At 42.0% G+C, this 121,896-nt stretch overlaps 2 protein-coding genes across 5 annotated transcripts; one reads left to right on the top strand and one right to left on the bottom strand.

The window, feature by feature from the left end:
• The first annotated feature begins 6,907 nt into the window (after positions 1-6,907).
• Positions 6,908-63,101, top strand: LYPD6 (LY6/PLAUR domain containing 6). Of its 2 annotated transcripts, none has more exons than XM_083579922.1 (5): positions 6,908-7,040; positions 47,625-47,814; positions 52,497-52,595; positions 55,961-56,091; positions 58,590-63,101. In XM_083579922.1, the coding sequence occupies exons 2-5, from the start codon at positions 47,697-47,699 to the stop codon at positions 58,749-58,751; spliced, it is 510 nt and encodes a 169-aa protein (XP_083436048.1). In that variant the 5' UTR covers positions 6,908-7,040; positions 47,625-47,696; the 3' UTR covers positions 58,752-63,101. The 2 variants fall into 2 exon arrangements, with proteins under 2 accessions (XP_083436048.1, XP_083436049.1); XM_083579923.1 differs by lacking the exon at positions 6,908-7,040 and adding an exon at positions 30,693-30,780.
• Positions 63,102-93,478: 30,377 nt separating this feature from the next.
• MMADHC (metabolism of cobalamin associated D) lies at positions 93,479-110,798 on the bottom strand. 3 transcript variants are annotated; one of them, XR_014540481.1, is made up of 9 exons: positions 110,506-110,798; positions 107,569-107,728; positions 104,199-104,343; positions 103,484-103,701; positions 102,779-102,884; positions 101,951-102,081; positions 98,884-98,970; positions 95,501-97,259; positions 93,479-95,351 (listed from the first exon to the last, which is right to left on the bottom strand). XR_014540481.1 is itself a non-coding variant. In XM_083579756.1 (8 exons), exons 2-8 carry the CDS (start codon positions 107,581-107,583, stop codon positions 97,065-97,067), a joined length of 897 nt encoding a protein of 298 aa, XP_083435882.1. In that variant the 5' UTR covers positions 107,584-107,728; positions 110,506-110,673; the 3' UTR covers positions 93,479-97,064. The 3 variants fall into 3 exon arrangements, 2 of the variants coding, with proteins under 2 accessions (XP_083435882.1, XP_083435883.1); XM_083579756.1 differs by having other exon boundaries at positions 93,479-97,259; positions 110,506-110,673; XM_083579757.1 differs by having other exon boundaries at positions 93,479-97,259; positions 110,195-110,519.
• Positions 110,799-121,896: the final 11,098 nt, after the last annotated feature.

Raw genomic sequence — 121,896 nt, 5'->3', positions numbered from 1 at the left:
GAAATAAAGAGGGCTCAAAAAGTCCTCAACTTTGCCTGGGCTTGATGGTGTTCTTTTTGTTAACATTTTTTAAGACACCCACATGACGGTTGGGAACAGTTTATGATCATACACATAGCCAATTCCACATGCCACGGCAAATGAACAATAATTTGTGCATACTTGGTGTTTGAAGCTGTTATTGGCATTTAACCTTGTTAATCAAAGCTAACTGGTGGGTCCTTTGGCATAATAACGGCTTTTCTGGAAATCAGATATGGTGAGCCAGTGGCTCATATGTGGGGCAGGAGAATGGCAAAATCCGCACCAGATGTTTATGTTCCATTAATTTCACAAGTGCTGGTCCCAGTCCAGTCAGCATTGGGTAGAATTAGCTCATCTGGTGAAAAGCTGGAGCTGTGTTCACTGGTCTGCTGTAGGTGATCTAGAGCCAGCGATAGATGTGCTTCATTTTTCCTGCCTAAGTTAACATAGTAAATGGCTCAAGTTGAAACTATTGAGCTGTGAAATATGATTCACCACTGCCTATCCCTTTCTGTCTCATGGCGTAATTATTCTTTCCATTTAAAGACCATTTAAAGGTGAAATTAAGAAAACAAAGATGTAATCCTCGACGAACTTCGCCTAATGAGATCTTTACAGCCTTTCTGAAGCTCCTCATTAATTTGCACCAATCACAGATTCCAGTTCTGCAAAATACTTTCCTCCCACGGACTGTAGTGATCCTCGCTTAGAAATATTTTACATTGTCCCTGAGTTTTCTGGCATGTTCCCAGAGCTGCTTCTTTTTGTGTATTCTATAATCAATGGAGGAAAACAGAAGGAATTAAGTGCATTTCCCCAAAACAAAACAAATAAGTCCTGTGTGGGCATTCAGAAGAACTCACAAAATAAACATTTTTTAAAAATGGAAGCTTAGAGCATGACATGCAGTGAAGAATATTCTGTTTTCTTTTTAAAAATTATTTCTTAGCTTAACTCATCCCAAAAATTCTTATACTAAGTCACAGACTGCAATCAGTTGGATTAAGTTAGGCAGCAATCCTAACTCTTTCTCCTCTGAAATAAGTTCCATTTGATTGAGTGGGGCTTACTCCCAGGTAAATGAGGTTAGGATTGAATGGGCAGTCATTAATAGGTGTACTCCATTGTTTTAAAAAGTAATTAACACCATAAGAAGCAATATATAATCCTCAACACTTAATACACATTCATTCTAGATGAGAGATTTCCAGCCAGCGATGCACTCATAATTTTAGACTGAATTAAATGATCGTAATGTTATTGCTTCACTTACTTCAAAAGGTCTTACTCTAGCGGTGTGCACCAGCCACAATATCTGACTTGCATATGTAGCTTTGGGAAGCAACCTGATCTGTTTCAGAGCCACACTGTTTATTTCCAATTTGTGTTGGGCCAGACTCAGCCCCACTTGTCATTACTGGGCCATCCTCTTTTTCCAGCTGCTGCTGCTGCCCGAGTTGATTTAAACTATTCTTTGTTTAGCAGCCACCACAGTATTGAGGATTTTACAAAGGACATTTCATTAAAACTTCAAACAGGATGAATGGAGTTGCCGCACTCACCTCATAGGAAGAGCCAGTTTGGCCAACAGAACTTTGCCGTTTTCCATTTGCATGCACTGTCCCTGTTTGATGGGAAATTAATCCAACCGTATCTTTGAAAACTTGAAAAATGTCAAAGCATAAAAAAGTCAGAAATGGCAAGTGCAGGCCATAAAAAGTTTATTTTTTTTTAAAATAAATTTTTATTGGTTTTACAACATATATTAACACACAAAAACTAACAATTCACAACATAACACATTAACAAACAAACATGTAAACACGTATAATTTCATAACCTTTTTTTCTTAAACCTTATTTCAACGACTTCCCCATACCTCCCTTTTCTGCATCCCTGTTTTAAACTTTTTCAGCAACCCCTAATTTCAATTACTTATGATTCAATTTCTTTGATCCTTTTTCTCTTACCCAATCATTTATCGCTGCAATTCTGTTTTACGTTACCCATGACATTTTAGCACTCATTAATTTTACAACAGTTCTTAAGATAAACTTTAAATTTCTTCCAATCTTCTTCCACCGTCTCTTTCCCTTGGTCACGGATTCTGCCAGTCATCTCGGCCAGTCCCATATAGTCAATCACCTTCGTCTGCCACTCTTCCAGCGTGGGTAGTTCTTGTGTCTTCCAATACTTTGCTAAAAGAACTCTTGCTGCTGTTGTAGCATACATAAAGAACGTCCTATCTTTCCTTGACACCAATTGGCCTACCATGCCCAGGAGGAAAGCCTCTGGTTTCTTATGAAAAGTACACTTAAGTACCTTCTTAATTTCATTATAGATCATTTCCCAGAAGGCCTTGATCCTTGGGCACATCCACCAAAGTTGGTAGAAAGTACCTTCAGTTTCCTTACATTTCCAGCATTTATTATTGGGCGTATGATAGATTTTTGCAAGCTTGACTGGGGTCATGTACCACCTATAGATCATTTTCATAATGTTCTCTCTTAAGGCATTACATGCCGTAAACTTTATACCGGTAGTCCATAACTGTTCCCAGTCAGCAAACATAATGTCGTGACCAATGTCTTGTGCCCATTTAATCATAGCTGATTTAACCGTCTCATCCTGTGTATTCCATTTCAACAGCAAGTTATACATTCTTGACAGATTCTTAGTATTGGGTTCCAAAAGCTCTGTTTCTAATTTTGACCTCTCCACCTGGAAGCCGATTTTCCTGTCCTGTTTGAAAACTTCATTTATCTGGTAATAATGAAGCCAGTCTCTTACTTTAGACTTCAATTTCTCATAACTCTGCAATTTCACTTTTCCCTCCTCATGCTCTATAATTTCCCAATATTTTGGCCATTTGGATTCCATATTAAGTTTTTTCACTTCCTTAGCTTCCATTGGTGACAACCACCTAGGGGTTTTGTTTTCCAACAAATCTTTATACCGAATCCAAACATTATATAATGCTTTCCTAACGATATGGTTTTTGAAACCTTGATGGTTTTTAACCTTGTCATACCATATATATGCATGCCAGCCAAATCTGTTATTGAACCCTTCCAAATCCAAAATGTCTGTGTTTTCAAGAAGCAGCCAGTTTTTCAGCCAGCAAAAAGCCGCTGATTCATAATACAATTTTAAGTCCGGCAGGGCAAACCCCCCTCTTTCTTTTGCATCAGTTAGTATCTTAAATTTTATTCTGGGCTTTTTGCCCTGCCAGACAAATCTAGATATGTCTTTTTGCCACCTCTTGAAACAATCCATTTTATCCACAATCTGCAATGTTTGAAACAAAAATAACATTCTTGGCAAAACATTCATCTTAATAACAGCAATTCGGCCTAACAAGGAAAGTCTCAAATTTGACCATATTTCTAAATCTTTCTTAACTTCTGTCCAACATTTCTCATAATTATCTTTAAATAAGTTCACATTCTTAGATGTCAAATTAATCCCCAGGTATTTCACCTTCTTTGCTACCATTAAACCAGTTTCACTCTGGAACTTCTCTCTTTCAGCAACTGTTAGATTTTTATCCAGTACTTTCGTTTTCTGTTTGTTCAACTTAAAACCTGCTACTTGACCAAATACTTGTATTAGCTCTAAAACTCTTCTCGTACTAGTGTCTGGCTCTTGTAAAGTTTAAATCTGGCATGAGCATTACAGATGATGGCAATAGCAGTTCCTGCTGCTAATGATTCGATCCACTGTTGTGTAAGCAAAACTCTTCTTTTGAAAGAGGTGCACTGAAGCCCCTGAAAGGCATCTTGTGAACCAAGGGCAGGGGTTTAGCAAGGCCTGAAATGTATGGGGGGGGGGGCTGCAGTGGCATAAGAACAGTGTTTTTGATCACAGGGAAGGTTCCAAGTGCACTTTGCATGCACAGGGATATTGCTCCCCCCCCCCAATGCCTGGTTTCAGCTGTCAAGTGTTCTCTCTGAACATCTGAAAAAAGAGTGTTAAAGTTGGTTGGAACTGCAACACATTAAATATTTTGTTTATTTAGTGTCAACACCAAACTGTGGCTGGAATGAGTCCTTGATGCTTGCCTGGATCAAGAATGGACAGATGTATGTGTGGAGACCTCTTAGTTTTGCAAAGCTGGAATGTAGTCTACTATAAAAGGGTAAGAGTCATAGCCATTGCTCTACTCACTTTCATCTTTCTGGTCTCTCTTCTGCATTTGTCTCTTGCCATTTCCACAACCCCTAGAAGGCTGTCCATGAAGGAATGTGGTTCTTGGACTGAAAAGGTTCCTCACCCCAGTTTAAGACTTTAAAGGACATAATCAGCACTTTGAATTGAACCCCAAACCAAACTGGAAGCCAATGGATGTGGTCTAATGCATGATCTAACCTGATAGACCCATGTAAAACCATGTCAATTAATGCATTAAAAAAATTTTTGCATTGAGCATGGGAAAATTCTGAATATAACAGATTTTACTTCAAGTGAACCAAGACTGAACAACAAGCACTGTGCCAAAGATCTGCACTTGTTTTGTGTCCAATTTAATTAACATTTATGGAGTATGAAGTAAAAAATGAGCAAGACTTACCCCTAAATTCCCCTTGCCTGTTGGCTCCACTGTTCTGCCACATGCTGGAGATCTGTAACTTCATTTGTGAGAGGAAACTAGAGAAATCCCTGCAGCCTAGTTGTGAAACCTGGCTGGCTTCCTGTCTTGATTTATTCCACAGCCAATGAATTGTTCACACTCGTCTACACTGTCTGGATTGAATTACATATTGCTAAATATGCATAGCTGAAAACTCTGGTTATTTAGGGCTGCCTTTAGTGAATATTTTTAGTGTCTGGAGAACACGTAACTACTGTATCCTAGTCACAAGAAATGTGGAAAGATGGTGTCAGGATTCAAAACCCACCTAGGAGTTATTTCAGGAGATAGGCCAATGTATTTTGATGTTTGAGGCAAAAAAAGTCCCATGCTCCCACTCTCACACCAATGGTAGTAAAAAAATATAATACTATGCTAAATAATTGATATTTTGATGGCATTCAGTGGTATCCTAAATCTGTTGCTTCAGCCCACCCTCCACCCCTGCAGCCTGCCTTTCATCCTCTGTGTGCAGTAACAACATCTCTCTCTCTCTCTCTCTCTCTCTCTCTCTGAATCCTGGACTGGCAAACTGTATCTCTGGGCCCAGCTGAATGTGATAGTAAACATTCCATTTGTTGCTGCTTTTCTTGAAACACACCTGAATCTCATTGGGACTGTAGTGTCGAGGTTCGATAACCTTTTTGCCATGGTTTTGCCAAAAAAATCTACCCCCCTCCCAACATTCCTAGTATTAGTCCTGATATAGAAGCTTCCATTGGTGCCCCTTCTTGCTTCTGTTACTGTTTAAAAAAAGGCAGGGGGAGAGAGAGAGAGAGAACATCATGTGATGTATTCAGGCTATATACACACTATCCCTTTAAGGCACATTCTCAGGCAGGAGCAGGTGAGGGAGAGCTTCATGGAGGCCCCTCCAGTGGTGGGGAGGGGGGCTGCTGCTTCTGTAGGGCATGTGGTCAGAATTCGGCACTCGGTTCCTGAAGCAATGGATTCTGATGGACCCTGACCCTGTTTTGAAGAATCACAGTATTCGTTTTAGGTTGCCCATGTGATATCTATCATTCATGCCACAGGTCAATCATGAAACCATCTGCTGGGACGAGGACCAAAGAGATACAGTGCGTGAGGGAAGTAATGTGTCTTACTATGGGGGGGGGAGGAGTGAGAGGGCAAAAACCATACTCTGACTGTAAGGGGGCAACAGGTGAAGCTGCCCATAGGAGAGCAGCAGAGGATGGGAGGTTAAGGTAGCATAGGAATAGGGGAAGGAAATGGCAGAAGGAAGGCATCCCACTTGCTTCCTAAGATGTGGGACCCAATCACAGGTGGCCTGGCACAGAAGGAAAGTTGGGCATTTGGGGGCATATTTTGCCACAAACTTTCAGTGGCGATGGTGGATAATTTCCAGCTACTGGAAGAAGTAGCCCAGTCCTGTGCTCAGGTTTGCTGCCTGCATTCTAGCAGCATTTTGTTGTCGTGGTGCCGTTGGGAGAGGGTTTGGGTTCTAAAGGTGACGGGGCTCTTTTTGGGGTGCGGGAAACAGAAACGCTTCGGTGACTAGGGAAGTCTGGCAGGCATCGGAGCGAACTCCTAGGGACCAAGGTCCCTTCAGCCCCCCCCCAATATTTGAGGGGGCTGCCCCCCCCAAGTTAATAGGCATTGCCATCATTCAAACGCCGTGCATGTGTCATGTCCTGTGATCGAATATGCGGGGCGGGGCTTGCCTCCCGCCCAGTGGCGTAGCGTGGGTTGTCAGCACCCGGGGCAAGGCAAGTAATTTGCCACCCCTAACCCGTGGATTTGCGCCCCCTAACCCGTGGATTTGCGCCCCCTAACCCATGGATTTGCCCTAACCCCAGATGTTGCGCCCGGTGCGGCCGGCCCCCCCTGCACCCCCCACGCTACGCCACTGCTCCCGCCCCCATATATTTTTCAAGTTGGCACTCCTGGTGGCAGGGGGTTCCATAGGCGCCCCAGAAGGATCTGGGAATCATTCCATGGATTCTGTGACAGGCAACCCCAAAGCGATGGGCACAAGGGGTGATCTCTCGTGACCTGTGGAGGAACCCCCAGTCCCGGAGGTGGGTCGAAGGGCTCCGTGGCGAAGCCAAGGCTGCTTCTCCTCCTTTCTCTGGCTCTCTCTCTCTCTCTCTCTCTCTCTCCCTCCGCCTTGCAACGCGGGCGACCAGCCCTGCAGCTCGTCTCAACCCCTCTGATCAGCCAAGCCACGCTAATTGGCTGGCCAATGGCGAGGCAGCCCAAGAATTTAGCGCGGCTTCCGGCGCGCTCATTGGCTGGCGGGAGTGTCGGGGAGGCTGAGCGTTCCAGAGCAGGACTGCAGTGCACGCCGCCAGCCTCGCTCGCTGCATTGTGCGCTCGTGGGATGGGGCGGCTGGCCCGAGGCGGGCGGCTGGCCACGCAAGCGGTGAGTAGCCCGGGTTCCCCCCACCTTGATGACTGTTTTTAAATAAGGGAGAGAGGAGGGTCCCCGTGTAGAGGAGGAGGCACAGCGCTGCGTGCGAGAGGCGCGGAGTCTCAGGCGAGGCTTTTGTTGTGCGTTGCTCGCTGCAAGCGCTGGGGATCTGCAGCAACAGATGAAATGTTTGGGGAATTGATCGGCGCGCTTTGCAAGTGCACGATGACGAGCGCGGTGGTTTTCCCCCTTCCTGGGTCTGGTCTTCCCTCCTCGTCGGCGAGAGTGTCATGGTCAGTCCATCGCCCCCAAGGATCAAGAGCTGGCGAGCTTTCAGAGGGCAGGAAATGAAATAGGCGCTTCGCTGGGGGGAAGTTTCCGAGCTGGAGATAATACAGACGGATTCGAGACGGGAGGCTTACCTACGAAATACAGATGTATTTCTTTGCTAAATAAAGTGGACTTTAAAAAAAACAACAAGTCTCTCCCCCGCACCCCCACCCCCAGTGACCGCAGAATATTTTGCAGCCTGGTGGTTGATCCCCACAGATGAAATACTTAAAAGAAATATCTACGTGGATCTTCGCTGTTTTGTGGTATTCGAATTAAAGCTACATCCTAGTTTTAAATATTACAGCAGAAACTCTATTAAGAGGAACAAACCAGGCCTTGTAGTTGAATATCTAGAACAGCTCCGTTGAGGTGCTTAGGTTAAAGTTGATTCAGTTCTATTGATTTTTGGTCAGACCGTTTAGCGTGTTAAATGTGAATAAACGGGATGCATTTGGTGGTAGACTGAGGATGCAGAACTCCTTTTTATTTAACAGGCTCAAGAGTTTACATTTTTTGAGGCTCCTTTTCTACTAATGTGACATACACACAAAGTTAATAGGCCTGACTTAAGTACTCAAATGCTATGTGAATGCATTTTGCTGTGAATTCCAGTAGTTGCTTCTCATAGTTGCAAAGCATTTTGTCTGTAGGGTGATGCTCTTTTCATTGAATGGACATGTGTCTAGAACTGCTAAAAATTGATAGGTAAAGCCGGTACTTGCTGAGAAAATCTCTTAAGCGAAGATGGAAGTCCAAGTTTAATCTTATGCATGTTTGCCCAGGAGAAAACCCATGGGACTTAACTCCCAGGAAATCATGCAAATTGCAATCACTGGCTGTAATCTTTTGCACACTTACTTGGGAGTAAGTACCACTGAACACAGTGGGACTTACTTTTGAATAAACATACGAAGCTGTTAGATCATAAGTACATTTACTAGTGGTCTATATTGGTAATACAAGCGGAGTGATTCACACATTTATTTTAATGTGGTAGTCTAGATAATGTTGCACATTCTAGCCTGAATGCCGTCTTGCCACTTAAAAATGAAAAAATTATTTCAGTCCTGAGATTTGCTTGCTTGTTTGTTTTTGTAAAAAAATAAATAAATTGTGAAGTTCAAAAGGTTTTCCTTTGGAATTGTTCATTTACCATAAAAACTTTCATAACTTTAATGACTCAAGAAAAATTGCAATTACTTTAATTCATCTAAGTCTGTCATTTTGGGCATTTGCTAGAAAGACTGTTTTTGAAGTGATTCTTTGATTTCAAAATTGGTCTCGTTGACTGACTTCTGAGTTAACATGCATAGCATCAAGTAATTTCACATGTGTGTTGTGAGAGCCAGTGTGGTGGTGTGGTGAGAGTGTCGGAGTAAGACCTGGGAGACAAGGGTTCAAATCCCCACTCAGCTATGAAACTAACTGGGTGTGGCCAGCCATACCTACCTCACAGGGTTGATGTGGGGATTGATTGAAGAAGAGGCCAAAAAGGTGGGATAGAAAGGCAATAAATAAATAAATAAATAAAACCGTTTAATAAGTACAACATCAAATAATTTTCACATGGATGAAAAGGGGCGAAGATGCTTTGAACTGGTCTTCCATAAATGCATGATGCTTATAAATTACTTGATGTGTTTCAGGAAAAACAAGAGTAGGGCAAAGAATATTGATGTGTCCTGGCTTGGTAAGGTAACTAGAGGGTTATATCTTCAATAAATATTCCCACTTCTTACCTTTCTCTTTTCTTTTTAAAAATCTGTCTCATTCTATGGGCTGTCCCATCTCTCATTTTGCGAGTTTGAATAAGCTATTTCAAGATTTATTATTATAGATAGAACGTCTACAGCTTGTGATCTCAAGCTGTAACATTCATTGAATGTGATGCATATCCAAGATTTGAAGTCAAACGATGAGATGTGATTTAAAAGGATATTAATCTTTCTTAAATTCACTTTAAGTCCAGGTGGTAAGGCTTGACAGGTTTGTGGATTGCTGCCACAGTTGGCAGCAAGATATGTAGCCTTAAAGTCGAGGCAAGTTAAACATGAGGAAATTATTGTGTGATCGACTTTGTTTTTTTTGTAAGAATCCTGACGTCCATCTATCACAGATGGTTACAAAAAATGGCAAAGCTAGATTCAAAAAGGTGGCCGAGAGATGGAGCTAATTATCTACAGTACACACTGGGACAACTTACACACATAAGATACATTTCTACATATGGAGGGGTACCAGTGGGAGCCTTTTTGTTGCTTCCGCACTTGGGAGTTGGGCACCCTAGAAATCATCCAAAGATCTACAACTAGATCACACTCCCATTGTAAGGATTTTGAATTGTTCCATATGAGGAAATATTGGTTGATTATTTCGATCAAATATTTCTTTTTCTCTTTTAAAATTTATATCCCACCCATCTGGCTGGGTTTCCCCTGCCACTCTGGGCGGCTTACGACATATATAAAAACACAACAAAACATCAAACATTGAAAAACAAAATATCCTATATAAGCAACCAACCAACCAATAAATAAATAAATCAGTAGAAATCAATAATAACAGTGACAACAACAAAAATAATAATAAACAGTTTACAGTTATACCCAAATTAAAATAACCACCAACTCCACCTAAACATTTAACCAACACCAACCCGACAAAAACAAAACAGAGGAATCAAAATTAGAACTGTTTAAAACAATTTAAACATTTTAGCAAGTTGCCCCAAACCAAGAGTTGTTCCAGCAATGTCCCAGTGGCCTCCCAGGAGCCTCTTTTCAGGGTGAGTCTGGGCCCCACTCCCTAGGCCAGGTGGAAATGGGCCTTGCAGCAGGGAGCAGGTCTTCGTTCTAGCACTCATGGCAGCAGCAATGGTTATTTATCGAAACAAATTTCTCTGCCCTAATTACTTGGATATATGTGCGTGTAAATACAAATATTCAAATGGGAATAATGAAGCAAAAGTGGTTAGCTGTTGATACAGTATGTATTTGGCAGTGCAGTCTGGTCTGCATGTGCTTGGAAGTTATTCCCAAGGAGTTCAGTGGGGCTCAGTCCTAGGCAAGTTGCATAGGACCACCCCTTGTTAAAATCAGCGGCATTTATAACTGCTTTCTGTCCTTTTCCGTGTATAAGACTAGGGTTTTTCCTTTAAAAATCATGCCAAAAGATGGGGGTCGTCTTATACATGGGTCGTGCATACGGTGGATGTTTGATTGGTTGCTGCCACGGCTATTGTGTGCGTGATTGGTTTCTGCGTAAATGGTGTTGATTGGCTGAAGCTGCGGCAATTGGGCGTGCGATTGGCAGCTTCTACTGGCGAGGGGGACAGACGAGGCAGATTTTGGGACGGGTGCAGGTGAGTGATTTTCAGCAATCCCCTCCCAAAGCTTAACAACTCTGTGCCATCTCCCCACCATTTTCTTAAATTTGAGTCCCCCAAAATAGGGGGCGTCTTATATATGGGGGCATCTTGTACACGGAAAAGTATGGTAACTATGGCTGGAAGGGTAATATCCATTTGTTTTTAGTGTCTACAATTCATTTTAGAGCTTTCTTGAAGAAATACATTTATGCTGTCCATTTCTAGCAAACTATATTTAGTTTCTGGAACTGTTTTCATAGAATAATGGAGTTGTAGAGTTGAAAGGGACCACGAGGGTCATCTAGTCCAACCCATTGCGATGCAGGAATCTTTTGTCCTACGTGAGGCTTGAACCCGCGACCCTGAGATTAAGAGTCTCCTGCTCTACCGACTAAGCCATCTTTTATTTATTTTATTATCACGCTGATGGAGAACCATTAATCCAGTGTCAAGAGTCCAGTAACACCGATAGCGCTGTAGAATCAAGTGTGGGGATGTGGCTATGCTTGTTACTGTCTATGATTACTGAATATGTGATATTGAATTCGATGATGATTCTGATAAAACTGGATAATCCCTGAGAATATGCTTCAGTACCTAAAATTATTATTTTGACTGAGTGTTAGGTTTACTGGTTTCACAGCTTACACAGCAGCTTTATTTTCTCAAATAAAATCGACCTTCTATGAATCAAGTCTCTCTGTGTGAATATGGCACTAAGATTATATCTAGTGGTAGCCTTGCACCAGCAGAAAGCACTTCTTCTTGGACAAGGCAGGGCACCCAATATTTTCTGACCTCCGCAATGAGTACATCCTCTACGGACCCATGAAAAGTTGCTCTAGAGCACTGGGAGATCTGCCAGTAGAGAATGAGAGAACTGTGATAGAGGGGATTGGTGTAAATTGAGTGTCTCACCTCGCACAAGCAATAGTGCTTTACATTAGCACAAATACAGCAAATACACAAATGCAGATTTCTTTCTGTGACACATAATTGAAATCAATGAGCATTATTCCACTGGGTAGGATTGTGGGTAGGATTTATGCAACATGTTCACAAAGCCATCCATCCTCCATTTTTGGTATTTGCAGTGTAAATGGGAAATGGAACAGGATTCTTCTGGAGTTGATAAGCTATAGCTTGCACAGATGACATGCAAAGTTGAACTATTAGCTTCTGTATGCACTTTTCAATAATTAAATGGTTAGACTGGTAAGAAGGAAATAGTAAACTCATTTAATTGTGCATGCGCATATATATATATATATACACACACACACACACACACACACACACACACACACACACAGAGTATGTACAACTGTTGTACATGTATATTGTTCAGTGTACTCATTGCATATCCAATATGTGGAGGAAAGAACATTTCTATAAAGCTATGGCTTTGTGCAGTTTCTATGGGCTTTTAAGATAAAAGACCTATAAGGGATTCCCCACCCCCACCCCACTGCTTTGTTGATATATGCTAAGCATGATAACAATGGTTCCTCCAGTCCCATATTGAAAACTGGCTCATAACCAATAAATACTTTTTTATGTCTGTGTTAAGTTCGGTTCTTAGGAAATGCTGCTGTCATAACTGTCTAGCAAATGTATGTGGAAATAGGTTGCTGCGGGCACATTTATCACAAAGTCTGCAGTAGTGGTTTAAGATTACTGTATCCAGCATGGGATAATATATGCACAATCCCAAGCATTTCTTAATAGAATCTCTCTCAAATGCTACCAGCTTGTGCCTTAGGTACTGGCCTGGTTCATTAAACTATAGGCTTCTGTGTTCTCCCCCCCTGCCAATACAGCTGTGAGGAGTTCAGAAGCTTCTGCTTCCTTTATAGATTAACCACAGTTTACCTTTACTGCTGAACCCTAAACTGTGGTCAATCTTAATTGTGTTTAGTGACAAGCCAGCTTTATAAAATGTGGTTTGAAGTTGGCTGGTTTCCACAGAGTCCTTAAAATGTAACACTAAACCATAGCTGGCCATTGTATGTATGAGCTGCAACAAGGAAGATTTTGAAAGTGTTTGTTTCCTTTTTAGTTTAACCATACTTTTCAGCATTGTCTGAATCCAGAAAACCATGGTTTATGAAGCTGGCTTGTTTAAATAAACTGTAGTTAAGAGTACCCACAGTTCAGGTTTGGATGCAATGCTAAGTAGTGGATAATTTAAAAAGGGATGGAAAACTTACGATTGCCTTGTGGCAGTGGAAGAGAGGGGAGCGTATGAGCCACAGGCTCATTCATGTAATGGTAAGCCATATTTATTGTTGCTTCCAAAGCAGGCTTGTGGAGTGACAAGCCTAGTCTTGGTAGTAACTCTATGCCTGCACTTGACCCTGTAGGAAGTTACTGAAATGGGTGAACAACCATGGAATGGATATATGTGCATTTGGCAAAGCAATCAGATGACTGCATTTGTTGCATGTGTAGCAGCATTCCTCATGTGTCAGTTTAGAAATTGCTTGGGTTGCTGATTCCCTGTGGCTTCCTTCCACAGGGAGGCCTTTAAATATTTGAATTTAATACACATGGAATGAGCAAATCCTGTGGGATGCAACAACACTCAACTTCAATGAATAGCAGTTGCATAAAACTTTTGATTTGATAAGCCTAAATTAATCAGCATAGTTTTGGGGTGGTTTGTGTTTTATCCAATGCTTTTTCCCGCAACAAGAAAAAAGCACTGTAGCATTTGTGTGTTGATTCTTAAACACTTACATTTCAAAATATATATATGCATTTTAGTCTTTATGCTGCTGATCTAAAGGGAGCTTTCAAATAGATCTAAATCAGTGAGACAGTTTTCTTTATCATAAAATTAAGAGTAAATAGATGTCGACCATAATTGTTCTATTTAGAATGCATTCTTAGCACTATTGTTAAAATCCTTGGCACGGGTGCAGACTAAAGCTTTGATTGTGCTTAACAAGTTTACATATGTCGTTCCCTTTCATGTGGCAAACACTTTGAATCAGTTGAGTAATCTTGTAGTTGTGTTTCAGAGCTGCAGGAATGTTTACCATTAGTGAAAATTTATTCCATCCTGCTGCATAAATGCTTGGAACTAAAACATTCGGTACGTTACGCTACTTCACCCAAGCATTCTAATGCTATAAGTAACCTTTGGGATGCCTAAACAGAAATATTGTATTGTTCCCGTATCCCAGCCAAAATATTATTTGATCATTTGGGACAGTGGTAAAATCCTGTCTTATGAACAATACTCCCTTGAGCTATATGAGATGAGAGTGGGTGTAATGCCTTGCATTTGCTTGGAGGGGAGGGAAATAAGGCACAAGCTCATGTCAGCAATGGATTGTGCAATTTGTCTACCTTTATCCTTGAAGCTGTTTCCAGGCACCAGTAGGCTAGCCTGGACCACCCCTGTGGGAGACCTGCACGGGGCTGGAAAATTTGGAGATGAAAGCAATACATACTTTAAAAGCATTAAATTCCTCCTTGATTCCACTGTTATCTGTAAAGTGAGCAAAGGAGATCAGTTACAAAAGAGAGAAACTTGATAATCAAACAAAGGTACTCCTTTTTCTCACTTGTTTGGGAAAAATGTTTACCTTGTAATGTTACCTTTCTTATTTATTCCCTTTTCAAACATAATCTTCCTATGTTGGTGTCATTTTATTTGTTCTCGCTCTCTCTTTCCTGCATGTAATGTTCCTGTAGAACAACTGTTCCATTGCATATCTTCTGAGAACTTCACTTATCCTGAGTTGCACCTCATTGGTTTTCTGGAGCATCTAGTTACCTAAATGAGCATTATCAAGTACCAGTCAATTGTGTTGCTTGCAACTGAGGCTAATGGCTGCATTACCTAAATAGTAAACCAGAACAGAATTTCTATCTTGGTGAAAATAAGGTAGATAAGTAGTGGGGGAGCAAAGATGCTTAAAGATACATTCTTTATACACTAATTGACTTTTTAAAATCCTTTGAAATTTAGTGTACCTTGCTAAATATTTTTTCAGTTGTTCTGTATTCTTCAGCCAAGCCTTCAGTATGGGACAATTGCACCTTAGTTCATGGCTTTGTAATGTTTTTCTCTCTGCTCTTGAATAGCACAGAACAAGATAATTGGTTGATACTGGTAGCACTGATTTCCTCCTCCTGTGTGAAGAATTTCTCCCTCTTATTTTTATACCCAGTGTCAGCTCCTTCAAATTAATTCATTCTGTGTCTCCTGCGCTGGGTTGAGCTTAGCTTATATAGAGATGAACTTAAATTAAAACTATTGAGTTGAGGTGTAAGACATAACACCATGATCCTGAGCACAGTTGTTTGGAAGGGTCGTTAATTACAACAGAATTCAGTTCCAAAACCCTCCAGTCCAGATTGCAAATACTTTAGGCGCCATATTTATTACGGATCTGAGGTTAATTTGAATTTATCTGTACCTATCTATCTATTTGGGGGAAACAATATGGTAGCTTGGTGACAGTATAATCCTTTGTCTCTGTTTCCAAGATAGTGAATCAGGATCTTGAAGGCTTTGAAAACCTATACAAGTCTTCAAGCAGTGGTTGCTGGAGCCATTAATGACATATGACTGAAAAGGGGTTGAGATTAAGAGAGTTTAGCAGCAAAATGTCAGTCCAGGCAATAAGATCATAGATGGAATTCTAAGGTTTGATAACCAGTGACCTACATGCCTTCTCATGACTCAAAGGACAATATTTATTTACATTCTCTATATTTGAACCACGCTTGTCTTCTAGTTATATGCAATGTTCTCCTGGGCATGTTTCCTTTAAGTCAAGGATGCAAAACTAGGGTTGTTGGACTACAACTTCCATCAGCCCCAGCCAGCATGGTCCATGGTCAGGGATGATGGGAATTGTAGTCAAGCAACATCTGGAGGACCATGGGTTTCTGAGCTCTTATTTAAGTGATTTTTTTTAAGGGGAAAATTTCAGTTGGAGGATTTGCGAGATCCCATTATCTTGTCACTAAATCTTTGCTTCAGGGCTGCATATTTGAGGCTAAAAATATTTTGGAGTAGAAATGATATGTAGTTGAAAAGAAAATTTAAGGAACCAGGGGTGGAGGGAAGTCACGGGATTCGGAGAATCCCATTTTATGGATTTGATATTGTTTTTGTGTATATTTTTCTATGTTTGTTGTTGTATTTGTTATTTTTTTCCTGTTTTTGTTATTTTTGTTGAATTTTTAATAATATATATTTTTTTAAGGACTGCATATTGTTGCACTGCCATAAGAGTAATAAGATACAGAGGGTAGTGTTGAATACGTACGTCTTGCAGGTGTCATTGGAAAGTTGATAATACAGCCACATTTGCTCATCCTAGATAATTTTGTCCTGGCATTGACATCAAGGGCAGCACTTGGAAAGACAGGCTCCTCTTGGAGCAGGAAGCTCATTATGCTTTAGCCTTACACTCCTGAAACTGGCACAGAATTTATATGACATCACATAGCTGGCAAGATAGTAGCTCTGCTCCACAGGCTGTATGGAAACACAGCCTGTGTACAAATAATTCATGTAAGGGCTCCTTTTTTTTTCAGCCGAAGAGGGAATATTAACTTTTATCAACCGGTAGTAGGGTGTCATCTTGGAAAACAGAGTCATATGTTTTCCTGTAGCCCTTTTCCATTTGTGAGGCAAGTTTTTTTCCCCTTCCTAGAGAATCAAATCTCTGTCTCTTTCATTTTTTAAAAAAATAGTGGAACTGCTCCAGAACTAAATGGAATGTGGTTTTGAGAACTATACCATTGGTAGCCCTTTTTGGATGAAGAACATGAGCAGGTGCGAAAAGAGCTCAGTGTCCCAAGTGACCCTTTCCATAAATCAGCAGGAGCTCTCTCGTAGATATCAATTTGTGGTAAATCTCAATGGGCCATGTGAATTAGACCTCAGTATATGAGCTGCAGTGATTTCCTTGCGGCCATAAAATTTGTCCTTTTTTTCATCTGGAGGGCAAAAAGCGACAGACAGCAAATAAAGCTCTTCTCCTTTATTTTGGAGCTAAGACAAGCTAAAAACAACTTGGGTTTGGCTTTTCTGGTTTCGGTTCTTAAATACTTGTTCGAATCTCAGTGTTCCTTGTTTTGTATTCTCTCCCTCCCCCCCCCATTCTCCTTCCATGGCTACAACTGTTTTGTTAACTAGGTTCAAATCCCTGCTTGCCTATGAGGCTCACTTGTTGAGGCTAATCGCTATCAACATTTTGTTGTTGTTGTTTAGTCATGTCCGACTCTTCGTGACCCCATGAACCAGAGCACTCCTGTCTTCCACTGCTTCCTGCAGTTTGCTCAAACTCATGCTGGTAGCTTCGAGAACACTATCCAACCATCTCGCCCTCTGTGTCCCCTTCTCCTTGTGTCCTCCATCTTTCCCAACATCAGGGTCTTTTCCAGGGAGTCTTCTCTTCTCATGAGGTGGCCAAAGTACTGGAGCCTCAGCTTCAGGATCTGTCCTTCCAGTGAGCACTCAGGGCTGATTTCCTTCAGAATGGATAGGTTTGATCTTCTTGCAGTCCATGGGACTCTCAAGAGTCTCCTCCAGCACCATAATTCAAAAGCATCAATTCTTCGGCGATCAGCCTTCTTTATTGTCCAGCTCTCACTTCCATACATCACTATTGGGAAAACCATAGCTTTAACTATACGGACCGTTGTAGGCAAGGTGATGTCTCTGCTTATTTTAATCAACATTTAGTCCAGGCAAAACAGAACTACAGTTAGTGGATAGGCCATTTGACTCTGGCTTGAGTTTACAGTTTGTCCTGGAAGGGGGTTGCATCCCCCCTGAACAGGGGCGAGCCACCCATGGCTGTTAGCCTCGGGTGGTGGATCCGACACTCTCCCTGCCCCTGCTATTGTTCTGCTGCCAGCCCTGCTGGGGCTTTGCCCTCAATGCTGGTACAGCACTGTTGCCTTCACGGTCCTCACCTCTGTTGCTGTGTCATGGTGGTAGCATGGGCACAGCCTCAGGCAAGAGTGCAGTTGTGGGACCAGTGGCAGTATGGGTGGGGCAGTGGAAGCAAGGAAGAAGCCCAGATTGGGGGGGGACGACGGGACTGGCATAATCGTAGTGTTTTGCCCATAGCAGCAAAATGTCCTGATCCAGCCGTGCCCCTGAATTTATAGTTTGGGGATACCCTTGGCATGGTACTCTTGTTAGATGCATCAGTGGTGCTGGGTTTCTTTTTCCAGCTTCAGCTGGCTCACTCACCAAGACCCTTCCTTGCTGTCATCTTGTATGTCCTTGAAACCTCTAGAATTGATTTGGGTGGGTCAACCCTTAAATTGTTCAGTAACTTCAGCTGGTGCAAAGTGCCGCAGGTAGGTCGCTGATGGGTGATAGCCAGTTTTGTGAGATCTACCCCAGCTGCTGATCTATTTCTGTGGTCAACTCAGGCTGCTGATCTTAACCCTTTAAAGCCCTCAACACTTTGGGACCTGTATGCCTCAAGGACCACTGTCTTCCATATGAGCCTCCAAACCCAATTCAGTGATTGTCTGGGACTTATTAATGAGTAAGCCCCATTGGACATGAGTATCATGCCTGATATATTGTATTCTGTTGGAAGCCACACAAAGTGGCTGGGGCGCCCCCGTCAGATGGGCGGAGTACAAGTAAGAAATTAGTAGTATTCTTACTACTACTACTACTACTATTAGTAAATATACATAGAATTGCAGTGTTGCATTTCTGTGCTGCTTGACTTTTTTTAATAGTGTTCTTATTCCACATCCATAGCATTTGTCTTGTTATCTCACTCTTTGCTTGCTGTGTTGCTCTTTATTTTATTTTATTATTATTATTTCTTTAAGAAACATTTCAGAGCACCAGTAGAGAGCAGTTTTATACAACAGGCCAGACCTCTGCAGATGTGTATTTCCCCAGCTCTCCCCAGCTGTAGCAGAAAGAGGGCAGATGACCAGCCTTTGGAGCAACTGCACCGAAACCTGCCCTCTAATTAATCCCCGATACCTTTAACACTGTGGTCTAATTTGGTAAGAAGTTCAAAGGGATACAGTTTCACCTCTTGGCTCCTGGGCTGTAACTAGATAGCCTTATAGACAACATTGTTGAAACATGTATCTTGTGTCCATGTGTAAACTGAAGAGCGCTGCAGACCATGATCTAACTGTGAGGAACCTCCTTTGTGACAAGGGAACATGCCAACATTAAGACATCAGCACTACTTAAGTTTAGTTCTGATCTTCACATGATGTTGATGATGGAGGTGTTGTTGTTGTTGTTGATGATAATAGTAAGAATAATAATAAAATTGTAACTTAATGTAGCATTATGTACACAGGAAATGAGGTCTGCTCATGTATTTAAACTCCCCCCCTTCCTTCCTCCTGTTCCTCCTAAACCCTCCCTGTGGTTCCCCTAATCTCCAGAACAGTTTTAGGGGGAGGAGAATCCCAAATGTGAGCAGAACTCATTCCATGCACACAGCAACTTAGCTGAATCCCATCCAGTGTGCCTTCTAGAATTCATACGCTTACACTAGAATAAAGCTTTGTTCTTTAGACAGCTATTCCCTAGAAAGAGTTATGTTTTGCTTGAAACTGTGTTGGGACTTCTCTATAAATGCTGTTTTATGCAGCTGTGGGTTTTTCATCTTTGCATCTCTTTCTACTGCTGTTACTCCGGACTGGTGGTTTCTTAAATGTCAGATCTGCATTACGTATGGGTAGCATGAGTGCATCTTCTTTGCCTTTAATGTGATGTTTGCATTATGCATGATACTACTGAAGAATAACATGGAGGACAGTGAGATAAATGAACAGAGCTCTTGTTCCATCTCCTCTGTAGCATTTTAACCCTATTGGAGGTGTTGTTTTGAATCTGCCCACTGTTGGGTCAGAATGTTTGCACTCTGAAAACGCAATGATGTTAAATAAAGGAGTACAGTACATTGGATGGTAAAGCAGACTTCTGAGAGGGTTTATTTAGGCAAAAAGCCCACTGAATTCAATGAGGCTTGCTTCTTAAGTGTGCATTGGATTGTAATCTAAATTACTGGCAATTGGAGAGAGCCTATATCACTTGATGGGGCTCATTGGGGTTCCATTAAGGCCTGTCCACAGTGCTGAAAATCACCTTTTGGAAATGAAATAATATTTTAATAAAATGTTTTGGCTGGATACTGCAAGAACCACTAGGGATTCAGAAGCTGGTACATATGTGAGAGTTATGAATGTTACTGATGTATGTCTCACTGAAATGCTTTTGATGTCGTAAGGAATAAGTAATTTAACAGGTGCCAAAGATGTATAATTAGGAGACATCTATTTTGTCAGTGTTCACAGTGAGCCAATTGCCACTTCTGCATTTGTAGGATTTTAAATACATAGAGCTGTGATATTGACTGGACAGATCCTCTTATGGTCATTATTGGCATTAACCCCCAATTTTCAGACATTCGCCTGATAGGCTTTCTCATGGGTGTCCACAGCCTTTGCATTTTAGGTGTTCACTGTAACATAAATGAAATATGTACGTATTTTCTGCCCTTCAGCTGAGTTTGTGAGAGTATCTAGTTTCAGGTACCTAGGCCCGGCCAGTACTGTGCTTTCCTTGTCAGGACTTAGTCGTGGAACATTTGAAGTAAAAAGATAAAATAAAACTGCAAAACCTCGTTTCTCTTATCACTGTGTGACCAAAACCAACCCCCACCAACTTGGAAATAGGGGCATATTCAGTGCAAGCTTAAATATTGGTGCAAGGTACTCTAATGGGCCCTCTCAACCTTGAAGATATCACAATGTAGATACCAATAATTATTTAATGGTGTCTTTAATAATGTCTTTCTTGATGCTCTGGGCAAAATGGGAATTGGGGTGGTGGTGTATGGCAATTTGTTGGTGTTGGGGAAACAATCATATCTACTCTCACCATCCTCATGCAACTGGTTCATAGTGTATCTATGTACATCACAGCCTTAACTTTCTCCCTCTGCTCAGAAAATCATAGTGGGGGAGTTGGGATACAGTAGGCGCCCCTAGCAGAAAGAATTCTCAACACATTTGCCAAGTTTCCAATTCTCGGGATTCGTCGTGGGCAGTCCATGGCGCTTAAACTTCTAAGCTGGCTTCTTGGTAGTTCTTCTGCCTTGAAACAACTGGCAATGTAGATTTTCTTTATGCAGGTGGAGCATAGTTGCCTCCAGGATAAAGTCGCTGTATATTTGCTGAGGTTTTATAACTTGGACAAAAACAAAACTCATGATGTTTCACACTGGTTAATTATTACTTGGCACCCTTCATCTTCAAATACCTTTATGAATGTTCATGAATAATCACAGAAGGTGGTATTTATTATTGCCATGTAGCACATCAGACTATAAAGACATTGATTTATTTCTTTAATTTCTCCAGACTACGAATGATAATCGAGATTAGATTTGAGAGGTTGATGTCTTGTCTGATCTCCCCCACCCTGTAAAAGTCTTGGCTACATAGTCTTGCTCTGTACTAGACTCCTAATGGGGTTATTTCTGGCTGGGTGAGGATAAATTTATTGTGATGGATGGAACTATAAATTATCCGTTTGCCCTCATTTACAAATTAATGGCTTGGGTCCCGAAATAAAAGTGGAAAGTCAAATTAAGTGGAGTCGGTCATCACCATGTCTGAGACCTGTTCAGCTTCTTCGCTTCTCTCCAGTTCCTCTTTCATTACCTTCCTCAGCAGTCCAACGTGCCTCTGCAAGTATTGCAAAGTAAGCAGACAGGACAGTTAGTTAACTAAGAGGGAAGGTTTATGGTGGCAGAATCATTCTCAGTTCTAAGGTTCTCTTAGTGAAAGAGTGATCTGGATGACAGTGGCCTGATAATAACCAAACAAAAAGCTAGCCACACTTTGCCTTTTAAATAGTTGCTTACCTAGCTTGTCCAATCGGCTGTAGGTACTAACTGTTGATGGGCAATGCAAGGAAGCAGAACATGCCACTATATTAACTGAAGTGGCTAATCTAACCGACTGAAAGGTCATTCTGTCTTTTTGGACAGTAGAAATCGGTACAGCTCCAATCTTCTTATAATTTTTAAAGAGTATCATCCCACCTCGCTCCCAGAGAGCTCCTAAATATTTCTTGCACTGTCTGAAAGTAATACTCCCTCCTAGAGAAGTTAGACTGGCTCCTTCCTTGCTATCTGTCTGCTGGCAGGTAAAGGCCTTTCTATTCCAACAGGGCTTTGGGGACTGATCGTTTTTGAGGACAGAGCAGGTGCTGTGATTTTTTTTTTAAAAAATATTGGATTTTTAAACATTAAAACAACACTAATTGAATTATAATAATTAATTGCCTTTCCCCATGTTCTTAGCTGGTTCTGTTTTATCTGTGTAAGCTGCCTTGAGTCCTGAACTGGAAAATGGCAGGGTATAAATAAATATAATAGCAATACAGTTGAAAGTTTTTCTTTTGGGCTTTATTCTGCAGAATGCGGTATGAGTAAGCGCAGTGACGCTCTGGATGATAGGTCTTCAGTTGGGCCCCCTGCTGCGCACTCTAAACAGCAGGGCTCCCACCAAAACAAACAAGCTTTTCATCATAGTAAAATGTCCTAGTGTTTTGACAGCTTTGTCTGGACATCACATTACACTATACTGAAAATGGAAGCGTTTGAGCCAATGAGAGTGCAGGGGTGGTGTTCAGTTATTGACCTGGCACTTCATAGTTTACATTTTCAGTTAGGTGGATCCCCTGAACTCTTTCTGACTCAAGACATCAGATGGGCATGAAGCTTCTCTTGTCATCGCTTGATGTGCATCACACATTATGCAAATCCTTTAGCGCTTGCTGGTTCCATGTTCTGCATCTTACAGAATGTCTGAGTCTTTTGAAAGTGGTACTTAATGCAGGTGGATCTCTGTTCAGCTTTATGGAAGTCAAAAACAAGTCACAAATAGTTGTCATGGGACTGGGCCCTTCCTTAACAAACCTTTAGTTGCTGGAAGGTTGATACATTTTGCAGAACTAAAGGTGTGGGGAAAGGATAAGATTGTGAGTTCGTATTTCTCTCACTCACTCCCTCACACACACTTATTTAGGGTTATTTTTTCCAAACAAAAAGTATGTATATCCCACTTTTTAATCAGTCTTCAAGGTTACCAACAACAAATAGTGATCATAAAAAAAAAATATGAAAGTGGTGAAGAATAACAGTGCCCCAGACCAGAAATTAGCTGGACTGGTCTCTGCTCTCCAACTTAGATCAGTGAATTTCCCAAAGTCACATTAAAAGAAGAATTGGGTTTTGCCATGCTCTAGAAAGCAGATGGTGATTAAGGTTGCAATTCTAAGCCTTGTTAAATATGATAGAACTTACTTCTGACCAAACAAGGAGTAACCCATTGATTATTTTGCCCTCTTTGGAATTGGTGTGTAACATCTCAGCTCTGCCCTTAGACATTGCTACACGAGGAGCACGCAAGCGCGAATGGCCAGCTCTTTATGCAATAAAGTATATTTCTCTATTCTCCAGGCTCCTGCTTTATCCAGACGATGTTCCAAATGCAAGCTTTGGTTCAGTACAAGTGGCAACCCATGCTTGGCAGCTGTTCCTGAATTCTTCTCCCTATAGTGGGAATGTGTGGAGTTCAGTTGCAACCTGCCTTCAAGTCAAGTGCGGCTGAAGGGCAGGTTTGCTAGCTCCTGACATCTTCTGGTGTCCCAGGGTAGGTGAGGGGAAACAATGGACCTCCCTATTAACAGTTCACGATAGGTGCCAGAAATGCCACCTGTCCACATGAAATGGGTGGGGTTAGCCGCACTGTGTTTATCCTTTTTTACTACCTCAGTTAAGATGAAGCACAGGAGTTGTGTATTCTTGCAGTGGGGAGAGTGAGAACACATTCTTTTGAGGCAGTAAGAGAAGCACATGGAAGCTCTGAAAATACATAAGGGAGATTGGCTCTGAAGGTGCGTTTCCTGAGTTTAATTCTTCTTCTCATCATCTCCTTTGGTAAGAGGCAGCCTCCCTCTTAAAGGATTGTACGAGACTGGTGGGTCATCACAGGTGATCTCAGGATGCAGGGATGGCCTCACAGGGATGGTGCCCTGTGTTGGCAGAATGAGATGTGAGCACACACACACCCATTCCTGTCCGTTTCACCCCTTTCTACTGCTGTCAACAAATGAGTAAGATAAAAATCTTACTAATGAAATTTTGGAGTAGGATAAGGGAGTTGTGCATGCACTGTCAGGACAATTGTCATCAGAGGCAGGCTTGAGAGGTGGAGGCAGACCACCTGTTTATCTCCTCTCTGTTCATTTGGCATGTATAGGAAACAATAAGAACTCTCAGAATAGAGTGGGATGGTTGTTCTTTGTGTGTGTGTGAACAGCTCCTTCTGTTGTCCTGTGTGGTAGCCAACATTTCTCTAGAAATGTTCCCCCAAAGTGTAGTAAGCAGAACAGAATTCTAATTAAGGACATTGCATATTTGCACAGTCAGTTAATTGTTCAGAGAATATTTTTGAAAAAGAGTTTTAATTTAAATAGCTTCTGCTGTTGGCAAATCTGTTTGCTTATGTTTGTGTGTGTGTGTGTTTAATGGTAAAATAATAATGTCTCCAATTTAACAATAATGTCCTGGGAACCTAAAATAGAAATGTTTGTTTACAGTGTATTTATGCAGTTTGTTTATGAGAAGGTCACACTGCTCTGTAACTTGTTCTGATTGTTTCCAGATTTCTGTGTTGTAATAAATTGTATACTATGTTGAACTAAATATTCCCCACCCCTGCAATACAGAGTTGTATCCAGTTCAGCCATTTAAGAACGCCCAAATTTAGGATGCTTTGGAAAGGTTCATTTCTTTTAGCGTATTTGAAACCAAGGGCATTCAATGTGCAAGACGGTGATAAACAGACCAATAACAGAGGTACTGGTGGGGCTTCAGATGTTGCTGGACTACAACTCCCAGCATTCCCAGCAGCATGGCCAATAGGGATGCTGGGAGTTTTGGTCCTACAGCATATGGAGCCCCACAGATGCCCCATCCTTGAAATATACCAAGAAGGCTTGCTAGCAGAGGGGTTCCCAGGTTTGCTGGTAGAGTCCTATAATCTGTGGCTGTGAGGTGTTCCCACTTGGCTTTTAATTAGAATTTCATCACTTTCCTCAGAGCTATTGTAATGACTGGTTACAGTGCAAGAAGATTTATGGGCATAAATGTAAGGCATAAAGTTCAACAGCCAAAAATTGCAATAAGGAATGTAGAGTGTAAACTCTTTTTTTCCCTTATCAGCAAGTGCAATTAAGACAGATGATTTCCATAGTAGTAAGCATCCTACAAAACCTGTCTGTTACTAATGTTAAACTTGGCTACTCTGAAAGTGCTAATCTTGAATTTCTTGATGGTCTGAACTCTTGCCCTCCACCTCTGCCCAAGAGAGCTATATTTGGTCCTAGCAGATTATTTCTTGCACAGCTTACCTTCTGCATTTGCTGTTTTTATTTAAGTAATATTGGTCAAGAAATCAGTCAAACTTTGAAATTTTAGAGGAAGCATTTTTGATTAAAAGTTATTCAGAGGGAAATGCCCCCAGAGCTAGGAGATGATAGGAGTAGAAATGCAGATATTCATGCTTGTGTATTCAGAACTATGGAACTGGCACCGGATAAAGACATGGTGAGGAAATGGAGTCTAGGATGGTGCTCATCTGACATGGCTAATGTAGTTTTAGCCTTCAGTGAATAGAACCGTAATTTCCAGGTCGTGGGAAGGAACCCTTCCACTTGGTTTTGTTCTAGTCAGACTTCAACTGTAGTTCTCTGTCCGGTTCTGGGAGACACACTTGAAAAAGGATGCAGGCATAATAGAATGGGTTTAGGGAAGGGCAGAGAAGGTCAGCAGTATGGAAAACAAGACTTCTCAAGGAACCTGGGTATATATAGCCTGGAGAAGAGAAAACTGAGGAAAGGTGCTTTAAGAGCACTCTTCAAATAAAGGGCTGCTGATACAATAAAGGCCAAAGCCTTGTTCTTTACTGCTCCAGCAGATTAGATCTTTCTGGCTTTAGCTGAAAGAGGTCAGACTTTGGTTGACCACCAAGAAATCTACTTGACGGTAAGAACAGTTTAGAACCAGTTCCTAGTGGGTTCGCACACTGTCCCTTGCTGCAGGTCTTTGGGTGATAGCGTGCTCTGACAGTTGGGCAAGATTATTCCCTCTAGCCTGTGTTTCCCAGTTTAGCCTGAATTTGTTGATTTGGCCCCTGTTTTCTGACTTGCAGTTGCACTCGTTGACTTGCCCAGTGGAAATTGCCAATATGGACGCCAGCAGGGATTGGCAAGAGAGAAGTAGGTGGCAGCATATGCCATGCTTGAGCTGTGTTCTTTCTGTCTGCAAAGCTGCCCTTAAATGGAAAGCTTAAGCTTGTTTATGTAGGAAACCTACTCTTCTGTGTGTGGATGGGGAGATGGGCTGCTTGAGTACCCTGGGATTCTCCCCTGTTCTCACTACGGGTCCATCCAGCTCAGCATTCAGTGTGTGGGGTCGGCTGATGTTTGTGTAGGGTCCAGTTCCATGCTACATTCCATGATCTGTTTCTGCCTGCGTTAAGGTACTTCCTCGTTTTCTCAAAATAATTTGTATGTCGCTAGAAGCAGTTGAGTGTGTGGCCCATGCCAAAGACTTGCAGTGTTTTGCGAGCCTTTGGTATTATATTGCATGCTCTTTCTCTCCTAAGTTAAATTCATCAAAAAGAAAAAAGTAGTAGTTTTATAGTAGTCAATTCTGAAAGCTACTAGTCAACTCTGAAATTTGCTAATCTTGTCTGCCGTCAGAAGCTAAACAACCAGCGATGCTGATTTTCTGATTTCCTTCCTTTTTTCTGGCACACACAGTCATAAATGGGTGAATTTATCCAATGAAATGCCAGTAAACCCAAAGCAGTCTCCAGATGGAGGGCAAGTATTTGAAAATAGCCCGAAATCAGCAAAAAGTTTATACTTTAGTATTAGTATTAAATTTAGAGATGTACCTGTAACTGTGACTACATTTCTTTGAATCAGACACTTGTTCTGGGACAGTAAGGGCCAATAGTGAATGGAGGTGAAATGTGATGAGGGTGGATTTGATGCTACTGCAAATTCTTTGAGTAGACAAGATCCTGATCAAAATTCTCCTAACCAAAAGCGGATGAGAAGCAGAGTGGAGTTGGTTTGCACTGACAGCAGTAGCCTCAGGACTTGTGGCATCCAAGATTCCAGGGGGAAATGTGTGGCGCTTGTGTTTCTTTTCTCCTCGTTACAAAGCAATGCGCTTTGTAATTTTATATCCTGCCTGTCTTCCAACATGGAACTCAAGGTGATATTCATGGTGCTTTGAGGTGGACTCCCACCCAGACACTGGCCCAATCCAGACCTGCTTAGTTTCAGCCCCTCTGCTGCCTCATCTGCCTCCAGGCCGTACCTTGTTTGCTAATAATTATTTGCAAGGGACCCTTTTTCAGTGTATCTTGTGTGATTTGGGGTTTTTTAAATGTGTGTTTGTTTGTTCTCATTGTGTATCTGAGTTGTATAGAATTCAGGGAAAGGTAGGGTATTGTTGTTGTTGTTGTTGTTGTTGTTGTTGTTGTTGTTGTTGTTGTAAGAATGTTATTTTATGGGAAAGGCCCAGTAATGGAGAACTGGTGAATCCATGCTTTCTAGCTCTCGCCCTCACCCACAACAGTGTTAAGCATATTTTCCTACATGCAGTGGGGGATTAGATTAGAAAACGGGAAGCGGTTCTATACTCACCTCATACTTGACAATAAGATAGAAGCACTTCAGTGTATAAGCCCCCAAAGAAAAGGTATGACATATATAGTGCCTAAGTAATTTTTGGAACTTTGTGTAGTGAACAATTTGTGACTGTACTTCAGTGGGTGGATTTGGAAGTCATGCACCTCAGATTTTTCAGGTCTTTGCAAGTGAAGAGAAGCAGTTGAAGAGAGTGTCGTTGTTTTGTTTCCTGCCCAACCTAAGACTGAAAAAATATATAGGTAAAGGTAAAAAAAATACATACAGAAGTTTGAGAAACATGCCAGTGTGCTGATTTGCCATTTAAAAGCTGTTCTGGAAATCCGTGAACCAAACACTTTAGCAATATGATTGTTCCTCTGTCTTTGAACATTGGCTTGTGAAAGGGGTAAGTGTTAAAATTTGTACCCTGCATTTTTATTTATTAACAAAGCACCCTAAAAATGGTTTATACCACATAAAGCAAGATAAAGCAACATTAAAACAACATTAGCAAGCAGAGCAATCAATAAAAGCTGCAGATCACTCAGCATTTTTTGAATGTCAGAATGTCTAAAAGTATACAAAGGAGTGGCCTGATGAATCACCACTTGGAGGGGGTTTCCACACCACACAGAAGGTATTCTAACATTTGGGATGGAGGGATTTAAATGTGACTTTATATTTCTGCCTTCCCCTTGTTGGTATTTTCCTTTCTCGGTGTTTTCACGTGCCTTTAGGCTGTTCCAGCAAAGCCCCTTTTCATTGTATGCTGTGCTGAGATTATTGACGGCCATTGTGGAGCAGTGGTGGTTGAGGTTTCTACACAATATGGGAGGCAGTGGGTTGGGGGGATAGAAAATGGCACCCAGTTATCCTGCTGGTGCATGGCTGTGCTGACAGCCTCTCTTTCCACCACTCTAACCCAGCATTCAACACTCCCATTGTTGTAGGCGTGTTTTGCGACAGGGAATTTCATAAACGCGAGCAGTTTCTGAGCTCTGGGCGCAGTACTGTGCCGAAGATTTCAGATTAAAATTGCCACTGTTACTCGGAAGTAAATCCCAACTGAGTGCAGTGGGGCTTCCTCCCAGGTAAAATGTGCATGGATTGGGGACCTGAAAACTTTCTTTTAACCCCAACATGTTTTGTTTAGGTTTTAGTTGCCTTGTTTAATGTACTTTTAATGTCCGATGTCCTTTTAATTTGAAATATACTAGCCAGTTATTTATGATGGTTTAAGCAGTGCATGTTAAAGTGTTGTCTATCTCAGAATCTGCTTAAAATCAAAAGAAATTTTGGAGTGGGATCATTGAAGGACGCTTAAGTCTTAGGTTTGCGAACTGGACACTCAAGGTGGATGTCTCTGTCATCAGTTGTGTAGGCCTTTAATATGTGTTAATTGTGGTGCCAAAAAGATATATTTATATGAAGGAAAGGGGGTGTAGGGGAAATCCAGGGCTTGTCTGCAGAGTGGAAGGAAAGGAGGACCTTTTTCTGCCTTCCCACTTCCAGCCACTCTCTAAAGAATGGAGAAGAGACCCTCTTAAGTATATTAGTGGGGAGGGGAAGCATGGCTTTGTTTTTTGCAGTCTCAGATGAGAACTAGACCATGTGATAAATGAACATAAGATTTTAGCTGCAGTTCATTCATTTTCAGCTTTTTATTCTTGTTATTAAAAAAGTGCGGCTAGACATTCCGTTGCTGCGCCCGTAACCTAGGTTTAAGGTGCCATTTAGCTCCTAGCTTCCATAGCTCAGTTTCTAACACTGCTCTAACCAATGATGCTGTTGGCATGCAGCAAAGCCAGTTACTGTTCTGGTTCAGTGTGCCAGCCAAGTACCTATGCCGGGTAAACTCGCCCACATACCTCTCAGTATTTTTGGTAAATGCTCTGCGGGGAAAATAGAGGTTAGCAGCGGGCATCACTGCACAGGTTGTGCTATATAAATGTGTGAAGGAAGCATGGTTCTTGGTGCAGCAATTAGCAGGTATAAGATGCAGAATTATCGCAGAGGAATGATGCAAAACTTCTTTTAATGAAAAAAATGGTTACCTCATTGACTCTCTTTTGCATGTCAGTACATTTGTCCTAGGGCACTTACCTGAAACATGTCAAGCTTGAAATCTGAGCCTAAGGACAATGCTCATAGAGGAAGTTAACAAATTATAGGCCTTGATCTGTTGGGACAAATGACATTCTGGTTTTCATTTTCTCTCCAGATCTATCTGCAGTGGGCTGCTGTTTGATCCTGAAGCTTATTTCTAAGAGGCAGCAGGGACAGGTTTAATCTCTTCTCCACCTTCGGTAGCTGCTTGTAACGTTTTGCAAACCACGAGGACCTGATAATTGCCAAATTTGTGTTATGACTAGTGCCACCTTGGAGAAAAATGTAATTCTAGGTATATCACACAGCATGAACACTAACATTGCTTAGTGGCAGAGAACCTGGTGGACAGACCATAGGATCCAGTGCGTGCCTTGTGCAAGTATCCTTAATGAGTTTGGTTCAGAGACATTTTGGTGGCCGTTCTCATAACCCACATATCTGCCAAGCAGCTGCTTAGTGGTAGTAGGGCAGGGGGAATTTCGGAGTAGAGAAGTGGAGGGAGGGTTGCTTAACCCCATCCTGCCCGCTGCTTTACCCCACCCAGGGTTGGTTTATTTCTGCTGTTTTTAGCCCACGCTTCGTTAAAACCATTAACTGGGTGGGTGGGTTCTGGACCCATACATGCAACACTGCAAGGCAAAGTGGTTGAATGCTGTAAGTCTCGGCTTCCATGACTTATGAAGGCAAATATCTTATTTGCAGACATGTCAAGGATTATTATTTTTTACACATTTCAGAATATGTCATCAAAAAATATTGTTGAACAAAGACAGCATGCTCACCAGCTGTAGGCTCCCCCCCCCCATATTTTGCAAAACTGTGTTGTGAAAGCAGGTAGTGCAAATTCGCTAAATTGTGCTCCAGACTGAATATAGCTGTTGTCTTTGCAACCCATTTTCTGCATCTAATGTGGCCCTGCAGTACAACCCAAATTGCTTACGTGTGTATTTGAGTTGGGAGTATTGGGTTGAGGCTTCATTTCAAGAACTAACATGCATTTAAGTTGGCGTTTGTGTTCAGATAGGTGCTATCATGTTCAATATTTCAGTGCCTTGATCTAGCTTGAAGGAATGTCGGCTTAAACTCATTCTTCCATGCTTCCAGAAGCAGCACCAGAAAGATCAGCTCAGCTGAAGCTGCCGTTGCTGGCTGGCTGGCTGCGTCAGGATGTTGTTTTAAAGGTTTCTGAATCAGTGAGTATGGGCTCCTCTCTCCCCACCTGCTCTTTTTGCTCCAGGGCTGTGTTAACAAATATAAAATATTCATTTGATTCTTGCTTTCTGGAAATGAAGCTCCCAAATTATTAATGTGATAAGACCAGTCAAAAAAGGTTGGCCCAAGAGAGAGAAAAATTGCCTTGTAAATGTTGTATATATATATCCCCCAATATGTGTGTACACTAAACTTGTGTTTGTGGGATCTCTAAGGCCACATGCACATGTTAAAGGCTGCCATGTGGAGATCTTAACTGCAATTATTGTTTTTATGAGCTGTGAAGGAGGCTGTTTAATTACAAACTCATAAAGCATTTAGAACAGTTACCTGGGAAGTCTGTTGTTGTTGTCACCTGCCCTTCACCACATGCTCTTGGGGCAGGAACATTGGCTGATGAGCATAGAGTCATAGAGTCGTAGACCTGGAAGGGACCCTGAGGATCATCTACTCCAACCCCCTGCAATGCAGGATTCCTGCCCACAGCCATCTCTGCAGGTGCTCAAACCACCAACCTTCTGGTTACCAGCCAGACTCACTGACCCACTGTGCCACATAGGACTATCAACGGGTTACATTTCTGACAACAGCCTCTTACTGCCAGGAGCTCCATAAGTTAAAAAAAGAAAGAAAGGTAAAGGACCCCTGGACAGTTAAGTCCAGTCAAAGATGACTATGGGGTTGTGGCGCTCATCTTGCTTTTAGGCCGAGGGAGCTGATGTTTGTCCACAGACAGCTTTCCATGTCATGTGGCCAGCATGACTAAACCGCTTGTGGTGGAACGGAACACAGTGACAGAAGCCAGAGTGCACAGAAATGCCATTTACCTTCCTGCCACAGCAGTACCTATTTATCTACTTGCACTGGTGTGCTTTCGAACTGCTAGGTTGGCAGGAGCTGGGACAGAGCAACGGGAACTCACTCCATCACGGGGATTCAAACCACCGACCTTCCGATTGGCAAGTCCAAGAGGCTCAGTGGTTTAGACCACAGCACCACCCGCGTCCCATATAAGTACAGAGCCTCTCTCAAGGGGAGGGGTAGTAGCAACCTGAAGCAATGTAATTTTATAATAATCTGAATAAAGTTGCCTTATTTTTGAGGAGCCTGAATTCAGATTTGGTTGCCCTCACACTAACTTCATTGGAATATTCTGACCTAGTAAATTTTGGATATGGGGAATATTTTTGGATGCGGATATACTGTGTGTGTTTGTGTGTGTGTGTGTGTGTGTGTGTGTGCGCGCGCTTGTTTGTTTGTTCCTCTTAACACTTGATTCTGGTTCAGCTACATCTCTGCTTGATCTTCTAACCATCCATGGTTGGGTATGTGGCCCTCCCTCCTTCCACTTTTCAGAACCTCACGACAGTTACTGTTATGTCTGCACCAGACACTTTACCTGTTGATAGTTGAAAGTGGATTTTCAGGCTGTGTTTAGTTTTGTGGAAATGCCAGCACAGTTGTACCATACTTTTCTGTGTCTTAAGCTCCAAAAAAATAAAAGAGAGGAGAATTTGGAGGGCATTGGGTGCCATCCTAAACATGGCAAGAAGACCAGGCAGCGTTATATTCACACTCTTTTGTACTCTCTGTATAAAAGCTGTACTGTCTCATTATCCAAGTTCCCATTGAGCTTTATGTACTCGTAAATAGATTCACATGAACTCCTGCGTTATTGTATTCTCATGATGAAGAAATAGCAAGCGGCATTGTCCTTAACTGCCATGTTAAGTAAGTATTGTTTTGGGGAGGGGGTGGCTGTATGCCTGAGTCCCCTTCTAATTCCTCAAACTAGCATGGCTTCAATTCCTGGAATAGCCAGGCTAGCTTCCTGGTGAGGTCATGGTCCTTGAAGGATAGACCATTAAGATAATGAAGGAAGTCACTCTGTAGCAGAAGTGAGACCCTGCGCAGGAGTCCATGGTTGGCCTGGGGCCTTTCTATGCATGGTAGCATAAATCTGGCAGGCCCCTGACCAACACCCCTCCTGCTGGGCTTGGGCCTCTGAGGCCTGGGGCAAGTGTATCTGTCTTCTCTGTACCGGCCTGGCAGAAGAAAAATGAGATGGCCACCCTCCTTCAACTCTCTGGTAGTTTGAAAGACAAAGGCAGAGTTGGGAGTTGACATACGTTCACTAGAAGTTGGAAGGGTGCAGGCTGGGCAGCTGGGAGAAAAGCCATGCCTGATTTCCGCTTGAAAACCAAGAACAAGACCCTCTTGTGGTGTTAAGATTGAATATCTGTGTAAATAAACCATATATCCTAAAAACACCACAGTCTCCACCAGGCCTGTGCAGGCAGTGGGGCAACCAGGTACATTTGGGCCGGGCCTCTGAAGCCTAAGTTGGCTGGGGTCCCCCACCCGGGACCTACTGGACTTACACTGTCATGGAAAGAACTTCCCATGCCTCCCAGCCAACAAGGAACACCTGCCCTGGGCCTCGAGACAAGCTCTGCATGGGCCTGGTCTCCACTTTCCTCATTCCCAGGAAACCAAACCCTGGGTAAGTGTCTAGAACCCCTGGAATCATGGGTCATTTGGAGGCTGGGGTGGCACGGAACAGTATCAAACTTTTGTGGAATGGTCCTTCCTGGTAGCTTATATGCATGTCTTGGGATGCCATTTTTATGTTTCTTGTTCATGATTATCATCGTTGGTATATTTATATACTGCATTTTGGCCAAGTCCCTTAAACAGACTACAAAAGAAAATACAGTAAAGGTGTGTGGTAGAGTCAAATACAATACATCAATAAAAGTATGCATCGCTTTTGTTCTTGCAAATAATGCACTGCAACATCAATTTGCAATCAAGCAGATGATCTGATTCCTGTTTCAGATGACTGCCAGCTCCTAGAGATTTGTTGTTGTGGCTGTGTTTTTGTATTTCGCTTTCCCTCCCAGAAAACTGTGTATATCCCAGGGGTGAATGCTGCTTGTAAAGAGATCCACTTCCAAGCAGGAGGGCTGCAGCTTGTAGCCTGCCATGTTGTGACAAGCTGGAGAACTCCTTATTAGTAAGTCTCTTGGCAGGGAAAAGTTCCGGTGTTCACCTGGTAGGCTGGAAACACTGTTAGCAAGGAGAAGCACTTGGGGGAAAAGGCAGTTGTCTGCTCTTCTCGCCGTGGAATTATTTGCAGCCTTGAGCTCTTCTGAGCCAGCCAGTCTGCTTGGAAGAAACTGCCCCAGTTTGCCTTAGTGTCAGCCTGGGTATCACCTTCCATCTCATTTTAAAATAGATGAGCAAAGTACTTTTTAAGTGGCAGGAGGAATAACCATCCTTAGATCAGTCTGTGTCCAGTTGTTACCAGTTTTACATATGTTCATCCCATCCTGTTTCCACAATTATCTGTGTAGTGGCAACAACTGATTTATGCACATACAATTGATGTGCAATTGCACACATGTGCATTGCACCAACCCAGAAGTTGGTGCACATGGGGGGTCAGGAACATAAGTCCCACATATTAAAACACATATTTATTAGTTTCAACACAAAGATCACATTGAAATATGCATTTTAACTCAATTATGTGCACTTCATCATAAAATATACATTTTAATTCACCTTGGCTCGTTTTTTAAACCAGGTGCAGAATCGCAAAATTCAAAGAAGTGCAAAAACAGAAGAATAATTGCATCTAATCCACCCATTAGTCCATGGAGCTGCTGTTTCCATCAGAGTTCACAGTAATTGAATTCCTCAAGTATTTGTACCCATGAAAAGAGCCCTGCTGAATCAGTCCAAAGGCTTTGGGTTCAGGTTCTGGGTCTTGCTGGGAACAGAGAAGTTAAGTTCCCAGAAGCCAGTACTTGGGAACTGTCAAGTTGGTGACTTCAAGAAGTATGCATTTTGTTCTATTTGAAACTGAGTGTTGTAGTAAATAGATAAAATGTATATGTTTACTTTGCCTTATTACATTAAGATTACAAAAGATTAAAATTACAAAAGATACAGTGTTATCTTGACAAACTTCACAGCCCTGCGAAATGGAAATGGGAAAATCTTTTGGAGATATGAATAACTTGTCAGTGGTTAAGTGTGCAAGTAGAAGTACAAACCAGGTTATCAGATTAATTTGGGAACAAGGCTTTTTCTGTGGTGATGCCACATCTCTGGAGAGATGTCTGCTTGAGTTTGTTGTTGCTCAGGTACCAAGAGAAGGCTATCTTGTTTTCTTGGGCCTTGAAAAAAAATCTCTTCAAGGTTTAACTACCATTATTATTGCTTCTGCTTTTACTTTTGGCTACTTGTTACTTTATTGATGATTGCTCTTCTAGAATATTCACGCCTCATGAAATAAGCTGCCTTGGAACACTAATGGTGGGGGGGAAACAGGGCAGGAATACAAATTTGGTTAATTAGAAAGGTTGCAAACACACTTTGAAACATGCCCCACCCTAAAAAGAAACCTGTAATTTGTTAAGAGTGTTGGGGATTGTATTTATGTGAGGGACAAGCTATAGTTTTCAGGATTCTTTGAGGGTTTTGTGTGTGTGTGTGTGCGCACGTGTGTCTGTAGAATATCCTTTAAAAGTATGGTGTGTATATAGCCAAAGAGAGCACATTCATGAGCGCTTGAAAAAATGCTGCCCTTTTTAGCTCCATGAACTCCCCTTGCAACTTGTAATTAGCAGCAAGACTAGATGGTCCACTTTTTCATGGAGTAATTAGTACACTAATTGTGTTTGACTGTTTGACCATACTTGCCTGCTGTAATTGAGGTAGGATGGTGAACTCCTTCACCATGTCTGCTCTGGGTCTTAACCGATGACTATGTGATATAATGAAGCCTGCACAGACGTCAAACCAGCTAGAGTGTGTTTGACCTTTCCCAAGGCTTGGAAGAAAGGGGTGGGGGGACAGGAAAGGGAAAAAAATGAGTGGAGGTGTTGGGGAGGGAGATTTGTCGAGAAGAGAAAGACGTGGAATGATTTTTGTCTGTTTAAAATGTCAGCCAGCCCAGGCATGGAGAAAAAGTGGGAGTGAAACTGAGCACCAACACAGAATACAAGAATGAGCAAAAACATAAACAAGCAGTCCTGTGTATTTCTATTTACAGGTAAGCCCCACAGAATCCAATTGTGTACAGTGGTACCTCGGGTTACATATGCTTCAGGTTGCATACGCTTCAGGTTACAGACTCTGCTAACTCAGAAATACTACCTCGGGTTAAGAACTTTGCTTCAGGATGAGAACAGAAATTGTGCAGCGGCGGAAGAGCGGCAGCGGGAGGCCCCATTAGCTAAAGTGGTGCTTCAGGTTAAGAACGGTTTCAGGTTAAGAACAGACCTCCAGAACAAATTAAGTTCTTAACCCGAGGTACCACTGTAATCTTAAAGTTCAGGAGAATTATGGAATCTAACATCACTGGTGCAATATCCCATCAACTCCTTAGTTTTCATCTGCTGGCTTCGAAACCACAAGTGGGACATACTCTGACCTATGCTGAGTCACAGCAGTGTCATCACTTGTTCCTCCCACCCTACCTAAGGAAAGGCATGGGGAGGGTGACTAGAGGCAAAAGGATGATTTGCTTACATACATATATTTTTATAAGTATGAAAAAGAAAAGGCAATTTCAGCAGATAGATTCCTTTTTCCACAATACTGGATGACAAGCTAGTTTGACGTCTTATGGGGAGGTCCATAGCTGAGTGGTTGAGCATCTGCTTTGCACGCTGAAGGTTTCAAGTTCCATGTCCTGCATTTTAAGAGACCCTTCCTGAAACTTTGGAGAGCCTCTGTCAGTGGTGACAATACTGAGCTTGATGGACCAATGGCCTAGCACAGTGTCTTCCTATGTTCCAAAGCTGTACCAACATTCCATCTGCTGTGCAGGTCGGCAGTTCAAATCCACGCGACGGGGTGAGCTCCCGTTGCTTTGTCCCAGCTCCTGCCAACCTAGCAGTTCGAAAGCATACCAGTGTGAGTAGATAAATAGATACCATTGCGGTGGGAAGGTAAACGGCATTTCTGTGTGCTCCAGCACCAGAAGCTGTTTAGTCATGCTGGCCACATGACCTGGAAAACCTTTCTGCGGACAAACGCCAGCTCCCTCGGCCTGAAAGTGGAGATGAGCACAATACCCCATAGTCGAATTCGATTGGAGTTAACTGTCCAGGGGTCCTTTACCTTACCTGAACCACTTCTAGTGCTGTGCAAATAAAAGTAGTGATATAGTTGAAAAATGGCTTCAGGACCGAGTTAATGGAGTATCCACTAGTGATGCTAAATCAGGACCAGTGTGAGATTAGCACTTGAAATATTTATGTGTTAAACATATGGAAAAACTCTCCTTATTTAGCTGGCCATCAGCATTGACCTTTCGCGTCCTATTTCTGCATCACTGCTTGCCAGGCATATGTTTCTCAAGTAGTAAATACAATTTTGGTGGTTTTAATTCCGGGCCTGCTCTTTATCCTTATCAAATTTCATCCCATTTATTCCTGGCTGTTGCTCTCCAATTTAGACATACTTTTGTCCTTACCTTTGGTGAAAACAAAACGAAACTCTTCCAAATACAACAGTAACAGGAAAAGCCTTGGTACGTGCTGTGAAACTGCGCCGTGTGATTATTATTACAGAGGGGATTTTTTGGTCTCTGTTTTCTGTAGTTCCAGTGATGATTACAGCAAGGTACAGCGAAAAGTGAGATTCTGAGAAATGATATGGCAGCATGAATTTTGTGTTGTTTTGGGAACAGTTGCTTCCATTGCATTGCAGCGTTCCACTCCATCACAGCAATTTTTTGTTCCTGCACCCCAAATCAAATTTGCACCAAGATTGCTATATCCAAAACAATGTCAGTTGTTGCCTAACAGGAGTGAGGTAGGGGCTCAAGGACTACAGTGGGATTGCAGAGTGTGCTGTCAAATTATTTATGGTTCAAGTCCATTGCATGGCATCTGACGGGGGATCATACACAATGAAATAATAATAATAATAATTTTTATTTATCCCCCGCCCTCCCCAGCTAAGGTCAGGCTCAGAGCGGCTTACAAGCAATAATAAAAACAAGTTGAATGATAACAACTTAAAAACAAAATGAAAATACAACATTAAAATATTGAAACATTAAAATATTAAAATATAGCCTCATCGCAGGAGGAGAAGGAAAAGAAAAAAGAAAGAGGGAGGGAGGGAATCAAACTGGCTCCAAGCCAAAGGCCAGGCGGAACAACTCTGTCTTACGGGCCCTGTGGAAAGAAATCAGATCCTGCAGGGCCCTGGTCTCATGAGGCAGAGCGTTCCACCAGGCCGGAGCCAGAGCTGAAAAGGCCCTGGCTCTGGTTGAAGCTAATCTAACTTCCTTAGGGCCCGGGACCACTAGGGTGTTGCTATTTATGGACCTTGAGGTTGGATTAGCTTGGATTACTTCTCATTGCCACATATTTTCCCATTGTAAGCATGTTCCACAGCAAAGCTGCCGGAGGCCTGATTCAGACATGCAAATACTATTGTGACTTGGTGTGTGTGTGTGTTGGGGGGGGGGTTGAGATTGCAAATTTGACCTGCCTGGAGGTTGCCCCACTTGACAAAGGGTGTGTGAGATGTTGCTTGCTGAGGTATCTTTGATAGCTTTCACCACCCCATCCCCAAAATGATATTTAGAAAGGATTGTGGAAGCGGCTCCATTTTAAGGGATTGCTATGCTAGTGTTGCAGATGGCGCCCTCACTGGACTTAGGTGAAAGCCGAAAGGAAATGCAAAACTACTTGTATGCAGGATCACTAGCCATTTGAACTTACTTCTAAGCCACCTTCTCCTACAAGATGTATCAAGGTGGTGTACAGCAATGTATACAAATGCAATGGAGCATAAAATTCCATAAAACAATGCAAATTTAAATGTTGGGATCTGGACGGCATCATGTTGACTCCTTTTGTGCTAAGTCAGGCTTCCTCAAACTAGGCCCTACAGATGTTTTGAGACTACAATTCCCATCATCCCTGATCACTGGTCCTGCTAGCTAGGGATCGTGGGAGTTGTAGGCCAAAAACTTCTGGAGGTCCGAGTCTGAGGAAGCCTGTACTAAGTCATGATTTAGCAACACATGGAAGGAAAAGTCTGGGCAACAGGGCTTGTCCTCCTTTTGGCACTGCTGCATGGTGGAATTTGAAAACCCTTTGGTTTCTTTTAGAACTCATCTTGTTGCAATGTCTGAACCCAGACAAATTGCTATTAGTTTTCACAATGGTTTACGAAAATAAGCCAACTTTAAACTATGGTTAATGGAGCAAGCTTCCTTTCATAAATAATAGTTAGGATTGACCACTGTTTAGGGTTCAGATGTAATGCTATAAACTGTGGTTAAATGGAAATGGAAGCTTTCCATTACCTTGTCGAACAAGAGAGGGAGCATGGGAGCCTGAGGCTCATCATAATGGCTTAGGGTTACATGCTTATTTATTTGTTTGTTCATCTGGCTTATGAATCACTTCCCACAATGTATTTCAAAGTGATTTATAATATAAAAACATTTCTATAAATGTTTAGATTCAATATAATGGTGTTGCATCATGTTAGAATTCTGTATGCAAAGCCTTAGCTTCTGTTTTTACAAATGAATTTAAGTTTCTGGAGCCAACTATGTGTTGCAAACAAATGAATGTAACTGAGTCCAAGCAGAAGAAAATAAAATAACAAGAGGACATTTGAGTGGAGAAGCAGTGGATGATGTGAAGGGACCACTTAAATCAGGAATGAAGGATATCTGCACACCACATGTTCTTAGACATCTCCAACTCCCATCAACCCCAGCTAGCAAGGTCAGAGATGATGGGAGCCTCAAACCTTTCCTCCACCTTTTCCCGCTCAAAATTACCTTCTTTCCCCTCTTCCCCAGTGCCATTTGAAATGCATGTTCATAAACAAGAAAGTTGCTACTTCTGGATAGTTTTCCTCTGTCTTCTGCATTCTGCTGCTTTGATAACAATCATAGACCACAGAAATGTTTATTAAATCACCTTACACATGTGAAAAATAAGCCACATAGGAATGATAATGTCAGAATATGGCATTATTTATGGATTAATGTTTTTAGGCAATTGTGTTGTTGAGTTCAAATCCCTATTTCTGCACCTTGATAAATTATCTTAATTTTATTCTGAGGGTGCTGTGTGAGTGGTTTCTGTCACATAAAAAAAAACAAACATTTTTCCACACCAAAAGCCATATGAATTCCTGGTAATCTGCCTGCACCAAGTACTGCAGTGCCACTAGGAAGAAAAATATTTCTTAGACTTCAAGATGAACATCTTAGGTGATTAATTATTAGATTGGATGAACTAAATTATTACTTGAAAGCCTAAAACAGGTATTTTTAGGAAGGCTGTGGTAATCGTTGAAGGGAAAGAAGTTGATAATATACACCACAACCTTTTCACACAAGATCCTGTGAAATCCTTAATGCATGCAAGAGTTTAGATCATAAGAGACTGACAGAACAATCCTGCATTATTATGACACTTAGGGGTAATAAGGGAAAGAGTGAATTCTGCTTGAATGTCTCTGTAATGTGACTAGAGGATTATTTGGATGGGCCAGTGATATGATTAAAAATAAGACTAATTCAAGTTGGGTATACTTCTGATGATTAACCATGGTCTTCTATACTAGAACAGTGTAGGAGCCTGGTGTCACATTTGGAAATCTAAAATTCTGGATGTCACAAAATACCCATTTTGCAAAAGAAAAACTGGTGCTGCTCAGAACCCTCCCACCCTGCAAAACATCCCAAGGGGTGAAACGACCACAACTCCCAAAACAGAAAAGTAGGTAGCACTGCCTGTAATGAATCTTCAAACCAAACAAAAAAATGTTTTTTAAAATATTTGGAGGTGCTGGTGCCCAGGAGGATGTTTGAAGATGCTGTGCCCTGGAACGTTCCCATTTCTGCAAATGCGTTGTGGACCAGACTCTTAGCAAAGGACCATCTGAGGGTAACAAATCAAAGGCCGGTTTCTGGGAATGGGTCTGACGGGGTGCCACGAGACACTCTGCAAGTCCTGTCCAGCATTCAAGAGGGATTAAAAGTTTCATTACAGTTGATGTTGTTACTGCAGCACATGAAGGAAGTCTCTTCTGCAGTTTATTATCCCCGGCCTTCTATTGTTTCCTGGGCTGGTGATAGCAAAGACAACATGTCGCCATCTTAATCAGATCTGACAAATGGACAATTATGTTGCTGCTTGGCGAATTTGCTGGGTGACTTCAGTAGCTCCATTTTCGGAGCAAAAGGCCAAGGGAGGGGGAACAGGCTTGCCTAACATTGGGGAAGATGCTGCTTGCTGCAAGCTGGGTGAGGATGAGGGAATTTCAAGTTAGCCGGGATTTCATGCCAGAATGTTAGGAATAGTTTGCATGCAGGCTGAAGGAACTAAGCATCGTGCGGCATTTTTTGTTTTCCTTTAAAAACCTACTGTTGCTTTACTGATAATTACCCCTATAGCTCCCTTGCTTGATTATGGATTGATTGCTTTTTGAAACAGTTATAAACCACTTGATATTTTACAACTCTCTAAGCAGTGTGCAGTGTAAAACAAAAATAATTTTTAAAAATGGCACGAAGCAAGGAAAAAGTAATATGGAAGTATATAAAAACAAATAAAACAGGTTTTGGGGGGATTCAAACACATAAAACAGGCCCAATCTTATGAGTCAGGGAAAGCCTATAACTGAATATATTTGTTTTGGAGATACCATTATTTGGCACACTTTAGTGTGGCCCAGTTCTCTGCATAAATTATACTATAATTTGGGTGGCATGGACTAATTAGTTAGATATTTGAACATAAGCACTTTGTCTCTCTGTATAGAGGGCTTGATGACCTTCCTTTCTTCTCCAGCTACAAAGTCACTATTGGCAATGCTGAACATCAGGAATAGCTAACCTGTGGCCCTCCAGATGTTGTTGAACTCCCAACTCTCATCAGTCCTATCATGTAGGGATAATGGTTGCGATGAGAGTTGTAGGGCAGCCATATTTGGAAGGCCAGAGGTTTCCTGCTCCTGCTGTACATAACAATAGGTAATATAGTGTAGAGCCTGGGTTACTTTGGTGGGTGAGTTCATATATTACAAGGGAAAGCAGGATCCCTGGATCTCCACCATGGGTTGACCATGCGATCTTTGGAAGGATAGTTTGATATCTCTGGTCACAGTGAGTAAATACACTTTCATTTCAGTGTGCCTGAAATCCTTCAAGACTAGGTTGGTGTGTTTTTTTAAGCAACATGGGCTCTTTCTAGAGGCTTATAATATTTTCAAGGACAAGACGTAGTAGGGAAGAAGAAGAAGAAGAAAAGGATGAATCAGTCAGGAAAAGTAAGAATTAAAAATGTGTATTGGGGAGGTGCTTGATTGAAATGATAGAGGAAGAAAGGGTTTGATGTTGAGTGGTAGGAAACAGCAAGAGAAGGAGGGAATCGATTGGTACCAATAGAGGGAGAAGACAAGATGGATATACAGTAGCCATGTTCCAAAGGTAGGTGATGCCGAGGAGAAAAAAGTCAGTGAAGAAGAGAGTGAACTGAGAAATGAGCAGAAAATAATGGGTCAATAAGCAGCATTTTAGATGATGGTAGAGGCTTCAGAGGAAAAAGAGCAGTGCTTGTGGAGAGAGTAGTGATTCTAGCTGTATCGATCAATTGAAAAGGAGAGGACTTGTCAAGAATATGGATATACGGCAGAGGAAAACAAGGGATGTTCAGAAATGCAAACTCCAGCAGTCTCATTTGATTGAAAAGAGCGAAAAACAGGTTTGAGGGGATCAAGAAGTTGTCAGAAAAGGAAATGAGACACAGAGAGAATACTACAGGGTGACAGATGACAATCGGAATGCAAGCTTTTAAAAACAGAATAGGTGTAACATATGGGAAGGGGACCGCAGTAAGTGAGAGTGAATCCAGGGGACAGTAGATTTACAAAGATCTGTGCTGACTGCATTTGATAGGAGTTGGAGCCCCAAACCCCTGTCAGGCACCAGGTTGAGAATTCCCTAGAGCAATGCCCCTTTGGTGGAAATTTCAAGGTTGATTGCGAGAAGCAATATATTAGGGGATTGGATAAATAGGAGAATTTAAACACTCAGAATTCTGGAAAATCCACCTCTTTCCTCTGTGTGACAGTTGCTAGGTTGGGCTTTCTTTGAAACACAGTCTCAGATTTTAAATTTCTTTTTAATGATTGGTTTGAAGTTGGTCTAGGATCATTAAGGATGTGGTAGGCTTTCCACATACTGTACTATTTTTTGGTGCTCTATCTTCTTGCTTAAAAAATGCTCCAGCCAGCACTATTACTCAATAAATGGTTATAATTTTTGTTTGTTTTTCTTAGTTTTCTGTTTTTGTTGTGTTGGCACTGCATAAGAAGACATGCTTTTCCCCACAATGCTTTAAGTCAACAAAATATCTGAATAGCATGCAGTGTATAACTGGCTTCTCCTAACCCCTTGGTTTCTCTCTCCCCCCCTTCCAGTTCTTGCTTTGTTTACTTCATAAAAGGAACCCTCTTGCAAATATGAATTGCAAATAGATAACCCTCCATAGTTAAGTATGTAAATGAGCTTTCACTATGAAAGCAGCTGTGACTAAGACCCAGATGACTTGTCTGCTTGGCCCGGGGAGTTGGTGGTAATATGCATGCAGTATGTTAGAACAGCTCTGCCCGAGGGCAGTTTTAGTGTATTCACAGCTCCCTACTCTATCCCTCGAGAATTTGTAGCTTGCTCTTTTGATCTGCCTTTTATGTCTCCAGTTTCTGCCTCCTGCACTTTCAAGCTTCCTAGGGCACAGCTGTAAAGAGGGACTTGGTGGCCATGTTTCCAGTCATAGTCATTTTACTGGTTTATTCTGGGCTGGAGAAACCATTATGACATACGCACTCACAGAGCAGCAGATTGCATTGGATTGGGCATCCTTCCTTGAACCTGGACTAATTGCATTAGCATTAACTCTTGTAGTAACAGCTGTGGTGACTCTTGTGCTGCACCCTGTAATTTCTTGCCTAATACAGTTGTTCATTTGCACTGTGGTCATTTGTTTGCCACCCAGAGAACTATTGTTACAGCAAGCAGCTTACAGAATGAGTGGAGGAATAAATAAAGAACACATCTCCTGTATTTCCTATTATGTAACATACAAGATACTGTACAAATGGCTGGGGTTTTTTTGGCAATGACAGGACAAAACTCCCAAGTCTGGAACTGTGCATCGGCCTTTGCAGTATGTTACTGGGATAAATAAATCATCTTCTATATTTTCTGGTGTTGGTTTATTTTGATCTGGGATGGCAAATTTGGCGTCTGCCGGGCAGTGTTGGGATTCTAGTTCCCTTCAGCCCCAGCCAGCCTGACCAGTCATCAGTAAATGGAGTCTCAACACCCGTAGAGCCACAGTTTTCCTAACTCTGTAATACTAGAACCTCACTGGAACTCAGCCTCCGGGTATAGGGCGGTATATAAATTCAACAAATAATAACAAAAACTTGGAGTACCACCAGCAACCATTTCTAGCATTCAGGCCTGCCACAAGGATACCAACACATCCTTCCATTATGTTTATGCAGGGCCATTCCCTGTGTGTGCCCCCTTTTGTACTTTGTTCTAACATCTGAGGCCCTATTACATGAAGTCGTGTGAAGATTGGCAGGTATCGAAAAGGAGCAGGGCCTTTTTTTTTCATGTCCTTCAGATGCCGAGTTAAAACATGGCTCTTCAGTGAAGTCTTTGGGCCTGGCTGATAACCTCATTTATTTGCTTTTCCTGGTCATTGATTTCTATCCTGAATTTTGCATCTTTGAGAAGCTTTTGATGTAATGTTTCAACCCTTTTAAGAGAAGGGAGATGGCTTTAGTTCTGCTAGCACTTCTTTCAATGGCCTGTTCTCCATTGGACTGATGTCTGAAAACAGGAGCCAGCTGCATGTCTGCCCTAAAGGCTGGCACCAGCTCTGTCGCAACATTTCTTACTAGCATTATGGATTGGAAGGATGAGGCTTTTAGAAGAATATAAGGAGGCCATTCACTTTCTGTTGAGGAGCAGGGAGAAGAATGTGGTCGCTGCCAGGTAGGTAGGAGGGTGCTGGAGATCTGCTTGCCAACCCTCCAGAACAGCCAAGCTCTCCTGGCAGAGAGAGAGAGAACTGATTAGGCTTCTGTATTTGTTGATAAAGCTCTCATATTAGCCATATTCACTTTTTCCCTCAGACCTGTATGGGTGAGGAGTAGGGCTATTGGAGAAGTCCAAGGAAAATGGGAGCAAGCAGAAGTGGCTAATGTTGGCTTATTCATCATGTGTCCAGAATGGAAGCCAACTCAGTGAATATGATTGGTATTTGCTGTCGTTGCTTTCAGTCCACAAACGATACATAATTGATTGCATTCCCCCACTTCCTTTGCACTGCATTTGCATTATAATGAATGGAGTGGAATAAAGTAATGTCAATGAAACAGTGCTATGTGCAGTGAATATGAGCGGAAGGGGGAACAGTGCCTTCTTGCATACGTAGTGAGAAGCGTGTGGGGTTGTCCACTACCCTTTCCTCCCTTGATGCACATGTGAGTGGGAAGCCTCTCCATCAGTGTGGCTTTGCCCATGGCTTCATCAGGTGCAGTTCCATTCATCCCTCCAGAATAGGGTGGGATGTGTTATTTGAATGGGATTTGGAGGTGTAAACATAACTATGGCCATTTTACCCCATGTAATCTACTCCATGTTCTCTTCAATGCAAGAGACAAGGAGTGCTGCAAAGTACTTAAAGAACTTTGGACTCAAGCTCCTGACACAGATCGGCATGAAAAGACACAGTGCCTCTGGGCAAATTAAGGTAGTGAGTGGCTGGGGTGTCAATGGCACTCTGTGTTACAACACATCCTGTAAGCATTTTTTTAAAAAAAAGCTTTGAGAATAGGATGGGGCAAGAGATTTGGGAGCAATCCTAGAAGGTCTGGGGTTCCAGGTTCCTTGGTTGCCCCCTACTGAAACCCTTGGAAGAGACGGTAGATGTAGAATAGAATTAAATTCATTATATGGCTCCAGAAAAGAATGTCGAAGAGAGCAGCTGTAGTATTAGAGCAAGGATAAAAATATTATAATGAATAGGTTGCTTTAAAGATTGTGGGGGGGGGAGGGGAGAATATATATCTTCTGCTCTCTCTCTTTAAATAATAATAATATAATAATCGTTCCCTATCACTCATAGCTTTCATGTTCAACTTGGTAGGGGTGATTTTAGAAGGCCACTCTGTGTGTCTTCTTAGGAGTTTAAATGGGGATGGAAAGACTTTGGTAAAATTGCCTGCTTCAGATAGTCTAAACAATTGCTGCTCTATATTTTCTTCCCATTATGTCTGTTGGCACCATTTGTTGGATAAGCTAGATCTTCTTCTTCTTTTGTTTACAAAAAAGTTGTCCAACAAGTGGGTCTAGCTAGATACCATCATTTGTGTGGCACCTCTTCAAGCAACATACTCTCCTTTAATTACTGCTCCAGTTATTGCTTTGTTGTCTCAAGGGGAAAGGATGGATCTGTTTATCGCAGTCTGAAAGACTGGCTACGCTGCAGAATTTGCCAGGTGAATAGGCTTATGGACTTGAACATAACTGCTTAGAAAGAGCATGCTAGTAGTTTTGACGAGAGGGCTTGAAGGGCCACAGATCTCAGTGTAAAAAAAATGTATTACATTACAGCACATTACATGACAACACATCAAGTTTCTTGGTGTGCTGATCCTTACAGTTTCATAAGGCACACATCTTGCTGTGGCTGAGACCACATTCTGTGAACAATGGTTTTCTTGGTTTCATTAGCAACTGCCCAAGAATCTCATGATAGGATCTCACGGTAACAATCTCTCCTGATTAAAAATAAATTGTAGCTGGCATATTAAAGGTGATAGCCCTCAGTGGACTGTAGGGCCTTGTATAATAAATAAGTGGCTGTGTGGAATTTCACCAAGTGTTCTAAACTTACACCTTTGTGCCACTTTTCCGGTGCCAAAGACTTTTGGCGTCAGTTCAGTTCCAAGCCCTGACTCAGGTTGGTGCTTCAAGCATTATGGTACATAGTTGTTGTTTTTTATAATTGCATGAAGAGAACAGAGATAGTTGTACTGACGTTATTCTAATGAAATAAAAATGTACTGATTTGATTGAAATCCAGGTAACCTCTGAAATGTACCTTCTGCAAAGGAATCTTTTATATGCAAGATTTCCTTTAGTTGGGTGTAGATGGGTGCATGCGTTGGCTGTGCATATAGTAAATTAAACCTGCACAGTCATAAAATATGAGGGCGAATGCATGATGATGTGCACAGGGGAAAAAACTTTCATGGTAACTTGAATCAGACCACTGGTTCCATTACTTCCTGTACGGTTTCTGGCCTTTCTGAGTAAGCAGATGAGGACTGAAAGCCTCTTCTAGCTTTGCTACGCAAGATTTGTTAACTGGAGATGCAAGAGATAAGATCTGGGAAAGCATGTGCTGCCTCTTTACCTTTTTTTGAAAGTAAGAGGTTGGGCCATAATTATCGCTGTGTTTTGGCAATCCAGTTTTGGTGTATAAGGTATGGCAGAGATCCCAAATTCTTTGCGTTCTTTATTCATTGTTTGGGAATAGCACTGGATTTAGGGTGGCATGGGCACTCCCCTCCTCCAACCAAGTTGAGGGGGTACAAAAGAAATCCATTTTGGGGTGTCAGATTTGGAGCTCGGACAGGGTGCCATATTATGAAAGATGGTCAGAGTCTGCCGCTGCTGGGAATAGTTTAATTGAGTTTACTGACTGACCAATGTTGTGTGCTTTCTTTTTTTCTGTCCCTCCAGGTGCACATCTCTTCCAGATACAAGGAGAACGAACTCCCAAGAAATCCGCATGTTTGAGGCTCCCCCTCTGCAATGGCATCTTGGCCTGTGCTGGCCTGGGTCCTTCTCATCCGTTTCATTGCTGATTACCTGAATGGAATTCAAGCCCGGGAGTTCACAGTGAAAGATATTGTCTACCTTCATCCTTCAAGTAAGTCTCAATGAGCAGCTTATTATATTAAGACAGGGGTCAGCTAACTTTTTCAGCAGAGGGCCTGTCCACTGTCCTTCAGATCTTGTGGGGGTCCGGAGTATATTTTGAAGGAAAAAAATGAACAAATTCCTATGCCCCACAAATAACCCAGAGATGCATTTAAAATAAAAGGGCACATTCTACTCATGTAAAAACACGCTGATTCCCGGACTGTCCGCGGGCCGGATTTAGAAGGCGATTGGGCCGGATCCGGCCCCCAGGCCTTAGTTTGCCTACCCATGTATTAAGATGTCCTCTCAAGGAATATGAAAAAGAGGAGAGGAAGCTAACATTTCAAAGAGCACAAGCTCTTTACAAACAGCATTTTTTCATTTTTGGATGTCAACACTAAAAAGAAAAAAGCCATAAACATCCCCCCAACAGAGAAGTACAGGATCTTAAAATAATGACAACCATTGATTAAGTCATTTCAGTTATTGAACAAAAGTGTCGCTGCACAGATCCCCGTGTGGTGCTGCATCTCCTGAGTCTGAGCCTTCCCATTTCTCTCCACTGTAAACAGTAAAAGAAAACAGAACTGTAAAAATAAATGGCAAACCTTATTCATATTTTTAATCCAGAGTCAGCGTGCAAGTTGTCCCAGAATCATTGAAAAGGAGCTTCTGCATGCAGGCGGGACAGAAAAAGCAAATGGCCTTGTACACATTACATATGTTGCATGCAATCTTACTGTCATCTGTGGTGTCTTTCCACCCTCCTTGCCTTCTCTGGTCGTGTTGCTTCTTCCTGCTTTTATCCTGAGCTCTCCCAGTTGGCACGAGCAAACCTTTCCCAAACATTCCTTAGTTGGCAGCCTAGCCACATCTTATTTAGGTAATATCTCTGTTCTAGTTTGTATTAAATTGCATTTATAGCACCTTATTGTTTGTGTTGTTCATTCTGCATTCTGTTGTATGCCACTTTTTTTTTTTTTTTTGCAGGTAGGTGGTCTGTAAGTATCATAAAGCCAGCAACCACACACATTTTAAGGCTGGCTTACATTTTCACAGGTGGCTTTAAAAATGATGCTTGCACAACTATAAGCAACCTTTCTCGTTTCTTTCCACCCTTTTTTTTTACTTGCAGCTTCAATTTTGTTTTTAAACAAAGGCACAAAGGTGGGATGGGGAGTTGATTTCTGCTATTTTCTTTCAGCTTGGCATTGCTAGGTGCTTTCCTGTTGACCAAGAGAGTGAATTGCAAGATATAGTTACAGGCAAATTCTGGGCACTGGGCAGTTGCTTTTGATTTCCTTTAGAATAGTCCTCTTAGGGCACTGGGGCCTTTTGCTCTGAACCACAGTCTATCAGGCTTATTAACTTCTTAGATCCTGAGCCAAACAAATCTCGCTCACAGCTGTGGCTACTGCTTTTTGAAGCTTCCTTTCAGTACAAGGAGGGGGAAAAGCAGAAGCAAAGAAATTACCAGGCACCTCCTGGAGGTTTTTTCTTGCAGCCCTTCTTAGCTTTGCATGTATGTGTCTCTTGCCTACAGACTGGAGGTATAACATCAAGGAGTCACAGTGCTGAGCAACATCTTCCCTCTGAACACAGGAGAGGAGCAATGCTGCCCTTCTGCTTGAGCCCTGATCTCTTAACATGCTTAATTCAAGTATTATAGGAAGAGTTGAAGACTGTGGAATCTGTGCTATTGGTCCAGGTCCCATGAACAGGGTTTCTGCATTCCAGGGGTTGGTAGGTGCTTTAAAAGACCCAGGCCCATGGCACAAATATACATAAAAACTGCATGCACTCATTTGTTATATAGATGCAAAAGGAGTCTGATGTTTAGAAGGAAAGCCACCCTGTTTAAGCAAAGTTTTCATAAAAATTCTGTCTCTGTGTGTGTTTTTAAGATCATAAGGGCAGAAGATTCAGAGGCCGATGCACAAAACCTGGACTTTGGGTCCCTTTGGACTGCCCCATAACATTGTCCCCCTATGTATCCACGAAGGATGCACAATCCACTCTGGTTATTCTTGCTATAGCCCAAAGCAGCTAGCTTTGTCGCAATCCCTGAGACCAAGGCCTGGCCAGCATGTACATCCTACAATTAACTTGTGACATTAACTTGGCCTTCATGGGCACTTGAGAAATCCAGATCTGAATGAGCTCCCATTACATGAATAGTATACTGCTTGTAAAATACTTACAACAACCTTGCAAAGTATGGCGGTATTTTCCCCATCTTGTGAAAGTTCGGTCACAGTAGATTATCTGTGCCTGCATGCACATCACATTATGCAAAGCCAGTTTTTAAAAAGGGTGTTTGTTTGTTTTTACTATGCTGGCACTAAAATTCTGAGCCTTAGCACCAGATTTATGGGTGCTGGAGAATGTAGGCGTCAAGGAATTTTTTTCTAGGCTTTGTGTAACATAGAAAGACTTCGTTCCTTTCTTTCGTAAGATACTGGTTCATTCTCAGAACACAGAACGGAACTGTAGGAGTGTTTGCGTTCCAAGGCCCAAGGCACATTTTGTAAGCCAGCAATGGTAGTATGATATATGGAGTTGATATAGGCTGCTTGCCAATGTTACAATCACTGTAACAGGTTTTCATTTTTCCCAGGAGGAAGAAAGCAATCACTTTTGTGATGGCTTCTAGAGAACACAGTAGCAAAAGTCTATATGTTTTCATTTAGGCTTTTCTGAGGTTTGGGTTTGGGGAGACATAATCTGCCAGTGGCTGTGTAGTGAACAGTGTTCCTGAAAAGCAGAGATTAACTGTGATGCTTTATGTTGCTCAAGTTGTTTGAGAAGCAAAGTTTGCATTTTTCTACCTCTTTCTTGAAAGCAAGCATAGCTCCCACATCTGCACGGCAATTTCGTCCCTGTAGCCTGGTCTCCAAATCTCTATTGGCTATGACAAATGTGAGACTATGATATTTATTTCCCCCATCCCTTTTGAATGCCATTTATTTCTCTCAATTAACTGGCTAAATTAATGTAGAGGGGTCACTGTAGATGCATCATTAGGGTTTAGTTGCAAATGTACATTATCTTTTTATATCTGTTTTAAGTTGTCTATTGATTTTCCTCAAAGAATTCTGGCATTCTGAGAACTGAATGCTGGACTAGATTAGTTGTTGACTGATCCATCAGGGCACTTCTTAACGGGAGATGGTGAAGGTGTTGATAGTTTTCTGCTAGAGCTCCCTAGCGCACACTCTTCCCCAGCCCCACCTTAGCTGCAGTTTCCGCAATTCCCAGAGACAGGAAATTGCTATTGAACCAGTTTAAGGCTACAGTTCTATATACATTTACTTGGGAAGTCAGCCTCCTTGAATTCAGTGGCACTTCACGGGAGACATGCATAGGCTTGTGCTGCGGGTCTGTAGTGCAGATATGCAGAGAGAATAAAATGTCACTTTCTGAATACAGGGATTGATTAGAGTCAGGAACAGTATCTACTGATCCTGCAGATAGGTACTTGCTGTCAGTCCATTTTTCACTTTTCAGCTGCCCCCTGCTCTGTTGCCTAATCCGGTGGCTCTTCAAGTTTGCTGCATTGAGGAGGGGTATTTGGATTGCTGCTTTCCCCTCCCTTTCAGTAGACCTTTCTTAACATTATGTCCATCATGTCGGTGGCTACTTGAAAGGCTTCTGAATCCAAAAGGTTAGATTGATGCATGCCTTGAGTGGAATTCCACCCATGGAACTGCCTTGCTGGAGAAAGCAGCAGGGCAATTGCCTCTCGCAGAATGACATCTAACCAGCCTTCAATCAGCTGTTCCACTTAATATAGCTTATTTGGGGCAAGGAAGGTCTGCAGGAAAATCAGGCACACAGCTGGGGATCTATTTAATGTTTCTCCTGGAGTTGCTCATGTAGTTGTATAGCCAAGCTGCTTTTCTCTTGCTTTGCAGTAGGAGGTTCTGGTTTGAAGATTTTGAAGAGTGCTATGAAATACCACAAATGAGTGGTGAAGCATTTTGGGGTACACACAATTGTTTTTCTCCTGTTCAGTTTCTCTCTTTCCCCTTCTATTCTTGTTGGGCACTTTTCGAACAGGTGCTGCTGCTGCTGGTGTGCTTCTGTTCAATACAAATTCTACCTTGATTTGGATAGTGCCTGAAATGGCAGATCTGGAGCCATACCCCGAAAGAGCAGCCGTTTCAGTTACTATGCAAACTGGTTCTCGGAGGCTCAATCCCCAGAGCAGGAATAACAGCACAGTGCAGCTTCTATGTGTTGATCTGCAGCTTCCATCACTCCCATGGCCCTTGCTGTCTGGGGCAGACAAGAAGGCACTATGTTATTTTTCTAAAAAAAGAGGTGCCAAAATTCACCATGAACACCTTCCTCGGTCTCTTCTGATGGCAATGGCGCCCACCTGAGAGGTGCCAGAACTGAGTTCCAGCTGAAAATAAGCCCAGGCTACCCTTGCCATATATTATTTTTCTTCGGCCAAGAAAATACTGTTCTTGTTTTGGCTTGACATTCTTTTTCATCTGAAGGTTTTTCTGAGGATAAATGGCAAGGCAGAAACATGGAACTCCAGATCACATCACCGATAATGTTCAACTTTTGTGTAAATCTTGTACAAACATTTGTTTCTATTCTCACCCACCCCTTAAACAATGTTCCAAATGGATTGTTGATGTTAATGTAGCTGTGGCTTTTTTTGTTTTTGTTTCCCAGCTACTCCGTATCCTGGGGGATTCAAGTGTTTCACCTGTGAAGAAGCAGTCGACAACTATGACTGCAACCAGTGGGCTCCAGATATCTATTGCCCAAGAGGTAAATGAGCTGTGTGTTTGCAGTGAAAGTGTTTTCAGAATGTGCGTTCGTCTTAGATGTGGTTGAAACTTGCTACACAGATTCTTCTAGCAGATATAGGCCTTCCTGCCACCTCTAAGGAATTGTACTGAGGACAGAATATTGCCCACCTGTGAATCACTCTGCATCATGATTTCAGGTGAGCTGGTTTTGCCTGCAGCAGGCATAGGCATCATGCACAAGCCTGACCATCAGTTCATTTCTTTGAGAACACTATGCAAGGCTTCACAGATCAGCTGATTGGCTGTGTCTGACAATCAGCTGATCAGCAGTTCCCACTTGGCTGAACCACGTCCTTACCTGTCCCATGCCTGACATTCTTTATAAAATGAGGTATGGGGCAGGAGGCATGGCCTGATTAGGCCCACAGTCCAGAGGTTCCTACCCCTGCTGTGCTAGATTTAGCTGAGGGGGGTACAAAGTAGAGAAGACCTATCATTGAGAAGGTTCATTTGGGGGCACCCAATTTTGGGCTTGCTCAAGGTGCCCTACTACCACAGACTACCTGACCCCTGCACTATGGAGAAGGAAGCAGCTTTGAGGCCTTTTAAATAACTCATAATCTCGGCCTCTTGTGTCTCAGTTTTACTTTAATTTCAAATAGTTTTTATTACGTTATGTTGGCTTGCATTTGCTTTTGTCCAGAGAACTCCTGTTATGGGAAGGCTGCGTACATAAACACAAACAAACCAACCCAATTTCATATTTAATTTGTATACTGTACCCTAGATGGTTTACACCTTAAATGTACAACAGTCACAATTGCCATCCCATAACATTTCAAAGTACAGCGGAACCTCAGTTTTCGAGCATCTCGGAAGCAGAATGATTTGGAACCAGAACACCAAAAACCCGGAAGGAATTGGTTCCTTTTTCGAACACGCCTCAGAAGTCGAACGGCTTCCGCTGCATGTTTTTCCATTTTTCCAATGGATTTTGCGGACTGCCCCATTGATCCTTGGTTTTCGAATGTTTCAGAAGTCGAACGGTCTTCTGGAACAGATTATGTTCGAAAACAGAGGTTCCAGTGTTATAACAATTCAAGAATACATTTCACATACAGTATTCCAAGACAATATTAACCAAATACCAGCAAACAAAAAAGCAAAGTAATCCCACTGATTGCACATTACAAACAATTTGCAAATACCCATTCTAGAAGTCCCTTTCACTGCTTCCTGTAGGATTCCTCTCATCATCCCCTGTGTATTCTTACCCCCATCTCTTTCAACTTGAGTCCACTCTCCACCCTGTGCATCCACTGCTCCTCTGCCTTCCCTCTCATCCATTCAGACCCTTCACCCCAAAACCTCTCTTCACTTTCAAGCAACTCCCTCCCACATTCACATCCACCAGCCTATCTTTTATAAACAAATATGGAAGCAATCTTTCTCCTCAGTCTTATTTCAGACTTCAGTGCTTTGGAAGCTGGCCAGCAACATCTGCAGTCCCTTCTAGATCGGTGTAGAACTTCCACATGGTCTGGCCTTACCATTTAATCCACTGGGATAGATTTGATGACCACAGACAGTGTTGTTGTTCTGCTCCCAATGACGAGACTATAGGGAAGAAGCAAATTTGTGGAAGCATTTTAATTCAAGTGAATATAGATGCTAGGGTTACCTCATCAAATATGAATCTGGTAGACACAGAGCAATTAAAACAGCCCAAAGATATGCCTGTTCCGATGTTTTATTCCAGTCCTGCTCAGAGTGTGGCAACTAGTTGGAAGGAAGCCAATGCGGTGGAAATCTAGTTTGCAGGGAAGAAGGGAAGGCAGACACCATGTTTTGCTCCCGCTATGGGAGAAGGCTGCTGGGGGAATACTATGCTCTGCCAGGTTGCTTGAAAATGATGCTGCCCATGAGGAATGAAACTGGATTTTCCAAGCACCCAGCACACTTTTCTGAGCAGAGCAAGATGGCAAAGCGGGTTGAAGTGGGTAAATGCAGTTTATAGCGAGTTGAAGGACTAGTGTCCCCTTTCTCAAGCTCTTCTAAAATGAATACCCTGCGGATACACAAGAGCAGGCCTTTTCTGTGGTGGCTCTCCATTTGTGGAATGTTCTCACCAGGGAGGCTTGCCTGGTATCTAGGTGCCGTTCAAAAGCACTCCTTTTCCCCCAGGAATTTGGCTTATTAAACAATCTATGGCCTTTTAAACTAGCGGGTGGGGAATTATTTGGGGGGACGTGTTGTATGTTATATATTTTTGTGTTTTTATATCGTAAACTGCCCTGTGATCCTCAGATGAAGGGTGGTATAGAAATTTAATTTATTACTATTATTATTATTAATACCTTAGATTCCAGCCAATTTACATGAACTTTCTATTTGGGGGCAGAATAACGATTTGTGGGAGCAGCCACACTGCCCAAAGCTGTATTACAAGGAGCTGCTCAATAAAACATAAAGTGAGCAGCAGCACCGACTTTTGAAAATATTTCCCAACTTCAAAGAGACATGATTTGGGGTATTAAAGGAGAGTGGCTAATTAGGCTGCACAACAGCTTACATTTTTGGACTCATGTTTCCATTACTCCCGTGAATTCATTAGTGTAGCTCATAAGCTACCTGCTTTTGATGATTTAGCTGAGACGCACTTGCCATAGTTAGGCTTCTATTAAAGCTCTTTTGTGTTATCTACTTTGAAAGATAGCGGGAGCCTTTTACATCTCCTCTCAGTGGGATTGCTGTACATCTGCAAAATATGGGATTTGGAGGCTGGAATCGACTGGGTGGAAAATCTAATCCATCTTTTATCTTTGCCGCAAAGGCTCCACAAGCTGCTTAGACTCACAGCTTTTGGATAACCTTTTTATTCTCATAGTCTTATGACTACATTAGCTGAGCTATCAAAATACACGGAAAATGATGTATACGCTAGCTAGATATTAGTCCTAGCCAGAATCGGGTTCACTTACTTCTTAGAGAATGTGAAATCCCCAAAGACATTGAGAGAGATTGCAAAATAATGGGATGCTGTTAATGAGTAAATGGCTTCAGGATAGCAAGCTTTGAGGCATTGGACTGTACAGTCTAGAGGCTTTTGTTTTTAAAAGAAAGGTTTGGTTCATGAAAATGTGTAAAGGAGATGTGCAAAATAGATGAAGGCAGAAGTTCTCTTGGAAGCTTCCCAAGATTTACATTTTGCACTCAATTTCTAGTGCTATGAAAGGGGGGGGGGAAACCTTTTTATCTCCATTTTTTCCATGCCACGTATAATTTTATAAACTTCTACCATGTAACCTCTCACTCGCCTTTTCTCCAAACCAAAAAGCCCTATGAAACCTCTTACAAAAACAATTTTTTCCCCTGTCCTGGCAGCTACACGATACTGCTATACGCAACACACACTGGAAGCCAATGGAAAGAGTGTATCTGTTACCAAGCGCTGTGTTCCTCTGGAGGATTGCCTGTCTACAGGATGCATAGATCTCCAGCATAAGGGTTTGAAGGTAAGAAGTGAAATGGACGATCCTTGGTCCACCCTCACTCCAACACAGAACAGATCTTTTTCACACCACGTGTGGGTATCTACCCAACAAAATGGGGACATGGCCATTTTAGTTAGGATGATTTATTTTTGTGTCTTTGTTTTGTATTCAGATAGGCAACAATTATTAAGCGTTGCATAAAAGGAGGAACTGAGGTGAGGATTGTTGGCACCCCAAAATTAAGTAAGCATATTCGCTATTAAAACTGGATGGTTGTAAGTAAGCATTTATCAAGTGGAAGTTTGGGGAAATAGAAACCCCTTGTCCCATAGGCTAATCCTACATACAGTGCTTTTTTTCTTAAAAAAAAAAAAGTATGTTTAGGGGTACTCTCATTTTCCTACTTACCGTATTTTTCGCCCTATAGGACGCACTTTTCCCCCTCCAAAAATGAAGGGGAAATCTGGGTGCGTCCTATGGGGCGAATGCAGGCTTTCGCTGAAGCTTGGAGAGCGAGAGGGGCCGGTGCCCACCGACCCCTCTCGCTCTCCAGGCTTCAGGAAGACATCCATAGCCTAGGCAGCCCTGTGGGAGTTCCCCGCAGGGCTCCCTACGCTGCGGATAGCTGCCTGCCGCCCGGTGGGCGGGGCGCCCTGAAGCAGAGCGCCCCTCGCGCCGGGCATACATCGGCCAGCCCCACAAGCTCAGGGGACAGCACGGAGGCGCAGCGCCGCCATCCCGCTGTTCCTTGACCTGGTTAGGTTCCCCCGACCTGCTTTTGGGGGGGAAATAAAGGAAAAAAATTTTTCCTTTATCCCCCCCCCAAAAAAACTAGGTGCGTCCTATGGGACAGAGCGTCCTATGGGACGAAAAATACAGCACCGTATTTTTCGCCCTATAGGACGCACTTTTTCCCCTCCAAAAATGAAGGGGAAATGTGTGTGCGTCCTATGGGGCGAATACAGGCTCTCGCTCTCCAGGCTTCAGGAGAGCCCCACCGCCAGCCCCGCAAACTCAGGGGACAGCGGAGAGGCACAGCGCGCCATCCTGCTGTCTCCCCACCTGGTTTGGAGGCTGGCGGAGGGCTTCCCCCTCCTCCAGCCCCTCAAGCTCCCAGAGCGATGCCGAAGCTGCGCGCAGTTTCGGCATGGCTCTGGGTCCCGTTCTGGGGGCTGCGGTTGGGCAAAGCTCGGGCTTCCCCTGCCCCAGCCCTGCGCCTGGGGGGGGGAATAATTTTTTCCCCTTTATTCCCCCCCCAAAAAAATCTAGGTGCGTCCTATAGGGCGAAAAATACGGTATATTGAAATACTTAGATTCTTAGATTCACAAAATGTTTAGGGGTATGCATACCCCTGCATCCCCCCAGAAAAAAGCACTGCCTACATATGTATCTCAACTATGGTATGGATGCTACCAAGATGGTTTTATGCATGTGATGGTAAGTTAACTTTTGGAAGTGGTTACCTGTAATCATGTGAATAAAACTGGTTCATTTTTAAAACAGAAATATTGTACATACCAGTCATATCTTCCATGGGGTTCTTGGGTGATTTCTCCAAAGTTCACAACAGCTGGTCTTTTTTCTCTTTTGAAATTTGGAAATGATCTGGAAACAGAGGAGGTTGTTTTCGTTATTAATTTCTTGAGACTGCAGTGGTACCTCTGGTTCCGAACGCCTCTGGTTGCACATACTGCGGGTTACGAGCTCTGGTAACCCGGAAGTAGCCGCTCCCAGTTGCGAACTTTGCCCTGGGATGCAAGCGGAAATTGCACACCAGAGAGGCACACGCAGCGGGAGGCATGCTTTTGCTAATGGCGCCTCAGGTTATGAGCGGTTTCCGGTTATGAATGGACCTCTGGAACAGATTCCGTTCGTAACCAGAGGTACCACTGTATACAGAAATTTTGTATTATGTGAGTTTTGGTTAGCCTTACTTTTCCAACCACAATACAGCTCAGCTCCAAAAAAAACTATTTTAGGCATAGTAGCAGCTTCTAGAGGGGTAGCACTTTCCACTTCAAGTTGCAAGTGGGGATTGCATTCAGCTGAATTTTCTCCCACCCTGAAAGGGCTTGGGTACATCCAGTGGGATTTTTAAAAACTTGGCTGTTTTTTCTTTAAAAACAAAACTTCAAGCCATAAATCCAAATGGCATACTAAAGTCCTTCCTAGTTCCAAAAGTGGTGTGCATGCACACGAAAACTTATACCAAGAACAAACTTAGCTGGTCTCTAAGTTGCTACTGGACAATTGTTTATTTTTTTTATCTATTTTGACTGCGTCAGACCAACACGGCTACCTACCTGAATCTGGAAACAGGCAAATAAATTAGCCCTTTCCTGCAACTTCTGTAATCTAAATTTCCATTTTATTTTATATTTCCATTATCATTTAAAAACAAACCAACCAACCCAAAACCTGGAACTTGGAGTGTAACATGTAGTTATCTCAATATGACGAAGGTCTTTTCACATATGGAGCAGTTCTCTTGACCAATACTTTTTTTCCTTTTTTCTAGGTCTGCACTTCGTGTTGTGAGGGAAACATCTGTAACTTGCCATTACCCAGAAATTCAAGCGATGCCATATTTGCAACAACAACTCCCATAAATCACACACAGAGACATTTGCAAAGTGTACCAGTCATAATGGCATGTCTCCTGCTAGTTTTTGCTACGTAGACATCCCAGGATAAAGTGCCACTTACATATTGAGAAAAGCATTCAAGGATGAAAGTATTTATGAATACATATGACTTTAATTTAATATATGTTTTTAAACCCTTCTTTCTTAGTGACATTTCTAAAGTCAGCTGTCTTGAATTCCTTTTAGCCTTGGCTGATTAAAAAGCCTTTGTTTTAATCTGTGTCTTTGGTTTAAAAAAGAAGACAGAATTTTGTTGTAACTCTAATAATTTGAAGGAAACCTTTTGTAATCAGAAGATTTTGGTCACTGCAAATACTTGATCGAAAAGGTATATTTCTTCCTAAGTAGTAGCTTTCAACTTCTGAAGGGAATATATCTAGAGTTTTGTACATAACAGTAAAGAAATTAAAACCAGGGCTCCCCAGTGAAGCCACTCCACTATGCAAAAAAAGGCTTTTGATTAATCGGCTGACAGCACTAAAGAAATATTAGTTGATTGATCATTCTAGTTTTAATAAACTGCATACGTTATTGCATATGAATGAAAAGATCCTCTTGAAGGAAAAGTATTCTTGATTCATGCATTTATGGAAAACAGGTACCAGCTTAGAGGCATTTCCTTATGTGTGATGAAGGAAGTCCATGGCTCTTCCAAGATGGTTCCTGCACCTTCTGCTTTTTGAAGGGTCAGTGTTTTCTTTTTTTACAAAATAAGTAGCATTTTCTTTCACACATCTGTTACCCAGTTAATTTGGGTCATTGTTTTAATACAGGCCTGTTTTAGGGATGTACGATAATAATAATAATTTATTATTAATACCCTGCCCATCTGGCTGGGTTTCTCCAGCCACTCTGGGCAAATCCCAACAGAATATTAAAACCACGATAAAACATCAAACATTAAAAACTTCCCTAAACAGGGCTGCCTTCAGATGTCTTCTAAAAGTCAGATAGTTGTTCATTTCCTTGACATCTGATGGGAGGGCATTCCACAGGGCGGGCGCCACTACCAAGAAGGCCCTCTGCCTGGTTCCCTGTAACTTCGCTTCTCACAGTAAAGGAACCGCCAGAAGGCCCTCGGCGCTGGACCTCAATGTCCAGGCAGAACGATGGGGGGTAGAGACGCTCCTTCAGGCATACTGGGCTGAGGCCATTTAGGGCAGCACACACATGCACAGCCCCAAACCTGGAAACTTCAGAAAGACATCACTAAAAAGGTAGAACAGTGTGTTTGCAGGCTTTTTCAATGGGTTTCCAATTTCACGTGAATTCACGCAATGACCTGGAATGCCACCCCTGTGCAAACGGGGAACTGCCTGTATTTCAAAAGGCTTTAAATTTAACCAGTTCATAGAGTAAGACTTTCTGTCCTGTATACACTTCCCCAAGGGTGAAGACCATTGAACTCAATGAGGCTTTCTGAGTAGAGTCCTGCACACTCTGTGCGCACCTCTCTGATCCAGTGGGACATTCCTCTGAGTAAACTTTCCCAGGAGGGCACTGCACATGTTGCAAACCCAGTTTTGATGTGCTTTACAGATACATCCCCATTTCCTTTGTGGATCCGTCCCTGTGATCGATGCTGGTTGTGTGCATTGGAGCCCCTTAAAAGCTGCACATTGGGCATTGTTAGGCTGCTGTCATGGGTCAGTAGGACTCACCTACAAAATGTCTAATGAGAATCCGAGTTTGGATCGGAACTTCTTGACCGAGGAACGTTGTGGACAAATTTCTTTTCACTAAGGAAATGCTTCCACTGAAATGTGTTTTACTAATCCAGACAATACTTTTGGCACATCAGAGGGTTTATTTTACATACTAGATCACAGTATTTATTTTTTTATGACATGATCAGGATTGGTGACACGTTATACAGTGTTCTATTGTTAAGCAGCTATGGGCAGTGCATGGGCTGTTAGTATGTCATGGCAAACCATGGTTGATTGCTTACTGTGAAAGTGCAGAATGTGTAGCTCCCACTTCTTTCTTGTTCACTAGTGAGTGGAGGCAATGAGATGTGGTCCTCTGGTGTAACATCAAATCCTAACTGGAGCAAAACACCAGCTAACCTTGGTTCATATGTTGGGGATCATCACGGTTTGTCACTCCCACTTGAGAAGTGGGTATCATGGTGTGTTCCCACAAAACAACCATGACTTGCTATGATATGTGTTTTCAGCCTATATGTGACAATGACAATTTTTTTAGACTAGTGCTGCGGGGGTAGGGAAGTAAAGCTGAAGCTAATTCAAATATGTGTCACTGCCTTATGACAGTATAAAGGATCAGTGGGATTTTATATACAATGAACAGCCGTGTAATCATGAGTTATAGTGATTTTTATGAGTTGTCTTTGGCTTTTTATTATGTTTGGCTAATGCTGATCCACGGGGACCTGGCACTTTTCCAAGTTACAACGCATATTCTTGCTGTAAACCAAGGGGAGCGGGGAGGGGAAAATGGGAATAGGGAACTGTGATCAAATGTATTCCAATATGAAACCTTTTCTAAATCCTAAGTGCTTCATAAAAACTTCTGTCCAAAGCAAACAAACCAGCATCTACCAGCCTCATATTCTGTGCTGTGTTTGTAGACACACACCCAAATCCTAAAATATTTGTAATTCAGCTACTTTATGAAAACATGAACTCTCGTATTTGTTGCAGGACTTTGTGTGTGGGATGTATGTGTATAAATAAATGTAAACCTGCTGCTTCTATTATAAGAACAGGCCATACTATCCATTTATGCATCAAGGCGCACACAGGAGTCTGAACTGGAGGCAACTACCTAGAAGTAATTTTCACTATTTTTTTCAGCAGTCCTGGTTCAAAGTCCCATGTACACTGCACATTTCATGGCTAGGGGGATCAGTTGGGAGTCAGATCCATTGGCAATGTGAGACATCATGATGTTGATAAAATTAGTCATGAAGTCCCATTGAAAGCAATGAGATGCATTTAGTTGTGTGACTAACTTACATTATTCTGCTAACGGCCATAAATAGGGGTTATTGAAATTTCAAGGAATATATTTGAAAACAAGGTGTCTCCATCCAATTTTGGTCAATTCTCACTTACTCCATTTTAGAAGTCACCTTGACCCTCAGGAGTGGCTTTTTTGGAGGTGGGGGGGCAGTAAAACTCGCCTCCCTCCTCTTCTTCCTGGGATCCAGCCCGGCCATGTCCCTCTGCAAGCAATGGCTTGTTTGTTTCTTACATCATATACATTTTAATCCATAACCTCTAATTTCATACACCACAGATCTGACATTCCCTTTTCCTGAGGCCCCGTGTAAAATCTAGTTCAAATATAACTTCAATTCAAAGGGATGCAAGACTGACAATTGGGACTGCTCATCCAATGTTGTGGCATACCACTAAAATGGTTGGGATTGGACAGGAAGATGTCACTTCCGCCAGCTTTTAATCTTCTGTACTACTTGAGCTTGTATCATAGAGTACCCCTCAACTCACCAAAGTCATGACTGGGGCTGAAACTGTGTGCCAAAATATATGTTCGATTTATATGCTCTTTAAGTCATGTTGCATCAGTAATTTGGAAAGCACTTTCCATATTATAGAAATGTGAAAGGATTGCAAGGCACTTAGAAGTTATCTACATACCACACTTGTGCACTCACGATATGGAGGCAGATAGCAATGGCATCCCTGTGTGCCCTCGCCACACCACTGCTATGAAGTAATGTGACTAGGTCATAAGGAGAGTTTCTGCACCAATACGGCTAGCATGAAACAGGTGAGTGCCATCCTACACATTAAGAGTGTAGCAAGCACCTCATGGGGATGCTATTTTAAACAGTCTCTATGTGATAGAGCTGGTCTACATGTTAATCACTAAGAGAATTGTTCGCATTGTGTCTTACAAAGAGATGTGTTGCATACATTGTGATCTCTGAAAAGGTAGTCAGTTGTTCGTTGTTGCACGATTGAACCATGTGGTTAAGCACTTCTTCACAAGCAAGAATGACTGAATTGTCCTGTCTGTGAAAGCTGTGGTTATTATAATGTGATACATCACTCAGGAAACTTATTATACTGCTCTGTAACCATTGAATTGGACCACACTTTGAAATCTTAATTTGAAAATTTTGCAGTCTAAGCATGATGGTGTTACTAAATTTGTATCTCTGCATTTGTATTTCATTCTGAATTTTAGATTTTTACGCTGTGAAAAAAAATATTGAAATGTGTCTAAGTAAAAGCATGATCATCTGAAGCCATATTTGTGCAAAATCTCCTGGTTATTATCCTTTCTACTGTTTTTGTAACCTTCTGTGGATGTATTCCTGTGTAAATAGTGCTCAGACTTGTTAATGTTGTAAATTTTGTACATTCTATAAATAAATAATGTTTTAAACATGGCATGTTTGAATGATTTTTCTTTCTACAATCCTCACACTCTCTTTGTACTACTTAGCTCTAAGGAGCAAAGTTGTGTGCCAAGCTTTCTTTTTATTGTACAAATATACAGAGTATCAACTAAGACCTGGTGTTTGCTTATTTATTTAAAATCATTTATACCTCTACAGGCACATACCCTCCACATATGGTGGGAATGCCCCCAAATCCAACCTTTCTGGACAGCAATCTTACAAGAAATAGGCAAAATATCCAAACAGATATTGGATCCCATCCCAGAACTATCCCTATTGCATATTTTCCAAGACAATAATGTGCACTCACACTATAAAGAGCTCCTAACCCACCTAATTACAGCAGCCAGAAGCACTATAGCTAGACACTGAAGAGACTTGTCAGGAGTGAACATGGACCACTGGTATCAAATCGTATGGGAAAACAGCCTTACTAGAAAAGCTAACCTACAGACTGACATGGGGACAAATAAAAGAGGACACCTTACCCTCCCCTTTATTACATACGTGGCCTGAAAAGCCAACAAAAACCCACCAATAGCATATGAATCAATATGGCTAACTTGACTCAACAATACTCCCCCCCCCACGCCACGCACAAACAAATCTTACTGCAGTCAATTAAAGACAACCAACTATGCCTTGCCCCCACCAACCTCTCTCACTGCCAAGGGAAATAACAAATGAATAGAAAGAGAACCTACCCAAGTGATGCTGACACAAAACCCCCACACATACACTAAGTAAAAGAATGTAAGCTTTTCTACCCTCCCACTTCTCCACCAACTTATACTGTATACTACATTAATGTCTCACACTGAATGCAACTGATCAATAGAAATGGTTCTATGGCCTGAAAAAAAGAGACAATGCACATACTATTGTAACCCAAGAAAATCTTCAATAAAAATTACTAATATTTGTAAGTGACGGTACACACCATGTAGATGTTAAACAGCACGGGGGATAGTACTGAATCCTACAGAAAGCTCCAAGGGCAGAGCAACACCTGCAAGCACCACTATCTGAAAATGGCCATCCAAGAAGGATTGGGAGCAACTCAAAGCAGTGCCCTCTACCCCAGCTCAGATAGCTGCTCCTGAAGGTACCATGGCTGATGGAGTCAAAAACTACAGAGACAACATTGAGAATAGACAGGCACCCACTCTCCTTGTCTCTGTCCCAGCAAGGGTCATCATGCAAGGTGATCAATGCAGTTTCTGTGCCAAAATTGGGCTTTAACTCTAATTGAAATGGATCTAGAAAATAAATCTCATCCAAGAATGCCTGGAACTGGTCCACAGCCAATGGAAAAGATTGATGCTTGCTTTCTTTTTTGTAAATATTGTGCTCCTACAATTTATATTAGTGGCTACAACCTGAGGATAGTGATTTCAACCTAGCTCAAATATTACCATTAACACCAGAATAAAAAGAATGCTGGTTGGAAAACGCTGCAAAAGAGTGTGGCCTCCACAGAGAGAGAATTCTTTGCTTGGAAATGATTTTTGGAAGCAAACCAGAACATTCTGCAGGAAAATGCTAATATATTCTGGTTGGCATCCAAAAACTGTCCACAGATAGATCACAAAGCAGCTCAACCAGCTTAAAATATTCTGCTCTCCCTGCATTGTAGAGTTAATGCATAACATTGGGGATACTTAAGATGCCAAAAAACATGTGGAATTGATCGGTGCCCATTCTTGCCTGCTTGCCTGTCAGTCTTAATTTGGCATTTCAACTCAGAGCCGCAAAAGGGAGGGAGGTCCCCCATAACTATTCTAGAAGAATTGTTAATAAATTGTTCGGCATGGATAAAATGGGCAGATGATTAAATATACTATGTAGTTAATGAAAGCAGTTTGCCCATCGCATATATGCACACTCGGAATAGACAGCGCTTTTTTTCTTGAAAAATAGGTGCCGGTACTCACCATGAAGTTGTTTACAGTAAGTGTCACACTTTTTAACAACAACAACAAAAGAGGTGCCAGTTCTGCATGCTCTTGAGTACCCCCTGGAAAGACAAAAGCACTGGGAATAGATGCCGTTGCTTTAAGCAAAACGTGTGCCTTATTTTATAGCATTTACCATGTTACGCAATGTTGTTTTCGTAGAAGCAAAGTATTAAGGCTGCCTGACCCTCGAGAGTTTTGTCTTGTGAGCTTGCTTCCTAACCTTATGCCCTGGTCCAGGGATAGGGAACTTCATACCTGGGGCAAATGCAGACCTCTCTATCTAGTCTTTGGAACTCCTCCTAAGCCACATCCCTCACCAACTCTGCTCCATTGCTCCGCAGAAATCTCTCCTGAAACTGTAATAACATTCTCTTGCTTGCCTGCATAGAGGATGGTGATGAGGTATTGAAAAAACCTCTTAACTTTTGTGTGGATGAAATATAGTCCATTGTATAAAGGTAAGAGTCAAATCTCTTGCCCCTGCCCATTTTTACCTTGGGTCCCCACCGGCATGTGGCCCCTGGAAGTTTGCATACAAGGCAATGTGTCCCCCTGACTGGAAAAGGCTCCCCATCCCTGCCCTAGTATATTTTTACACTTCTATTTCTAATTACCATAGAGTGTCTTCCAATGCAATGCAAGCAGACTTCTGCTTTCACAGTGGGATTTCACTTTCCTGTCCACTGCCTGCAGCCCCATCATGTGCCCCTCAAAGTCTGCTTTTGTAGAAAACACTAAACAAGTTCCTCTCCTTCTCCGAAGGGGAAGCAATCCTAGGAGGTGACCTCAACCTAAATATGAAAGGCATATCCTTGAAAGGCATCCACCCTACAACCCCATGGGCAACCTTCCTGCAAAGGAAATCCCCCAACAACTAGGGACTCTTACAAGTTACTAAAAATGTTTAAAAAACAGGGGTCTCTACAACATTTGGGGTGAGCAAAACCCGGGAGACACCAGCCACACATTCCAATCCAGTACAGTGTCCAGACTGGACAGCATTCTGCTTACACATGGTCTGATCCCCTCAGTGGAGTCAACATTCAGATCACAGATCACACCCCAGTAGAAGTCACCGTTAAAATAGGAGAGGAGACACAAACCACCCCAGCATGGTCCTTCAGTTCCATCCTAACTACAAACAAATTAGAGAGAGTCTCACCAAAACTACTTCAAGGAAAACGATGTAGACAATATAACAATCCCCCTCCTATGGGACGCAATGAAAGCGGTCACCAGAGGAGCTTGCATAAAAGAGAAAGCATTCCTTAAAAAACAAACCTCCTCAAAAATTAGCAAAATAGAACAAGACATCACAGCTCTCTCATTACGCTACAAACAAACAGGTTCCAAAAAACTCCTTCAACTTATAGAACAAAAAAGGAGAGAACTAGACTCTCTATAAATCAACAAAACAATGATCAGCTTTCTATACTCTAAAGAACACTTCTATGAATATGGAGGGAAAAACTCCAGACTACTAGCAAATAGATGTAGGAAAAGAACACTCAGAACAAGAATACACTGTGTCACCAAAAAAGATGGCAGCATAAATTTCTCCCCCAAAGAAATAACCTCAGAATTTGCAGAATTCTTCTCCAACCTATATACCTCCCATAACCCACCTGAGGAGGAAATCAGAAAATTCCTAGCAGGACTGACTATGCCTTCCTTAACTGATGAGGAACAGGAATTCATAAACAGTCCTATCACCCCAGAGGAAATAGATGCGGTCCTCAAAAACCTGAAACCAAACCAAGCCCTAGGCCCAGATGGCTTTACAGCAGAATTCTATAAGAAATTCAAAGAAGCACTGATGCCCTACATGACGCGCCTATTTAATGATATCATAAAAGGGGGACCCATCCCCAAAATCTGGACCTACTCCAAAACAGTCTCCATCCCCAAACCACTGAAATACAGCCTCAAAATAGAATCATACTGCCCAATCTCATTAATAAACCAAGACTACAAGATATTCACATGAGTCTTGGCCAACCACCTAAAAATCTTCTTACACAAGTTAATAGCCCCAGACCAGACTGGCTTTGTCCCTGGTTACAATATAACAGACCCCATCAGGACATTACTGAACCTGATTAAACACAGTAAGGCAACTAAACTCCCACTGACAATTATGTCCCTAGACATCCTCAAAGCTTTTGATTGCTTAGAATGGAAATACCTGTTAGCAGTACTAACTAACATGAAATTTGGCCCCAACTTCCTACAAATTCTCAAACAAATATACTCCCAAGCCTCAGCAAAATGCAGGGCTAACAGTATGGACTCTAATATTATAGCAATCCAGAGAGGCACAAAACAAGGATGCCCACTGTCTCCCTTCTTATTCACCCTGGCTCTGGAACCTTTAGCAATCCAAATCTGAGCAGCCATAGACATCAAGGGAATGGAAAGAAAAGTCAGAACCTATAAATTAGAGCTCTTCACAGATTACCTAATGGTCACAACACCAGACCCCATAAACACAGCAACATCCCTAATCAGAGAACTCAACACATTCGCAACGGTATCGGGCCTACAGGTAAATTTTGCAAAGTCGGAGGCCATGTGCTTCAACACCCCTCCTCACATCCCAAAAAAATTAAACAATCCAGCAGTAAAACCCCTCCTCACATCCAAAAAAAACCCTCACTAATGCCACCAAGGTAAAACTTTGCCACACCAATTTCAGATACCTAGGGGTACAAATAACCAGAAACCTCAATAAATTATACCTCCACAACTACAAGCCCCTGTGGTGACAAATTAACAAAGACCTAAAGAGATGGAACAACATAAACTTCACTCTCTCAGACAAAATAGCCATGATCAAAATGATCACCCTCCCAAAACCTACCTATTCAAACCCTCCCAGTCTGGATTCCCCCAACCCAACTCCGCAAATGGCAGAGAAAACTACACTCATCTATCTTCCCACATAAAAAAACCAAGAATACTTGCACCTCCCCTCCTCAGGAGGATGGGGAATCCCCAACATAGAAGCATATTACATTGCCAACCAAGTACGTCATATAATCCTATACATACTAGAAGATGAGACAAAACAATGGATACCCCTAGAAAGAGACTTAGTTGAAAATACCTGCACCACAGCATACCCACTCCTCCCAAACAAAGGAAAATACCCACAACACTTAACAGGTACACACAGACCATGCTCAAAGCATGGAAAGCAGAAATAGGCATATTGTCCCCAACCCCATCCCCACTAATTCCCCTGGCGCACCATCCATTATTCCACCACACCAGATAAAAACCTGGCACACCAAAGACTTATATCGCCTAATAGACGTCTATAAAAATAACAAACCCTTGTCAACACAAGAAATACAGGACAAACTAGAAGACACCCAAATGCCCTGGTTAACACACCATCAACTACATGCCCTCTTAAACAATCCAGCAGTAAAATCAGCAGCAACTAGGCCCCTGACAGCTTTTGAAAACCTCCTCCTAACAACAAAGGGACATGACAAAGGGATGGTATCCACAATATACAAAATACTACTCCAAAATCCCACAAACCCCCTAGACGCTATCAAAAAACAATGGAAGGATGACATAGGCTATAAGATTAACCCCACCCAGTGGACCAGAATATGGTCTAAACCCCCCTTTATATACATATAAATGAAAAGGAAAGAACTCACTCTGAAACTCACCCACAGGTGGTACCTAACACTAAGAAAATTAGCGCTAATACGCCCAGGAACCTCACCTAAATGCTGGAGAGGGTGCACCTCCACAGGCACATATCTCCACATGTGGTGGGAATGCCCCAAAATCCAACTATTCTGCACAACAGCCATACAAGAAATATGTAAAATAACTAGGTGGGTTATGAGTTCTTTGTGATATAAATGGGCGTTATTGTCTTGGAAGATGTTTAGTAGGGCCAATTCTGGGGTGATTTCTAGTACTTGCTTACTTTCAGCAGCCAGAAACGTCATAACCAGACACTGGAGAGACCTGTCAGGAGTAAGCATGGACCAATGATACCAAATAGTATGGGAAACAGCCCTACTAGAAAAACTAACTAATAAACTGAAACTGACACAGGGACAAATAGAAGAAGATGCATTCACCCTGGTATGGCTCCCCTTTATCACACACACAGCCCAACAAGACAATGACAAAAATCCACCAACAGCATACAAATTAATATGGCTAACTTGATCCGAACACCCAGCTACCCCACTCACACATGAAAACAAAGCTCACCACAGCCAATCACAAATTAACAACCACACCCTAGGCCAACCCCAACTTCTCTCACCACCAAAGGAACACAAGCAAATAGCAGAAACCTGCACAAGCGACGCTGACACCAAACCCCACACGTATATTACCGTATTTGTATTTTTCGCTATATAAGACGCACCAGACGACAAGACGCACCTAGTTTTTGGAGGAGCAAAACAAGGAAAAAAATATTGTGAATCTCAGAAGCCAGAACAGCAAGAGGGATTGCTGTGCAGTGAAAGCAGCAATCCCTCTTGCTGTTCTGGCTTCTGTGATAGCTGCGCAGCCTGCATTCACTCCATAAGACGCACACACATTTCCCCTTACTTTTTAGGAGGGAAAAAGTGAGTCTTATAGAGCAAAAAATACGGTAAGTAAAATAGAAACATCGCCACCTGCCCCCACCCCACTCACCTTTTCCCCCTCCACCTCTTCCCCCCCTTTTCTTCCTAATGTAACACTAATGTCTCAACAAATGAAACTGATCTGTAAAAATGTAACTTGGAAAAAAAGAGAGAGACATTGCTCATACTTTTGTAAACCCAGAAAATCTTTAATTAAAAAAAAAAAGTCTGTTTTTGTGGGGGTAAGCAGGGAGAGGAGAGGAAGGTGAGATTCTATTGCACTAGCAGAAGTGTGCTGTGCTTAGACATAGAAATGGACACAGACCTCCCCTTTATAATGCCAAGCATTTTAATGGTGACACAAAAGCAAATAATACAAAGCACATTTAAATTAACCTTTAAAATTATGAAGAATTGGCCTGTAAAAAAAAAACCCTGCAAACAACTAGGAATCAGGGAGAACTACAACAAAGCTTGCAGGTAAAATAAACCTATAGTGCATGCAGATTGTACACTGGGGAAGGCTGGGAAATTAAGTCAGCCTGGTACCTAACACTCATCAAGCAGTGGGGTAGGGGGGCTCTCTGGGGAGTGTGTTTTACAAACAGGGAGCCACCACACAAAAGGCCCTTCTGCAGGATTGCCACCTGCAGAGTTCAGGCTTGTGGGATCTACTTTGATTTTTTTACTAGAACTCTGAGACCCACCAACCTGAGCCTGATGCAAGGGAAAGATGCTTAGAATTAAAGGATGCCGAGTTCAGGGGCTTGTTCTGAGTATCAGAACTGAATGGAGCACACTGTCCTTCCGCACACAAAAATACACTCCTAAATACCTCAGGCTTTCTTTATTTAAGCTTAGGGCAAGAGGTCATTTTGCTTCAGCTGCTGCTAAACCAATGTGAGTCAGAAATCCTTGCTGATCTATTATGAGTCAGCAATCCAGATCTATCTTCTGCCCATTGGTGCTCTAGGTCTAGGACACAGGAACTCCAGATTTGTGAAGTTGTGCTTTGTGACCAGGAACCACTCTATGTGTACTTATGAATGTCTCTGTATACATGCACACACTTCCACTCGTTCGCTTTTTAAAGTGAACACTTAATGTGCAGCATGACGGCAACAAACAGGTGTTTCGTAACATAGGTCATGCAGCTGCAGCCATGAGAATCAGAACTGGTTTCAGCTGCTTTTTTCGGATGTACAACCCTGTGCCAAACCCAAGTTTGTTGTTGTTTTGTGTGTACAATGGTTCTTAGTCTCATTGAATTCAGTGGGATTTGAATATGCAGTGCGTTAGTTAAATCCTATTAATTGCAAAGACCTTTAAGAGTACCTAACAATTTTTAATATAAATTGAGCCCATAGGCAATGGTAATGTCTCAGAACTATACTTGGCCCCAACCAGTGCAAAGATTGAAGTCTTCAAGTTCCATAAATATCTGAAAAAGATAAGAAGCACAAGGCAGCTGAAAGACTTTGCCCCAGCATGTCCCATTACTGCCCTGGGCATTCTTCTGTGGGAGGGAGGAAGAGATCTCTTTGGTAATGGACTGGGTGGTTTAAAATTCTCTGGGAGTTTTTTTTTTGGGGGGGGGGGAGTTAAATGAAAGGCGTTTTGTATGAGTGGCTTCTGCAAAATACATTTGCTCAGAGACAAAGGAGACTCAGTGCCCACCACAGAAGAATTTAACATACATTAGCAGTTAATCGAATATTACTGATAAAATATGACTTGGGATTTGACTGTAAGCAGCAACCCTAGTAAAAAATAAACCAAAACCAGTCACCACCGCCCTTGAAAAACAGGATGTTAAACCAGCATTAGTTACAGTGGGGAGGAAAATATGTGAATCTCTGTGGACCCACGTTTATGGGTGAAACAATTGGGTGCCCGGATCAAACCTTCATGAATTTATCAGGTCTCTCTTTAAAGCCCCATTATGTGGCATTCAATTCCATAATTTGAGTCTCAGTTTAGGGTTGCCATATTTGGAAGAGCAGAGGATACATGAGTCGACTTCTACTTTTAACTATGGATCGCTATGACAACTCTACCCCTGAAAAAGAGGACATATGGCAACCCTACGAGTCAATTTGGTTGAAAATAGCCATGTTTTAAAAGACATATCCACCCGACATGTTTGCTCAGAGTTTCAAGATTACAAAATAGCAGCAAGTACAGTGGTACCTCGGGTTACATATGCTTCAGGTTACAGATACTTCAGGTTACAGACTCCGCTAACCCAGAAATAGTATCTCGGGTTAAGAACTTTGCTTCAGGATGAGAACAGAAATCGTGTAGCGGCAGCGCAGCAGCAGGAGGCCCCATTAGCTAAAGTGGTGTTTCACGTTAAGAACAGTTTCAGGTTAAGAACGGACCTCCGGAATGAATTAAGTACTTAACCCGAGGTACCACTGTATAGGGATAGGAGGGGTGCGAAAACTGTGGCCCTAGTCATTGGACCACGCTAGCTGGGGTTGATAGGATCAGTGTCTAGAAACATCTGAAGGGTCACAAATTCCCCAGATGCATGGCAGTGAAGGATCACCTACCTCCATATCAGCCTGTATATTAAAGCAGCCTTCCCTAACCTGGTGCCCTCTAGATGTGTCGGACTACAACTCCCATCAACCCCTGCCAACATGGTTAATGATCAGAAATGGAGTTGTAGTCCAGTACATCTGGAGGATCCCAGGTTAAGAAAGCCTACATTAAAGTTAAAAAATGAAGGCTCTTCTATGGATGCCCTACCCAAAAGTAGATCGTTGTCACGTAGTAGGCTCACTTTGAAACTGCCATGCAAAGATTTCTTCATTGCCCTAGGCTTTCAAAGAACAACGACGAGTTTTAGTTTGGAATTTGATCTGTTCTTCTTCTGCAGCAATATTTTTCTTGTTGTGACTTTGTATTCTATGATGTTTCTTTTAATTCTGGAGTTTTGTCAGCCATCGTTAATGCTTAAATTTATCCAGAGTTTTTCTCTCTTCTGGACTTTCTATATGTACAATGAAAGTAAGCCAAACTTGTGAGGGATGAGTCATGCTTATCCTCTCAAACTTGGCAAGTCAATTTGTTTCCCAGGTTAGTCATACTCGAATGTTATTGGGATGAATGGAACAAGGTAGTCATAACTGTTGTATATTTTTTTTATTTTTTTTTAATAGTATTTTTTATTGCGTTTCTTTCCAAATTTTGTACATTGCAAGCAAATGAGGAGTTTACAAGAAACCATTTTTTTTTTTTTTTTTTTTTTTTTATAACAAACCAATAAAAATCAAAACAAAAATAAATCCCAACTTGGACTTCCCCACCCCTTCCGATTCTGCGTTCTTTATATTAACCTTGTCAGCAATTTATTACCTTATGTCCTACCTTATTGTAACTTTTACATGTTATGTATCTAAATTCAATATATTATATCACAATTTTTATACCTTTAAAATAAACGTAACATGTTCAATTCATATTATCTCCTTTTCTCTTTTATCACTTGATTTACTATTTACTTAATCATGATTGCTAAAGCGTATCCTTTCCAAATCATGCACAATCTTAAGATTCATACAGTTTATAATACTTTTGCAAGTAGTCTTTAAACTTTTTCCAGTCCGCCTCAATTGTTTCTACATCCAAATCTCGGATTCTGCCGGTCAGTTCAGCTATCTCCATGTAGTCCATCAACTGCGTCTGCCATTCCTCCAGCGTGGGTAAATCTTGTGTCTTCCAGTTCTTTGCAATGAGTATTCTTGCTGCTGTACTAGCATACATAAACAAAGCTCTGTCCTTCTTTAACACTTTCTGGTCCACCATGCCCAACAGGAAGGCCTCTGGTTTCTTGGGAAAGGTATACCTAAATACCTTTTTCAACTCATTATAAATCATTTCCCAGAAAGCCTTAACCTTTGGGCATGTCCACCAGAGGTGAAAGAAAGTCCCCTCTGCTTCCTTACACTTCCAACATTTATTGTCAGACAGGTGATGTATCTTAGCTAACTTGACTGGGGTCATGTACCACCGGTATATCATTTTCATAATGTTTTCCTTCAAGGCAGTACTTGCCGTGAATTTCATTCCGGTGTTCCATAACCTTTCCCAGTCTTCAAACATAATGTTGTGTCCAACATCCTGTGCCCATTTAATCATAGCAGATTTAACTGTCTCATCCTGTAAATTCCACATAAGCAGCAAGTTATACATTCTAGATAACAGCTTTGTCTTTGGTTCTAACAATTCTGTCTCTAGTTTCGACTTTTCCACCTGGAAACCAACTTTTTTATCCATTTTGAAAACCTCTTGAATTTGAGCATAATGTAGCCAATCTCGCACCTTATTTTTTAGTTTATCCTGGCTCTGCAACTTCCAATTGTCTCCAATTTTTTCAGTTAGTTCCCAATATTTCGGCCAGTAGGCCTCCATATTGGGTCTTTTTCGGGCCTTGGCCTCCACTGGTGATAACCACCTCGGAGTTTTACTCTCTAGTAAGTCTTTATATTTCATCCAGACTGCAAAAATTGCTTTTCTGACAATGTGGCTTTTAAACAATTTATGTGCTTTAACCTTGTCGTACCATAAGTATGCGTGCCAACCAAAAGCATTATTAAAACCTTCCAGATCTAGGACATCAGTGTTTTCCAACAAGAACCAATCTTTCAACCAGCAGAAGGCTGCAGCTTCATAGTACAACCTCAGGTCCGGCAGGGCAAACCCCCCTCTTTCTTTTGAATCTGTTAATATTTTGAACTTTATTCGGGGCTTTTTGCCCTGCCAGATAAATCTAGATATATCCTTCTGCCATTTTCCAAAGCAATCCACTCTGTCCACGATCTGTAAGGTTTGAAACAAAAATAACATTTTCGGCAACACATTCATTTTTATAGCTGCGATTCTTCCCAACAAGGAAAGTTTCAATCTTGACCAAATTTCTAAATCCTTTTTAACTTCCAACCAACATTTCTCATAATTATCCTTAAATAAATTCAAATTTTTGGAGGACAAATAGATCCCAAGGTATTTCACTTTTTTAACCACATTCAGCTCTGTTTCTCTCTGAAACCCCTCTATTTCTGTAATTGTTAAATTTTTGGTCAGAACCTTAGTTTTTTGTTTATTCAACCTAAATCCCGCCACCCGACCAAATTCAGATATAAGTTCAAGAACTTTTTTTGTACTGGATTCTGGCTCCTGCAGTGTCAAAACTAGGTCATCTGCAAAAGCTTTCAGTTTATATTGTTTCACTCCGACCTCTATCCCTTGTACCAACCGGTCCTCTCTGATCATATTCAGTAGCACCTCCAGGACTGAAATAAATAACAGAGGGGATAGAGGGCACCCTTGTCGTGTCCCTTTTTCAATTTTAAATTCCTCCGTCACCACATTGTTCACTATTAATTTAGCTTTTTGTTCTGAATAGATTGCATGTAATCCATTCTCAAACCCCCGTCCTACTCCCATCCCTTCCAAGTTCTTCTTCATAAACATCCAAGATATGTTGTCAAAAGCTTTCTCCGCATCAATAAAAATTAACACCGCCCTTGTGTTCCTGTTAGTCTGCAAAAGTTCTAAAATGTCAATGATGTTTCTAGTGTTCTCATATAAATGTCTACCAGGGAGAAAGCCTGCTTGGTCTTTATGAATTACTTCATTTAAAACTTTTTTAAGTCTATTTGCCAAAATGTCTGCAAATATTTTGTAATCCACATTTAGGAGTGAGATAGGACGGTAGTTTTTAAGCTGAGTCTTTTCAGATTCTGACTTAGGTATCAATGTGATGAAGGCTTCTTTCCACGTTTCTGGTGCCCTCTTCCCATCCATGATCTGGTTGCATACCTCCAACAAAGGTTGTATCAAATAATCCTTCAGAACCTTATAATATTTGGAGGTAAGCCCATCCGGGCCTGGAGATTTGCCTAGTTGCATGTTCTGAATGGCACCTTCAATTTCCTGTGAGGTTATTGTAGAGTTCAAGATTGATCTTTTATCTTGAGTTATTTTTGATAGTCCATTTATCTTTAAAAATTGATCTATCTCTGATTCTTTCTGGGGCCCCTGTGCATACAGTTCTTTGAAGTATCTGTGGAAACACTTCCTAATTTCTTCTGGTTTCTGTACTATCCTTCCATCAATCTCTAGATTTGTTATCGTATTTAGCTTTTGTCTTTTTTTCAGCTGCCAAGCTAGCAGCTTTCCACATTTATTTGCTGATTCAAAGGATCTTTGCTTCATCTGTTTTATTTTCCATTCAATCTCCTGATTGATCAATTTTGAGTATTCTGCTTGGTGGAATTTAATTTCTCTCAGCACCTCCTTGGACTTTGGTTTGGTTCTCAGTTTTTTCTCTCCTTGGTGTATTTTCTCCAGTATTTTGTCCTTCTTTCCTTTCCAGAGTTTTTTCTTAATTATATTCTGTTGTATCAGAAACCCTCTCATAACAGCTTTGCTTGCATCCCAAATCGTTCTTTTTTCAACTGTAGTATTCAGATTTATCTCAAAATAATCCTTTAATGTTTTTTGGGCCTTTTTCACAATCTCTTGATCTCTTAGTAGTGTGTCATTCATTCTCCATCTGAAGGAACCGGGTTGAGTTAATCTAAGTTCTATTTTCAAGGCGTTGTGGTCGGAGCATGTTTTTGGGCAGATTTCCACCTTTTTAGTCTTAGGTGCCAGCCCCCTGGAAGTCCAGATTTGGTCGATCCTTGACCAGGACAGGTGGGCCTCAGAGAAAAAAGTTCCTTCTTTACCTAGGGGGTTCTTTGTCCTCCATATGTCGATCAAATCCAGATTGTCAGTCAATTCGAAAAAAGTTTTAGGCAGTCTGCCGTCTGATGTTAAGTTCTGGTTGTAAGACTTATCCATATGTGTAGACACCACTCCATTCATATCTCCCATCATTATGATGTTAGCATAATCCAGATAGTCCAGCAGCGTCTCATGCAGCTTCTTGAAAAATTCTAATTTCCCGTCATTTGGGGCATAAATTCCTAATATCAATATTTTTTCTCCTTGGGTTTGAATTTCAATTGCCAAAATTCTTCCTTGTTCATCCTTAAATAAAAATTTAGGTGTCAGGCTCTCCTTGGCATAAATCACCACTCCTCTTTTCTTTACTTTGTCAGACGAAATAAATTCTTGGCCTAGTCTTTTATTAACCAAAACCTTCCTGTGGAGCCTGGTCACATGGGTTTCTTGTAAGCAAATAATGTCCAATTGTTCTTTCTTCAATATGTGAAATAACCTCCTTCTTTTCTCCGGGGAATTTCCGCCATTTATATTCCAACTGAGTAGCCGCAGAGACATCCTGAACTATTCTGCCACACCTAGAGCGGTGTGTCTTCTTTCTCCTCTGGTTCCGAAGGTGCAGGTGTTGCTCCACCTGGGTTGAGTATAGGCCAATTAGCTGCTGCTTCTTTTTGGAGATCTTCTCCGTGGTCGTGCAGGAACTTTTGTAGGTCCTCTGGTGATCTTATTTTAACCTTCTTCTGTTTGTAAGTAAATGATAGCCCTTGTGGGAACTCCCACCTATAAGGAATTGTGTTGAGTCTCAGCAACTTAGCCAATTCTGAATAGGTGGCTCTCAAGTCCAATAACTGTTTAGGAATATCTCGGTAAATTTCCACCCTTTTCTCTTGTATCACAATTGAGTTTTTGAAATGTAGGCCTAGTATTTTGTCTCTCTCTTCCCTTGATCTCAAAGCTATTAAGCAGTCTCTGGACCTGTCTTTTCTTACTAATCTTCCCAACCGAAAAGCCGATACAATTTTGAAATCACTTTCTTCTTTTAAGTCCCAGAACTTTGTAAACTCTGTTGTCAAAAGTCCAATCAGATCTTCTTGTTCAATTTCTGGGACTGCCCTTAGCCTGAGGTTGGTCTCGCGATTTTTCAATTCCACCAACGAGAGATAGGTTTGTTGGTCCCCTATCTGTTTATGGAGAGGCTTGACTTCCGCTTTAACTTCCTCGACTTCTTTTTTAGCTGATGTTGCAATTTGAGCGGCTTCCTCTGCCAGTTTACGATTCTCTTCTGTTGCTCCTTGCAATTTTTCAATTGCTAGGTTATGTTGGGAAACCTGATCTGTCAATTTCTGGATCGAGGATGTTGCTTGATCAATTTTTATTGATTGGTTATCAATTTTTTGATTTATTGCTGACAATTGTTCCAAAACTTGTTTCAGTATTCCCTCAGCTCCTCCTGCTGCCATATCTTCCTCTTCAGATCTTTCAGGCTTTTCGGTTTCTACTTTTTGTGTCGCAAGCACAGCTGGAACTGATAATCTACGTCCCTGAGTTAAAGTTGTTTGCAAAAGCTGTGCTTGCTTTTTTGCTTTCTCTTTCTCCTTAGCTTCTTTAGCTTTGGCTGCTCTTGTCTTTCCTGTGCCACTCATCAGTCAATGTTCAAGGTCAAATGTTGTAGTCCCATGGGAAAGGCAAGCCCAAAATTAAAAACAGTCTATTGAGAGAAGATAAACAGAAAAACTTTTCCCAGGCCTCTATATTCCCAATGTCCTCTAGGGGGAGTGCCACCAAAGTTTTAGTAAGAAGAAGATAACTTTTCCGCCATTAAAGTCCCTTTGTTCCAACTTTAAAAACAATTTTAAAGGCAAATTAGTTCCAGCACACTAAGAAAAAAGTCCTGCAGGGCACTTTTAAACATGTAACAAAGTTCCAGCAAGGTGCCTGCAATTGTATCCACTTCAGCTAAGTAAGCTCAAAATTACACTCTCCAGTTACAAAAGTATCTGGAAGTTTGCAACAGTTCCGCAGTTTAAACAACTTTACCCGGCCACCCGGGAATTTGGGGTTAGAATCTTCCCTTGCCCCTTGGGGGACCGCTCCAGGTCAAATTTATGCTGTATTTATTCTTTAAAAGGAAAATTCAAGTGTGCACGAAAGTCCCAGTTTAAAGCTTTAAAGCTTCCCTGTTCACAGCGCTTTCCGCTCTTTAGACCGTCTGCTTTGATCTTGAAAGCAGTGCCGGAAGACGGACTTCCTCTTTCTCGTCTCCCGTTTTTAGCCAAATTTTCCAAATTAATTTGTAGGATCTTGGGTCCTTACTCACGGGTTTGATGTTTCAGCCCGATGTTTCTTGGAAGAAAGGTCAGCGCTCATCCGTGACAGCCGCACGGCTTCGCCTCCGCAGAAAGAGCGATGAACCCACAGCACCGCTCCCCCTCCTTCACTCCGGAGCCCCTTACGGGGTTCCTTTTGTGATTTCGGGGTCGCTCCAGGTGCCCGCCGGGTCCCACGGCCACGGACTCACTCTGCCCGTGGTTTATCTTGATGGGTTGCCGCTGCGCCGTCGCGAACAACCCTTTTCTGCGGTGCCCCTCTTCAGAGCTCGAAGAGGTCCGCCATCACGGTTTCGCGCCGCCTCCGGAAGTCCTGTTGTATATTTTTTTTTTTTTTTTTTTTAGATTGGTTTTAAGTGTGGCCTAAGATAGAGTTCCTCTCTCATGTAATCTAAAAGCACATACATTCAAGTATATTATTTAAAGTCAACTGCCCCAACACTGCTCAGTTCTTTTTAGCTTCTTGAAACTAATGAGAATCTCTAAACCCTCCAAGGACAAGCTTGCTCTCTGTGTGGCTGTTATGGCTAATACTCTGGCTGGTCAGAGACATTATTTTCAGTTTTCACAAATGCCAAAAGTACAATTCATGCAACTTGGTTGAAAAGTATGGAAGGCATTTGGGAACAGAGATTGCTGATTTCAGTAGCAGTGGACTTTATTCCTTCCTCTTTGACATGGAAGGTGTCAGCCCAGGGGTCAGCAAGGTTTATCTTGCCTGGGCCCATGGAGATCCCTCTGTGGGCTGGATCGCGCACAGTGGCGTAGCGTGGGTTGTCACCACCCGGGGCAAGGCAAGTAATTTGCGCCCCCAACCCATGGATTTGCGCCCCCTAACCCGTGGATTTGCCCTAACCCCAGATGTTGCGCCCGGTGCGGACGGCCCCCCCTGCACCCCCCACGCTACGCCACTGATCGCGCATGAGGGATTTTCGGCATTGTGCGTGCACAGACATGATTTTTGGCATCCGCGTCTGCGCAGACGCAATTTCCAGCGCCGCAGAAGCGAGTCCCCACGCCGCGCTGCACCGGTTTAGTGCAGCACGCGAGCAGGCAGCTCAGTTTGGGGGCTGCTCGTGGGCTGGTCAAAGCATTACCTCTGCGAGCCGCTTCCAGCCCATGGGCCTTAGGTTGCTGACCCCTGTGTTAACCCATTTGGGGTGTGTGTGTGTGTGTGTGTGTGTGTGAGAGAGAGAGAGAGAGAGAGAGAGAGACTTCAGGCATTAGACATGCCCAATTCATGGAAAAAAAGTTTTCAGTTCTATTGTGATTACTGGATTTGGGTGAAAAAGAAAAGAAAAAGAAAGAAAGCTCTAATGTGTACGCAGGATGAAACAGTTAAATCTGCTATGATTAAATGGGCACAAGATGTTGGTCATAACATCATGTTTGCTGACTGGGAACAGTTGTGGACCACAGGTATGAAATTTACGGCATGTAATGCCCTAAGAGAGAATATTATGAAAATGATATACAGGTGGTACATGACACCAGTCAAGCTTGCAAAAATCTACCACTTGCCTGACAATAAATGTTGGAAGTGTAAAGAGAATGAAGGAACATTCTTTCACCTTTGGTGGACATGCCCAAAGATTAAGGCTTTCTGGGAGATGATATATAACGAAATGAAAAAAATATTTAAATATACATTCCTTAAGAAGCCAGAGGCCTTTCTCTTGGGCATGGTGGGCCAATTGGTGCCAAAGAAAGACAGAATTTTCTTTATGTACGCAACAACAGCAGCAAGAATTCTCATCGCAAAGTATTGGAAGACACAAGAGCTACCCACCCTGGAAGAGTGGCAGATGAAGTTGATGGAGTATATGGAACTGGCGGAAATGACTGGCAGAATCCGAGACCTGGGAGAAGAGTTGGTGGAAGAAGACTGGAAGAAATTCAAAGACTATCTTCAGAAATACTATAAAATCAATGAATGCTAAAACTGTGCTGGGATGGGTAATAAGTGGTAATTAGTGATAAAAGTTAATAAGATTATGCAAAAAAAGGTATTGATAATTGGTTGAAAATATGGACATAGTATATGTTATGGTACAAAGTTTAAACATTTGAAAAAGGGTAAGAATTTGCTGAATTAAATATTAGAATGGGAATACAAAAGGGGGGAGGTGCGAGGAGGTCAAGAACATAAGCATATGAAATTGAGGTCATTGGGAAAAATGGATTGCTTTTATTTTTTCTTTGTTTAAATTTAATTTTTCTTAATTAGCAGTGGTTTTCTTTCTGTATTTTTTGTGTTCTTTTTTCTGTAATCTATGGTTTTTATTTTGTGAATTTCTATTTTTCTTTTTTGTAAAACTTCAATAAATTTTTTTTAAAAAAGAAAGCTCTAATGTGTGATATGTAAATCAGCAACTAAAAAAAGTGAAACATGCACCCATGTTTTTGAGATGCTAAGATAAATTTTAATTATGCTAATACCGCCCTTCATAGATTGCAATCACTTTGCACGGGGGGGGGGGGGAATCACACACTCTGTAACATTTTAAAAGCACAGGAACATAAGCATCTGCCTTGCTGGTCAAACCACCAGTCCCATCTTCCACAGTATTGTCTACACTGACTGGCACTGGTTTTCCAGGGTCTCAGTTGTACCTGGAGGTGCCCAGAATTGGAACCATCTGCACACAGAACAGATGCTGTTCCACCAAACTACATGAATGCACCAGCTGCATAATGAATATGCCCAGCTGATGTTAGTGCTGGTTTTGACTTATAAATCCTTAAATGGTTCAGGACTGCATTATCTGAAGGACCGCCTTTACCCATATGAACCTGTGCTCATCACCTGTGGCTTTTCCTCGTGTGCTTCCTCCATGAGAATTCTGGAGGGTGGCAACATGAGAACAGGCCGTTTCACAATTTCCATTTGTGGAATGCTCTCCTCAGGTGTCACCACTTGCCTGGTGTCATCATTAGGTATCTTTAGGCACCAGGCAAAACTTTCTTCTATAACAAGGCTTTTGGTTTTTAAGTGTCAGTGGGCTTTTAGAAGTGGGGTGTTTTGAATGTATTTCTCTTTCCTCTTGGCTTTCATGTATCCACATGCGGTTTATTGTCTTTTCATTTCCCCTTCCCCCTTTTTTTCTTTTAAGCCACTTTGGGTTGGGTTTATCTGGGCAAGATAAAGCAAATGACAAATTTAATTTTAAAACAAGACATAACAATGGAATCTCTCCCTCCTTACCTCCTTCACGAAGCCCCTCACATCCTTACCTCACATGAGGCCCCTACTCTACATTGAGGGACCAGAATCTGGGGTGGGAAAAGAGAAAGCAGAAATCCCATTACACAAGTGAGTTTCCTCTGCACAAGCAGACAGAAATCACTGGATGTTGCCCTTACATTCCAGCTTTCAGCAGATTTTCTCATTGCGACGTGAAATAGTATTTAAACAGTCAGCCAAAAATTGCACTGTGAAGTAGACCTCAGCAATCCCCAGCCCCTCTGTTACAGTTGAGCTCTATGGTTTGGAGTTACTGCCTTCATGAGTCACATAACACTGAGGAAATTTCATTCAGTTAATCCTGTTAGCTGCTCTCCCTAAGCATTCACAGTGATTAAAGCCTTACGTGCATGAAACTAGATGGTAGAATTTTAAATCATTCTCAAACTATTTTTAAAAAAGGGTAAACTCTGAGAGAGAGAGAGATAAATGTTTGCACAGAAAGCAATCACATTATTTAAGTTAACATAGGAGACATGATTTGAAATAAAGGCTAGAAAACATTAAAATCCTTGAGTATTCCATAGAAAACTAAGCACAACCAGGAATACACAGGACACATGTAACACAGCAGCCCCTTTTTTAAATGACAGAAATACTCCAAAAAGAAGGTTTTTTTTCTGGTGACATTAAAGAGTTTTTTGGTCAGTCATAGTTTTGGGAATATGCGAGGAATGATCTCTCCAGGCCAACTCCCTTCTGATTCACTAGTGTTCAAGCACAGTTTAGATATATTGTAAAACTTGTTATAAACTTCTCTCTCTCTCTTATCTAACTCAATCCATAAAACAGGAAGGAAGTTAGGGAAATTGTATGCTTATTTCTGGCTGCTCTTTAAAATCCAAAAAAAGCAGAGGATTTTTTTTTAAAAAAAACATACGCAGCAAAGGATTTTCAGGGTGTTGGGCACATGTCCTCACCAATGTTCCCTTATCTTTGCTTGGGTAGAATTTCCTCTGGAGCCATATGTCTGTTTCCTTTGGTTAGACAGGAAACATTGGGGTTACAAATGTGCTAGCTGGCCAAAGTATATTGACCATTCACATATCAGGCCGAGATCTAGACTAGAATGTAATCTCTATTGTCACCCTGAAAGAAAGGATGATGGCCATGGGAAAGGGAGTGCTGAATTCCAAGGCTGATGTCCAGCTTGAAAGGGATGGAAGTCATTAGTCGATTAATTAGGAACATAGGCAGCCAGTGTGGTGTAGTGGTTAATAGCGGTAGACTCGTAATCTGGGGAACCGGGTTCGATTCCCCGCTCCTCCACATGCAGCTGCTGGGTGACCTTGGGCCAGTCACACTTCTCTGAAATCTCTCAGCCCCACTCACCTCACAGAGTGTTTGTTGTGGGGGAGGAAGGGAATGTTAGCCGCTTTGAGACTCCTTCGGGTAGTGATAAGGCAGGATATCAAATCCAAACTCCTCCACTACTTCTTCTTCTTCTTCTTCCTCTTCTTCTTCTTCTTCTTCTTCTTCTTCTTCTTCTTCTTCTTCTTCTTCTTCTTCTTCTATTGAGTCAGACCATTGGCTTATCTGGTTCAGTATTGTCTATACTAGCAATGTGAGGAATTAAACCAGGGACTTTCTGCATGTAAAACAGATGCTCTGCTACTAAATGACAGCTTCACCACTAGATTTGACACAGAATCATATAATTGTAGAGTCAGAAGGGACCTTGAGGATCATCTAGCTCAACCCCCCGCGAAGCAGGAATATGCAGCTGCCCATAGGGGGATCAAACCTGCAACCTTGGTGTTATCAGCACCACGCTCTAACCACTGAGCTAGGTCTTTCTCTGGGAAACAGCAGTGGTAGCTTGAAAGGTGATGAACTTGGAAGAAATATCAATGCTCTCTGTGCAGTTACTCCATATGGAATAACTTTGTTAAATTTATCTTTCAGTCCTCAGATTGGATCTTATGCAACCCTTGTAAAGGGACCCTAATAACTTGGGTAGCAATCTGATGAAGCAGCCAAGGTAGACTAATCTCAAAATGATTATATCAGTTGAACACAGGGCTTGTTATTCTTCGCCTCGTCGTTTCTGGCAGCTAGTCGGTGTGAGCTTTCCTCCCCGCCCTCCTCCTTTTTACAGAGTAGTCTTGAATTTCCACCAGGATCAGCCTGCTATAATTGTGGTTTTGTTTGCTACAAAAATTGCAAATGCAACAAGAGCCTTGTGGCAAGGCTGGAAAAGTCACCCAGGTATAAATATGCTTTGAGCCTTAATCTCATTCCACCACAGGTGTAGCGCATACTTTAACAAGATTAACTTAAAGCGCCATCGCCATGTGGATCTGTAAAGATGAAAACCTTTGCCCTGATGGGCAAATGCAGATATATTTTTAATCAAACTCCTGGGAGGCTGCAAATCACTGGCAGCATATAAAATGAGAATTCAACAAAGGGAAAGGCTCGCTTCAGTGAAATGACTCCATCCTTATTACTTATGTAATGTAATCAACTCATGTTACCGGGCTGTTACAAGCATTCCAATCTATTTTAGGGTACTATAACTCAAAACTCATAAAACAACTATTCAGAATGAGTGTAAGCTTGCTTGCTGACTAAATACTCCCTATTCATTCTGCTCCAATAATGAGCTCACTTGTGATAGATTAGGCCATTTAGGAGATGTTGACTCGGCTATGCTACAGATGCTGCACTGAAATGGGCTTATGCAGGAAGTCTCAAACCTTGTCATAGCAAGCCTCTCGCAATCAAGGCACAAGCTGGTTGAGCTCTCTCCCGTACAGCTAAGGGAAAACAAGCTTGACTTGGGTAGTAGTGCTTATTGTTATCCTAGGCACAATGCCAAGCATCTCAGTGGAAAAGAAACAGAGCATGGCACAGTTTAAGGACTCTACGGGAAGCACTCCAGGGAACCAAAACAAATATCCTGCAAATAATAGGGGGTCAATTCACTGGGTTTTCAGAGCTAGCAATTAGTGCAAGGGAGAATGCATGGTGTTGCTTGGGCTATTGACTGGGGCATTTGAAAGGTGTGTGCATGGGTTGTAAGCAAGTGTCAAGATGTACCCAACATTTGCATTGCCAGTCGAGGAAATTTGCACCATGACTAGCAGCTGTTCCTATTTGCATAAGATGGTACACCTTGCACCTTCAGAATCCTGTCTTAAAATGGATCAACCATTTTACTTACAGCCTGTTTGAGAACAGAGGCAAACACATAAGGAGTGTTTAAAGCTTCTTCTTCTTCTTCGACGATCACACAGGAAGGTAGATTATACGATCTGTTAAAACATTTCCCCATTCTTCAAACTTTACTATGATAATCCATTGCTCCTTTGCAGCTGAATTGCTAACAACATAATTATGGCAATTATGGCTGCTCAGAACAAATGACATTTAATTCTTAATGTAGTTTAGGGGAAGCCAATGTGATGATGCCCTCCAGATGTCATTGGACTCTAACTTCCATCAGCCTCAGCCAGACTAGCCAGTGATCAGGGATGAAGGGAGATGTTATCGAGCAAACATCTGGAGAGCACCGCATTGGCTGCTCCTGGTGTAGTTGAACTTGCCACCATTGCAGCACTGCTGACCTCTTGCACTCTTATAAACCCAGAGTGCAAGCACTGCATTTCTGCTCCCAGGTAACTTGGCCAGATCATTCTCTCCACCTCACAGACCTTTTGATACACTGGATGTGAATTCAATCTACATTCTGTATTACCATCTACATCACATCAGTTGAAAATAAAACAGAAGATTGCAGAAAGCACATTTGAAAAGAGACATATCAGCATTCCCAAAGTCACAACAAAGAGAAAAACTGCTGATGTGTGGATCTTCCCAGGCCAATTAAGGTTATTCTCCACTTGTAAAAGTGCCTTCATCTCCCACCATGCAGAGAGGAACCTCAGTCAGGTAAGCAGGGAACCACTCTGAAAATTGTTACTTGAAAAACTCATGAATCTTTAGAGAAAAGTGTTAGTGATTTGGCATTATGGGACCTGGTGTTAAAAGGGGCCTTGAGACATCAATGGACACCCAAATACATATTTTTTTTGAATTTTGCTACTTGGTAAGAGAAGCATTTACATTCTCTTCAGTCTGGTCAGTTTATGGTTGAGCTTATTATTATGTTGTGCAGACATCCACTGTGCTTTGGTTTACCAAAATTCAGCTGCTAGAACAAGGGTGGGAAACTTATTTCAGACCAAGGGCCATTCCCCCTTCTGGGCAACCTTTTGAGGGCCACATGCCAGTGGTGGGGCAGCAAATGTAAATTTTGTCTTTCTAAAGGAGGCTAGTTTCTACACAAACTCACATGCCCTTCCCTAGCCTGATGTGCTATGTCAAGAATAAGCTTTATTAGATGTGTTATAGGAACACATGAAAACCCCCCACTATCTATAGCGTTACTGATCTGTAGAGATATTACGCTTGGACTTTACTGAAGCTAATAAACATCCTCCACCCTATTTGCCATCACATTAGCTCTGCTGTGTGTTTAAGAGCTAAACGCACATACTTCTTCAGCAGCTCTGCTGTCTTGCAGCCTCAGGCCATACCAACTTCTTGTGGAATCTTTGACAGATATCATAACACTACCAAACAAAGCTTGGCCAAGTCAGTGCAAACGGTAAGACATTTTCTTGAGTAGGGGATGAATGGGAGGGGAGAAAGAAAATAAACACTGATGAAGTATGATGTATATGCAGCATATAAATTATTAGATTTTCTTGGAGATTGCTGACATACTTGAAAGGTACCTGTAAACATTATGCATGAGAATTGCTACTCCTCTCTCTCTCTCTGTGTGTGTGTTGTCGTCACACACAGCAGCAATACTACCAGAGGCATGGAATGCCTTTCATTCAATGAAAATCAGGACATTTTCAACCTAGCAGGGCTATGAATTTTTAATCCCATTTTCAGAATTTATAGCAATGAAACTCTGGAGCCCTACAGGGAAGCAAGTCCAAATGCATGTTGCTGTCTCCAAGCCACAGGTAATCTGGAGAAGTCTAACTGATTTCAAAGAAGATTGTTTGAAATAATTTGCAAACTGGGTTGGTGCAGTATGAAAAGGAATGCCAGCTTGAACTGCCGTGATAGGGGATGAATGGGAAACATGCTAATGGCTGTTCCAATTACTTGCTTGGAAGAGTTGCCCACAACAGCACTTTTTCTTTAGTACTGTATAAAATATACCAGGCATGTCAAATGTACCCTGCTCATGGAACAATTGGGAGGCACAGTTTTTCCGCTCCTAGCAAATAATCAAAAAATGGAGGTACTTCAGCTGGGAGACACCACAGGACCAGGGCTAAAATGCAGTCCTCCATATTTCTGACCCTCCATAGGTCACATAGCCCCTCATGAGACTGCACCCCACTTCACTCTGCTTGAGTACCCTTGCCTGGCTAGGACATGTCACTGAACCTCTTTTGGATTGGATGACAGAGGGGTGTGTGTGTGTGTGTGTGTGTGTGTGTGTGTGTGTGTAAACCTCACCTTAACATGGCAGGAATGTAACCTAATCTACATTGCTCCAGCCATTTTTGGCTCTCGCCCTGTCCATCACTAGCAGGACAGAACCCAGCACAGAAGGAAACAAAATAGCTAACCTTTCCTCTTCTGCTTTGCTGGCAATTGGAACAAAAGCACCAACAGCCAGGCTTATTATTGTTTGCTGGTTGACCCAGCTATTCTAAAATCACAGGATGTGATTTGCAAAACATGCCAAAGTCTATTTTGTTCTACAGCATCTTATCAGTGAGAACCTGCTACCACCACCAGAATGAACTGTGTTGGGGGAAAGGGTTGGAAGGAAGTTTCTACCTTCTTTCAAGTTTCTTCTGAAAACTGCACTGTTTCAACAGGACTTTACAATATGATTTTTTCCCTTTAAACCAACCAATATCTACTAATGTTTGACTGATGCTTTTATGAGAGAGAGAGAGAGAGAGAGAGAGAGAGAGAGAGAGAGAGAGAGAGAGAGATTTTTTGTATGCTGTAAGGGGCTTTGTTCTATTTTAGGTTAAAATTCTCAAACCACAACAAAAAACCCTGCCTGTGTGGGCACATGCACCCTACAGATTCACAAAGACAAAGGGTTATCACATATGTCTTCCAATATGTGCATCTTTACCAGAGTTGTAGCTTTGTGTTACCATACAGCATGGTGCACTAAAGTATCTCCCCTCCCCTCACTTGTTAAGCAGAGATTGGATGGCTATCTGTCATGGATGCTTTAGCTGAGATTCCTGCATTGGAGGGGGTTGGACTAGATGACCCATGGGGTCCCTTCCAATTTTACGATTGTATGATTCTACCTCAGAACTACTCTTAAGCTGAACCTCCAGCCTGGAAGACCTTCTGGCCTTTTCTGTGAAGGCAGACCACAACAGCTACCACCTCTCGGCTGCCCTCTGCCCCAGAGGTGCTTCCATTTCTCTGGTATTGTAGACACTAACTGATAGAGCCATATTTCTTTTCATTGCCTACTGTGGGCAGTCAGCAGGGAACCTCCTTTGGACTGTAGAAACTTCTTTTCAGATAGACATATGCTTTATGTCCCTCTTTGACAGTGTTTAGAATGATGTCAACATCCCTGATGTTAACATTTCGTTGTAAGTTTGGAAAGGGAGGAGGTAGCAAAAGAGAGTCCAGTGACATTTTTTATTCCCAACAGTTAGAAACTGAACTCCACGAGTAATACGATCGTGCTTATAGGACATTGTCCACCAGTAAATCTGTGGAGTTTGTTTAAAAAATTCTTTCCCAAATGTCAATGTCTGGCTTTAGCCATCTCCCGACACTCCTAGATCTTGTCTGAAACCATAGGCTATGCCTGACAGGAGAAAATACTATTAATTAGATGGTTGAGTAACACACAAAAAGCTTGTATATCATGTTTCTCCTGCTCAAGGAAAAACATGAACAAAACACCTTACCACTGATGACTACTAATTTTTGAATAGCAAGTTAGGTTGTTTGATAAGCTTCACACAGGGGTGGTCCTGCCTTTAGGGAAAGTGAGATAACCTTCCTCAGTCAGCAGATATTGGAGGACAGCAGGGAGAGTGCCCTGACTGTCCCTCCTAAGTCTCCCATCTATTCGAGGGCAGGTCTGTGTATGCTACATCCCATTTCTAAACTAGTTCGCTGCCTCAGGCAGAGAAGAGGACACTGCCCCAGCACTAGAAATGGCTCTTGTTAGACCCATAGCATTATTTTCCATCACAAAAGGAAATAATAATAATTTATTATTCATACCCCGCCCATCTGGCCGGGTTTCCCCAGCCACTTTGGGCGGCCTTCAACAAAATACTAAAATACAACAGTCCATCAAACATTCCCTAAACAGGGCTGCCCTCAGATGTCTTCTAAAAGTCTGGTAGTTGTTGTTCTCTTTGACATCTGGTGGGAGGGCGTTCCACAGGGCGGGTGCCACTACCGAGAAGGCCCTCTGCCTGGTTCCCTGTAACTTGGCTTCTTGCAGTGAGGGAACTGCCAGAAGGCCCTCGGAGCTGGACCTCAGTATCAGGGCAGAATGACGGGAGTGGAGACGCTCCTTCAGGTATACTGGACAGAGGCCGTTTAGGACTTTAAAAGGGGCACATTGGTGTGTTTTAATTCTGTATTGCCACCAGGAGGCTTTTCTCATATTTATAGTAGGCTGGGGTTTTTTCTTTTTTGCTGCCCATCCCCATTTCTTTTCAGTGATAAATCTGTGTTTAGTGTGGCCTGTGTGTAGCATTTAATGAACAGCTAACAAAAGCCTAATAATATTAATGACCAACTTTCATTAGCTGTTGTTCAGCAAGTATTCTGGCTGAATGTTACACAAGAATGAGTGATCAGCTAAGTGCACTTGAAATAAATATGAAACAAGGTGTGCAGAATGCTCAGATTCCTCCCGAGTCAAAAACTGTATTAGCTGTTCGCCGAGGTAGAAAAACAACACACCATGGTTATTTGTTGCCTCTTTACAAGCGGAGCTCGCTGAAGAGAGACAGCGGCCACAGAGAATACCAATGCAGTATGTGTCTGACATATTAAAAGTAGACATCCATTCCTTTTTAGATGGGTCAGTTTTAGAACACTATTCTTCATAACAAAGTGGTACGAATGAGGCACTGAAAGAATCACTTGTTCCTACACTGTTTACATGGTCAAAATACAACAGCAATTTGCTCAGGAGCACCTAGATTTATAGCAATGGTGAAACGAAGATTTGGTTGGTGCCTTGAGGGGTGACCCATCTAAGCTTCTATGAGCTTTCTAAAGGAAGACGAGGATAGAACTATATTCAAAGTGGCACGAAGGAGAACATTCTGTTAGTGAACTTCTGCTTGCAAGATGGAACATTCTCACACTCTCCTCCCCTTGTGTGCTGCCTAGTCCTCTGGAGCAATGAAGAGGGGAGCGGGAATCTTATTGATTCCACAAGGCTGATCCTGATAAGAAACTGGACCATGAAGCCAAAAAGATTCCTCAGCCTTGTGCTGGCACTGATCATTGAGCTAGTGCAACTGTTCAAGTTGAATACTTTGTACTTTTTCAAGTTGGCCATTTGAGCCTCCTCTTATTTTTAGACCTGAAAATCTCAGAGAAAGCTGAATATAATATAGGCGACATGGCCTAGTCTACAGGGCTAAGAATGGCTTTTATAGATGGAGTTTATCTTTTGACACATGTCAAGAGGCCCCTTTAACCATGCACAGTCCCACAGCAGAGTTTGAGCGAGAGAGGAAAAACCACACTCAGACCTTCTATCACCTGGGGGTGAGATTTCAATCTGGTTCTCTAGTTATCCAGGCAATGCACTTTCTTTAGAGAAGCTGAATTGCAGAGGAATCCAGGCATGCCATTTGTAAGCAGGGTTGCTCACACAGAACTATGGCAACTGAGAATGCCCACGTAACGAGTGACTTCTTTTGGGCTGAATTATACTGACAAATTCTTCATATGAACAGTTACAATTGGGTACCTGCAAGAATCTGTTTCCTAGTGTTAACTAGGTCCGTGAGTTAATTGTTGAAGTGGCTCACTTCATGTTATCTAATTGCATCAACCCCGAAGAAACACCACCTGCAGAATTTCTTGATGTCCCCCACCCTCCATGAAACATGCTAGAAACTATTTCCAACTTTGAAAATAGGACTACTTATTTTTTCTATTCTACAGCTTTCTGCCTTATAAAGGATTTTGTGTGTTTTGCAATGCACGGCTTATTTCTGAGTTTTAAAGAAATCTTCCTTTTTTCGCCCATCATGTCTCTGCATAAACTGCAGAAATGAGTGTATGATAAAAGTTTCAATTCTAACAATACAAATGAAATCTGGAAGTATTTCGCTCTTACCACTTTAAGACTTAAATCATACTTATTTTTTCTGCTTCAAAATCGTCCTTGGAGTTGCGTTGAGAATTACAGGGCAGTTATGGTAATACTGGTTGGTCCTAATGAAGCTATTATTTGACTGACCCCAGGAACACCTAGCATGCTTTCTTACACAATATCAAGGTATTGCTTAAAATTAATACAGTTCATTTAACAACTACTTATACGATTCCGAATTGCAGCAATTAGTTTTGGCTGACTCTGCAGAAGACTCTGAAGAATTGCAGAGTAATTAGAATCTACAATGACTGCTTTTGAGGACTTACCTGTCTTGGGCTGGCTGCTCAGCACTGTCTAAAATTACCAGTCTGCTCACTCAAAGTTTATTAACTACAATTTCTCCTCAATTACTTCCAGAGGGCAAAAGGCCTGAAATGAAGATGGCAGAGAAAGACTAGAGACTCTCCCCTTGAATGTGCATCTTTGACCTTTTAGGTGTTTTGAGGGCTGCTTTCCTCGTGACAACAATAGCGAACAGTCAACAGAATCCTTCATCTTTACACTTATGAGGCCATACCGACTGCATAGATCTTTTTTCATGTTCCCTTGAACCACGCAGATGGAAAACACTAGACTACCCGACAACCGTCAGCATGTGATGTAAAACAATAATATGCAAAGGTGGCTTTAAAAAAATGATTTTACACGCAAGAATATGGGTAGATGATATACTACTTTTAAAAAACTTTACATCTGTGTTTTTTTCTTTTTTTATTTCTATACTGCCCTATACCCGAAGGTTCCCATGCTTTCAAATAACCATTTTCAAACTGTCCCCCCCCCATTGAAGAGCGAATACGGAAAACAATCACTTTCAGATTTTTAAAAAATGTATTTCTTCCATACCAGTAAGAAAGTGCACTAAGGTGATCCACATCCACTTAAGGCTGAACATTTAAATTTCTATTATCCCATTAAGATCACTCTAAAACATGATAATGCAGGAAGAAATGATTTCAGAGCTGCTCTTCCTCCACGATTTGCCTCACAACTAAAGTTAAGCTTGGTTAATCCACTTTTAGGCCTAAATTTTTAGAGGGCGTTTGAACTAGTTCATGATGGGCCTTGGAATTCCAAACCTGAGCTAGTTTCAGAATACCCCAGTTTCGAATGTCACCGTCATCATGAGATTTATATATTATTTTTCATATTATTTATATATTTTTAAAACAGTCATTTTAATTGTGAATGTTTTAATGTGCATTTTAATTGTATGCAATTGGTTTTATACTTGTAAATGGCTTAGAAACCATTTTGGCAATTAAGTGGCATACTAATTAATAAATAATAGCTACTACTCTTCATTTCCAGCCTCTAATTAAAACCTTACAACTCTTCACGTTCACCATCTAATTAAACTTTGCACCAATACTATATTATTAGCAGAAAAGGACCCAAGGTTTAGAGATAAGCCTAAGGCCTGCCAGGAACTTCACAGCTGCGGTGAGATTTGAATCATGGAACTTCCTGGCTGAGCAGCAAAATTATTCTAGGAAAGAGAACACACAAGGATCCTAGTCCACAACGGAATGAAGAGGAAGTACACAGGTTTAACCACATTTACTCATAATAAGCCAACGAGACCAAAATTGACTTAACTATTTTGTTAATAAACTGCTGATGCAAAGAAAGTATTTAGAATTCCTAAAACATGGTGCCAGATAATGAGATCTTTGGAACTAACCCATAAAACATAGTAGACAAAGTACAAAACCACATGCAGAATTTTCTCAGACGAGATGTTTGTATCTCATTTTGTATTTTTTTTTAAAGATACATTGTGATGCAGATTTGTGAAATATGAATTCTGCACCTGTGAGGTTTTCCACATTTTCTCCCCCACCCCCTTTCGGAAAACCACAGTGAAATTAACTTATTTCCAGTCACTTCTCTTGCGTTCAGCACAAAGATCTTGGCAGCAGTGTGTGTTTATCACCTTAACACAGAGAACACACTGCTCAGCTGTAGCTCATATTAGGACAGTCTTGAAGCCATAATGTTTTCCTCTAAGAGACAAGGAGACTGTGCTCATATAGAAGATTTCTAGCATATTTTCTTCCAGTATCACTGCTGCGTAAATTATAAATAAAGTGTCAGCACTAATAACGAGCACTTTCACACATTGCTCCTTGGAGCATTTATTTCAGTGTAAAAAATAAATAAATGTGTGTACATATTTTCAATTGTGCCTAAATTCACAGTTGCTAAAACTTCCAATACCCCAGCCTGAAAAAAATCCATTCTGAAGAGGCGAGCAGAGAAATAAATGCAAGTTAACAACATGAACATTTTACTTGAGCATTTTTTCCTTAACAAATTGCTTGTGCCCCAAATCGCACTGGGGCACAGGCTCTGTTGCCTCTTGCACCAACTTGTTATGTTCCAGCTACTGCTGCCACTGGTGCTGAGTCTTTAAAATTCTGGGAAATCCCTTGTGTCACAAATGTTTTGGGGAACAGAGAGGAATCAACCCTCAGCTGAGCTGGTTATGCTGCTTCTCATGCCAGTGTTGCTTCAGAATTGGTGGGCTTCTGCTAGTGATGTCCTGCTGCTTTTCTCAATATGGCGCCACAAAGTAAGGTGGCCGCTTAAGAGACCAGGCTGCCTTTATTCTTACTGAACTCATTCTTCACACAACAGCCGCCCATCAAAATGGGATGTTTGGACTGATCACTAAGAAAGCTGAGGCCTGGCTTATACCTGCAGCAGGATGAGGTGACAGAAGAATGTATAACATCCGGTACAATTTCTTAATGCACGCCCGCGAAATAAAATTGCTCACAAGTAAGAAGCAGATCAGGGAGGCAGGTTTAGTCCACCCCACTACTGTTTTCTATTTGCTGCAAAGTTGTTTTGTTTTTACACAGGAAAGCATTCAAGTGGCAATTTCCTCACCTTTACTCTTAATGAGGTACAATTCATTAAAACATTTTAACACCACCTTTCAATTCAAAATGTCCAGGGGTGAGCTGCTGAACTGGATCCAGGGCTGCCTCTATTAACTCTCTTCCAGGGGTCAAATAAATCTGTAAGTCGCTAACAATCTCCCTCCTCAAGGTTGTGTGAATGGAGGTGAGTGTTTCTCTGTAAAACTGAAACAACCTTCCTTTGGAAGCCTACCTTCCAAAGGTGGTATGACCAGGTGGGTTAGGAAACTTAAAACAAACTTACCCAGTGATGTAACTAGCCAGAGGTGAAACAAAAAGTTCTTAGATTAATTACAAATCAGAAGAACCCAGGCCACCTCTCTCTATCATCCTTTTGGCAAAATGTGATTTTGTAGGCAGGGCAGCGCTATTTCGTATTATGTCCCACAGTATGCACACCACCCCTTCTAAACTGTTGACACAAAAATGAAATTAAGAAATATTCCAGGCTGATAAGAAAAAGCTCATTCTGCTATATCATTCTACTACTTGCGCAAACCAGACTTTACATAATGAGAGCACAGGGCCACATAGCCACTGTAAACAGAGGGGGAAATAGCAAAAATTACAGCCGGCATTCAACTAACCTCAAATGTGCAGAAGGGGTTCCGCTTGCACAATGTGACTGTCCTCTCATTCCCCTGCATGCACCTAATGCCTTCTCCAAGTTGGCTCTGGAAGGTTGAGGGAACTTCTAGAACACAGGGGAGACTTCCTGCTGCTAATCAGGCAATGGCTTTTCCCACCTGTCTTGCCCCACCCTCCAGCCCTAGAAGTCTTTCCCAGACCCTAATTTTGAGAACAGCAGCAGCAGCAGCAGCTGGGAAAAGAGTTCAGGGACAGATAGATTATAAGTTGTGTGCCCTTGTTTCTCAATGTGATCCTTTTATTTGGTTTGTGGTATTTTATGCATTGTGACTTGCCATTGTTTTTCTTGATTATAGTTTAGTGATTCTTTATTATAACGGTAAGTGTTAACCGTTTAATTATCATTTGCTGGTATTTAATTTGACTGTTTACTATTATATTCTGGTGGATTCTTGAATATTGCTTTGTCTGATGGAAGTTGTTTATTTTAAAGTTACGGGGACTTCTTTGTATTGTATCAGATTGTTATTACATGCGTGATCTTTGCTGTCTGTTTTGTTGTTTCTTCACCTTGTAAACCCCTTCGTGTATAGTAATATAGAAAGAGGCAGTGTAACAAATTAAAAATGAAGTAAAATATTTAGTGGGCGAGCAGATGGGAGGAAAGCCAGGCTGGGCAAGTAGAAGTCATTGTGCAAGTGGAAGTCATTCTGCACATGCAAGTAGTTAGCTGAGGACTGTCCTACAATAGAACCACTGCAACTGTGGATTTTGATGAAAGCCACCTGGAAAACAATTTCTTTCTTTAATCAACAGCGTTGGCACAACAGTAGGTATCCAGAGAAAGAATACTAACCAGAGAAACTCATGATGCTAGGCGATGTTTTAACAGGATCTGATGACTTGGCCTATAGTTCAATCACATTTTTGTATTGCATATATTCAAGGAAATAAAACAGCCTACTGCAACGTCTCAGCCAATATTCACAGAAACAAAATTCTACTGACAAGAATTCAACCCATACTTGCATTCAAACCAGATCCATGAAAATATGACACTGATTTCTTTATCTTTTGGCAGTAATGAGATCTAGAAAGGGTCTTCAGTGCAGAAACAGTTTTGATTTACACTGATTTAATTCCTTTGACTACCATTCTTTAATTCATATTGTTGTGGCTAGCTTAGAGAGGAGGCCTGTTAGAAAGTCAGGCACACTTAGGTGTACTAGCTTCAAGCAAATCCAAACACAACTTTTAAAAATCGAGTTGGGATATATTTTGGAATATTGGGTTGCATCCAGACCTGGCATTCCATGAATGGAAGAGATCTTTCTGTTCATGGAACTGAGTGAGATCCAGGAGGATCCTCAAACAGGATGAGATGTGAGCAGAGGCTTTCTTTCTACGATTTCTCCTTCCCTCTGCATCCCCCAATGGGCACTTTGCATGCTGTTCTGGAAGGTTCCCCAACCTCCTGCAGCAAATTTTCAAAGCATGGTGGATTTAGACAAGGCAGGGAAATTGGGAAAAATCACCTCTTCCCTCACAGGAATATCCAGGATGCATGAGGTACAAGCCATTATGCTTTCTGAAAATCATGAAGTAGGCCACAAAATCTTCTGCTTGAAGTATATTCCAAATAAAACATGAAAAACAGAAATAAGACAATACTGGTTCTTGCATAAAAGAATGACTGATATTATTTTCCTTTAATGGGATCTAACCGAATAAGTGGACTATCCCTACTTCAAAAATGTTTCTTTCAAAAATATAAAAAATGAAGATGTGAAATGATCATTGCTCTATTTCCAATCAATTTGCAACCTATGTCAGACAGACATTTATAAAATATATTGCAAGTAAATTAAATCTGACTTCACCAGAATGAAAATGGGAAATGTTACAAAAGTGCTGAGGATTTGTGTTCCAGTGTAAGATTACTGTGGATGTTTCACTTTATTGAAAGTTTGGAAAAGTAATACTTTAGAATATCATACGCTATATATACACACATCTCTCAAGTAAAATGTTGGATTACCTTATAAATCGTGTATAGAGACTACATATCCGATGAAGACTAAAATAAATAACAGATCTTTTACTCTCTAGAAATCAGTGTAATTTATCGCTTGATATGTCCCAACAGTGTTTATTGGCCAATTCTTAAGCCTGAAGATGCGGTTAATTGCCACTCAGTTTCTTCATGATAGGGCTGTCAGGTGAAGCATTCGTGAAAATACTTCCGACCACCACGTGTGTTCCCCAGAGATTATGACGAATAACTTTACAGCAGCCAAGGTCCTCCACATAAAATCCTAAATGGCGGTAGCGTTCATCAGTTTCAAAAAGGGTGTTGTTTGTATAAGGGCCAAAAAACTGCAAAGAAAACACAACAAAACACGGTGTACGTTTATAGTAAGATTCCTGAATATATTTCAACATAATAGATCAAACTAGTTTTAAGTCTAAGCTTAAATGCATTTAAATGTCATGGCAGAAAATGTACAACTGCTGGTTTTGCATTGACATTTCTATAGAGGGATAACTATACTGTTTATTATATCCCATGGCAACTGGAAATTCTGGAGCCCACATATCCAGCCCTCAAATTGACACTGTTACCAGGAAAGTGCACTTCTAATTCCTTGGATTTTATGAATCAATAGCCTGGTCCCTGTGGCGCAATGGTTTAGTGTGTCTAGCTGCTAACCGGAAGGTTGATGGTTCAAGCCCACACAGGAACAGCTGTGAGCAGGATTCCCTTGCAATATTTATATGATTCTATATACCGCAACAGCAGATTCTAGCAGTGCCCATGCAAAGACAGTAAAGATTCACCAACAAAAGTTGGGTAAAAAACTAGGTCCACACTTAGTAGGAGAATATAACAGGTCTTAAAGGTAAAGGGACCCCTGGCAGTTAAGTCCAGTTGCGAATGACTCTGGGGTTGCGGCGCTAATCTCGCTTTACAGGCCAGGGAGCTGGTGTTTGTCCGTTCTGCAGACAGTTTTTCTGGGTCATGTGGCCAGCATGACTAAGCTGCTTCTGGCGCAATGGAACACCGAAACGAGAGCAGCACATGGAAACACCGTTTACCTTCCCACCGGAGCAGTACCTATTTATCTACTTGCACTTTTTGGCATGCTTTCAAACTGCTAAGTTGGCAGGAGCTGGGAGTGAGCAATGGGAGCTCACCCCGTCATAGGGATTTGAACCGCCAAACTTTTGATCGGCAAGCCCAAGGCTCAGTGGTTGAGACCACAGCAGCACCCACGTCCCTATAACAGGTCTTAGTGCTTTGCTATTCCATACCGACTAGCTTTTCAAATAATTTGGATCTAGGACATTTCTATGGGCCCTGATGTGGGACAATTTTTTTTTAACAATTAGAAATAATACTGATATGGTTGTGCATGAAAGAATTGTCAAAGGAACATCTCAAATACCTCCAATCCATGACATACCACTATCCTGGTCTGAAAGAACTAGGTTCTTTTTTAAGAGTGTAAAAGGGGGGGGGGAAGGTGAGAGACAGAGTGGTGTAGTGATTCCAGTGCTAAACTAGGACTAGTGTGACCCGAGTTCAAATTCCCACTCAGCCGTGAAGCTCACTGGGTGACCATGAGCCTATAATTCTCTCAGCCTATCCTAAGATTGTTGTAAGAATAAACTTGGGACTGGGGACAACTATGTGAACTGCTGTGAGCTCCTTGGAGGAGAAAATAGATGTAATAACTAAAACAAATAAAAACAGTCTTGCGTTCTTTTGTTTAACTGCCTCTTAAGGTGCCAGCTATGACAACGGTTTCTATGATATAGCCGAGAATTGAGAAAGACTGTCACAGACATTCCAGAAACAATTTTAGATAGCCTTTAAAATGGTTTCAAGTGGAATGAGCAGAAACTCAAGTAGGAGTTGTCATATTCCTTTTTTCCCCTTGTCTGAGACACACGGTGCTCAGCCTCCCTCTTCTTGCTGTGCTTTGGTAGAAATACTTACTGCCAATCCTGAAGTTGGATCAATGAAATCTGCCCAATAGCCTTCGGCACACAAAGCATAGCAAATTTCCTTGGCACCACTGATAAACTAAGAAGAGAGGAAATAAAAGATGCTAAGCACACTTTTAAGGCTAACGCATATTCCATTTCCCCAGCAAACAAATGTGAAATTGAACACAGTACTGTTATTCAACTCTGTCAACCGAGACTAAGAGGATTAAAATTAATAACCTATATTGAGATACGATGGTCACATGGAACCTAGAAGAAATTCTTTGTGATGGTCAGTGAAGCATTAATAGCTCTGCATAGGCAGGAAAATATAACTGATTGCTCAGGTTGGTTGCAGTGTTGCCACACCTGCAAATACAAAAAATTTAAACAAATCCATACCTCACCTATTGCCCACTTTTATGCATGCTCCTTTTGCCTTAGGTTTGTTTCCTCGTCTCAACTTCCTGTATCTTGATCAGTAAAGCACTTTTTGCAGTTCTCTAATCCACAATGGCAACTCTGCCAAAACTTATGCCAAGAAAATTATCGTCCAAACACAAAGCACAGATGCTCAAAACTCCTGCTAACCTCTAAATACATGGTGCTAATTTAGAAAGAAACAGAATCTAAAAAGGAGCTACACTAGAGTGTGGGATGAAACTGTGCACACAGATGGAACTCTCTTTTATTTTTGCCAGAATAGACTCTATTGTCAAAGAAAGTGACACTTCTTATTTTAAAAATCCAGTAGAAGCGTGCATCTTCAACAAAAGGAATTGTGGAGGTTCTCACCAAATGCACTTGTACATCCTTTCCACTATGGCAAAAGATACTACATTTAGCATATCCAATGGAAAAGCTAACTGTGGTTTGGCAGGCTGACCCTGTATGGGAAACATCACTTGAAACTGATTTTGCTAGTTTGCATTCCATTTGCTCAACACTTTGACACCTAAAACTATATAGTGAAGAAGCCAGGCGAATCTCCCCGGGGAGAGCATTCCACAAATGGGGAGCCACTACAGAAAAGGCCTGTTTTCAGGTTGCCACCCTCCGGACCTCTCGATGCACACAATGTTGTACAGCTGCATCCCCTCATTTATTTGAAATCGATAAATACACACATTTCTTTCTTGAAGCATGTAAGCCAGAGATCTGGACCCTTTATCATAAGGGCTTACTCAGATTCTGAATAATCTTAAAAGAGAACAGATTTACATTCAGTGTGGACCTATCTTTCCAATTAGTCAAAGGTCTACGTATCTGTTCATTTCAATTTCAGATTAAGCCAACGGAACCCCAGTAAACAGTCTAAACATGTTTATGCACTGGACTCTTTTGATCCTGGTGAATTACAATCTCACAGTAGCCAGTCACCAAACAGATGTTAATTAAGATAACTTGAGTCTTCAATACAATAACACCTTCATTTGCCTGCCACTAACTCTCATTACTTTACTCCAAGTCTCTCATGTTAAGTTAAGTTCTCCTGAGATTGTCTACAATGCAAACAAACAGTCCATTCTATTGTGAATTTGCTGTTAGTAACCTTTAGGCCAGAAGGTTACGTCTACCATCCCAGCACCCTTGTGTTGAATATATTTGAATTGACAGGAAGGTGGACAAGGAAGGAGGAGGACAATTAAAATATAATTAGACCAGATTACAATGCCAAGGCCCAACAGACCATGACTAACACAGAGACACTGACACGCTAAAATGAGAGCTTTATTCTGTGTGCAGCTTTCATGGTGATGACTGAACACTGCACTCTCCTTCCTAACCCCTTGAAAACCTTTAGAACCCATATAAACGCTTATTTGTCATTGTGAAACTTTCTCAAATGGCGTTAAAGGAACTGCAGTGTGGCTGGTGTTAACTAGAAACTGGTCTCAGATATATTAGCCAAAAAATCAAGTTGAAATAAAAGAAGCTGGCATTTTTAGGTTATTTTAAAAGCACTATTAAAGTACGGAACATTTTCAGAGAATAACATATGGGAAAAAATTCAGCAGCAGCAAAACACTGACATTTGTCGGGATACAACTATTGATTCCAAAGCCAAGCAAAAAACGTACATTTAAGAAAGGATGACCCCTAGTGGCAATTCTACATATAATCACTCGGGCAAACAAAATGTCTGATTTATTAACTGCAATTATTAACAGATGTGGTATAAAAGGTTCAACTTAGTAAACTGAATGTAAAACATTATAGCATGTAGCTAGTGAGTATGCATAAAATATATTTAAAGTTACTATTTTTTAAAGTCAGGTAGACCGTGTTGGTCTGACGCAGTCGAAATAAAAAATTAAAGAATTGTCCAGTAGCACCCTAGAGACCAAATAAGTTTGTTCTGGGTATAAGATTCCGTGTGCATGCACACTTCTTCAGATACACAGATACACTTCAGATATGTGTATCTGAAGAAGTGTGCGTGCACATGAAAGCTTATACCCAGAGCAAACTTAGTTGGTCTCCCTGAGACGGGGTGAGCTTCCGTTGCTCGGTCCCTGCTCCTGCCAACTTAGCAGTTCGAAAGCACGTTAAGTGCAAGTAGATACGTAAATAGGTACTGCTCCGGCGGGAAGGTAAACAGCGTTTCCGTGCGCTGCTCTGGTTTGCCAGAAGCGGCTTAGTCATGCTGGTCACATGACCCGGAAAAACTGTCTGCGGACAAACACTGGCTCCCTTGGCCTATAGAGCAAGATGAGAACGCAACCTCAGAGTCGTCCACGACTCGACCTAACGGTCAGGGGAACCTTTACCTTTACTAAGGTGCTACTGGACAATTTTTTAATTTATCTTTTAAAAGGAAAAATCAAGATGGGCATTAAATGTTAAGGACCAAGCGTTAGTCGTGTATATCCAAATTCTTTCTAAGAGAGCTTCGTTAACACTGGGTCACAAAATATTGGGTCACAACCTATAATGGTCACCCACTCTTAGGGCAGACTCCACATTCCTAAAGCATGATATCAAGCACTGAATCCAATACAACACACAAACACACACGGTCTCACCTCCAATGAGAACAGTATCATAATTCACTGCCGAAAGCTGGTGAGACTTACATTTTCTATCAGATTTTCTCGCTCGTTTTCCACCTCTTCACTCCATGCAGTCATATCATTTATTGTCTTCTGTGTTACTGTTAGGACTGTGAGGTTATTGGAAGTTCCTTCTGGAAACATTGACTCAAAATCTACGAAGGAAGGACGAAGTCAATGAAACTTAACTGCACAATCTTAGCCAGGCCTACCTGAGAACAAGGCCTACTGAATTCAGGTAAACAGGATTAAGACTGCAGCCTTAGGTGATTGTTACAGTTCTTTTGCTCGACCAGCAGTGGCGCCATGGAGGAATTGAGCTGCTCGCCTGAGCTCCACCTGGCTGAGTCACTGCAGCAAACCAGGACAGAAAGAGGGAGGGACAAGGTAGCATGGTGTCAATGTGCCAGGAAAGAGTGCCAGATCGCACCGTGCCAATCTCACCCTTCCCTCTTTCCATTCTGGTTTGCTGCAGTGACTCAGTCAAGAAGATGAGAAGCACAGCCCCACCTCTCCGTCACCGGCTACCCTCCATCAACCCCATTTGTAAGCATGGGGAATTGCCACTGTGCTCTTCAACAGCTTGCACACACAATGGAGACACATTTACTACAGAAAGGACGACTGTCAGGTTCCCAGGCTAAAGGTTTTGCTCATCTGGAAAAGCGCACTGTTGCTTGCTTTTTTTTAGAATAAAGACAAAAAGAGGGTTAATTTATGCAACTGAAAAGAAAACACTGTGACGCTCAAGCAAAAAAAAAAAAAAGAAGAAGCAAAAAAAGGGTCAAGGTATAAAGTCTACTGAGATAATGAAAATTTTGAAAAGGAGGATGAGGGCAGCAGCACCCATACCTTTGCGCAACAGCTCTGGACAGGCTTGTATTGCACATTCTACCTTAGTGGTTTCAAAGTAGGCCTTGGCATTACTAACTTCTTGTTTATGAGGAGGATTACTGTTCTGAAAACAAAAACAACAACAGGTAATTGTTCAGAGCTACGTACAACAGTAACGCCAGCAGTGTTATTTGATATTTAACTTTGCCCCAGCTCTTATTCTTAAAATTAGCAAAAAGTTGTACCCTCTATGGCTGGGCGATACCTGGTTTTCAACACCGTGCTATATCATCAGCTAAACACAGAGAGATATACCGATACATCACGATGTCTGAAATAAGGATGAAGCTATGCAGAAGAGGCATTGGCTGGCTTCATGGTTTCCCCCACATTGTGCTTTTTTGCATAGCACACGCGCACACAAAATGATTCGCAATATAATGCCAAGTCAAAAATTATGAAGCAATATCACGATACGGATTTCAAGCCAGTTTTGTGCGATATATCACCCAGTTCTAGTATCCTCAAGCTTCTGCACAGCTGAAGTACCATTCTATTCCAGACAATTCTATTCCAGGGCACCACTCCAAAAATACTTTGATAGCCCATCTGAAACACAGGGGTGGGTGCTCATTTCAAAATCAGGAGAGAAAGACCATGTGCCTGCTTTTTTGCTAGGCAGGCCAGTTACTTTGGAGCTATGTTTTCCACCTGAGTTCTTACCTGGAACTCGTTGACGTACTGAGCCATCACAAATTCATGCCTTTCGCTTGCCAGGGGCTCCACTAATATGTCAGGCAGTTTTTTGTGCGCTTGTGTTGCCTTCTGAATCCCTGCACCGTTCAGGTGACAGTCAAAGCCTATGTTCCCCGGGAGCTGAAATCGTTGGTCTTGCGGACCAAAGGGTCCCATAGCCTCATCGGGCCACACAGTTCTTGGACCTGCCAAAAGTTAAGAGTTAAGTTGTTTAAACACACACATATAATTGCACTGTTATAAAACACAAATGTTTTTTGCATGCTGCTCAGTAAGCTAGTAACTCAAGTTTAAGCAGAAAACGGGAAAACTAAGTTCCATTGAACTTCATGATACTTAATTCCAAGTATGTTATGACCAGAGGAACCATAAGATACAGATGATTTGAAATACATATTGTGTGTGGTAGCCAACTAACACCTCTCTGAGTGGCAAGGATTTCCGCTTGTGCAACAGAGCTCCCCCCAGCTCCCCCCCCAAACCTGTTCCAGAGCTCTGGAGCAGATGTGGGGAGGGCGTGGGGTGCACCCAGGGGAGGAGGAGGAGAGAAAGTCCACTGGACAAGCAAAAAGCCTTGTGCTGATGAGACACATTAGATGAATACAGCTGCATGATTCCCCCCACAATACAGCTAATTTTAGATGTCAACACGGGTGAAACAAATTCTTGGAATGTTTCTTACATATGTCTGGGGGTGCAGCAGCAACGGAAGGCTCGTCTGAGCCAGAGGACCCTGCTGTGGAAAAGGCCTTGGGAGTTACAACCCTTCTAACCAAAGAATAAAATCCCGGAAGGTACGTCACCAGTCTAGCTCTGTTACAAAGTACCTAAAGGGGACACAAAGAGAACTGAATGTAGCATATATTGCACATCAAAACAACAAGTCAGTATCCAGAGACGCATTACGTAGGGGTGGAGGAATCTTATTAGCTGAATTTTGCACCCCGACCTTCTATATTACCAATGTACTACGTTTTCTTTGGGTGTGGCTAAAAAAATTAAAAGTTTTAGTATGAAAAATCCCGCATGCTGGAATTTTTGCACACCATTTGCCACATGGATAAAATGCTGCATTAAGTAAATGACACTTTTTATCTAGCAAAAGAAAAAAGAAAAGCGCCACAATACATACATGGAATGTGTTCAAACATCTGATAAGTAAAGCGTATTAAAAGAAAAAACACACGTGAGTCGGTTCTTTCTTCCGGCAAGGGTAGTTAAGAAGAGCAGACAAGTTAGTTCCTCTGGTTTATCAGGAGATGGCACATTTCCCACTGCAAAGCTGGCAAGCCACTTAGGGTAAGGCGACCATACTACTTGGCCATACTGTATGCATTCAATCCCAGACCCATGCAACTGTAGTGAGCTCACGCCTAAGATCAAAACTCTCATGACAACAAAACCGGGGGAAATCTTACAACCCACGAACCGCAGGGAAAATGGCTTCAATTTCTCTTCCTGAATCTGAAAACAGCCTGAATCAACAGGGCTCAGATGTGCGATATCATCTTGGTGTAGTTTTATTCTGAAGCTTAACGACAACAAATGCCAACATTATTAAGTACTGCACCACTGATTAATTTGGCTGACACCATGCTCAAGTGCTTGTCTTGCAATCCCAACCTCCCAGGTCTAACCTTTTGAAAAGTATTGCAAGATTATTAAGAGCTCACAAGGCAACTCTCTTCAGCGGAATTTTTTTTTTTTAACAGTTCCACCATTCCGTTTAGAAATGCATCTGCAGCCAATGTGGGTTGGCATTTGTTTTGTTTTTTAAATAAAAAGCCTGGCTAGATATTGCATCAAGATCCAGAATGTTTTAGAAAGGAATCTAAAAGGTAAGGTGCTAAACAGGGAATGAAAACTCAGTGGTTTCTAAATTTGAAAGGTTGTTTTTTACAGGTTAGCTTCAATAATGGTTATTTTTTTAATTTGGAGGTACACAATCTTTACACTAAGTTTTACAATTCTTATGATACATGCATCCTTTCCTAAAATAATGTGATAAATATAGCAGTTTTATGTTACCTACGGCGTACTGCCCACAGCAACGTATGTTTCTGTGACCCACTGGCCCCAGTGAACCAATACTAGACTGCTACAATACCTAATCGCACATCCTAGCAAAAAGCAACGCTCTTCTTTGCACTGGATGCAACTTGCACAGTGCTAAAATAAGGACAATAGTTGCAGCTATGGTTGCGTAGACACAACATGAAGTAATGCAATCTGAAATCACACTATGCATATGTTTACTCAACACTGAGCCTTTCTCGGTTTTCAGCTCATTCGCAGCTCTTTGCACTGCATTAGTGGCCCTGTCAAGAACCCCTGTTTTGAAAGCAGTTGGGTCCAGTGGCAGCACAGAAAAAGAGGCAAGTAAGAAAAGGATCATAACTAGACAAACCAAATCAAAAGAAGGAAGGCAGTAACAGAAAAGGGCAAAACAATCTCAAGGATGCACAAATATGATGGTTTGTATTGGCCCAATGAGTTTCAAAGGATATTTCTTCTGCAGGGACACTGCATATCACTAGTATACTGCCAAAACTTCATGTGGCTGTTATGGGAGTTGTTTTGTTCTGGTATACTTACGTTTCTGTTTTAAATGTGTTGTAAGTTTTCTGAACACCTTTGGGTAACAAGCAACAACAACAACAACAAGCACACCATTCTGTTCTCTAGTGTTATGGAGCACACTAAAGAACACAGAGGTGTGCATTTTATGTGTCCTTAAGAAGTATATTTGGAAATATGTTTAGCCAATAAAACATTTCAGTTTTGTGCATGGTAGAGATTCTATCTCACCCTATTTCCACAAACAGAAAAGGACCTCTGAAGCCCTTAAGGAAGCTCCATTCATGGATTTTATAGGTATGTCAGTTTATATGATGAAAAATAGTAATTCCAATTCAAACTTGAATGGTGCAACATTTCATACAGTTGTAAATGTTCAGGCTTAAATGTGCTATTGCATCAAAGCCTAAGTTTTGAACCCAGAATATGAGCTTTCAAAAATGTATTAATGCTGTTATTATTATTCAAAATGCATATGCTCTGCCTCTCTCATTATATCGGTAAGCTATCTGAGCCAACAGAAGTGTACAATAAGGAAATCTGTATAACTGATTTAAGATCACACTGGCTACACTCCTGCATATGTTCCCTTTTCTTGTTCCTTTTCCCTTTTGTTCATGTATTTTAGACTGTAGGCCTGCAGGAACTGTCTTATCTTTTAATCCCTGAACAACCTGTAGAAAACTGTAGGCGTTTCATGCGTGATAAATAAATTGTTATAAATTATAAAGAAATAAAGTTATAAATAAACAGAAATAAATCAAATGTAACCAACTTAATTCTTAGTCCACAAGCCTACATACACTTTGGGAATGAATCTTGTTGAACTTGGTAGGACTGACTTCTGAGTACACCCACAAAGGATTGGGTTGCACTAGTTTCTACAATTACAGCCTTTATAATTTATAGGTTGGTACCTAAGAACTGTGGGGAGTTTTCCTCAAGAGGAACAGGATTTGCCTCCCCAGACACCTCCCAAAGCAGCAGCAGATGCTGGGCTGAAGGGAGAAACTGGTGAAAATACCTTCCATGAACAAGAAGCCCATAGGATCCAATCCCACATCTTTATAGACCCACACCCTCCAAATTCTTGTGTGTACCAAACACAATGTTTTAGGTATTTATAGGACAGTGGAAAATTCAGTTTGCCAGTGAATAATCCAGTGTTCTAGGTATTTCAGTAGTGATGCAAATTACTTCCTAAAGCATTCCATATTATGAAGCTGGACATCTTTTTTTTTTAACCTATCTAGTTCAGCTCAGTAGTGTATCATGATTTACATAATACTAAAATATATACACCAGTCTAAGTGTTTCCATTTTTGACTTCACAAGTTTATACATCAAGAAACTTCATAAAGCACTATTCATATGTCATGTCACATAAGCTAAGGAACAAGAATAGAAACAGGAACACATTTAGAGACATTTGTATGGCATTCTTAACAAACGCTGAAAACAGCAATATTACTTACAGTGGCCATTTGCATGGGTATCTTCGTCTAAAGATTTTTCCTAAAACAGAGACATACACACCAGAGTGGCTGGTTATACAACACGTTGGGCCTGAGCTGCAACTTGTTAAGGATCCATGCCCAAACACTTCCGAGAACTGCCTGAACCAGCTGTTAGAACCTGTGCAAAACAAACCGGAACAATGTTTTTTTTCACTTTACCGCAAAACTACAAAGGGATGCAGATATTATTTTGCTTCAGCAGGAGGGGAAAGTGTATGTCAATAGCTTATAAATAGTTGCATGACTACAGTTTCAGAATTTACATTCAGTTAAACATCTAAATCTCTAGCCTTTCCATTGTGCAGAGAATTTTTTTAATGCTAATGCAAACCTTAAAAAAAGCAGGCTCAGAAAGTAAAGAAACCTGTTTGTAAAATTTACACCCTGTTCAGTTGGAGATCTGTCGTTGTCACCTCCAGAGCACTAGTTAAAGCACTGTCCATGTGAATTTTAAATTCTTTTAAAATTTTAACAGTAAAGTTGAAACACAAAAAGGAACTTGTGATTCTGAGATGCTAACGCATACTACTTTTGAATAATTTCCTTGAAACTCTTGACAGATGGGAGCTTATTTCTCTTTCACGCTTCCTTTTTAACACTGGCACACATTGCAGGCAATTCACAAGCCACAGATGCCTGAAAAACTCTTCTAGGTTGTTAAGAGATCTGACCATTCTGGTGCCCATGAAAACAATTTTGAAGAGGACTAGGACAGCTTCATGATGACAAATGGGAAGAGACAAGAAACCAGAAACCTCCTTGCCCAATAACCCATTTTCTCCCCACCTCACTGCCAGGTAAAATTACCATTGCTGGCTTCACTCCCTTTAACCACCCCAGAATCAGGTTTCTTTCCAATCTCCTATACAGTACATACACAGAAAAATGTGGTGCTGTTTTCTGCCTCATGCTTAGCCACCTAGGGCCGAAGTGATGCGTTAGGGGCTTTCTTTTTTATTTTATTTAGATGATGATCGCCCCAGACCCTATTTCCAGGGACAGTCCTGAATTTACAGAAGCTGTCCCGGTTTCTGACTTGATCCCGGAATGTCCTGCTTTTCCTTAGGATGTCCCTATTTTCATCAGAGAAACGTATGGAGTTAAGTGACACCCCCCAGCCAAAGAGATAAGTACCTATACAACATTTAGAAGACATCTGAAGGCACCCTGTATAGGGAAGTGGTGGTTTTTGTTTTTTTAAAATGTTTAACGTTAACCAGGCCTTTGGTTGATCCGATTTACATCCTATGCCCTTTTAAAATGTGTTGGGGTTTTTTTGTGGGGGGGGGGGTTACTGGGTTGTTGTTTTAATTTTTATTAGGTATTTTGTGGTTTTATAGCTTGATTTTATTCTGTGAACTGCCCTGAGACCCCAGGGTATAGAGCAGTATATAAATTCAATAAATAATAATTTTGTTTTTATGTATGTTGGAAGCCGCCCTGGGTGGCTGGGGCAATCCAGTCTGAAGGGCGGAGTATATAAATAATATTTTTTAATAATTATTAGTTGAATTTATATACCACCCTATACCTGGAGGTCTCAGGGCAGTTCACAGAATAATGATGATAAAAATGATTATTATTATTGATTTTTATTATTATTATGGAGAAGGACATCCCTATTTTCATTGGAGAAACACTGGAAGAGACGCAACTCTTTCTAACAACAAAAGCAACAAGGGACCTTGGACTTGCAGTAGCTGCTGTGCAAATACGGGAGGCTCCCCGGTCCTGCCACTGGGCGGCTGTTCACTGCTGGCCAGCGAGGATCCCACCTGCATCAGTGCTGGATTTACGTACTATATAAGCTAAACAAGCTATAGCTTAGGGCCCCACTCTCTTTGGGGCCCCAAAAAAATTTAAAGGAAAAAAACCTGGATGTACATTTCCAAAACGTAAGAGCTCCTGTTGCTCAGTCCCTGCTCCTGTGAACCTAGCAGTTTGAAAGCACCTCAAAGTGCAAGTAGATAAATAGGTACCGCTCTGAAGGGAAGGTAAACGGCGTTTCCATGCGCTGCTCTGGTTCGCCAGAAGCGGCTTAGTCATGCTGGCCACATGACCCGGAAGCTGTCTGTGGACAAACGCCAGCTCCCTTGGCCAATAAAGTGAGATGAGCGCCGCAACCCCAGAGTCATTCGCGACTGGACCTAACAGTCAGGGGTCCCTTTACCTTTTTTGTAAGATAAAAAACAAATACAGTGGTACCTCTGGTTACATACTTAATTTGCTCCAGAGGTCTGTTCTTAATCTGAAACTGTTCTTAACCTGAAGCACCCTTTAGCTATGGGGCCTCCCACTGCCACCGTGCCGGCGGAGCACGATTTCTGTTCTCATCCTGAAGCAAAGTTCTTAACCCAAGGTACTATTTCTGGGTTAGCAGAGTCTGTAACCTGAAGCGTCTGTAACCTGAAGCGTATGCAACCCGAGGTACCACTGTAAAATAAAACCTACATACAGCAAGTCTTTTGTGTTGTGTATGGACCTATTAGGTCCATAAATTACCATATAGCATATATTAAACACAAAAAACAGCGACAATTTGTTGTTGACAAATTATAGCTGGACATATCAAGGGCCCCATTACCTTCAGTAGCTTAGGGCCCCATCAAACCTAAATCCGGCCCTACACCTGCTCCCCAACCTCCGTCTAGGGTCCAAGAGCGACGGGATGGTTTGAGACTGGGAACTGAAGCGGCTAGTCCGCATTGAGGAGCTGTGTGCGTAGGGACAGCGCTTATCTGAAGGGGAGGCGGTGCGGGGGGGGGCGAAGGTGGGAGCGGGGCCTGAGGACGCCTCTGGCCCAAAGTTTAAGCGGGGGGAGGTGTCGGGAAGTTCCATTTGGCGGGGGGGTGGGGGAGCTGGAGGGAGGGAGACGCCGCCGACCGGGCTCGTTACCTCTTTTTCTTTTCACGTTCTGTTTGTTCCTGTAAAATGGCAACCCCCGGGCCAAAGCAATCGATCCCCGCCTCCGTCGCTTCCAAAGGGTAGTGGGGGGGGGGGAAGAAAGAGGGAAAAGGTGTCGGCGGGGAGAGAAAACGAGACGCTCGACGCGCGACTCCCCTCCCCTTTTTTTTCTTGCTTAGCCGGCTTGCGGGCAGGCGGAAGCAATCGAGCCGACGTCTCTAATGACGGAGCAGCCGGCTGAGAGAGAGAGAGAGAGAGAGAGAGAGAGAGAGAGAGAGAGAGAGAGAGAGAGAGAGAGAGAGATTGTCGAATCCTCGAAAAGGCTTGCCTAGTCGAGTGCTTCCGCGTCGATGCGGAGAGTGGGCGGAGTCAGCAGAGAGGCTTTTCCCGCGCGGGTTGGTCGGTGCAGTTTTGTTTAAGGCGCGCGGGGTGCAAAAGAGGCGCAACCCGAGTGGAGTAACTGGGTAGACTCTCGAGCACCTTCTCAGCTCAGGGGTTTGCTTTCCGTATCAGAAATGATTTTCTTTTCTTTTTTCTTTACTCTCCCAGAGGGGCTGACAGTGTTTCCACTTAGTTTGCAAATGGGTAGCTGAGATATTATTGCAAACGGGACATGGACAATTTTTGTTTAACTTATCTCCTTTCAAAAAGAGGGATAGATCCGCGTTAAATGGTTAAAAAACCACGGGGTGGCGTTTTAATGGCAAGGATGTCCTGTGAATACTGCAACACACAAACAGAGGTGTACACACATCTTGTATGCGTGGGAACCTAGGCTACAATAAATGCCTGCTTGGAAGCGCCTTCAGGTTGTGTCGCAGCAAAAGATCTTTAAGCAGGACCTTTGATACTATTATTTATTATTATTTATTAAACTGGTTGCTTTATCTTGCCAAAATGCCTTACAAACAAAAACAATCCCCACCCCCAATAGATGCATTAAAACCAACCGGAAACAAAAAACAAACAAACAATAGACTCAAAACATCCCACTATGGCAGATACTATGGCATCTTCCGCACACCTTTCCAAGTGTGTTTTCAGCTGCTGCAGCCCATTCCTGCCAGTAGGTGGTAGTGCAAGGCTGTTTGGTCCTTGTTTTCTACAAGCATAGACCATTCCTTTCCCGAAGGTTTCTCACCTGCTACTTATTTCACCTTGCAGAGCATGTGCCCAACTCACAAAGAGTGGCAGGATTTTAAAACTTGTGGGGTTTTTTAAATGGTCAGCCTGCGGGAAGTGCTGCTTGTTGTGGAATCGTCCTGAATTTCTTTGTGCAGTTTGTTCAGACACCAGCCATCTCTGGCCACCCATTGCTGGCCTGTAATTCTGCATCCCTTTGCACTTGAGGAGACTCATTTTGTGTATTATATGCATGCAATGTAGGTGTGTGTATGTGTATGTGTGTACACACACACACACACACACACGAATTGGCATTAGCAACTGTCTTATTTAACTTTAACATGCACAAACTTCACTTGTCAAACAAACTATGGTGCAACCTGGTCTTCTGCCTGCAGATCTTTTACAGTACACTTATCAACGTGCCCATAGCAGCACACCTGACCTATGTTCAAGTTGGTTAGGCTTTTTTTTTAAAAAAAACAACAGAACAAACCATGTGCGAAGTGGAGCTATGGTGCACCCTTGTGACAACTTGTAAAATAAAATCCTATTCTGTTTTTTGACGTACCAACTCCGGAGGTGCGTGCATCTGGAGAAGATTATACTAAAGCTGAACTGGGGCCAACAGAAGAACATGGTCCCTGTAAGCATCACCCAAAGATGCAGGCTGTGTTTATACAAAACAGAGTTCCCATGTGCAGTGGGGACACTTCAGTGGAGGATCTCTTTGCCTATGTGGTGCCACAGGAGAAATGCCAACACCTTATGCTACATACTGTTTGAGATAACTGCAAGAGAGTAAGTATATCTCTTCTCCAGGAGAAGAGATATACTTACTCTCTTGCAGTTATCTTAAACAATATGTAGCATAATGTGTTGGCATACCTGTGCCGTACTGTTTATACAGTTTCTCTCCAACAAAGGAGACCTGTATGAATTCAGATATAACCATGCAATTCTCTTGTCCTCCTTGCGGTACCCAGCCGCCTTCACTGTAACATACTTTTCAGTTTTGTAGTACTTTAAAAATTGTGCTGTACTAATCAATGGATGACACTCTGATGTGCTTAACTACCAATTCAATATGGATATTAATGAAATACAACATTAACTAAGTAACACAGATAGTATTGTTGCAATTCTATATTTAAGATTGAAATGCCATAGTAGATATTACTGCAATATTACATTCATAGTAACCTGACTCTCTCTTTTGTTAAACAGTCTATGACATCCATCTTCATTTACATTATCTTGAGGAACATCTGAACCTACTTTGGAAAATGCCTAGATTTTTTTTTTTAAGTTTAAAGTGTAGCAGTGTGGTCTAAACCACTGAGCCTCTTGGGTTTGCTGATCAGAAGGACGGCGGTTCAAATCCCCACGACGGGGTGAGCTCCCATTGCTTGGTCCCAGCTCCTGCCAACCTAGCAGTTTGAAAGCACGCCAAAAACTGCAAGTAGATAAATAGGTACCGCTCTGGCGGGAAGGTAAACGGCGTTTCCGTGCACTGCTCTCGTTTTGGTGTTCTGTTGCACCAGAAGCGGCTTAGTCATGCTGGCCACATGACCCGGAAAAACTGCGGACAAACGTCGGCTCCCTCAGCCTGTAAAGCGAGATGAGTGCCGCAACCCCAGAGTCGTCTGCGACTGGACTTAACTATCAGGGCTCCTTTACTTTTACCTTTTAGCTAACTTTGAAAAATCTTTTTTAAATGTACATTTATTTTCCAAAAACGAATGCCAGTATCTAATTATTTAGTGAAAAATAAAACAATAATTTTAAGGGAACATGAATTTAAGGGTTGTAGATTGCAAGGACCTGTAAACAGAGCTTTTTTCCAGCCAGAACTTACCAGAATTCAGTTCTCAGGTGGGCACCATTGCCATTATAAGAGAACAAGGGAGGGGTTCATGGTGAGCTCTGGCACCTCTTTTATCCCACTCTGTAAACTGTTTATCTTCAGATATATAGTTATTGGGGTTCATTTCACGTGTTTGTGTGTGTGTGTGTCATGGTAGTTAAGCACTTAGCAGTTGGCAGGGGAGCCAAGGTGTGTGTGGGAATGCATCCAGGCCATTTGCTTACTTGAACTGCAGCTTTAGTAAACTTTCACCCCAACTCTAAACCTGTTTATTCAGAAGCAAGCCACCCTGATTTCAGTGGGCTTTGCACCATTGGAGTGAGGACTGTGCAGCGGCTTTTCGCTACTAAAATGTGATGCTCTGCTGCTGATCTCCGCCAGATGGCAGCAATGATTTGTTTAAAATATTTCCTTTTTCTTTTTTTTAAAAAAGAAACCTGTATACTTTATATCTTTCCCTAGAAATCACACCTGAACTATAGCTGGGCATAGCTGAAGGAAAAAGCAAATGAGAGAAACAAAGCAGGCAATGTAAAATATGATGAAAGTAGGGGTTGGTTTGTTTGTTTTTGAGGGGGAGAGGCATTTCTAGAACTCTACTGTCAACGAAAGAGTAAAAATATAGCCAGCTCACACTTCCATGGAGTCAGGATATGTTAATGCAATTTACAACTGAATCTAGATGTTGCCAGAGATGTGGAGGTCCCCTCCCTCTTGCAGATCTTTCATTTCCTCATAATGTTTAGTTCAAATGTTGCTGGACTACAACTCCTATTGTCCCTGACCGTTAGTCATGCTGGCTGGGCCCGATGGGGGCTGTAGTACAGAACATTTATAAGGCCACAGGTTCCCATCCCTGATTTAAGTAAAGGCAGCATGCGGCATGAAGTGGTGGGTCAATGGTGTCACAGACCCTCCAAGGGCCCCTATTTTCCAGGTACCGTTCCGGATTTACAGAAGCCATCCCGGTTTCTGATTTGATCCCGGAATGTCCCACTTTTCCTTAGGATGTCCTTATTTTCACTGGAGAAATGTTGGAGGGTATGGAGTTATGCAAGAAAATAAGACAACTTTAGAAGACATCTGAAGGCAGCATCCCTGTATATACTGGCGGAGGAACAGGAGTGTGGAGGGAGGGGACTGTCCCCTGTACCATTATTCCGGTAGGGTGCTGTCGCAGTGGCCCCCCTGACACGCGCCGCACACCATACCCCCACAGGTGGCACTCCATGCCCCCAGAACACGCACCACGCCCCTGCAGGGTGGCATGCCACGCCCTCATGGGTGACATACCACGCCCCCGGGATATGCGCCACACAACCACGGGCAGCGTGCCACACCCTTGGGAGGCATATCATGCCTCCGCAGGCGGCGTCCCACACCCCCGGGATGCGCACCATGCTCCCAGGGGCACCAGCCATGCCCCCGCCTGCTCTCCGCCCCGGTAGCGGAGCATGCAGCTTCGCCACTGCCTGTATAGGGATGTTTTTAAATGTTTAACGGCTGACATATAAATTATTATCATTATTATTATTGAATAGGATGTTCCTATTTTCATCGGAGAAATGTTGGAGGGTATGGTGTCATGTGTCTGGTTGCGTTTTGGAGTCATGAGGAGGTGGCAGTGCTGTGAATATACAAGGCAGCAGAGGCAGACCTTGGGGTCTCAAATTGCAGCAGTGCCCTGTGCAATGCCAAAATTCAGCACCTCTGCCTCTTACACTCCGTTGTAAATCATAGTTGCTGTGTCCCTGCGGTGCCCCTCCGGTGCGACAGAACTAGTTGTGCTCTCCCTAAATTGGCCTCTGGGGGCAGTGCTTGTCAAGTTTTTGTACATGCTTAAAAGTAGAAGGATCAGTGTTAACCATCATGGAACCAGCAACTCGTCTTGCTAAAACAAAAGTGGAAAGCACATCCTTGGCTTCCAATTCCCATAACACAGGTAAGGTGTGCCTAAGCATAAGTTTAGATCCAGAAGACTAAATTCCCACAGATTGCAATGAGACTAGTCTAAGCATCACTAACATCTGGATCTAACCCACTATGGCAGGGGTGGGGATGCTGTGGCCCTCCAGATGTTGTTGGGCTCCAGATCTCATTCATGATTGCTGGCCATGCTGTCTGGGGCTGATGGGAGTTGGAATCCATAGGTTCTCCATATCTGAATTATGCAGAGAGAGAAAGGACCATTAGCGGAACCTTTTAAATATATAAAACCGCCACTGTTCCTATGACATCAACTATGACAGCGTGCTGTATGACATTAGCAGGGAATCATGTATTATTTTGTGCTGTAAAGAAACACACCTTGCTGATTTTTGCACAAGTCTCAGTTAAAACCACAAGGAAAGGGCAGGCTGTTCCCCTGATAATCTTTATGGGACAACCTTTATGGGAACTCAGCAGGCGTGGACCTGCCGTGTTGAGAGTTGCTGAAAATATAAGGATATAGATTTTATTTTATTTATTTCATAGAATTAATCACACCCTTGGATTTTTTTTTAAAAAAACTTAAAGTTGTTTACAAAAAAGGTAAAACAATAAAATCAAGAAAGAAACCTACAACTATACTTAAAAACATAAAAGTTAAAGTACTAAAACAGAGTATTTTATCTCGACTTTCGAAGCATCTCTATTTGTTGGAAAATGTCATTACAAATGAGTTTTATATGTTATTTGATATAATACTATATGTTGTAGTATGTTCCATCCACTTTTTCAGTGCAACTAATCTTAAGGGTCTGTTTCTGTCTGGTTAAATGAATGGAATGCATGCTGCATGTGGTCTAAAAAATACCATTTTTTATTTTAATTGGATTGGATTGTGCATGTAACCTTGCAGAGGATTATGATTATTTGCTGCATTTCTTACCTGCCCTTCACCCAAAGCTCCCAGGATGTTGTAACATACAAAACCCCAATAAAAACAGAAGAAACCACCCTCATGACACCCTCCATGCCTCTTTAACGATCCTTGCAGTGCAATACAGAGAGGCCACCAAAACCAGTCCAGGATAAAGAGGTGTGTTTTCAGCAACTGATGAAGCTGTAAGGAGACGATCCCTGGCACATCTGTCTGGGGAGGAAATTGAACATTCTCAGGGCCATCAATGAGAAGATCTGGATCCATGAGTACCCCCAAGCTATGTACCAGCTCCTTCCAGGTGACTGTGACCCTGTCCAAGATAAAGACACAATGTTACACAATAGATAAAGACACAATAGCTGCCCAGAATGACTGGGGCAGCACCCAGATGGGTGGGGCACAAGTATACTAAAAGTTAGATGGTATCAGGCCTATTGCTTCATATCCTCCCTAAAAATCTGTTTTGTGAATTCCTAAAATTACTTTCAAATGTGCTGCAATCCAACCCAATGGTGAAGTTATCAAATATAAATCATGTATATCTTTGACTCAGGTGCCCTTCTTCAGGGACTGGGGAAGCCATTAGCAGCTATCTTTTCCTTGTAGAGCAATGCTCTTTGGACATGAGAATGAGCTTTGGCTCCAAAAGTCCTTATAAAGACAATCCGTATCCAAACATTATGCTTAAACTTGTTTGTAATGTAGGGGCTGCAGTTCAAATGTAAGGTGACTGCTTTGTAATCTCTCTCTCTCTCTCTCTCTCTCTCTCTCTCTCTCTCTCTCTCCCCCCTTGCCCCCCACCACACAATCCCCATTTTTGATCTCTGGCATTTCCAGTTGAGGTAAATAGAACCAGGCATCAATAGCACAGTGGCATCTAGCTCACAATTCGCCAAATGCTCGGATTTACTCCAATGATCCACAGGCACTCTGACGTGAAAATAAGAGAAATAAATTTTTCACTCCATTTTTTCCAATTCATTATACCGTATTTTTCACTCTGTAAGACGCACCTGACCATAAGATGCACCTAGTTTTTAGAGGAAGAAAACAAGAAAAAAATATCCTTGATGAAACAGTGGATGTATGATTTTTTGTTTCATGCTGTGGCCACAGACATGCTATGTGATCTGATGGTGAATTTGGGGTGACCCAGTGCAAAAATCCTGAGGATCCATGTGGATCCGTGCTTTGTAACCACCTTTTTGTGCCATTGCGGCCCCACGAAACAGTGGATGCGTGTGTTTTTTGGTGCACGCTGTAGCCATGGACATGCTATGTGATCTGATGGAGAATTTGGGGTGATCCAATGCAAAAATCCTGAGCATCCATGTGCTTTTACCTCCCCTTCCCAGGCAGCCTCCTTTATCCCCTCCCGATTGCTTAGTGCTCAGCTGCTCAGTGGCTTTTTTTCAACACCCCTTTCCCTCTTTCTTAAAAAAAGAGAGAACAGTCTGCTTTTTGCCCCGGGCAATTCAGCTCCATGAGATGCACAGACATTTCCCGTTACTTTTTAGGAAGAAAAAAGTGCGTCTTATGTAGTGAAAAATACGGTAATTCCTGGAAAGCAAAAAGTTCCCCATGAACTGCAGTCCTGGGGGCAGCTGTGTGTGCGCACTGTGAGTTATCAGTCTATACCCGCTTGCCCCTTTCATGAGATCTCCGCACAGCAGCAAGTAAAAAGACATCAGAAAGCCTCTGAAACATGAAGCATGCTGGATGTTTTGGTCGAATAGCATGACAAGTTGAGGTCTTTTCAATAAATAAATGCATATGCAGAGTTCAAGTGTATATATTGATGGGAAACATGGAAGCGGTGAGGTAGCTAGACCATTGTGAATAAGCCTGCAGCTATTTTACAGAGGTGAGCCACAGATTGAAAACCATACACTTGCTTACTGTCTTCCTTTTATGAAGTGGAACGGTGAGGGCAAGCATTCATGGATGATTTTAGTTTGGAAGCAGTTAGCTCACTGCTCATAAACTCCAGGCATCCAGGAAATTTGCTAGGAGCATCTATGTTTATTATATTAGCTGCCTGGGCCCACTTAAACCAACCAAGCGGTCTCTCTTTGATTGCAGCGGGAAGTGGATGGGTGTCTTTCACAAGGTTTCCTGCCAAAATGCAAAGTCAAGCACATGGCACATGTTTCTAGCCGTAACAAAGTTGGTGTCAAGTTAGCGTATCAGAATTGCCTGTTTCCTTGTCGCCCAGGTCATTAGCTGCCTAGATCACAGGCTGTAAAAGAAGCCGAAGCCAACTTCACCTTAAGTGTTTCCTGTCAGCTTGGGGCATTTGCTTCTGTTCTGAAGACTAGCAAATGCCATGGAGCCACTGGGCAAGATCAGGATGATGTGCTATAAATACAGCAAGGCAGGGAATTGAAGGCACCATTGAAGAGGAAAGAAGAAGCAGAGTGGTAGGTGGATGACAAAACAGGGGTACCATGAAGAATCAAAAGTATAGGAAAGTATCACTCTGCCACTGGCTGAGAACATTCCACTAACTTACAGGGAAGCTGCAAGCCAGGGTTGGGGAACCTCAGGTCTGGGGCCAAATGCAACCTTCTCATACCCTCCAACACACTGACAGCAAAATCTGAGACCCAAACCTACCCGGATGCCATCTTCCCATTTTTTATGTCGTGACCTTGCACAATTTCATGCTGCGATTCCCCCTGAAAAACACTTCTTTTCTTGGGCTCGGTGCCCCAAAACATGTGTTTTGGGGTGCTGTGTGAGATTGTGGTCCTGAAAAAGTGTTTGGGGGTGGGTGGGAAATTGCAGTGGAAATTGTGTGAGAACACAGCATCCAAAAGAGCCACCGTTCTCTCACAAGAAAAAAATGGGATGTCCCAGTTTTTCGAGGATACTTGTGGGGTGTACCCTCCAGTCTTCTTTATATGGCCCTTGGAACTCTCCACACATAGCTAATGGTCTTTCTCTGTACCCCAAGTGTTTTTGCCAAACTGGATTATGTTCTTGAACGCTACTGATGCCCCTTGCTTTTTCTGGATGGAGGAAAGAGGGGTGTGTGAGTATAGAAATGAGCCTACTGTGCAAATGTAAAATTTCCATTTGTTGCTCTTCCCACTTTGCCTCTGCCCCCATGCATCACTAGCAGGTGACCCTCGGAAGGTTGTGCAGGAGGTTCCTTGCCACTGCAGTGTAGGCTGTGAGAGGACAAACATACTGTTTGTGGTGCCTTTATGCTTGGCTATCATGACTTAGTGGTCATAGCTACACCACAAACTGAAACTGAAACCCTGGGAATTGTAGGTTTGTGTAGAGAAGCAATAGGGGTGTCACTGAATTCCTTGGATTATTTTGGGAAAGATACACAATTAAAACTCTACATGTTTGCTGTATAAATTTATTTGTGACATTTCCCTTCTGAGTCTCCCAGCATGAAAAATTGATAATTAAGAGTCCTTTGGTTATGGGGGAAAAAAAGGAATTGGGGATATAAAGGGATATTAAAACCACGTTTTAGTGAATTGAGTAAATTATATGATGAGATGTGTATTTTTGCATGCCTGGCCTCTCAGTTGATACCTCTGCAAATTCCTTCTCCTCCTGTCGATGCTTAAAATGGGGAAAGCGGAAGTTCCTTGATGTGGAAAGACAAATAGAAAATGATTAAGTTTAATTTGAAAATGTAAACATTTATCTAATTATTTTTATTTAATAGGAGCTGGCTGAAGTAATCAGGTCTATAAATGCAAGCATTTCCCCCGCCTCTTTTCCGTTTCAGTTGGCTGCAAAGATCAATAGAGCAAATGGGAAAGAAAGGCTTGAAATGAATTTAGCAGCTAGAGACTGAAGCAGCCGGTTATCTCCGTTTGCTTGCATTTTCTTCCTCTCTAAGATTGTAATCCCTTTTGAGCTGAGAATGCCTATCTGTGTATTGCACGATGCTCATGATATCAATGCTGGTTTACAAGAAGCAGCATTTTTCTTTGTCCCCGGCCTTCCTTGCAAGACAGCCTTGAGTTATTGAGGGCCAGACTAGATACTGAGCTAACCGTGTGGCTAGCTATTGCTGAAAAGGACAACTGGAGGGTTAGCTTTCCCTCCCACTCCAAAATGTCTGATAGAATTTGCCATGTCCTCATGTGATGACATCCCACATTTCCCTGCCTCTCTCTGGGTCATCATATTTAGGACACTGGTAGGGTGGCCAGATCAGGAACATCCCAGACTCTGAAATTTCAGGGCCCACCTAGGGGCAGTGATGTCATAAGGGTGATGCCCAGTGATGTGTAATGATCTGATTGTATAATTTACTCCATGGTGGGTACCCATATACTACCAGGGGTACCCATATACTATCTGAAATCAAAGGAGCACATTGGTTGCCAGATGCGATTCCCACCCCCACCCCCAGCTCTCCTACACCACTACAAAGATTTATACACTTGCACAATATGGGTGAAATGCTTTTTGCTCATACTAAGCCAAATAGCTTTGGGTGTGATATGTGGACACCCAGAAACCAAAGGACTACAGTACAAAATGCTTATTATATTCTAAGTGTGGAATTATTTTCTAGGCATAGCCGTGTCTCAGAGGACAAGGTGTCTGTCACCATTTCTTAATAATATCCGGAAGTACCTTTGTCACCTTGGAGCGTATGTAGCTAAACATGCAGGCAAATCTGCTTAAAATTCTTTGCTGTCCTTAACAAATTCAGCAATAGGCTTTTGTAAAAGCACTAGCAATGAGCCCCCTTGGCTGCACTAGGAAGTTCCTGTTAGGAAATCCCTTAGTGCAGCTGATCCCAGCGGAGCTGATCAGTGAGTCCCACTGACAGTGAAACAACTGGGAGCCTACTCTATGCTCCTGCTTGTTCCTTTTAAGCTACGCCCTTAGCTGCTCCATACCTGATAACACATATGACACCAGGTATGGGGCAGGTAGGCATGGTTTCAGGGGAAATGGCCTCATGGGCCAAATGGCCTGTGGGCTGGAGGTTCCCTATCCCTGCTCAGCAACATCAGCGGGGTACCATGTTCGCTGTTTCTACCATGGAGAGTCACAGCTGATCAGGATAGGCAATATCTGTTATGTACTGATGTTCTCACCCTGGGCCAGCAGGGGGATACTGTAGATAGTTATGCAAATGAAGGATCGAAAGTGACGTTCTGTGATTGGATAGTTTGTATGCAAATGAAGGATCGAAAAGTGACGTTCTGTGATTGGATAGTTTTAGAAAGTTGCAACAGTTACAATTGTTCTGGAGCTCTATATAAGCAGGCTGACTGAGCTCCTCAGTTAGTTCTGTTCTGGCATCTGAATAAAGAAGAGCTGTTTGAAGAATCGCCGTGTCATCTGATATGTTCACCCACAACTTAACAATATCAGGCCAGGTAGACCTATAGTTTGATAAAGTTTAAGGCAGCTATAGACATTCAAGCCATAAGTGGTGCTAGGAGAACACATTTTAAAAAGTGGGTCCCTTGCACAAAGTTGTCAGACCAAAATAGAATCCATCGGCAGCATGTGTCTGCACAGATTCCCTTAT

Source organism: Podarcis filfolensis, assembly GCF_964270895.1.
Source record: "Podarcis filfolensis genome assembly, chromosome: 1".
Taxonomy (NCBI): Eukaryota; Metazoa; Chordata; class Lepidosauria; order Squamata; family Lacertidae; genus Podarcis; species Podarcis filfolensis.
This window is presented reverse-complemented; position numbering and strand designations above follow the sequence as displayed.

What these genes read in the sequence shown, in the direction of transcription:
- LYPD6 (XM_083579922.1), top strand. Translation starts at nt 47,697, where the DNA reads ATGGCATCTTGGCCTGTGCTGGCCTGGGTCCTTCTCATCCGTTTCATT. An exon ending in TGTCTACCTTCATCCTTCAA is followed by an intron (nt 47,815 to 52,496) that starts GTAAGTCTCAAT and finishes TTTGTTTCCCAG; the next exon opens with CTACTCCGTATCCTGGGGGA. An exon ending in AGATATCTATTGCCCAAGAG is followed by an intron (nt 52,596 to 55,960) that starts GTAAATGAGCTG and finishes CTGTCCTGGCAG; the next exon opens with CTACACGATACTGCTATACG.
- MMADHC (XM_083579756.1), bottom strand. An exon ending in AGTACGTCAACGAGTTCCAG is followed by an intron (nt 102,885 to 103,483) that starts GTAAGAACTCAG and finishes TTTTGTTTTCAG; the next exon opens with AACAGTAATCCTCCTCATAA. An exon ending in TCCAGAGCTGTTGCGCAAAG is followed by an intron (nt 102,082 to 102,778) that starts GTATGGGTGCTG and finishes CTTCCTTCGTAG; the next exon opens with ATTTTGAGTCAATGTTTCCA.